The sequence below is a fragment of the Botryllus schlosseri genome, chromosome 8, assembly GCF_051294905.1.
Source record: "Botryllus schlosseri isolate E-star chromosome 8, Bs_hap1, whole genome shotgun sequence".
Classification (NCBI taxonomy): domain Eukaryota; kingdom Metazoa; phylum Chordata; class Ascidiacea; order Stolidobranchia; family Styelidae; genus Botryllus; species Botryllus schlosseri.
Genome location: NC_137243.1, coordinates 18402345 through 18546523, shown reverse-complemented (window position 1 = coordinate 18546523; position 144179 = coordinate 18402345).

Here is a 144179-nt window from a genome sequence, read left to right as displayed (position 1 = left end):
TGGTAGATTTAGCCATTTTGGGGGTAAGAAAATTTATGAAAAGGTAAATTAAACCAAGATTTCTCTATGTTCCCGAGGGCCTACAGTTATTACTCCGCTACCAGAGTGTAGCAATTCAAAAGTTACGTCGAATGAGCCTATCGGCGTATTCCTGGCTATTGTAGTTTAGGAGATATTGGCAGATTTAGCCATTTTGGGGGGGTATGAAAATTTATGAAAAGTTCAATTACACCAAGATTTCTCTATGTTCCCGAGGGCCTACAGTTACAACTCCGCTACCAGAGTGTAGCAATTCAAAAGTTACGTCGAATGAGCCTATCGGCGTATTCCTGGCTATTGTAGTTTAGGAGATATTGGTAGATTTAGCCATTTTGGGGGGTAAGAAAATTTATGAAAAGTTTAATTAAACCAAGATTTCTCTATGTTCCCGAAGGCCTACAGTTATTACTCCGCTACCAGAGTGTAGCAATTCAAAAGTTACGTCGAATGAGCCTATCGGCGTATTCCTGGCTATTGTAGTTTAGGAGATATTGGCAGATTTAGCCATTTTGGGGGGGTATGAAAATTTATGAAAAGTTCAATTACACCAAGATTTCTCTATGTTCCCGAGGGCCTACAGTTACAATTCCGCTACCAGAGTGTAGCAATTCAAAAGTTACGTCGAATGAGCCTATCGGCGTATTCCTGGCTATTGTAGTTTAGTAGATATTGGCAGATTTAGCCATTTTGGGGGGTATGAAAATTTATGAAAAGTTCAATTAAACCAAGATTTCTCTATGTTCCCGAGGGCCTACAGTTACAACTCCGCTACCAGAGTGTAGCAATTCAAAAGTTACGTCGAATGAGCCTATCGGCGTATTACTGGCTATTGTAGTTTAGGAGATATTGGCAGATTTAGCCATTTGGGGGGGGTATGAAAATTTATGAAAATTTCAATAAAACCAAGATTTCTCTATGTTCCCGAGGGCCTACAGTTACAACTCCGCTACCAGAGTGTAGCAATTCAAAAGTTACGTCGAATGAGCCTATCGGCGTTTTCCTGGCTATCGTAGTTTAGGAGATATTGGCAGATTTAGCCATTTTGGGGGGTATGAAAATTTATGAAAAGTTCAATTACACCAAGATTTCTCTATGTTCCCGAGGGCCTACAGTTATCACTCCGCTACCAGAGTGTAGCAATTCAAAAGTTACGTCGAATGAGCCTGTCGGCGTATTCCTGGCTATTGTAGGTTAGGAGATATTGGCAGATTTAGCCATTTTGGGGGGTATGAAAATTTATGAAAAGTTCAATTACACCAAGATTTCACTATGTTCCCGAGGGCCTACAGTTACAACTCCGCTACCAGAGTGTAGCAATTCAAAAGTTACGTCGAATGAGCCTATCGGCGTATTCCTGGCTATTGTAGTTTAGGAGATATTGGCAGATTTAGCCATTTTGGGGGGTATGAAAATTTAGGAAAAGTTCAATTAAACCAAGATTTATCTATGTTCCCGAGGGCCTACAGTTACAACTCCGCTACCAGAGTGTAGCAATTCAAAAGTTACGTCGAATGAGCTTATCGGCGTATTCCTGGCTATTGTAGTTTAGGAGATATTGGCAGATTTAGCCATTTTGGGGGGTATGAAAATTTATGAAAAGTTCAATTACACCAAGATTTCTCCATGTTCCCGAGGGCCTACAGTTACAACTCCGCTACCAGAGTGTAGCAATTCAAAAGTTACGTCGAATGAGCCTATCGGCGTATTCCTGGCTATTGTAGTTTAGGAGATATTGGCAGATTTAGCCATTTTGGGGGGTATGAAAATTTATGAAAAGTTCAATTAAACCAAGATTTCTCTATGTTCCCGAGGGCCTACAGTTACAACTCCGCTACCAGAGTGTAGCAATTCAAAAGTTTCGTCGGATGAGCCTATCGGCGTATTCCTGGCTATTGTAGTTTAGGAGACATTGGCAGATTTAGCCATTTTGGGGGGTATGAAAATTTATGAAAAGTTCAATTACACCAAGATTTCTCTATGTTCCCGAGGGCCTACAGTTACAACTCTGCTACCAGAGTGTAGCAATTCGAAAGTTACGTCGAATGAGCCTATCGGCGTATTCCTGGCTATTGTAGTTTAGGAGATATTGGCAGATTTAGCCATTTTGGGGGGTATGAAAATTTATGAAAAGTTCAATTAAACCAAGATTTCTCTATGTTCCCGAGGGCCTACAGTTACAACTCCGCTACCAGAGTGTAGCAATTCAAAAGTTACGTCGAATGAGCCTATCGGCGTATTCCTGGCTATTGTAGTTTAGGAGATATTGGCAGATTTAGTTATTTTGGGGGGTATGAAAATTTATGAAAAGTTCAATTACACCAAGATTTCTCTATGTTCCCGAGGGCCTACAGTTACAACTCCGCTACCAGAGTGTAGCAATTCAAAAGTTACGTCGAATGAGCCTATCGGCGTATTCCTGGCTATTGTAGTTTAGGAGATATTGGCAGATTTAGCCATTTTGGGTGGTAAGAAAATTTATGAAAAGTTCAATTACACCAAGATTTCTCTATGTTCCCGAGGGCCTACAGTTACAACTTCGCTACCAGAGTGTAGCAATTCAAAAGTTACGTCGAATGAGCCTATCGGCGTATTCCTGGCTATTGTAGTTTAGGAGATATTTGCAGATTTAGCCATTTTGGGGGGTATGAAAATTTATGAAAAGTTTAATTACACCAAGATTTCTCTATGTTCCCGAGGGCCTACAGTTACAACTCCGCTACCAGAGTGTAGCAATTCAAAAGTTACGTCGAATGAGCCTATCGGCGTATTCCTGGCTATTGTAGTTTAGGAGATATTGGCAGATTTAGCCATTTTGAGGGGTATGAAAATTTATGAAAAGTTCAATTAAACCAAGATTTCTCTATGTTCCCGAGGGCCTACAGTTACAACTCCGCTACCAGAGTGTAGCAATTCAAAAGTTACGTCGAATGAGCCTATCGGCGTATTCCTGGCTATCGTAGTTTAGGAGATATTGGCAGATTTAGTTATTTTGGGGGGTATGAAAATTTATGAAAAGTTCAATTACACCAAGATTTCTCTATGTTCCCGAGGGCCTACGGTTACAACTCCGCTACCAGAGTGTGGCAATTCAAAAGTTACGTCGAATGAGCCTATCGGCGTATTCCTGGCTATTGTAGTTTAGGAGATATTGGCAGATTTAGCCATTTTGGGGGGTATGAAAATTTATGAAAAGTTCAATTAAACCAAGATTTATCTATGTTCCCGAGGGCCTACAGTTACAACTCCGCTACCAGAGTGTAGCAATTCAAAAGTTACGTCGAATGAGCCTATCGGCGTATTCCTGGCTATTGTAGTTTAGGAGATATTGGCAGATTTAGCCATTTTGGGGGGTATGAAAATTTATGAAAAGTTCAATTACACCAAGATTTCTCTATGTTCCCGAGGGCCTACAGTTACAACTCCGCTACCAGAGTGTAGCAATTCAAAAGTTACGTCGAATGAGCCTATCGGCGTATTCCTGGCTATTGTAGTTTAGGAGATATTGGCAGATTTAGCCATTTTGAGGGGTATGAAAATTTATGAAAAGTTCAATTACACCAAGATTTCTCTATGTTCCCGAGGGCCTACAGTTACAACTCCGCTACCAGAGTGTAGCAATTCAAAAGTTACGTCGAATGAGCCTATCGGCGTATTCCTGGCTATTGTAGTTTAGGAGATATTGGCAGATTTAGCCATTTTGGGGGGTATGAAAATTTATGAAAAGTTCAATTAAACCAAGATTTCTCTATGTTCCCGAGGGCCTACAGTTACAACTCCGCTACCAGACTGTAGCAATTCAAAAGTTACGTCGAATGAGCCTATCGGCGTATTCCTGGCTATTGTAGTTTAGGAGATATTGGCAGATTTAGCCATTTTGGGGGGTATGAAAATTTATGAAAAGTTCAATTAAACCAAGATTTCTCTATGTTCCCGAGGGCCTACAGTTACAACTCCGCTACCAGAGTGTAGCAATTCAAAAGTTACGTCGAATGAGCCTATCGGCGTATTCCTGGCTTTTGTAGTTTAGGAGATATTGGCAGATTTAGCCATTTTGGGGGGTATGAAAATTTATGAAAAATTCAATGACACCAAGATTTCTCTATGTTCCCGAAGGCCTACAGTTACAACTCCGCTACCAGAGTGTAGCAATTCAAAAGTTACGTCGAATGAGCCTATCGGCGTATTCCTGGCTATTGTAGTTTAGGAGATATTGGTAGATTTAGCCATTTTGGGGGTAAGAAAATTTATGAAAAGGTAAATTAAACCAAGATTTCTCTATGTTCCCGAGGGCCTACAGTTATTACTCCGCTACCAGAGTGTAGCAATTCAAAAGTTACGTCGAATGAGCCTATCGGCGTATTCCTGGCTATTGTAGTTTAGGAGATATTGGCAGATTTAGCCATTTTGGGGGGGTATGAAAATTTATGAAAAGTTCAATTACACCAAGATTTCTCTATGTTCCCGAGGGCCTACAGTTACAACTCCGCTACCAGAGTGTAGCAATTCAAAAGTTACGTCGAATGAGCCTATCGGCGTATTCCTGGCTATTGTAGTTTAGGAGATATTGGTAGATTTAGCCATTTTGGGGGGTAAGAAAATTTATGAAAAGTTTAATTAAACCAAGATTTCTCTATGTTCCCGAAGGCCTACAGTTATTACTCCGCTGCCAGAGTGTAGCAATTCAAAAGTTACGTCGAATGAGCCTATCGGCGTATTCCTGGCTATTGTAGTTTAGGAGATATTGGCAGATTTAGCCATTTTGGGGGGGTATGAAAATTTATGAAAAGTTCAATTACACCAAGATTTCTCTATGTTCCCGAGGGCCTACAGTTACAATTCCGCTACCAGAGTGTAGCAATTCAAAAGTTACGTCGAATGAGCCTATCGGCGTATTCCTGGCTATTGTAGTTTAGTAGATATTGGCAGATTTAGCCATTTTGGGGGGTATGAAAATTTATGAAAAGTTCAATTAAACCAAGATTTCTCTATGTTCCCGAGGGCCTACAGTTACAACTCCGCTACCAGAGTGTAGCAATTCAAAAGTTACGTCGAATGAGCCTATCGGCGTATTACTGGCTATTGTAGTTTAGGAGATATTGGCAGATTTAGCCATTTGGGGGGGGGTATGAAAATTTATGAAAATTTCAATAAAACCAAGATTTCTCTATGTTCCCGAGGGCCTACAGTTACAACTCCGCTACCAGAGTGTAGCAATTCAAAAGTTACGTCGAATGAGCCTATCGGCGTTTTCCTGGCTATCGTAGTTTAGGAGATATTGGCAGATTTAGCCATTTTGGGGGGTATGAAAATTTATGAAAAGTTCAATTACACCAAGATTTCTCTATGTTCCCGAGGGCCTACAGTTATCACTCCGCTACCAGAGTGTAGCAATTCAAAAGTTACGTCGAATGAGCCTGTCGGCGTATTCCTGGCTATTGTAGGTTAGGAGATATTGGCAGATTTAGCCATTTTGGGGGGTATGAAAATTTATGAAAAGTTCAATTACACCAAGATTTCACTATGTTCCCGAGGGCCTACAGTTACAACTCCGCTACCAGAGTGTAGCAATTCAAAAGTTACGTCGAATGAGCCTATCGGCGTATTCCTGGCTATTGTAGTTTAGGAGATATTGGCAGATTTAGCCATTTTGGGGGGTATGAAAATTTAGGAAAAGTTCAATTAAACCAAGATTTATCTATGTTCCCGAGGGCCTACAGTTACAACTCCGCTACCAGAGTGTAGCAATTCAAAAGTTACGTCGAATGAGCTTATCGGCGTATTCCTGGCTATTGTAGTTTAGGAGATATTGGCAGATTTAGCCATTTTGGGGGGTATGAAAATTTATGAAAAGTTCAATTACACCAAGATTTCTCCATGTTCCCGAGGGCCTACAGTTACAACTCCGCTACCAGAGTGTAGCAATTCAAAAGTTACGTCGAATGAGCCTATCGGCGTATTCCTGGCTATTGTAGTTTAGGAGATATTGGCAGATTTAGCCATTTTGGGGGGTATGAAAATTTATGAAAAGTTCAATTAAACCAAGATTTCTCTATGTTCCCGAGGGCCTACAGTTACAACTCCGCTACCAGAGTGTAGCAATTCAAAAGTTTCGTCGGATGAGCCTATCGGCGTATTCCTGGCTATTGTAGTTTAGGAGACATTGGCAGATTTAGCCATTTTGGGGGGTATGAAAATTTATGAAAAGTTCAATTACACCAAGATTTCTCTATGTTCCCGAGGGCCTACAGTTACAACTCTGCTACCAGAGTGTAGCAATTCGAAAGTTACGTCGAATGAGCCTATCGGCGTATTCCTGGCTATTGTAGTTTAGGAGATATTGGCAGATTTAGCCATTTTGGGGGGTATGAAAATTTATGAAAAGTTCAATTAAACCAAGATTTCTCTATGTTCCCGAGGGCCTACAGTTACAACTCCGCTACCAGAGTGTAGCAATTCAAAAGTTACGTCGAATGAGCCTATCGGCGTTTTCCTGGCTATTGTAGTTTAGGAGATATTGGCAGATTTAGTTATTTTGGGGGGTATGAAAATTTATGAAAAGTTCAATTACACCAAGATTTCTCTATGTTCCCGAGGGCCTACAGTTACAACTCCGCTACCAGAGTGTAGCAATTCAAAAGTTACGTCGAATGAGCCTATCGGCGTATTCCTGGCTATTGTAGTTTAGGAGATATTGGCAGATTTAGCCATTTTGGGTGGTAAGAAAATTTATGAAAAGTTCAATTACACCAAGATTTCTCTATGTTCCCGAGGGCCTACAGTTACAACTTCGCTACCAGAGTGTAGCAATTCAAAAGTTACGTCGAATGAGCCTATCGGCGTATTCCTGGCTATTGTAGTTTAGGAGATATTTGCAGATTTAGCCATTTTGGGGGGTATGAAAATTTATGAAAAGTTTAATTACACCAAGATTTCTCTATGTTCCCGAGGGCCTACAGTTATCACTCCGCTACCAGAGTGTAGCAATTCAAAAGTTACGTCGAATGAGCCTGTCGGCGTATTCCTGGCTATTGTAGGTTAGGAGATATTGGCAGATTTAGCCATTTTGGGGGGTATGAAAATTTATGAAAAGTTCAATTACACCAAGATTTCACTATGTTCCCGAGGGCCTACAGTTACAACTCCGCTACCAGAGTGTAGCAATTCAAAAGTTACGTCGAATGAGCCTATCGGCGTATTCCTGGCTATTGTAGTTTAGGAGATATTGGCAGATTTAGCCATTTTGGGGGGTATGAAAATTTAGGAAAAGTTCAATTAAACCAAGATTTATCTATGTTCCCGAGGGCCTACAGTTACAACTCCGCTACCAGAGTGTAGCAATTCAAAAGTTACGTCGAATGAGCTTATCGGCGTATTCCTGGCTATTGTAGTTTAGGAGATATTGGCAGATTTAGCCATTTTGGGGGGTATGAAAATTTATGAAAAGTTCAATTACACCAAGATTTCTCCATGTTCCCGAGGGCCTACAGTTACAACTCCGCTACCAGAGTGAAGCAATTCAAAAGTTACGTCGAATGAGCCTATCGGCGTATTCCTGGCTATTGTAGTTTAGGAGATATTGGCAGATTTAGCCATTTTGGGGGGTATGAAAATTTATGAAAAGTTCAATTAAACCAAGATTTCTCTATGTTCCCGAGGGCCTACAGTTACAACTCCGCTACCAGAGTGTAGCAATTCAAAAGTTTCGTCGGATGAGCCTATCGGCGTATTCCTGGCTATTGTAGTTTAGGAGACATTGGCAGATTTAGCCATTTTGGGGGGTATGAAAATTTATGAAAAGTTCAATTACACCAAGATTTCTCTATGTTCCCGAGGGCCTACAGTTACAACTCTGCTACCAGAGTGTAGCAATTCGAAAGTTACGTCGAATGAGCCTATCGGCGTATTCCTGGCTATTGTAGTTTAGGAGATATTGGCAGATTTAGCCATTTTGGGGGGTATGAAAATTTATGAAAAGTTCAATTAAACCAAGATTTCTCTATGTTCCCGAGGGCCTACAGTTACAACTCCGCTACCAGAGTGTAGCAATTCAAAAGTTACGTCGAATGAGCCTATCGGCGTTTTCCTGGCTATTGTAGTTTAGGAGATATTGGCAGATTTAGTTATTTTGGGGGGTATGAAAATTTATGAAAAGTTCAATTACACCAAGATTTCTCTATGTTCCCGAGGGCCTACAGTTACAACTCCGCTACCAGAGTGTAGCAATTCAAAAGTTACGTCGAATGAGCCTATCGGCGTATTCCTGGCTATTGTAGTTTAGGAGATATTGGCAGATTTAGCCATTTTGGGTGGTAAGAAAATTTATGAAAAGTTCAATTACACCAAGATTTCTCTATGTTCCCGAGGGCCTACAGTTACAACTTCGCTACCAGAGTGTAGCAATTCAAAAGTTACGTCGAATGAGCCTATCGGCGTATTCCTGGCTATTGTAGTTTAGGAGATATTTGCAGATTTAGCCATTTTGGGGGGTATGAAAATTTATGAAAAGTTTAATTACACCAAGATTTCTCTATGTTCCCGAGGGCCTACAGTTACAACTCCGCTACCAGAGTGTAGCAATTCAAAAGTTACGTCGAATGAGCCTATCGGCGTATTCCTGGCTATTGTAGTTTAGGAGATATTGGCAGATTTAGCCATTTTGAGGGGTATGAAAATTTATGAAAAGTTCAATTAAACCAAGATTTCTCTATGTTCCCGAGGGCCTACAGTTACAACTCCGCTACCAGAGTGTAGCAATTCAAAAGTTACGTCGAATGAGCCTATCGGCGTATTATTGGCTATTGTAGTTTAGGAGATATTGGCAGATTTAGCCATTTTGAGGGGTATGAAAATTTATGAAAAGTTCAATTACACCAAGATTTCTCTATGTTCCCGAGGGCCTACAGTTACAACTCCGCTACCAGAGTGTAGCAATTCAAAAGTTACGTCGAATGAGCTTATCGGCGTATTCCTGGCTATTGTAGTTTAGGAGATATTGGCAGATTTAGCCATTTTGGGGGGTATGAAAATTTATGAAAAGTTCAATTACACCAAGATTTCTCTATGTTTCCGAGTGCCTACAGTTACAACTCCGCTACCAGAGTGTAGCAATTCAAAAGTTACGTCGAATGAGCCTATCGGCGTATTCCTGGCTATTGTAGTTTAGGAGATATTGGCAGATTTAGCCATTTTGGGGGGTATGAAAATTTATGAAAAGTTCAATTACACCAAGATTTCTCTATGTTTCCGAGTGCCTACAGTTACAACTCCGCTACCAGAGTGTAGCAATTCAAAAGTTACGTCGAATGAGCCTATCGGCGTATTCCTGGCTATTGTAGTTTAGGAGATATTGGCAGATTTAGCCATTTTGGGGGGTATGAAAATTTATGAAAAGTTCAATTACACCAAGATTTCTCCATGTTCCCGAGGGCCTAAAGTTACAACTCCGCTACCAGAGTGTAGCAATTCAAAAGTTACGTCGAATGAGCCTATCGGCGTATTCCTGGCTATTGTAGTTTAGGAGATATTGGTAGATTTAGCCATTTTGGGGGGTAAGAAAATTTATGAAAAGTTTAATTAAACCAAGATTTCTCTATGTTCCCGAGGGCCTACAGTTACAACTCCGCTACCAGAGTGTAGCAATTCAAAAGTTACGTCGAATGAGCCTATCGGCGTATTCCTGGCTATTGTAGTTTAGGAGATATTGGCAGATTTAGTTATTTTGGGGGGTATGAAAATTTATGAAAAGTTCAATTACACCAAGATTTCTCTATGTTCCCGAGGGCCTACAGTTACAACTCCGGTACCAGAGTGTAGCAATTCAAAAGTTACGTCGAATGAGCCTATCGGCGTATTCCTGGCTATTGTAGTTTAGGAGATATTGGCATATTTAGCCATTTTGGGTGGTATGAAAATTTATGAAAAGTTCAATTACACCAAGATTTCTCTATGTTCCCGAGGGCCTACAGTTACAACTCCGCTACCAGAGTGTAGCAATTCAAAAGTTACGTCGAATGAGCTTATCGGCGTATTCCTGGCTATTGTAGTTTAGGAGATATTGGCAGATTTAGCCATTTTGGGGGGTATGAAAATTTATGAAAAGTTCAATTACACCAAGATTTCTCTATGTTTCCGAGTGCCTACAGTTACAACTCCGCTACCAGAGTGTAGCAATTCAAAAGTTACGTCGAATGAGCCTATCGGCGTATTCCTGGCTATTGTAGTTTAGGAGATATTGGCAGATTTAGCCATTTTGGGGGGTATCAAAATTTATGAAAAGTTCAATTACACCAAGATTTCTCTATGTTTCCGAGTGCCTACAGTTACAACTCCGCTACCAGAGTGTAGCAATTCAAAAGTTACGTCGAATGAGCCTATCGGCGTATTCCTGGCTATTGTAGTTTAGGAGATATTGGCAGATTTAGCCATTTTGGGGGGTATGAAAATTTATGAAAAGTTCAATTACACCAAGATTTCTCCATGTTCCCGAGGGCCTAAAGTTACGACTCCGCTACCAGAGTGTAGCAATTCAAAAGTTACGTCGAATGAGCCTATCGGCGTATTCCTGGCTATTGTAGTTTAGGAGATATTGGTAGATTTAGCCATTTTGGGGGGTAAGAAAATTTATGAAAGGTTTAATTAAACCAAGATTTCTCTATGTTCCCGAGGGCCTACAGTTACAACTCCGCTACCAGAGTGTAGCAATTCAAAAGTTACGTCGAATGAGCCTATCGGCGTATTCCTGGCTATTGTAGTTTAGGAGATATTGGCAGATTTAGCCATTTTGGGGGGTATGAAAATTTATGAAAAGTTCAATTAAACCAAGATTTCTCTATGTTCCCGAGGGCCTACAGTTACAACTCCGCTACCAGAGTGTAGCAATTCAAAAGTTACGTCGAATGAGCCTATCGGCGTATTCCTGGCTATTGTAGTTTAGGAGATATTGGCAGATTTAGTTATTTTGGGGGGTATGAAAATTTATGAAAAGTTCAATTACACCAAGATTTCTCTATGTTCCCGAGGGCCTACAGTTACAACTCCGCTACCAGAGTGTAGCAATTCAAAAGTTACGTCGAATGAGCCTATCGGCGTATTCCTGGCTATTGTAGTTTAGGAGATATTGGCAGATTTAGCCATTTCGGGTGGTATGAAAATTTATGAAAAGTTCAATTACACCAAGATTTCTCTATGTTCCCGAGGGCCTACAGTTACAACTCCGCTACCAGAGTGTAGCAATTCAAAAGTTACGTCGAATGAGCCTATCGGCGTATTCCTGGCTATTGTAGTTTAGGAGATATTTGCAGATTTAGCCATTTTGGGGGGTATGAAAATTTATGAAAAGTTTAATTACACCAAGATTTCTCTATGTTCCCGAGGGCCTACAGTTACAACTCCGCTACCAGAGTGTAGCAATTCAAAAGTTACGTCGAATGAGCCTATCGGCCTATTCCTGGCTATTGTAGTTTAGGAGATATTGGCAGATTTAGCCATTTTGAGGGGTATGAAAATTTATGAAAAATTCAATTAAACCAAGATTTCTCTATGTTCCCGAGGGCCTACAGTTACAACTCCGCTACCAGAGTGTAGCAATTCAAAAGTTACGTCGAATGAGCCTATCGGCGTATTATTGGCTATTGTAGTTTAGGAGATATTGGCAGATTTAGCCATTTTGAGGGGTATGAAAATTTATGAAAAGTTCAATTACACCAAGATTTCTCTATGTTCCCGAGGGCCTACAGTTACAACTCCGCTACCAGAGTGTAGCAATTCAAAAGTTACGTCGAATGAGCCTATCGGCGTATTCCTGGCTATTGTAGTTTAGGAGATATTGGCAGATTTAGCCATTTTGGGGGGTATGAAAATTTATGAAAAGTTTAATTACACCAAGATTTCACTATGTTCCCGAGGGCCTACAGTTACAACTCCGCTACCAGAGTGTAGAATTCAAAAGTTACGTCGAATGAGCCTATCGGCGTTTTCCTGGCTATTGTAGTTTAGGAGATATTGGCAGATTTAGCCATTTTGGGGGGTATGAAAATTTATGAAAAGTTCAATTACACCAAGATTTCTCTATGTTCCCGAGGGCCTACAGTTACAACTCCGCTACCAGAGTGTAGCAATTCAAAAGTTACGTCGAATGAGCCTATCGGCGCATTCCTGGCTATTGTAGTTTAGGAGATATTGGCAGATTTAGCCATTTTGGGGGGTATGAAAATTTATGAAAAGTTCAATTACACCAAGATTTCACTATGTTCCCGAGGGCCTACAGTTACAACTCCGCTACCAGAGTGTAGCAATTCAAAAGTTACGTCGAATGAGCCTATCGGCGTATTCCTGGCTATTGTAGTTTAAGAGATATTGGCAGATTTAGCCATTTTGGGGGGTATGAAAATTTATGAAAAGTTCAATTAAACCAAAATTTATCTATGTTCCCGAGGGCCTACAGTTACAACTCCGCTTCCAGAGTGTAGCAATTCAAAAGTTACGTCGAATGAGCTTATCGGCGTATTCCTGGCTATTGTAGTTTAGGAGATATTGGCAGATTTAGCCATTTTGGGGGGTATGAAAATTTATGAAAAGTTCAATTACACCAAGATTTCTCTATGTTCCCGAGTGCCTACAGTTACAACTCCGCTACCAGAGTGTGGCAATTCAAAAGTTACGTCGAATGAGCCTATCGGCGTATTCCTGGCTATTGTAGTTTAGGAGATATTGGCAGATTTAGTCATTTTGGGGGGGTATGAAAATTTATGAAAAGTTCAATTACACCAAGATTTCTCTATGTTCCCGAGGGCCTACAGTTACAACTCTGCTACCAGAGTGTAGCAATTCGAAAGTTACGTCGAATGAGCCTATCGGCGTATTCCTGGCTATTGTAGTTTAGGAGATATTGGCAGATTTAGCCATTTTGGGGGGTATGAAAATTTATGAAAAGTTCAATTAAACCAAGATTTCTCTATGTTCCCGAAGGCCTACAGTTACAACTCCGCTACCAGAGTGTAGCAATTCAAAAGTTACGTCGATTGAGCCTATCGGCGTATTCCTGGCTATTGTAGTTTAGGAGATATTGGCAGATTTAGCCATTTTGGGGGGTATGGAAATTTATGAAAAGTTCAATTAAACCAAGATTTCTCTATGTTCCCGAGGGCCTACAGTTACAACTCCGCTACCAGAGTGTAGCAATTTAAAAGTTACGTCGAATGAGCTTATCGGCGTATTCCTGGCTATTGTAGTTTAGGAGATATTGGCAGATTTAGCCATTTTGGGGGGTATGAAAATTTATGAAAAGTTCAATTACACCAAGATTTCTCTATGTTCCCGAGGGCCTACAGTAACAACTCCGCTACCAGAGTGTAGCAATTCAAAAGTTACGTCGAATGAGTCTATCGGCGTATTCCTGGCTATTGTAGTTTAGGAGATATTGGCAGATTTAGCCATTTTGGGGGGTATGAAAATTTATGAAAAGTTCAATTAAACCAAGATTTCTCTATGTTCCCGAGGGCCTACAGTTACAACTCCGCTGCCAGAGTGTAGCAATTCAAAAGTTACGTCGAATGAGCCTATCGGCGTATTCCTGGCTATTGTAGTTTAGGAGATATTGGCAGATTTAGTTATTTTGGGGGGTATGAAAATTTATGAAAAGTTCAATTACACCAAGATTTCTCTATGTTCCCGAGGGCCTACAGTTACAACTCCGCTACCAGAGTGTAGCAATTCAAAAGTTACGTCGAATGAGCCTATCGGCGTATTCCTGGCTATTGTAGTTTAGGAGATATTGGCAGATTTAGCAATTTTGGGTGGTATGAAAATTTATGAAAAGTTCAATTACACCAAGATTTCTCTATGTTCCCGAGGGCCTACAGTTACAACTCCGCTACCAGAGTGTAGCAATTCAAAAGTTACGTCGAATGAGCCTATCGGCGTATTCCTGGCTATTGTAGTTTAGGAGATATTGGCAGATTTAGCCATTTTGGGGGGTATGAAAATTTATGAAAAGTTCAATTACACCAAGATTTCTCTATGTTCCCGAGGGCCTACAGTTACAACTCCGCTACCAGAGTGTAGCAATTCAAAAGTTACGTCGAATGAGCCTATCGGCGTATTCCTGGCTATTGTAGTTTAGGAGATATTGGCAGATTTAGCCATTTTGAGAGGTATGAAAATTTATGAAAAGTTCAATTAAACCAAGATTTCTCTATGTTCCCGAGGGCCTACAGTTACAACTCCGCTACCAGAGTGTAGCAATTCAAAAGTTACGTCGAATGAGCCTATCGGCGTATTATTGGCTATTGTAGTTTAGGAGATATTGGCAGATTTAGCCATTTTGGGGGGTATGAAAATTTATGAAAAGTTCAATTACACCAAGATTTCTCTATGTTCCCGAGGGCCTACAGTAACAACTCCGCTACCAGAGTGTAGCAATTCAAAAGTTACGTCGAATGAGTCTATCGGCGTATTCCTGGCTATTGTAGTTTAGGAGATATTGGCAGATTTAGCCATTTTGGGGGGTATGAAAATTTATGAAAAGTTCAATTAAACCAAGATTTCTCTATGTTCCCGAGGGCCTACAGTTACAACTCCGCTGCCAGAGTGTAGCAATTCAAAAGTTACGTCGAATGAGCCTATCGGCGTATTCCTGGCTATTGTAGTTTAGGAGATATTGGCAGATTTAGTTATTTTGGGGGGTATGAAAATTTATGAAAAGTTCAATTACACCAAGATTTCTCTATGTTCCCGAGGGCCTACAGTTACAACTCCGCTACCAGAGTGTAGCAATTCAAAAGTTACGTCGAATGAGCCTATCGGCGTATTCCTGGCTATTGTAGTTTAGGAGATATTGGCAGATTTAGCAATTTTGGGTGGTATGAAAATTTATGAAAAGTTCAATTACACCAAGATTTCTCTATGTTCCCGAGGGCCTACAGTTACAACTCCGCTACCAGAGTGTAGCAATTCAAAAGTTACGTCGAATGAGCCTATCGGCGTATTCCTGGCTATTGTAGTTTAGGAGATATTGGCAGATTTAGCCATTTTGGGGGGTATGAAAATTTATGAAAAGTTCAATTAAACCAAGATTTCTCTATGTTCCCGAGGGCCTACAGTTACAACTCCGCTACCAGAGTGTAGCAATTCAAAAGTTACGTCGAATGAGCCTATCGGCGTATTCCTGGCTATTGTAGTTTAGGAGATATTGGCAGATTTAGCCATTTTGAGAGGTATGAAAATTTATGAAAAGTTCAATTAAACCAAGATTTCTCTATGTTCCCGAGGGCCTACAGTTACAACTCCGCTACCAGAGTGTAGCAATTCAAAAGTTACGTCGAATGAGCCTATCGGCGTATTATTGGCTATTGTAGTTTAGGAGATATTGGCAGATTTAGCCATTTTGGGGGGTATGAAAATTTATGAAAAGTTCAATTACACCAAGATTTCTCTATGTTCCCGAGGGCCTACAGTAACAACTCCGCTACCAGAGTGTAGCAATTCAAAAGTTACGTCGAATGAGTCTATCGGCGTATTCCTGGCTATTGTAGTTTAGGAGATATTGGCAGATTTAGCCATTTTGGGGGGTATGAAAATTTATGAAAAGTTCAATTAAACCAAGATTTCTCTATGTTCCCGAGGGCCTACAGTTACAACTCCGCTGCCAGAGTGTAGCAATTCAAAAGTTACGTCGAATGAGCCTATCGGCGTATTCCTGGCTATTGTAGTTTAGGAGATATTGGCAGATTTAGTTATTTTGGGGGGTATGAAAATTTATGAAAAGTTCAATTACACCAAGATTTCTCTATGTTCCCGAGGGCCTACAGTTACAACTCCGCTACCAGAGTGTAGCAATTCAAAAGTTACGTCGAATGAGCCTATCGGCGTATTCCTGGCTATTGTAGTTTAGGAGATATTGGCAGATTTAGCAATTTTGGGTGGTATGAAAATTTATGAAAAGTTCAATTACACCAAGATTTCTCTATGTTCCCGAGGGCCTACAGTTACAACTCCGCTACCAGAGTGTAGCAATTCAAAAGTTACGTCGAATGAGCCTATCGGCGTATTCCTGGCTATTGTAGTTTAGGAGATATTGGCAGATTTAGCCATTTTGGGGGGTATGAAAATTTATGAAAAGTTCAATTACACCAAGATTTCTCTATGTTCCCGAGGGCCTACAGTTACAACTCCGCTACCAGAGTGTAGCAATTCAAAAGTTACGTCGAATGAGCCTATCGGCGTATTCCTGGCTATTGTAGTTTAGGAGATATTGGCAGATTTAGCCATTTTGAGGGGTATGAAAATTTATGAAAAGTTCAATTAAACCAAGATTTCTCTATGTTCCCGAGGGCCTACAGTTACAACTCCGCTACCAGAGTGTAGCAATTCAAAAGTTACGTCGAATGAGCCTATCGGCGTATTATTGGCTATTGTAGTTTAGGAGATATTGGCAGATTTAGCCATTTTGAGGGGTATGAAAATTTATGAAAAGTTCAATTACACCAAGATTTCTCTATGTTCCCGAGGACCTACAGTTACAACTCCGCTACCAGAGTGTAGCAATTCAAAAGTTACGTCGAATGAGCCTATCGGCGTATTCCTGGCTATTGTAGTTTAGGAGATATTGGCAGATTTAGCCATTTTGGGGGGGTATGAAAATTTATGAAAAGTTCAATTACACCAAGATTTCTCTATGTTCCCGAGGGCCTACAGTTACAACTCCGCTACCAGAGTGTAGCAATTCGAAAGTTACGTCGAATGAGCCTATCGGCGTATTCCTGGCTATTGTAGTTTAGGAGATATTGGCAGATTTAGCCATTTTGGGGGGTATGAAAATTTATGAAAAGTTCAATTAAACCAAGATTTCTCTATGTTCCCGAGGGCCTACAGTTACAACTCCGCTACCAGAGTGTAGCAATTTAAAAGTTACGTCGAATGAGCTTATCGGCGTATTCCTGGCTATTGTAGTTTAGGAGATATTGGCAGATTTAGCCATTTTGGGGGGGTATGAAAATTTATGAAAAGTTCAATTACACCAAGATTTCTCTATGTTCCCGAGGGCCTACAGTTACAACTCCGCTACCAGAGTGTAGCAATTCAAAAGTTACGTCGAATGAGCCTATCGGCGTATTCCTGGCTATTGTAGTTTAGGAGATATTGGCAGATTTAGCCATTTTGGGGGGGTATGAAAATTTATGAAAAGTTCAATTACACCAAGATTTCTCTATGTTCCCGAGGGCCTACAGTTACAACTCCGCTACCAGAGTGTAGCAATTCAAAAGTTACGTCGAATGAGCCTAACGGCGTATTCCTGGCTATTGTAGTTTAGGAGATATTGGCAGATTTAGCCATTTTGGGGGGTATGAAAATTTATGAAAAGTTCAATTACACCAAGATTTCTCTATGTTCCCGAGGGCCTACAGTTACAACTCCGCTACCAGAGTGTAGCAATTCAAAAGTTACGTCGAATGAGCCTATCGGCGTATTCCTGGCTATTGTAGTTTAGGAGATATTGGCAGATTTAGCAATTTTGGGTGGTATGAAAATTTATGAAAAGTTCAATTACACCAAGATTTCTCTATGTTCCCGAGGGCCTACAGTTACAACTCCGCTACCAGAGTGTAGCAATTCAAAAGTTACGTCGAATGAGCCTATCGGCGTATTCCTGGCTATTGTAGTTTAGGAGATATTGGCAGATTTAGCCATTTTGGGGGGTATGAAAATTTATGAAAAGTTCAATTACACCAAGATTTCTCTATGTTCCCGAGGGCCTACAGTTACAACTCCGCTACCAGAGTGTAGCAATTCAAAAGTTACGTCGAATGAGCCTATCGGCGTATTCCTGGCTATTGTAGTTTAGGAGATATTGGCAGATTTAGCCATTTTGAGGGGTATGAAAATTTATGAAAAGTTCAATTACACCAAGATTTCTCTATGTTCCCGAGGGCCTACAGTTACAACTCCGCTACCAGAGTGTAGCAATTCAAAAGTTACGTCGGAAGAGCCTATCGGCGTATTCCTGGCTATTGTAGTTTAAGAGATATTGGCAGATTTAGCCAGTTTGGGGGGTATGAAAATTTATGAAAAGTTCAATTAAACCAAGATTTCTCTATGTTCCCGAGGGCCTACAGTTACAACTCCGCTACCAGAGTGTAGCAATTCAAAAGTTACGTCGGATGAGCCTATCGGCGTATTCCTGGCTATTGTAGTTTAGGAGATATTGGCAGATTTAGCCATTTTGGGGGGGTATGAAAATTTATGAAAAGTTCAATTACACCAAGATTTCTCTATGTTCCCGAGGGCCTACAGTTACAACTCTGCTACCAGAGTGTAGCAATTCGAAAGTTACGTCGAATGAGCCTATCGGCGTATTCCTGGCTATTGTAGTTTAGGAGATATTGGCAGATTTAGCCATTTTGGGGGGTATGAAAATTTATGAAAAGTTCAATTAAACCAAGATTTCTCTATGTTCCCGAGGGCCTACAGTTACAACTCCGCTACCACAGTGTAGCAATTCAAAAGTTACGTCGAATGAGCCTATCGGCGTATTCCTGGCTATTGTAGTTTAGGAGATATTGGCAGATTTAGCCATTTTGGGGGGTAAGAAAATTTATGAAAAGTTTAATTAAACCAAGATTTCTCTATGTTCCCGAGGGCCTACAGTTACAACTCCGCTACCAGAGTCTAGCAATTCAAAAGTTACGTCGAATGAGCCTATCGGCGTATTCCTGGCTATTGTAGTTTAGGAGATATTGGCAGATTTAGCCATTTTGGGTGGTATGAAAATTTATGAAAAGTTCAATTACACCAAGATTTCTCTATGTTCCCGAGGACCTACAGTTACAACTCCGCTACCAGAGTGTAGCAATTCAAAAGTTACGTCGAATGAGCCTATCGGCGTATTCCTGGCTATTGTAGTTTAGGAGATATTGGCAGATTTAGCCATTTTGGGGGGTATGAAAATTTATGAAAAGTTCAATTACACCAAGATTTCTCTATGTTCCCGAGGGCCTACAGTTACAACTCCGCTACCAGAGTGTAGCAATTCAAAAGTTACGTCGAATGAGCCTATCGGCGTATTCCTGGCTATTGTAGTTTAGGAGATATTGGCAGATTTAGCCATTTTGAGGGGTATGAAAATTTATGAAAAGTTCAATTAAACCAAGATTTCTCTATGTTCCCGAGGGCCTACAGTTACAACTCCGCTACCAGAGTGTAGCAATTCAAAAGTTACGTCGAATGAGCCTATCGGCGTATTATTGGCTTATGTAGTTTAGGAGATATTGGCAGATTTAGCCATTTTGAGGGGTATGAAAATTTATGAAAAGTTCAATTACACCAAGATTTCTCTATGTTCCCGAGGGCCTACAGTAACAACTCCGCTACCAGAGTGTAGCAATTCAAAAGTTACGTCGAATGAGCCTATCGGCGTATTCCTGGCTATTGTAGTTTAAGAGATATTGGCAGATTTAGCCAGTTTGGGGGGTATGAAAATTTATGAAAAGTTCAATTAAACCAAGATTTCTCTATGTTCCCGAGGGCCTACAGTTACAACTCCGCTACCAGAGTGTAGCAATTCAAAAGTTACGTCGAATGAGCCTATCGGCGTATTCCTGGCTATTGTAGTTTAGGAGATATTGGCAGATTTAGCCATTTTGGGGGGGTATGAAAATTTATGAAAAGTTCAATTACACCAAGATTTCTCTATGTTCCCGAGGGCCTACAGTTACAACTCCGCTACCAGAGTGTAGCAATTCGAAAGTTACGTCGAATGAGCCTATCGGCGTATTCCTGGCTATTGTAGTTTAGGAGATATTGGCAGATTTAGCCATTTTGGGGGGTATGAAAATTTATGAAAAGTTCAATTAAACCAAGATTTCTCTATGTTCCCGAGGGCCTACAGTTACAACTCCGCTACCAGAGTGTAGCAATTTAAAAGTTACGTCGAATGAGCTTATCGGCGTATTCCTGGCTATTGTAGTTTAGGAGATATTGGCAGATTTAGCCATTTTGGGGGGTATGAAAATTTATGAAAAGTTCAATTACACCAAGATTTCTCTATGTTCCCGAGGGCCTACAGTAACAACTCCGCTACCAGAGTGTAGCAATTCAAAAGTTACGTCGAATGAGCCTATCGGCGTATTCCTGGCTATTGTAGTTTAGGAGATATTGGTAGATTTAGCCATTTTGGGGGGTAAGAAAATTTATGAAAAGTTTAATTAAACCAAGATTTCTCTATGTTCCCGAGGGCCTACAGTTACAACTCCGCTACCAGAGCGTAGCAATTCAAAAGTTACGTCGAATGAGCCTATCGGCGTATTCCTGGCTATTGTAGTTTAGGAGATATTGGCAGATTTAGCCATTTTGGGGGGTATGAAAATTTATGAAAAGTTCAATTAAACCAAGATTTCTCTATGTTCCCGAGGGCCTACAGTTACAACTCCGCTACCAGAGTGTAGCAATTTAAAAGTTACGTCGAATGAGCTTATCGGCGTATTCCTGGCTATTGTAGTTTAGGAGATATTGGCAGATTTAGCCATTTTGGGGGGGTATGAAAATTTATGAAAAGTTCAATTACACCAAGATTTCTCTATGTTCCCGAGGGCCTACAGTTACAACTCCGCTACCAGAGTGTAGCAATTCAAAAGTTACGTCGAATGAGCCTATCGGCGTATTCCTGGCTATTGTAGTTTAGGAGATATTGGCAGATTTAGCCATTTTGGGGGGGTATGAAAATTTATGAAAAGTTCAATTACACCAAGATTTCTCTATGTTCCCGAGGGCCTACAGTTACAACTCCGCTACCAGAGTGTAGCAATTCAAAAGTTACGTCGAATGAGCCTAACGGCGTATTCCTGGCTATTTTAGTTTAGGAGATATTGGCAGATTTAGCCATTTTGGGGGGTATGAAAATTTATGAAAAGTTCAATTACACCAAGATTTCTCTATGTTCCCGAGGGCCTACAGTTACAACTCCGCTACCAGAGTGTAGCAATTCAAAAGTTACGTCGAATGAGCCTATCGGCGTATTCCTGGCTATTGTAGTTTAGGAGATATTGGCAGATTTAGCAATTTTGGGTGGTATGAAAATTTATGAAAAGTTCAATTACACCAAGATTTCTCTATGTTCCCGAGGGCCTACAGTTACAACTCCGCTACCAGAGTGTAGCAATTCAAAAGTTACGTCGAATGAGCCTATCGGCGTATTCCTGGCTATTGTAGTTTAGGAGATATTGGCAGATTCAGCCATTTTGGGGGGTATGAAAATTTATGAAAAGTTCAATTACACCAAGATTTCTCTATGTTCCCGAGGGCCTACAGTTACAACTCCGCTACCAGAGTGTAGCAATTCAAAAGTTACGTCGAATGAGCCTATCGGCGTATTCCTGGCTATTGTAGTTTAGGAGATATTGGCAGATTTAGCCATTTTGAGGGGTATGAAAATTTATGAAAAGTTCAATTACACCAAGATTTCTCTATGTTCCCGAGGGCCTACAGTTACAACTCCGCTACCAGAGTGTAGCAATTCAAAAGTTACGTCGGAAGAGCCTATCGGCGTATTCCTGGCTATTGTAGTTTAAGAGATATTGGCAGATTTAGCCAGTTTGGGGGGTATGAAAATTTATGAAAAGTTCAATTAAACCAAGATTTCTCTATGTTCCCGAGGGCCTACAGTTACAACTCCGCTACCAGAGTGTAGCAATTCAAAAGTTACGTCGGATGAGCCTATCGGCGTATTCCTGGCTATTGTAGTTTAGGAGATATTGGCAGATTTAGCCATTTTGGGGGGGTATGAAAATTTATGAAAAGTTCAATTACACCAAGATTTCTCTATGTTCCCGAGGGCCTACAGTTACAACTCTGCTACCAGAGTGTAGCAATTCGAAAGTTACGTCGAATGAGCCTATCGGCGTATTCCTGGCTATTGTAGTTTAGGAGATATTGGCAGATTTAGCCATTTTGGGGGGTATGAAAATTTATGAAAAGTTCAATTAAACCAAGATTTCTCTATGTTCCCGAGGGCCTACAGTTACAACTCCGCTACCACAGTGTAGCAATTCAAAAGTTACGTCGAATGAGCCTATCGGCGTATTCCTGGCTATTGTAGTTTAGGAGATATTGGCAGATTTAGCCATTTTGGGGGGTAAGAAAATTTATGAAAAGTTTAATTAAACCAAGATTTCTCTATGTTCCCGAGGGCCTACAGTTACAACTCCGCTACCAGAGTCTAGCAATTCAAAAGTTACGTCGAATGAGCCTATCGGCGTATTCCTGGCTATTGTAGTTTAGGAGATATTGGCAGATTTAGCCATTTTGGGTGGTATGAAAATTTATGAAAAGTTCAATTACACCAAGATTTCTCTATGTTCCCGAGGACCTACAGTTACAACTCCGCTACCAGAGTGTAGCAATTCAAAAGTTACGTCGAATGAGCCTATCGGCGTATTCCTGGCTATTGTAGTTTAGGAGATATTGGCAGATTTAGCCATTTTGGGGGGTATGAAAATTTATGAAAAGTTCAATTACACCAAGATTTCTCTATGTTCCCGAGGGCCTACAGTTACAACTCCGCTACCAGAGTGTAGCAATTCAAAAGTTACGTCGAATGAGCCTATCGGCGTATTCCTGGCTATTGTAGTTTAGGAGATATTGGCAGATTTAGCCATTTTGAGGGGTATGAAAATTTATGAAAAGTTCAATTAAACCAAGATTTCTCTATGTTCCCGAGGGCCTACAGTTACAACTCCGCTACCAGAGTGTAGCAATTCAAAAGTTACGTCGAATGAGCCTATCGGCGTATTATTGGCTTATGTAGTTTAGGAGATATTGGCAGATTTAGCCATTTTGAGGGGTATGAAAATTTATGAAAAGTTCAATTACACCAAGATTTCTCTATGTTCCCGAGGGCCTACAGTAACAACTCCGCTACCAGAGTGTAGCAATTCAAAAGTTACGTCGAATGAGCCTATCGGCGTATTCCTGGCTATTGTAGTTTAAGATATATTGGCAGATTTAGCCAGTTTGGGGGGTATGAAAATTTATGAAAAGTTCAATTAAACCAAGATTTCTCTATGTTCCCGAGGGCCTACAGTTACAACTCCGCTACCAGAGTGTAGCAATTCAAAAGTTACGTCGAATGAGCCTATCGGCGTATTCCTGGCTATTGTAGTTTAGGAGATATTGGCAGATTTAGCCATTTTGGGGGGGTATGAAAATTTATGAAAAGTTCAATTACACCAAGATTTCTCTATGTTCCCGAGGGCCTACAGTTACAACTCCGCTACCAGAGTGTAGCAATTCGAAAGTTACGTCGAATGAGCCTATCGGCGTATTCCTGGCTATTGTAGTTTAGGAGATATTGGCAGATTTAGCCATTTTGGGGGGTATGAAAATTTATGAAAAGTTCAATTAAACCAAGATTTCTCTATGTTCCCGAGGGCCTACAGTTACAACTCCGCTACCAGAGTGTAGCAATTTAAAAGTTACGTCGAATGAGCTTATCGGCGTATTCCTGGCTATTGTAGTTTAGGAGATATTGGCAGATTTAGCCATTTTGGGGGGTATGAAAATTTATGAAAAGTTCAATTACACCAAGATTTCTCTATGTTCCCGAGGGCCTACAGTAACAACTCCGCTACCAGAGTGTAGCAATTCAAAAGTTACGTCGAATGAGCCTATCGGCGTATTCCTGGCTATTGTAGTTTAGGAGATATTGGTAGATTTAGCCATTTTGGGGGGTAAGAAAATTTATGAAAAGTTTAATTAAACCAAGATTTCTCTATGTTCCCGAGGGCCTACAGTTACAACTCCGCTACCAGAGCGTAGCAATTCAGAAGTTACGTCGAATGAGCCTATCGGCGTATTCCTGGCTATTGTAGTTTAGGAGATATTGGCAGATTTAGCCATTTTGGGGGGTATGAAAATTTATGAAAAGTTCAATTAAACCAAGATTTCTCTATGTTCCCGAGGGCCTACAGTTACAACTCCGCTACCAGAGTGTAGCAATTTAAAAGTTACGTCGAATGAGCTTATCGGCGTATTCCTGGCTATTGTAGTTTAGGAGATATTGGCAGATTTAGCCATTTTGGGGGGGTATGAAAATTTATGAAAAGTTCAATTACACCAAGATTTCTCTATGTTCCCGAGGGCCTACAGTTACAACTCCGCTACCAGAGTGTAGCAATTCAAAAGTTACGTCGAATGAGCCTATCGGCGTATTCCTGGCTATTGTAGTTTAGGAGATATTGGCAGATTTAGCCATTTTGGGGGGGTATGAAAATTTATGAAAAGTTCAATTACACCAAGATTTCTCTATGTTCCCGAGGGCCTACAGTTACAACTCCGCTACCAGAGTGTAGCAATTCAAAAGTTACGTCGAATGAGCCTAACGGCGTATTCCTGGCTATTGTAGTTTAGGAGATATTGGCAGATTTAGCCATTTTGGGGGGTATGAAAATTTATGAAAAGTTCAATTACACCAAGATTTCTCTATGTTCCCGAGGGCCTACAGTTACAACTCCGCTACCAGAGTGTAGCAATTCAAAAGTTACGTCGAATGAGCCTATCGGCGTATTCCTGGCTATTGTAGTTTAGGAGATATTGGCAGATTTAGCAATTTTGGGTGGTATGAAAATTTATGAAAAGTTCAATTACACCAAGATTTCTCTATGTTCCCGAGGGCCTACAGTTACAACTCCGCTACCAGAGTGTAGCAATTCAAAAGTTACGTCGAATGAGCCTATCGGCGTATTCCTGGCTATTGTAGTTTAGGAGATATTGGCAGATTTAGCCATTTTGGGGGGTATGAAAATTTATGAAAAGTTCAATTACACCAAGATTTCTCTATGTTCCCGAGGGCCTACAGTTACAACTCCGCTACCAGAGTGTAGCAATTCAAAAGTTACGTCGAATGAGCCTATCGGCGTATTCCTGGCTATTGTAGTTTAGGAGATATTGGCAGATTTAGCCATTTTGAGGGGTATGAAAATTTATGAAAAGTTCAATTACACCAAGATTTCTCTATGTTCCCGAGGGCCTACAGTTACAACTCCGCTACCAGAGTGTAGCAATTCAAAAGTTACGTCGGAAGAGCCTATCGGCGTATTCCTGGCTATTGTAGTTTAAGAGATATTGGCAGATTTAGCCAGTTTGGGGGGTATGAAAATTTATGAAAAGTTCAATTAAACCAAGATTTCTCTATGTTCCCGAGGGCCTACAGTTACAACTCCGCTACCAGAGTGTAGCAATTCAAAAGTTACGTCGGATGAGCCTATCGGCGTATTCCTGGCTATTGTAGTTTAGGAGATATTGGCAGATTTAGCCATTTTGGGGGGGTATGAAAATTTATGAAAAGTTCAATTACACCAAGATTTCTCTATGTTCCCGAGGGCCTACAGTTACAACTCTGCTACCAGAGTGTAGCAATTCGAAAGTTACGTCGAATGAGCCTATCGGCGTATTCCTGGCTATTGTAGTTTAGGAGATATTGGCAGATTTAGCCATTTTGGGGGGTATGAAAATTTATGAAAAGTTCAATTAAACCAAGATTTCTCTATGTTCCCGAGGGCCTACAGTTACAACTCCGCTACCACAGTGTAGCAATTCAAAAGTTACGTCGAATGAGCCTATCGGCGTATTCCTGGCTATTGTAGTTTAGGAGATATTGGCAGATTTAGCCATTTTGGGGGGTAAGAAAATTTATGAAAAGTTTAATTAAACCAAGATTTCTCTATGTTCCCGAGGGCCTACAGTTACAACTCCGCTACCAGAGTCTAGCAATTCAAAAGTTACGTCGAATGAGCCTATCGGCGTATTCCTGGCTATTGTAGTTTAGGAGATATTGGCAGATTTAGCCATTTTGGGTGGTATGAAAATTTATGAAAAGTTCAATTACACCAAGATTTCTCTATGTTCCCGAGGACCTACAGTTACAACTCCGCTACCAGAGTGTAGCAATTCAAAAGTTACGTCGAATGAGCCTATCGGCGTATTCCTGGCTATTGTAGTTTAGGAGATATTGGCAGATTTAGCCATTTTGGGGGGTATGAAAATTTATGAAAAGTTCAATTACACCAAGATTTCTCTATGTTCCCGAGGGCCTACAGTTACAACTCCGCTACCAGAGTGTAGCAATTCAAAAGTTACGTCGAATGAGCCTATCGGCGTATTCCTGGCTATTGTAGTTTAGGAGATATTGGCAGATTTAGCCATTTTGAGGGGTATGAAAATTTATGAAAAGTTCAATTAAACCAAGATTTCTCTATGTTCCCGAGGGCCTACAGTTACAACTCCGCTACCAGAGTGTAGCAATTCAAAAGTTACGTCGAATGAGCCTATCGGCGTATTATTGGCTATTGTAGTTTAGGAGATATTGGCAGATTTAGCCATTTTGAGGGGTATGAAAATTTATGAAAAGTTCAATTACACCAAGATTTCTCTATGTTCCCGAGGGCCTACAGTAACAACTCCGCTACCAGAGTGTAGCAATTCAAAAGTTACGTCGAATGAGCCTATCGGCGTATTCCTGGCTATTGTAGTTTAAGAGATATTGGCAGATTTAGCCAGTTTGGGGGGTATGAAAATTTATGAAAAGTTCAATTAAACCAAGATTTCTCTATGTTCCCGAGGGCCTACAGTTACAACTCCGCTACCAGAGTGTAGCAATTCAAAAGTTACGTCGAATGAGCCTATCGGCGTATTCCTGGCTATTGTAGTTTAGGAGATATTGGCAGATTTAGCCATTTTGGGGGGGTATGAAAATTTATGAAAAGTTCAATTACACCAAGATTTCTCTATGTTCCCGAGGGCCTACAGTTACAACTCCGCTACCAGAGTGTAGCAATTCGAAAGTTACGTCGAATGAGCCTATCGGCGTATTCCTGGCTATTGTAGTTTAGGAGATATTGGCAGATTTAGCCATTTTGGGGGGTATGAAAATTTATGAAAAGTTCAATTAAACCAAGATTTCTCTATGTTCCCGAGGGCCTACAGTTACAACTCCGCTACCGGAGTGTAGCAATTTAAAAGTTACGTCGAATGAGCTTATCGGCGTATTCCTGGCTATTGTAGTTTAGGAGATATTGGCAGATTTAGCCATTTTGGGGGGTATGAAAATTTATGAAAAGTTCAATTACACCAAGATTTCTCTATGTTCCCGAGGGCCTACAGTAACAACTCCGCTACCAGAGTGTAGCAATTCAAAAGTTACGTCGAATGAGCCTATCGGCGTATTCCTGGCTATTGTAGTTTAGGAGATATTGGTAGATTTAGCCATTTTGGGGGGTAAGAAAATTTATGAAAAGTTTAATTAAACCAAGATTTCTCTATGTTCCCGAGGGCCTACAGTTACAACTCCGCTACCAGAGCGTAGCAATTCAAAAGTTACGTCGAATGAGCCTATCGGCGTATTCCTGGCTATTGTAGTTTAGGAGATATTGGCAGATTTAGCCATTTTGGGTGGTATGAAAATTCATGAAAAGTTCAATTACACCAAGATTTCTCTATGTTCCCGAGGGCCTACAGTTACAACTCCGCTACCAGAGTGTAGCAATTCAAAAGTTACGTCGAATGAGCCTATCGGCGTATTCCTGGCTATTGTAGTTTAGGAGATATTGGCAGATTTAGCCATTTTGGGTGGTATGAAAATTTATGAAAAGTTCAATTACACCAAGATTTCTCTATGTTCCCGAGGACCTACAGTTATAACTCCGCTACCAGAGTGTAGCAATTCAAAAGTTACGTCGAATGAGCCTATCGGCGTATTCCTGGCTATTGTAGTTTAGGAGATATTGGCAGATTTAGCCATTTTGGGGGGTATGAAAATTTATGAAAAGTTCAATTACACCAAGATTTCTCTATGTTCCCGAGGGCCTACAGTTACAACTCCGCTACCAGAGTGTAGCAATTCAAAAGTTACGTCGAATGAGCCTATCGGCGTATTCCTGGCTATTGTAGTTTAGGAGATATTGGCAGATTTAGCCATTTTGAGGGGTATGAAAATTTATGAAAAGTTCAATTAAACCAAGATTTCTCTATGTTCCCGAGGGCCTACAGTTACAACTCCGCTACCAGAGTGTAGCAATTCAAAAGTTACGTCGAATGAGCCTATCGGCGTATTATTGGCTATTGTAGTTTAGGAGATATTGGCAGATTTAGCCATTTTGAGGGGTATGAAAATTTATGAAAAGTTCAATTACACCAAGATTTCTCTATGTTCCCGAGGGCCTACAGTAACAACTCCGCTACCAGAGTGTAGCAATTCAAAAGTTACGTCGAATGAGCCTATCGGCGTATTCCTGGCTATTGTAGTTTAAGAGATATTGGCAGATTTAGCCGTTTTGGGGGGTATGAAAATTTATGAAAAGTTCAATTACACCAAGATTTCTCTATGTTCCCGAGGGCCTACAGTTACAACTCCGCTACCAGAGTGTAGCAATTCAAAAGTTACGTCGAATGAGCCTATCGGCGTATTCCTGGCTATTGTAGTTTAGGAGATATTGGCAGATTTAGCCATTTTGGGGGGGTATGAAAATTTATGAAAAGTTCAATTACACCAAGATTTCTCTATGTTCCCGAGGGCCTACAGTTACAACTCCGCTACCAGAGTGTAGCAATTCGAAAGTTACGTCGAATGAGCCTATCGGCGTATTCCTGGCTATTGTAGTTTAGGAGATATTGGCAGATTTAGCCATTTTGGGGGGTATGAAAATTTATGAAAAGTTCAATTAAACCAAGATTTCTCTATGTTCCCGAGGGCCTACAGTTACAACTCCGCTACCAGAGTGTAGCAATTCAAAAGTTACGTCGAATGAGCCTATCGGCGTATTCCTGGCTATTGTAGTTTAGGAGATATTGGCAGATTTAGCCATTTTGGGGGGTATGAAAATTTATGAAAAGTGCAATTACACCAAGATTTCTCTACGTTCCCGAGGGCCTACAGTTACAGCTCCGCTACCAGAGTGTAGCAATTCAAAAGTTACGTCGAATGAGCCTATCGGCGTATTCCTGGCTATTGTAGTTTAGGAGATATTGGCAGATTTAGCCATTTTGGGGGGTATGAAAATTTATGAAAAGTTCAATTAAACCAAGATTTCTCTATGTTCCCGAGGGCCTACAGTTACAACTCCGCTACCAGAGTGTAGCAATTCAAAAGTTACGTCGAATGAGCCTATCGGCGTATTCCTGGCTATTGTAGTTTAAGAGATATTGGCAGATTTAGCCATTTTCGGGGGTATGAAAATTTATGAAAAGTTCAATTAAACCAAGATTTCTCTATGTTCCCGAGGGCCTACAGTTACAACTCCGCTACCAGAGTGTAGCAATTCAAAAGTTACGTCGAATGAGCCTATCGGCGTATTCCTGGCTATTTTAGTTTAGGAGATATTGGCAGATTTAGCCATTTTGGGGGGGTATGAAAATTTATGAAAAGTTCAATTACACCAAGATTTCTCCATGTTCCCGTGGGCCTACAGTTACAACTCCGCTACCAGAGTGTAGCAATTCGAAAGTTACGTCGAATGAGCCTATCGGCGTATTCCTGGCTATTGTAGTTTAGGAGATATTGGCAGATTTAGCCATTTTGGGGGGGTATGAAAATTTATGAAAAGTTCAATTAAACCAAGATTTCTCTATGTTCCCGAGGGCCTACAGTTACAACTCCGCTACCAGAGTGTAGCAATTCAAAAGTTACGTCGAATGAGCCTATCGGCGTATTCCTGGCTATTGTAGTTTAGGAGATATTGGCAGATTTAGCCATTTTGGGGGGTATGAAAATTTATGAAAAGTTCAATTAAACCAAGATTTCTCTATGTTCCCGAGGGCCTACAATTACAACTCCGCTACCAGAGTGTAGCAATTCAAAAGTTACGTCGAATGAGCCTATCGGCGTATTCATGGCTATTGTAGTTTAGGAGATATTGGCAGATTTAGCCATTTTGGGGGGGTATGAAAATTTATGAAAAGTTCAATTACACCAAGATTTCTCTATGTTCCCGAGGGCCTACAGTTACAACTCCGCTACCAGAGTGTAGCAATTCGAAAGTTACGTCGAATGAGCCTATCGGCGTATTCCTGGCTATTGTAGTTTAGGAGATATTGGCAGATTTAGCCATTTTGGGGGGTATGAAAATTTATGAAAAGTTCAATTACACCAAGATTTCTCTATGTTCCCGAGGGCCTACAGTTACAACTCCGCTACCAGAGTGTAGCAATTCGAAAGTTACGTCGAATGAGCCTATCGGCGTATTCCTGGCTATTGTAGTTTAGGAGATATTGGCAGATTTAGCCATTTTGGGGGGTATGAAAATTTATGAAAAGTTCAATTACACCAAGATTTCTCTATGTTCCCGAGGGCCTACAGTTACAACTCCGCTACCAGAGTGTAGCAATTCAAAAGTTACGTCGAATGAGCCTATCGGCGTATTCCTGGCTATTGTAGTTTAGGAGATATTGGCAGATTTAGCCATTTTGAGGGGTATGAAAATTTATGAAAAGTTCAATTAAACCAAGATTTCTCTATGTTCCCGAGGGCCTACAGTTACAACTCCGCTACCAGAGTGTAGCAATTCAAAAGTTACGTCGAATGAGCCTATCGGCGTATTATTGGCTATTGTAGTTTAGGAGATATTGGCAGATTTAGCCATTTTGAGGGGTATGAAAATTTATGAAAAGTTCAATTACACCAAGATTTCTCTATGTTCCCGAGGGCCTACAGTAACAACTCCGCTACCAGAGTGTAGCAATTCAAAAGTTACGTCGAATGAGCCTATCGGCGTATTCCTGGCTATTGTAGTTTAAGAGATATTGGCAGATTTAGCCGTTTTGGGGGGTATGAAAATTTATGAAAAGTTCAATTACACCAAGATTTCTCTATGTTCCCGAGGGCCTACAGTTACAACTCCGCTACCAGAGTGTAGCAATTCAAAAGTTACGTCGAATGAGCCTATCGGCGTATTCCTGGCTATTGTAGTTTAGGAGATATTGGCAGATTTAGCCATTTTGGGGGGGTATGAAAATTTATGAAAAGTTCAATTACACCAAGATTTCTCTATGTTCCCGAGGGCCTACAGTTACAACTCCGCTACCAGAGTGTAGCAATTCGAAAGTTACGTCGAATGAGCCTATCGGCGTATTCCTGGCTATTGTAGTTTAGGAGATATTGGCAGATTTAGCCATTTTGGGGGGTATGAAAATTTATGAAAAGTTCAATTAAACCAAGATTTCTCTATGTTCCCGAGGGCCTACAGTTACAACTCCGCTACCAGAGTGTAGCAATTCAAAAGTTACGTCGAATGAGCCTATCGGCGTATTCCTGGCTATTGTAGTTTAGGAGATATTGGCAGATTTAGCCATTTTGGGGGGTATGAAAATTTATGAAAAGTGCAATTACACCAAGATTTCTCTACGTTCCCGAGGGCCTACAGTTACAGCTCCGCTACCAGAGTGTAGCAATTCAAAAGTTACGTCGAATGAGCCTATCGGCGTATTCCTGGCTATTGTAGTTTAGGAGATATTGGCAGATTTAGCCATTTTGGGGGGTATGAAAATTTATGAAAAGTTCAATTAAACCAAGATTTCTCTATGTTCCCGAGGGCCTACAGTTACAACTCCGCTACCAGAGTGTAGCAATTCAAAAGTTACGTCGAATGAGCCTATCGGCGTATTCCTGGCTATTGTAGTTTAAGAGATATTGGCAGATTTAGCCATTTTCGGGGGTATGAAAATTTATGAAAAGTTCAATTAAACCAAGATTTCTCTATGTTCCCGAGGGCCTACAGTTACAACTCCGCTACCAGAGTGTAGCAATTCAAAAGTTACGTCGAATGAGCCTATCGGCGTATTCCTGGCTATTTTAGTTTAGGAGATATTGGCAGATTTAGCCATTTTGGGGGGGTATGAAAATTTATGAAAAGTTCAATTACACCAAGATTTCTCCATGTTCCCGTGGGCCTACAGTTACAACTCCGCTACCAGAGTGTAGCAATTCGAAAGTTACGTCGAATGAGCCTATCGGCGTATTCCTGGCTATTGTAGTTTAGGAGATATTGGCAGATTTAGCCATTTTGGGGGGGTATGAAAATTTATGAAAAGTTCAATTAAACCAAGATTTCTCTATGTTCCCGAGGGCCTACAGTTACAACTCCGCTACCAGAGTGTAGCAATTCAAAAGTTACGTCGAATGAGCCTATCGGCGTATTCCTGGCTATTGTAGTTTAGGAGATATTGGCAGATTTAGCCATTTTGGGGGGTATGAAAATTTATGAAAAGTTCAATTAAACCAAGATTTCTCTATGTTCCCGAGGGCCTACAATTACAACTCCGCTACCAGAGTGTAGCAATTCAAAAGTTACGTCGAATGAGCCTATCGGCGTATTCATGGCTATTGTAGTTTAGGAGATATTGGCAGATTTAGCCATTTTGGGGGGGTATGAAAATTTATGAAAAGTTCAATTACACCAAGATTTCTCTATGTTCCCGAGGGCCTACAGTTACAACTCCGCTACCAGAGTGTAGCAATTCGAAAGTTACGTCGAATGAGCCTATCGGCGTATTCCTGGCTATTGTAGTTTAGGAGATATTGGCAGATTTAGCCATTTTGGGGGGTATGAAAATTTATGAAAAGTTCAATTAAACCAAGATTTCTCTATGTTCCCGAGGGCCTACAGTTACAACTGCGCTACCAGAGTGTAGCAATTCAAAAGTTACGTCGAATGAGCCTATCGGCGTATTCCTGGCTATTGTAGTTTAGGAGATATTGGTAGATTTAGCCATTTTGGGGGGTAGGAAAATTTATGAAAAGTTTAATTAAACCAAGATTTCTCTATGTTCCCGAGGGCCTACAGTTACAACTCCGCTACCAGAGTGTAGCAGTTCAAAAGTTACGTTGAATGAGCCTATCGGCGTATTCCTGGCTATTGTAGTTTAGGAGATATTGGCAGATATAGCCATTTTGGGGGGTATGAAAATTTATGAAAAGTTCAATTAAACCAAGATTTATCTATGTTCACGAGGGCCTACAGTTACAACTCCGCTACCAGAGCGTAGCAATTCAAAAGTTACGTCGAATGAGCCTATCGGCGTATTCCTGGCTATTGTAGTTTAGGAGATATTGGCAGATTTAGCCATTTTGGGGGGTATGAAAATTTATGAAAAGTTCAATTACACCAAGATTTCTCTATGTTCCCGAGGGCCTACAGTTACAACTCCGCTACCAGAGTGTAGCAATTCGAAAGTTACGTCGAATGAGCCTATCGGCGTATTCCTGGCTATTGTAGTTTAGGAGATATTGGCAGATTTAGCCATTTTGGGGGGTATGAAAATTTATGAAAAGTTCAATTAAACCAAGATTTCTCTATGTTCCCGAGGGCCTACAGTTACAACTGCGCTACCAGAGTGTAGCAATTCAAAAGTTACGTCGAATGAGCCTATCGGCGTATTCCTGGCTATTGTAGTTTAGGAGATATTGGTAGATTTAGCCATTTTGGGGGGTAGGAAAATTTATGAAAAGTTTAATTAAACCAAGATTTCTCTATGTTCCCGAGGGCCTACAGTTACAACTCCGCTACCAGAGTGTAGCAGTTCAAAAGTTACGTTGAATGAGCCTATCGGCGTATTCCTGGCTATTGTAGTTTAGGAGATATTGGCAGATTTAGCCATTTTGGGGGGTATGAAAATTTATGAAAAGTTCAATTAAACCAAGATTTATCTATGTTCACGAGGGCCTACAGTTACAACTCCGCTACCAGAGCGTAGCAATTCAAAAGTTACGTCGAATGAGCCTATCGGCGTATTCCTGGCTATTGTAGTTTAGGAGATATTGGCAGATTTAGCCATTTTGGGGGGTATGAAAATTTATGAAAAGTTCAATTAAACCAAGATTTCTCTATGTTCCCGAGGGCCTACAGTTACAACTCCGCTACCAGAGTGTAGCAATAAAAAGTTACGTCGAATGAGCCTATCGGCGTATTCCTGGCTATTGTAGTTTAGGAGATATTGGCAGATTTAGCCATTTTGGGGGGTATGAAAATTTATGAAAAGTTCAATTACACCAAGATTTCTCTATGTTCCCGAGGGCCTACAGTTACAACTCCGCTACCAGAGTGTAGCAATTCAAAAGTTACGTCGGATGAGCCTATCGGCGTATTCCTGGCTATTGTAGTTTAGGAGATATTGGCAGATTTAGCCATTTTGGGGGGTATGAAAATTTATGAAAAGTTCAATTAAACCAAGATTTATCTATGTTCCTGAGGGCCTACAGTTACAACTCCGCTACCAGAGTGTAGCAATTCAAAAGTTACGTCGAATGAGCCTATCGGCGTATTCCTGGCTATTGTAGTTTAGGAGATATTGGCAGATTTAGCCATTTTGGGGGGTATGAAAATTTATGAAAAGTTCAATTACACCAAGATTTCTCTATGTTCCCGAGGGCCTACAGTTACAACTCCGCTACCAGAGTGTAGCAATTCAAAAGTTACGTCGAATGAGCCTATAGGCGTATTCCTGGCTATTGTAGTTTAGGAGATATTGGTAGATTTAGCCATTTTGGGGGGGGTATGAAAATTTATGAAAAGTTCAATTACACCAAGATTTCTCCATGTTCCCGAGGGCCTACAGTTACAACTCCGCTACCAGAGTGTAGCAATTCGAAAGTTACGTCGAATGAGCCTATCGGCGTATTCCTGGCTATTGTAGTTTAGGAGATATTGGCAGATTTAGCCATTTTGGGGGGTATGAAAATTTATGAAAAGTTCAATTAAACCAAGATTTCTCTATGTTCCCGAGGGCCTACAGTTACAACTCCGCTACCAGAGTGTGGCAATTCAAAAGTTACGTCGAATGAGCCTATCGGCGTATTCCTGGCTATTGTAGTTTAGGAGATATTGGTAGATTTAGCCATTTAGGGGGTAAGAAAATTTATGAAAAGTTTAATTAAACCAAGATTTCTCTATGTTCCCGAGGGCCTACAGTTACAACTCCGCTAGCAGAGTGTAGCAGTTCAAAAGTTACGTCGAATGAGCCTATCGGCGTATTCCTGGCTATTGTAGTTTAGGAGATATTGGCAGATTTAGCCATTTTGGGGGGTATGAAAATTTATGAAAAGTTCAATTAAACCAAGATTTATCTATGTTCCCGAGGGCCTACAGTTACAACTCCGCTACCAGAGTGTAGCAATTCAAAAGTTACGTCGAATGAGCCTATCGGCGTATTCCTGGCTATTGTAGTTTAGGAGATATTGGCAGATTTAGCCATTTTGGGGGGTATGAAAATTTATGAAAAGTTCAATTACACCAAGATTTCTCCATGTTCCCGAGGGCCTACAGTTGCAACTCCGCTACCAGAGTGTTGCAATTCGAAAGTTACGTCGAATGAGCCTATCGGCGTATTCCTGGCTATTGTAGTTTAGGAGATATTGGCAGATTTAGCCATTTTGGGGGGTATGAAATTTTATGAAAAGTTCAATTAAACCAAGATTTCTCTATGTTCCCGAGGGCCTACAGTTACAACTCCGCTACCAGAGTGTGGCAATTCAAAAGTTACGTCGAATGAGCCTATCGGCGTATTCCTGGCTATTGTAGTTTAGGAGATATTGGTAGATTTAGCCATTTTGGGGGGTAAGAAAATTTGTGAAAAGTTTAATTAAACCAAGATTTCTCTATGTTCCCGAGGGCCTACAGTTACAACTCCGCTACCAGATTGTAGCAGTTCAAAAGTTACGTCGAATGAGCCTATCGGCGTATTCCTGGCTATTGTAGTTTAGGAGATATTGGCAGATTTAGCCATTTTGGGGGGTATGAAAATTTATGAAAAGTTCAATTAAACCAAGATTTATCTATGTTCCCGAGGACCTACAGTTACAACTCCGCTACCAGAGTGTAGCAATTCAAAAGTTACGTCGAATGAGCCTATCGGCGTATTCCTGGCTATTGTAGTTTAGGAGATATTGGCAGATTTAGCCATTTTGGGTGGTATGAAAATTTATGAAAAGTTCAATTACACCAAGATTTCTCTATGTTCCCGAGGGCCTACAGTTACAACTCCGCTACCAGAGTGTAGCAATTAAAAAGTTACGTCGAATGAGCCTATCGGCGTATTCCTGGCTATTGTAGTTTAGGAGATATTGGCAGATTTAGCCATTTTGGGGGGTTTGAAAATTTATGAAAAGTTCAATTACACCAAGATTTCTCTATGTTCCCGAGGGCCTACAGTTACAACTCCGCTACTAGAGTGTAGCAATTCAAAAGTTACGTCGAATGAGCCTATCGGCGTATTCCTGGCTATTGTAGTTTAGGAGATATTGGCAGATTTAGCCATTTTGGGGGGTATGAAAATTTATGAAAAATTCAATTAAACCAAGATTTCTCTATGTTCCCGAGGGCCCACAGTTACAACACCGCTACCAGAGTGTAGCAATTCAAAAGTTACGTCGAATGAGCCTATCGGCGTATTCCTGGCTATTGTAGTTTAGGAGATATTGGCAGATTTAGCCATTTTGGGGGGTATGAAAATTTATGAAAAATTCAATTAAACCAAGATTTCTCTATGTTCCCGAGGGCCTACAGTTACCACTCCGCTACCAGAGTGTAGCAATTCAAAAGTTTCGTCGGATGAGCCTATCGGCGTATTCCTGGCTATTGTATTTAGGAGATATTGGCAGATTTAGCCATTTTGGGGGGGGGGTATGAAAATTTATGAAAAGTTCAATTACACCAAGATTTCTCTATGTTCCCGAGGGCCTACAGTTACAACTCCGCTACCAGAGTGTAGCAATTCGAAAGTTACGTCGAATGAGCCTATCGGCCTATTCCTGGCTATTGTAGTTTAGGAGATATTGGCAGATTTAGCCATTTTGGGGGGTATGAAAATTTATGAAAAGTTCAATTAAACCAAGATTTCTCTATGTTCCCGAGGGCCTACAGTTACAACTCCGCTACCAGAGTGTAGCAATTCAAAAGTTACGTCGAATGAGCCTATCGGGGTATTCCTGGCTATTGTAGTTTAGGAGATATTGGCAGATTTAGCCATTTTGGGGGGTATGAAAATTTATGAAAAGTTCAATTAAACCAAGATTTCTCTATGTTCCCGAGGGCCTACAGTTACAACTCCGCTACCAGAGTGTAGCAATTTAAAAGTTACGTCGAATGAGCCTATCGGCGTATTCCTGGCTATTGTAGTTTAGGAGATATTGGCAGATTTAGCCATTTTGGGGGGTATGAAAATTTATGAAAAGTTCAATTACACCAAGATTTCTCTATGTTCCCGAGGGCCTACAGTAACAACTCCGCTACCAGAGTGTAGCAATTTAAAAGTTACGTCGAATGAGCCTATCGGCGTATTCCTGGCTATTGTAGTTTAGGAGATATTGGTAGATTTAGCCATTTTGGGGGGTAAGAAAATTTATGAAAAGTTTAAATAAACCAAGATTTCTCTATGTTCCCGAGGGCCTACAGTTACAACTCCGCTACCAGAGTGTAGCAATTCAAAAGTTACGTCGAATGAGCCTATCGGCGTATTCCTGGCTATTGTAGTTTAGGAGATATTGGCAGATTTAGCCATTTTGGGGGGTATGAAAATTTATGAAAAGTTCAATTAAACCAAGATTTCTCTATGTTCACGAGGGCCTACAGTTACAACTCCGCTACCAGAGTGTAGCAATTCAAAAGTTACGTCGAATGAGCCTATCGGCGTATTCCTGGCTATTGTAGTTTAGGAGATATTGGCAGATTTAGCCATTTTGAGGGGTATGAAAATTTATGAAAAGTTCAATTAAACCAAGATTTCTCTATGTTCCCGAGGGCCTACAGTTACAACTCCGCTACCAGAGTGTGGCAATTCAAAAGTTACGTCGAATGAGCCTATCGGCGTATTCCTGGCTATTGTAGTTTAGGAGATATTGGTAGATTTAGCCATTTTGGGGGGTAAGAAAATTTATGAAAAGTTTAATTAAACCAAGATTTCTCTATGTTCCCGAGGGCCTACAGTTACAACTCCGCTACCAGATTGTAGCAGTTCAAAAGTTACGTCGAATGAGCCTATCGGCGTATTCCTGGCTATTGTAGTTTAGGAGATATTGGCAGATTTAGCCATTTTGGGGGGTATGAAAATTTATGAAAAGTTCAATTAAACCAAGATTTATCTATGTTCCCGAGGACCTACAGTTACAACTCCGCTACCAGAGTGTAGCAATTCAAAAGTTACGTCGAATGAGCCTATCGGCGTATTCCTGGCTATTGTAGTTTAGGAGATATTGGCAGATTTAGCCATTTTGGGGGGTATGAAAATTTATGAAAAGTTCAATTACACCAAGATTTCTCTATGTTCCCGAGGGCCTACAGTTACAACTCCGCTACCAGAGTGTAGCAATTAAAAAGTTACGTCGAATGAGCCTATCGGCGTATTCCTGGCTATTGTAGTTTAGGAGATATTGGCAGATTTAGCCATTTTGGGGGGTTTGAAAATTTATGAAAAGTTCAATTACACCAAGATTTCTCTATGTTCCCGAGGGCCTACAGTTACAACTCCGCTACTAGAGTGTAGCAATTCAAAAGTTACGTCGAATGAGCCTATCGGCGTATTCCTGGCTATTGTAGTTTAGGAGATATTGGCAGATTTAGCCATTTTGGGGGGTATGAAAATTTATGAAAAATTCAATTAAACCAAGATTTCTCTATGTTCCCGAGGGCCCACAGTTACAACTCCGCTACCAGAGTGTAGCAATTCAAAAGTTACGTCGAATGAGCCTATCGGCGTATTCCTGGCTATTGTAGTTTAGGAGATATTGGCAGATTTAGCCATTTTGGGGGGTATGAAAATTTATGAAAAATTCAATTAAACCAAGATTTCTCTATGTTCCCGAGGGCCTACAGTTACAACTCCGCTACCAGAGTGTAGCAATTCAAAAGTTTCGTCGGATGAGCCTATCGGCGTATTCCTGGCTATTGTATTTAGGAGATATTGGCAGATTTAGCCATTTTGGGGGGGGGTATGAAAATTTATGAAAAGTTCAATTACACCAAGATTTCTCTATGTTCCCGAGGGCCTACAGTTACAACTCCGCTACCAGAGTGTAGCAATTCGAAAGTTACGTCGAATGAGCCTATCGGCGTATTCCTGGCTATTGTAGTTTAGGAGATATTGGCAGATTTAGCCATTTTGAGGGGTATGAAAATTTATGAAAAGTTCAATTACACCAAGATTTCTCTATGTTCCCGAGGGCCTACAGTTACAACTCCGCTACCAGAGTGTAGCAATTCAAAAGTTACGTCGAATGAGCCTATCGGCGTATTCCTGGCTATTGTAGTTTAAGAGATATTGGCAGATTTAGCCAGTTTGGGGGGTATGAAAATTTATGAAAAGTTCAATTAAACCAAGATTTCTCTATGTTCCCGAGGGCCTACAGTTACAACTCCGCTACCAGAGTGTAGCAATTCAAAAGTTACGTCGAATGAGCCTATCGATGTATTCCTGGCTATTGTAGTTTAGGAGATATTGGCAGATTTAGCCATTTTGGGGGGGTATGAAAATTTATGAAAAGTTCAATTACACCAAGATTTCTCTATGTTCCCGAGGGCCTACAGTTACAACTCCGCTACCAGATTGTAGCAATTCGAAAGTTACGTCGAATGAGCTTATCGGCGTATTCCTGGCTATTGTAGTTTAGGAGATATTGGCAGATTTAGCCATTTTGGGGGGTATGAAAATTTATGAAAAGTTCAATTAAACCAAGATTTCTCTATGTTCCCGAGGGCCTACAGTTACAACCCCGCTACCAGAGTGGAGCAATTCAAAAGTTACGTCGAATGAGCCTATCGGCGTATTCCTGGCTATTGTAGTTTAGGATATATTGGCAGATTTAGCCATTTTGGGGGGTATGAAAATTTATGAAAAGTTCAATTAAACCAAGATTTCTCTATGTTCCCGAGGGCCTACAGTTACAACTCCGCTACCAGAGTGTAGCAATTTAAAAGTTACGTCGAATGAGCCTATCAGCGTATCCCTGGCTATTGTAGTTTAGGAGATATTGGCAGATTTAGCCATTTTGGGGGGTATGAAAATTTATGAAAAGTTCAATTACACAAGGATTTCTCTATATTCTCGAGGGCCTACAGTTACAACTCTGCTACCAGAGTGTAGCAATTCAAAAGTTACGTCGAATGAGCCTATCGGCGTATTCCTGGCTATTGTAGTTTAGGAGATATTGGCAGATTTAGCCATTTTGGGGGGGTATGAAAATTTATGAAAAGTTCAATTACACCAAGATTTCTCCATGTTCCCGAGGGCCTACAGTTACAACTCCGCTACCAGAGTGTTGCAATTCGAAAGTTACGTCGAATGAGCCTATCGGCGTATTCCTGGCTATTGTAGTTTAGGAGATATTGGCAGATTTAGCCATTTTGGGGGGTATGAAATTTTATGAAAAGTTCAATTAAACCAAGATTTCTCTATGTTCCCGAGGGCCTACAGTTACAACTCCGCTACCAGAGTGTGGCAATTCAAAAGTTACGTCGAATGAGCCTATCGGCGTATTCCTGGCTATTGTAGTTTAGGAGATATTGGTAGATTTAGCCATTTTGGGGGGTAAGAAAATTTATGAAAAGTTTAATTAAACCAACTTTTTCTCTATGTTCCCGAGGGCCTACAGTTACAACTCCGCGACTAGAGTGTAGCAATTCAAAAGTTACGTCGAATGAGCCTATCGGCGTATTCCTGGCTATTGTAGTTTAGGAGATATTGGCAGATTTAGCCATTTTGGGGGGTATGAAAATTTATGAAAAATTCAATTAAGCCAAGATTTCTCTATGTTCCCGAGGGCCCACAGTTACAACTCCGCTACCAGAGTGTAGCAATTCAAAAGTTACGTCGAATGAGCCTATCGGCGTATTCCTGGCTATTGTAGTTTAGGAGATATTGGCAGATTTAGCCATTTTGGGGGGTATGAAAATTTATGAAAAATTCAATTAAACCAAGATTTCTCTATGTTCCCGAGGGCCTACAGTTACAACTCCGCTACCAGAGTGTAGCAATTCAAAAGTTTCGTCGGATGAGCCTATCGGCGTATTCCTGGCTATTGTATTTAGGAGATATTGGCAGATTTAGCCATTTTGGGGGGGGGTATGAAAATTTATGAAAAGTTCAATTACACCAAGATTTCTCTATGTTCCCGAGGGCCTACAGTTACAACTCCGCTACCAGAGTGTAGCAATTCGAAAGTTACGTCGAATGAGCCTATCGGCGTATTCCTGGCTATTGTAGTTTAGGAGATATTGGCAGATTTAGCCATTTTGGGGGGTATGAAAATTTATGAAAAGTTCAATTAAACCAAGATTTCTCTATGTTCCCGAGGGCCTACAGTTACAACTCCGCTACCAGAGTGTAGCAATTCAAAAGTTACGTCGAATGAGCCTATCGGGGTATTCCTGGCTATTGTAGTTTAGGAGATATTGGCAGATTTAGCCATTTTGGGGGGTATGAAAATTTATGAAAAGTTCAATTAAACCAAGATTTCTCTATGTTCCCGAGGGCCTACAGTTACAACTCCGCTACCAGAGTGTAGCAATTTAAAAGTTACGTCGAATGAGCCTATCGGCGTATTCCTGGCTATTGTAGTTTAGGAGATATTGGCAGATTTAGCCATTTTGGGGGGTATGAAAATTTATGAAAAGTTCAATTACACCAAGATTTCTCTATGTTCCCGAGGGCCTACAGTAACAACTCCGCTACCAGAGTGTAGCAATTCAAAAGTTACGTCGAATTAGCCTATCGGCGTATTCCTGGCTATTGTAGTTTAGGAGATATTGGTAGATTTAGCCATTTTGGGGGGTAAGAAAATTTATGAAAAGTTTAATTAAACCAAGATTTCTCTATGTTCCCGAGGGCCTACAGTTACAACTCCGCTACCAGAGTGTAGCAATTCAAAAGTTACGTCGAATGAGCCTATCGGCGTATTCCTGGCTATTGTAGTTTAGGAGATATTGGCAGATTTAGCCATTTTGGGGGGTATGAAAATTTATGAAAAGTTCAATTAAACCAAGATTTCTCTATGTTCCCGAGGGCCTACAGTTACAACTCCGCTACCAGAGTGTAGCAATTCAAAAGTTACGTCGAATGAGCCTATCGGCGTATTATTGGCTATTGTAGTTTAGGAGATATTGGCAGATTTAGCCATTTTGAGGGGTATGAAAATTTATGAAAAGTTCAATTACACCAAGATTTCTCTATGTTCCCGAGGGCCTACAGTTACAACTCCGCTACCAGAGTGTAGCAATTCAAAAGTTACGTCGAATGAGCCTATCGGCGTATTCCTGGCTATTGTAGTTTAAGAGATATTGGCAGATTTAGCCAGTTTGGGGGGTATGAAAATTTATGAAAAGTTCAATTAAACCAAGATTTCTCTATGTTCCCGAGGGCCTACAGTTACAACTCCGCTACCAGAGTGTAGCAATTCAAAAGTTACGTCGAATGAGCCTATCGATGTATTCCTGGCTATTGTAGTTTAGGAGATATTGGCAGATTTAGCCATTTTGGGGGGGTATGAAAATTTATGAAAAGTTCAATTACACCAAGATTTCTCTATGTTCCCGAGGGCCTACAGTTACAACTCCGCTACCAGATTGTAGCAATTCGAAAGTTACGTCGAATGAGCTTATCGGCGTATTCCTGGCTATTGTAGTTTAGGAGATATTGGCAGATTTAGCCATTTTGGGGGGTATGAAAATTTATGAAAAGTTCAATTAAACCAAGATTTCTCTATGTTCCCGAGGGCCTACAGTTACAACCCCGCTACCAGAGTGTAGCAATTCAAAAGTTACGTCGAATGAGCCTATCGGCGTATTCCTGGCTATTGTAGTTTAGGAGATATTGGCAGATTTAGCCATTTTGGGGGGTATGAAAATTTATGAAAAGTTCAATTAAACCAAGATTTCTCTATGTTCCCGAGGGCCTACAGTTACAACTCCGCTACCAGAGTGTAGCAATTTAAAAGTTACGTCGAATGAGCCTATCAGCGTATTCCTGGCTATTGTAGTTTAGGAGATATTGGCAGATTTAGCCATTTTGGGGGGTATGAAAATTTATGAAAAGTTCAATTACACAAGGATTTCTCTATATTCTCGAGGGCCTACAGTTACAACTCTGCTACCAGCGTGTAGCAATTCAAAAGTTACGTCGAATGAGCCTATCGGCGTATTCCTGGCTATTGTAGTTTAGGAGATATTGGCAGATTTAGCCATTTTGGGGGGGTATGAAAATTTATGAAAAGTTCAATTACACCAAGATTTCTCCATGTTCCCGAGGGCCTACAGTTACAACTCCGCTACCAGAGTGTTGCAATTCGAAAGTTACGTCGAATGAGCCTATCGGCGTATTCCTGGCTATTGTAGTTTAGGAGATATTGGCAGATTTAGCCATTTTGGGGGGTATGAAATTTTATGAAAAGTTCAATTAAACCAAGATTTCTCTATGTTCCCGAGGGCCTACAGTTACAACTCCGCTACCAGAGTGTGGCAATTCAAAAGTTACGTCGAATGAGCCTATCGGCGTATTCCTGGCTATTGTAGTTTAGGAGATATTGGTAGATTTAGCCATTTTGGGGGGTAAGAAAATTTATGAAAAGTTTAATTAAACCAACTTTTTCTCTATGTTCCCGAGGGCCTACAGTTACAACTCCGCTACCAGATTGTAGCAGTTCAAAAGTTACGTCGAATGAGCCTATCGGCGTATTCCTGGCTATTGTAGTTTAGGAGATATTGGCAGATTTAGCCATTTTGGGGGGTATGAAAATTTATGAAAAGTTCAATTAAACCAAGATTTTTCTATGTTCCCGAGGACCTACAGTTACAACTCCGCTACCAGAGTGTAGCAATTCAAAAGTTACGTCGAATGAGCCTATCGGCGTATTCCTGGCTATTGTAGTTTAGGAGATATTGGCAGATTTAGCCATTTTGGGGGGTATGAAAATTTATGAAAAGTTCAATTACACCAAGATTTCTCTATGTTCCCGAGGGCCTACAGTTACAACTCCGCTACCAGAGTGTAGCAATTAAAAAGTTACGTCGAATGAGCCTATCGGCGTATTCCTGGCTATTGTAGTTTAGGAGATATTGGCAGATTTAGCCATTTTGGGGGGTTTGAAAATTTATGAAAAGTTCAATTACACCAAGATTTCTCTATGTTCCCGAAGGCCTACAGTTACAAATCCGCTACTAGAGTGTAGCAATTCAAAAGTTACGTCGAATGAGCCTATCGGCGTATTCCTGGCTATTGTAGTTTAGGAGATATTGGCAGATTTAGCCATTTTGGGGGGTATGAAAATTTATGAAAAATTCAATTAAACCAAGATTTCTCTATGTTCCCGAGGGCCCACAGTTACAACTCCGCTACCAGAGTGTAGCAATTCAAAAGTTACGTCGAATGAGCCTATCGGCGTATTCCTGGCTATTGTAGTTTAGGAGATATTGGCAGATTTAGCCATTTTGGGGGGTATGAAAATTTATGAAAAGTTCAATTAAACCAAGATTTCTCTATGTTCCCGAGGGCCTACAGTTTCAACTCCGCTACCAGAGTGTAGCAATTCAAAAGTTACGTCGAATGAGCCTATCGGCGTATTCCTGGCTATTGTAGTTTAGGAGATATTGACAGATTTAGCCATTTTGGGGGGTATGAAAATTTATGAAAAGTTCAATTAAACCAAGATTTCTCTATGTTCCCGAGGGCCTACAGTTACAACTCCGCTACCAGAGTGTAGCAATTCAAAAGTTACGTCGAATGAGCCTATCGGCGTATTCCTGACTTTTGTAGTTTAGGAGATATTGGCAGATTTAGCCATTTTGGGGGGTATGAAAATTTATGAAAAATTCAATTACACCAAGATTTCTCTATGTTCCCGAGGGCCTACAGTTACAACTCCGCTACCAGAGTGTAGCAATTCAAAAGTTACGTCGAATGAGCCTATCGGCGTATTCCTGGCTATTGTAGTTTAGGAGATATTGGTAGATTCAGCCATTTTGGGGGGTAAGAAAATTTATGAAAAGTTAAATTAAACCAAGATTTCTCTATGTTCCCGAGGGCCTACAGTTATTACTCCGCTACCAGAGTGTAGCAATTCAAAAGTTACGTCGAATGAGCCTATCGGCGTATTCCTGGCTATTGTAGTTTAGGAGATATTGGCAGATTTAGCCATTTTGGGGGGGTATGAAAATTTATGAAAAGTTCAATTACACCAAGATTTCTCTATGTTCCCGAGGGCCTACAGTTACAACTCCGCTACCAGAGTGTAGCAATTCAAAAGTTACGTCGAATGAGCCTATCGGCGTATTCCTGGCTATTGTAGTTTAGGAGATATTGGTAGATTTAGCCATTTTGGGGGGTAAGAAAATTTATGAAAAGTTTAATTAAACCAAGATTTCTCTATGTTCCCGAAGGTCTACAGTTATTACTCCGCTACCAGAGTGTAGCAATTCAAAAGTTACGTCGAATGAGCCTATCGGCGTATTCCTGGCTATTGTAGTTTAGGAGATATTGGCAGATTTAGCAATTTCGGGGGAGTATGAAAATTTATGAAAAGTTCAATTAAACCAAGATTTCTCTATGTTCCCGAGGGCCTACAGTTACAACTCCGCTACCAGAGTGTAGCAATTCAAAAGTTACGTGGAATGAGCCTATCGGCGTATTCCTGGCTATTGTAGTTTAGTAGATATTGGCAGATTTAGCCATTTTGGGGGGTATGAAAATTTATGAAAAGTTCAATTACACCAAGATTTCTCTATGTTCCCGAGGGCCTACAGTTACAACTCCGCTACCAGAGTGTAGCAATTCAAAAGTTACGTCGAATGAGCCTATCGGCGTATTCCTGGCTATTGTAGTTTAGGAGATATTGGCAGATTTAGCCATTTTGGGGGGTATGAAAATTTATGAAAAGTTCAATTACACCAAGATTTCTCCATGTTCCCGAGGGCCTACAGTTACAACTCCGCTACCAGAGTGTAGCAATTCAAAAGTTACGTCGAATGAGCCTATCGGCGTATTCCTGGCTATTGTAGTTTAGGAGATATTGGCAGATTTAGCCATTTTGGGGGGTATGAAAATTTATGAAAAGTTCAATTAAACCAAGATTTCTCTATGTTCCCGAGGGCCTACGTTACAACTCCGCTACCAGAGTGTAGCAATTCAAAAGTTACGTCGAATGAGCCTATCGGCGTATTCCTGGCTATTGTAGTTTAGGAGATATTGGCAGATTTAGCCATTTTGGGGGGTATGAAAATTTATGAAAAGTTCAATTACACCAAGATTTCTCTATGTTCCCGAGGGCCTACAGTTATTACTCCGCTACCAGAGTGTAGCAATTCAAAAGTTACGTCGAATGAGCCTATCGGCGTATTCCTGGCTATTGTAGTTTAGGAGATATTGGCAGATTTAGCCATTTTGGGGGGGTATGAAAATTTATGAAAAGTTCAATTACACCAAGATTTCTCTATGTTCCCGAGGGCCTACAGTTACAACTCCGCTACCAGAGTGTAGCAATTCAAAAGTTACGTCGAATGAGCCTATCGGCGTATTCCTGGCTATTGTAGTTTAGGAGATATTGGTAGATTTAGCCATTTTGGGGGGGTAAGAAAATTTATGAAAAGTTTAATTACACCAAGATTTCTCTATGTTCCCGAAGGTCTACAGTTATTACTCCGCTACCAGAGTGTAGCAATTCAAAAGTTACGTCGAATGAGCCTATCGGCGTATTCCTGGCTATTGTAGTTTAGGAGATATTGGCAGATTTAGCCATTTCGGGGGGTATGAAAATTTATGAAAAGTTCAATTACACCAAGATTTCTCTATGTTCCCGAGGGCCTACAGTTACAACTCCGCTACCAGAGTGTAGCAATTCAAAAGTTACGTCGAATGAGCCTATCGGCGTATTCCTGGCTATTGTAGTTTAGTAGATATTGGCAGATTTAGCCATTTTGGGGGGTATGAAAATTTATGAAAAGTTCAATTACACCAAGATTTCTCTATGTTCCCGAGGGCCTACAGTTACAACTCCGCTACCAGAGTGTAGCAATTCAAAAGTTACGTCGAATGAGCCTATCGGCGTATTCCTGGCTACTGTAGTTTAGGAGATATTGGCAGATTTAGCCATTTTGGGGGGTATGAAAATTTATGAAAAGTTCAATTACACCAAGATTTCTCCATGTTCCCGAGGGCCCACAGTTACAACTCCGCTACCAGAGTGTAGCAATTCAAAAGTTACGTCGAATGAGCCTATCGGCGTATTCCTGGCTATTGTAGTTTAGGAGATATTGGCAGATTTAGCCATTTTGGGGGGTATGAAAATTTATGAAAAGTTCAATTAAACCAAGATTTCTCTATGTTCCCGAGGGCCTACAGTTACAACTCCGCTACCAGAGTGTAGCAATTCAAAAGTTACGTCGAATGAGCCTATCGGCGTATTCCTGGCTCTTGTAGTTTAGGTGATATTGGCAGATTTAGCCATTTTGGGGGGTATGAAAATTTATGAAAAGTTCAATTACACCAAGATTTCTCTATGTTCCCGAGGGCCTACAGTTACAACTCCGCTACCAGAGTGTAGCAAATCAAAAGTTACGTCGGATGAACCTATCGGCGTATTCCTGGCTATTGTAGTTTAGGAGATATTGGCAGATTTAGCCATTTTGGGGGGGTATGAAAATTTATGAAAAGTTCAATTACACCAAGATTTCTCTATGTTCCCGAGGGCCTACAGTTACAACTCTGCTACCAGAGTGTAGCAATTCGAAAGTTACGTCGAATGAGCCTATCGGCGTATTCCTGGCTATTGTAGTTTAGGAGATATTGGCAGATTTAGCCATTTTGGGGGGTATGGAAATTTATGAAAAGTTCAATTAAACCAAGATTTCTCTATGTTCCCGAGGGCCTACAGTTACAACTCCGCTACCAGAGTGTAGCAATTCAAAAGTTACGTCGAATGAGCCTATCGGCGTATTCCTGGCTATTGTAGTTTAGGAGATATTGGCAGATTTAGCCATTTTGGGGGGTATGAAAATTTATGAAAAGTTCAATTACACCAAGATTTCTCTATGTTCCCGAGGGCCTACAGTTACAACTCCGCTACCAGAGTGTAGCAATTCAAAAGTTACGTCGAATGAGCCTATCGGCGTATTCCTGGCTATTGTAGTTTAGGAGATATTGGCAGATTTAGCCATTTTGAGGGGTATGAAAATTTATGAAAAGTTCAATTAAACCAAGATTTCTCTATGTTCCCGAGGGCCTACAGTTACAACTCCGCTACCAGAGTGTAGCAATTCAAAAGTTACGTCGAATGAGCCTATCGGCGTATTATTGGCTATTGTAGTTTAGGAGATATTGGTAGATTTAGCCATTTTGAGGGGTATGAAAATTTATGAAAAGTTCAATTACACCAAGATTTCTCTATGTTCCCGAGGGCCTACAGTTACAACCCTGCTACCAGAGTGTAGCAATTCAAAAGTTACGTCGAATGAGCCTATCGGCGTATTCCTGGCTATTGTAGTTTAAGAGATATTGGCAGATTTAGCCAGTTTGGGGGGTATGAAAATTTATGAAAAGTTCAATTAAACCAAGATTTCTCTATGTTCCCGAGGGCCTACAGTTACAACTCCGCTACCAGAGTGTAGCAATTCAAAAGTTACGTCGAATGAGCCTATCGATGTATTCCTGGCTATTGTAGTTTAGGAGATATTGGCAGATTTAGCCATTTTGGGGGGGTATGAAAATTTATGAAAAGTTCAATTACACCAAGATTTCTCTATGTTCCCGAGGGCCTACAGTTACAACTCCGCTACCAGAGTGTAGCAATTCGAAAGTTACGTCGAATGAGCTTATCGGCGTATTCCTGGCTATTGTAGTTTAGGAGATATTGGCAGATTTAGCCATTTTGGGGGGTATGAAAATTTATGAAAAGTTCAATTAAACCAAGATTTCTTTATGTTCCCGAGGGCCTACAGTTACAACCCCGCTACCAGAGTGTAGCAATTCAAAAGTTACGTCGATCGAGCCTATCGGCGTATTCCTGGCTATTGTAGTTTAGGAGATATTGGCAGATTTAGCCATTTTGGGGGGTATGAAAATTTATGAAAAGTTATATTACACCAAGATTTCTCCATGTTCCCGAGGGCCTACAGTTACAACTCCGCTACCAGAGTGTAGCAATTCAAAAGTTACGTCGAATGAGCCTATCGGCGTATTCCTGGCTATTGTAGTTAAGGAGATATTGGCAGATTTAGCCATTTTGGGGGGTATGAAAATTTATGAAAAGTTCAATTACACCAAGATTTCTCTATGTTCCCGAGGGCCTACAGTTACAACTCCGCTACCAGAGTGTAGCAAATCAAAAGTTACGTCGGATGAACCTATCGGCGTATTCCTGGCTATTGTAGTTTAGGAGATATTGGCAGATTTAGCCATTTTGGGGGGGTATGAAAATTGATGAAAAGTTTAATTACACCAAGATTTCTCTATGTTCCCGAGGGCCTACAGTTACAACTCTGCTACCAGAGTGTAGCAATTCGAAAGTTACGTCGAATGAGCCTATCGGCGTATTCCTGGCTATTGTAGTTTAGGAGATATTGGCAGATTTAGCCATTTTGGGGGGTATGAAAATTTATGACAAGTTCAATTAAACCAAGATTTCTCTATGTTCCCGAGGGCCTACAGTTACAACTCCGCTACCAGAGTGTAGCAATTCAAAAGTTACGTCGAATGAGCCTATCGGCGTATTCCTGGCTATTGTAGTTTAGGAGATATTGGCAGATTTAGCCATTTTGGGGGGTATGAAAATTAATGAAAAGTTCAATTACACCAAGATTTCTCTATGTTCCCGAGGGCCTACAGTTACAACTCCGCTACCAGAGTGTAGCAATTCAAAAGTTACGTCGAATGAGCCTATCGGCGTATTCCTGGCTATTGTAGTTTAGGAGATATTGGCAGATTTAGCCATTTTGAGGGGTATGAAAATTTATGAAAAGTTCAATTAAACCAAGATTTCTCTATGTTCCCGAGGGCCTACAGTTACAACTCCGCTACCAGAGTGTAGCAATTCAAAAGTTACGTCGAATGAGCCTATCGGCGTATTATTGGCTATTGTAGTTTAGGAGATATTGGTAGATTTAGCCATTTTGAGGGGTATGAAAATTTATGAAAAGTTCAATTACACCAAGATTTCTCTATGTTCCCGAGGGCCTACAGTTACAACTCCGCTACCAGAGTGTAGCAATTCAAAAGTTACGTCGAATGAGCCTATCGGCGTATTCCTGGCTATTGTAGTTTAAGAGATATTGGCAGATTTAGCCAGTTTGGGGGGTATGAAAATTTATGAAAAGTTCAATTAAACCAAGATTTCTCTATGTTCCCGAGGGCCTACAGTTACAACTCCGCTACCAGAGTGTAGCAATTCAAAAGTTACGTCGAATGAGCCTATCGATGTATTCCTGGCTATTGTAGTTTAGGAGATATTGGCAGATTTAGCCATTTTGGGGGGGTATGAAAATTTATGAAAAGTTCAATTACACCAAGATTTCTCTATGTTTTCGAGGGCCTACAGTTACAACTCCGCTACCAGAGTGTAGCAATTCGAAAGTTACGTCGAATGAGCTTATCGGCGTATTCCTGGCTATTGTAGTTTAGGAGATATTGGCAGATTTAGCCATTTTGGGGGGTATGAAAATTTATGAAAAGTTCAATTAAACCAAGATTTCTCTATGTTCCCGAGGGCCTACAGTTACAACCCCGCTACCAGAGTGTAGCAATTCAAAAGTTACGTCGAATGAGCCTATCGGCGTATTCCTGGCTATTGTAGTTTAGGAGATATTGGCAGATTTAGCCATTTTGGGGGGTATGAAAATTTATGAAAAGTTCAATTAAACCAAGATTTCTCTATGTTCCCGAGGGCCTACAGTTACAACTCCGCTACCAGAGTGTAGCAATTTAAAAGTTACGTCGAATGAGCCTATCAGCGTATTCCTGGCTATTGTAGTTTAGGAGATATTGGCAGATTTAGCCATTTTGGGGGTATGAAAATTTATGAAAAGTTCAATTACACAAGGATTTCTCTATATTCCCGAGGGCCTACAGTTACAACTCCGCTACCAGAGTGTAGCAATTCAAAAGTTACGTCGAATGAGCCTATCGGCGTATTCCTGGCTATTGTAGTTTAGGAGATATTGGCAGATTTAGCCATTTTGGGGGGTATGAAAATTTATGAAAAGTTCAATTAAACCAAGATTTCTCTATGTTCCCGAGGGCCTACAGTTACAACTCCGCTACCAGAGTGTAGCAATTCAAAAGTTACATCGAATGAGCCTATCGGCGTATTCCTGGCTATTGTAGTTTAAGAGATATTGGCAGATTTAGCCATTTTGGGGGGTATGAAAATTTATGAAAAGTTCAATTAAACCAAGATTTCTCTATGTTCTCGAGGGCCTACAGTTACAACTCCGCTACCAGAGTGTAGCAATTCAAAAGTTACGTCGAATGAGCCTATCGGCGTATTCCTGGCTTTTGTAGTTTAGGAGATATTGGCAGATTTAGCCATTTTGGGGGGTTTGAAAATTTATGAAAAATTCAATTACACCAAGATTTCTCTATGTTCCCGAGGGCCTACAGTTACAACTCCGCTACCAGAGTGTAGCAATTCAAAAGTTACGTCGAATGAGCCTATCGGCGTATTCCTGGCTATTGTAGTTTAGGAGATATTGGTAGATTTAGCGATTTTGGGGGGTAAGAAAATTTATGAAAAGTTTAATTAAACCAAGATTTCTCTATGTTCCCGAGGGCCTACAGTTATTACTCCGCTACCAGAGTGTAGCAATTCAAAAGTTACGTCGAATGAGCCTATCGGCGTAATCCTGGCTATTGTAGTTTAGGAGATATTGGCAGATTTAGCCATTTTGGGGGGGTATGAAAATTTATGAAAAGTTCAATTACACCACGATTTCTCTATGTTCCCGAGGGCCTACAGTTACAACTCCGCTACCAGAGTGTAGCAATTCAAAAGTTACGTCGAATGAGCCTATCGGCGTATTCCTGGCCATTGTAGTTTAGTAGATATTGGCAGATTTAACCATTTTGGGGGGTATGAAAATTTATGAAAAGTTCAATTAAACCAAGATTTCTCTATGTTCCCGAGGGCCTACAGTTACAACTCCGCTACCAGAGTGTAGCAATTCAAAAGTTACGTCGAATGAGCCTATCGGCGTATTACTGGCTATTGTAGTTTAGGAGATATTGGCAGATTTAGCCATTTTGGGGGGGTATGAAAATTTATGAAAAGTTCAATTACACCAAGATTTCTCTATGTTCCCGAGGGCCTACAGTTACAACTCCGCTACCAGAGTGTAGCAATTCAAAAGTTACGTCGAATGAGCCTATCGGCGTATTCCTGGCTATTGTAGTTTAGGAGATATTGGCAGATTTAGCCATTTTGTAGGGTATGAAAATTTATGAAAAGTTCAATTAAACCAAGATTTCTCTATGTTCCCGAGGGCCTACAGTTACAACTCCGCTACCAGAGTGTTGCAATTAAAAAGTTACGTCGAATGAGCCTATCGGCGTATTACTGGCTATTGTAGTTTAGGAGATATTGGCAGATTTAGCCATTTGGGGGGGTATGAAAATTTATGAAAAGTTCAATTAAACCAAGATTTCTCTATGTTCCCGAGGGCCTACAGTTACAACTCCGCTACCAGAGTGTAGCAATTCAAAAGTTACGTCGAATGAGCCTATCGGCGTATTCCTGGCTATTGTAGTTTAGGAGATATTGGCAGATTTAGCCATTTTGGGGGGTATGAAAATTTATGAAAAGTTCAATTACACCAAGATTTCTTTATGTTCCCGAGGGCCTACAATTACAACTCCGCTACCAGAGTGTAGCAATTCAAAAGTTACGTCGAATGAGCCTATCGGCGTATTCCTGGCTATTGTAGTTTAGGAGATATTGGCAGATTTAGCCATTTTGGGGGGTATGAAAATTTATGAAAAGTTCAATTACACCAAGATTTCACTATGTTCCCGAGGGCCTACAGTTACAACTCCGCTACCAGAGTGTAGCAATTCAAAAGTTACGTCGAATGAGCCTATCGGCGTATTCCTGGCTAATGTAGTTTAGGAGATATTGACAGATTTAGCCATTTTGGGGGGTATGAAAATTTATGAAAAGTTCAATTAAACCAAGATTTCTCTATGTTCCCGAGAGCCTACAGTTACAAATTCGCTACCAGAGTGTAGCAATTCAAAAGTTTCGTCGAATGAGCCTATCGGCGTATTCTTGGCTATTGTAGTTTAGGAGATATATTTGCAGATTTAGCCATTTTGGGGGATATGAAAATTTATGAAAAGTTCAATTAAACAAAGATTTCTCTATGTTCCCGAGGGCCTACAGTTACAACTCCGCTACCAGACTGTAGCAAATCAAAAGGTTCGTCGAATGAGCCTATCGGCGTATTCCTGGCTATTGTAGTTTAGGAGATATTGGCAGATTTAGCCATTTTGGGGGGTATGAAAATTTATGAAAAATTCAATTACACCATGATTTCTCTATGTTCCCGAGGGCCTACAGTTACAACTCCGCTACCAGACTGTAGCAAATCAAAAGTGACGTCGAATGAGCCTATCGGCGTATTCCTGGCTATTGTAGTTTAGGAGATATTGGCAGATTTAGCCATTTTGGGGGGTATGAAAATTTATGAAAAGTTCAATTACACCAAGATTTCTCTATGTTCCCGAGGGCCTACAGTTACAACTCCGCTACCAGACTGTAGCAAATCAAAAGTTACGTCAAATGAGCCTATCGGCGTATTCCTGGCTATTGTAGTTTAGGAGATATTGGCAGATTTAGCCATTTTGGGGGGTATGAAAATTTATGAAAAGTTCAATAACACCATGATTTCTCTATGTTCCCGAGGGCCTACAGTTACAACTCCGCTACCAGAGTGTAGCAATTCAAAAGTTACGTCGAATGAGCCTATCGGCGTATTCCTGGCTATTGTAGTTTAGGAGATATTGGCAGATTTAGCCATTTTGGGGGGTATGAAAATTTATGAAAAGTTCAATTACACCAAGATTTCTCCATGTTCCCGAGGGCCTACAGTTACAACTCCGCTACCAGAGTGTAGCAATTCAAAAGTTACGTCGAATGAGCCTATCGGCGTATTCCTGGCTATTGTAGTTTAGGAGATATTGGCAGATTTAGCCATTTTGGGGGGTATGAAAATTTAGGAAAAGTTCAATTAAACCAAGATTTCTCTATGTTCCCGAGGGCCTACGTTACAACTCCGCTACCAGAGTGTAGCAATTCAAAAGTTACGTCGAATGAGCCTATCGGCGTATTCCTGGCTATTGTAGTTTAGGAGATATTGGCAGATTTAGCCATTTTGGGGGGTATGAAAATTTATGAAAAGTTCAATTACACCAAGATTTCTCTATGTTCCCGAGGGCCTACAGTTATTACTCCGCTACCAGAGTGTAGCAATTCAAAAGTTACGTCGAATGAGCCTATCGGCGTATTCCTGGCTATTGTAGTTTAGGAGATATTGGCAGATTTAGCCATTTTGGGGGGGTATGAAAATTTATGAAAAGTTCAATTACACCAAGATTTCTCTATGTTCCCGAGGGCCTACAGTTACAACTCCGCTACCAGAGTGTAGCAATTCAAAAGTTACGTCGAATGAGCCTATCGGCGTATTCCTGGCTATTGTAGTTTAGGAGATATTGGTAGATTTAGCCATTTTGGGGGGGTAAGAAAATTTATGAAAAGTTTAATTACACCAAGATTTCTCTATGTTCCCGAAGGTCTACAGTTATTACTCCGCTACCAGAGTGTAGCAATTCAAAAGTTACGTCGAATGAGCCTATCGGCGTATTCCTGGCTATTGTAGTTTAGGAGATATTGGCAGATTTAGCCATTTCGGGGGGTATGAAAATTTATGAAAAGTTCAATTACACCAAGATTTCTCTATGTTCCCGAGGGCCTACAGTTACAACTCCGCTACCAGAGTGTAGCAATTCAAAAGTTACGTCGAATGAGCCTATCGGCGTATTCCTGGCTATTGTAGTTTAGTAGATATTGGCAGATTTAGCCATTTTGGGGGGTATGAAAATTTATGAAAAGTTCAATTACACCAAGATTTCTCTATGTTCCCGAGGGCCTACAGTTACAACTCCGCTACCAGAGTGTAGCAATTCAAAAGTTACGTCGAATGAGCCTATCGGCGTATTCCTGGCTACTGTAGTTTAGGAGATATTGGCAGATTTAGCCATTTTGGGGGGTATGAAAATTTATGAAAAGTTCAATTACACCAAGATTTCTCCATGTTCCCGAGGGCCCACAGTTACAACTCCGCTACCAGAGTGTAGCAATTCAAAAGTTACGTCGAATGAGCCTATCGGCGTATTCCTGGCTATTGTAGTTTAGGAGATATTGGCAGATTTAGCCATTTTGGGGGGTATGAAAATTTATGAAAAGTTCAATTAAACCAAGATTTCTCTATGTTCCCGAGGGCCTACAGTTACAACTCCGCTACCAGAGTGTAGCAATTCAAAAGTTACGTCGAATGAGCCTATCGGCGTATTCCTGGCTCTTGTAGTTTAGGTGATATTGGCAGATTTAGCCATTTTGGGGGGTATGAAAATTTATGAAAAGTTCAATTACACCAAGATTTCTCTATGTTCCCGAGGGCCTACAGTTACAACTCCGCTACCAGAGTGTAGCAAATCAAAAGTTACGTCGGATGAACCTATCGGCGTATTCCTGGCTATTGTAGTTTAGGAGATATTGGCAGATTTAGCCATTTTGGGGGGGTATGAAAATTTATGAAAAGTTCAATTACACCAAGATTTCTCTATGTTCCCGAGGGCCTACAGTTACAACTCTGCTACCAGAGTGTAGCAATTCGAAAGTTACGTCGAATGAGCCTATCGGCGTATTCCTGGCTATTGTAGTTTAGGAGATATTGGCAGATTTAGCCATTTTGGGGGGTATGGAAATTTATGAAAAGTTCAATTAAACCAAGATTTCTCTATGTTCCCGAGGGCCTACAGTTACAACTCCGCTACCAGAGTGTAGCAATTCAAAAGTTACGTCGAATGAGCCTATCGGCGTATTCCTGGCTATTGTAGTTTAGGAGATATTGGCAGATTTAGCCATTTTGGGGGGTATGAAAATTTATGAAAAGTTCAATTACACCAAGATTTCTCTATGTTCCCGAGGGCCTACAGTTACAACTCCGCTACCAGAGTGTAGCAATTCAAAAGTTACGTCGAATGAGCCTATCGGCGTATTCCTGGCTATTGTAGTTTAGGAGATATTGGCAGATTTAGCCATTTTGAGGGGTATGAAAATTTATGAAAAGTTCAATTAAACCAAGATTTCTCTATGTTCCCGAGGGCCTACAGTTACAACTCCGCTACCAGAGTGTAGCAATTCAAAAGTTACGTCGAATGAGCCTATCGGCGTATTATTGGCTATTGTAGTTTAGGAGATATTGGTAGATTTAGCCATTTTGAGGGGTATGAAAATTTATGAAAAGTTCAATTACACCAAGATTTCTCTATGTTCCCGAGGGCCTACAGTTACAACCCTGCTACCAGAGTGTAGCAATTCAAAAGTTACGTCGAATGAGCCTATCGGCGTATTCCTGGCTATTGTAGTTTAAGAGATATTGGCAGATTTAGCCAGTTTGGGGGGTATGAAAATTTATGAAAAGTTCAATTAAACCAAGATTTCTCTATGTTCCCGAGGGCCTACAGTTACAACTCCGCTACCAGAGTGTAGCAATTCAAAAGTTACGTCGAATGAGCCTATCGATGTATTCCTGGCTATTGTAGTTTAGGAGATATTGGCAGATTTAGCCATTTTGGGGGGGTATGAAAATTTATGAAAAGTTCAATTACACCAAGATTTCTCTATGTTCCCGAGGGCCTACAGTTACAACTCCGCTACCAGAGTGTAGCAATTCGAAAGTTACGTCGAATGAGCTTATCGGCGTATTCCTGGCTATTGTAGTTTAGGAGATATTGGCAGATTTAGCCATTTTGGGGGGTATGAAAATTTATGAAAAGTTCAATTAAACCAAGATTTCTTTATGTTCCCGAGGGCCTACAGTTACAACCCCGCTACCAGAGTGTAGCAATTCAAAAGTTACGTCGATCGAGCCTATCGGCGTATTCCTGGCTATTGTAGTTTAGGAGATATTGGCAGATTTAGCCATTTTGGGGGGTATGAAAATTTATGAAAAGTTATATTACACCAAGATTTCTCCATGTTCCCGAGGGCCTACAGTTACAACTCCGCTACCAGAGTGTAGCAATTCAAAAGTTACGTCGAATGAGCCTATCGGCGTATTCCTGGCTATTGTAGTTAAGGAGATATTGGCAGATTTAGCCATTTTGGGGGGTATGAAAATTTATGAAAAGTTCAATTACACCAAGATTTCTCTATGTTCCCGAGGGCCTACAGTTACAACTCCGCTACCAGAGTGTAGCAAATCAAAAGTTACGTCGGATGAACCTATCGGCGTATTCCTGGCTATTGTAGTTTAGGAGATATTGGCAGATTTAGCCATTTTGGGGGGGTATGAAAATTGATGAAAAGTTCAATTACACCAAGATTTCTCTATGTTCCCGAGGGCCTACAGTTACAACTCTGCTACCAGAGTGTAGCAATTCGAAAGTTACGTCGAATGAGCCTATCGGCGTATTCCTGGCTATTGTAGTTTAGGAGATATTGGCAGATTTAGCCATTTTGGGGGGTATGAAAATTTATGAAAAGTTCAATTAACCAAGATTTCTCTATGTTCCCGAGGGCCTACAGTTACAACTCCGCTACCAGAGTGTAGCAATTCAAAAGTTACGTCGAATGAGCCTATCGGCGTATTCCTGGCTATTGTAGTTTAGGAGATATTGGCAGATTTAGCCATTTTGGGGGGTATGAAAATTAATGAAAAGTTCAATTACACCAAGATTTCTCTATGTTCCCGAGGGCCTACAGTTACAACTCCGCTACCAGAGTGTAGCAATTCAAAAGTTACGTCGAATGAGCCTATCGGCGTATTCCTGGCTATTGTAGTTTAGGAGATATTGGCAGATTTAGCCATTTTGAGGGGTATGAAAATTTATGAAAGTTCAATTAAACCAAGATTTCTCTATGTTCCCGAGGGCCTACAGTTACAACTCCGCTACCAGAGTGTAGCAATTCAAAAGTTACGTCGAATGAGCCTATCGGCGTATTATTGGCTATTGTAGTTTAGGAGATATTGGTAGATTTAGCCATTTTGAGGGGTATGAAATTTATGAAAAGTTCAATTACACCAAGATTTCTCTATGTTCCCGAGGGCCTACAGTTACAACTCCGCTACCAGAGTGTAGCAATTCAAAAGTTACGTCGAATGAGCCTATCGGCGTATTCCTGGCTATTGTAGTTTAAGAGATATTGGCAGATTTAGCCAGTTTGGGGGGTATGAAAATTATGAAAAGTTCAATTAAACCAAGATTTCTCTATGTTCCCGAGGGCCTACAGTTACAACTCCGCTACCAGAGTGTAGCAATTCAAAGTTACGTCGAATGAGCCTATCGATGTATTCCTGGCTATTGTAGTTTAGGAGATATTGGCAGATTTAGCCATTTTGGGGGGGTATGAAAATTTATGAAAAGTTCATTACACCAAGATTTCTCTATGTTTTCGAGGGCCTACAGTTACAACTCCGCTACCAGAGTGTAGCAATTCGAAAGTTACGTCGAATGAGCTTATCGGCGTATTCCTGGCTATTGTAGTTTAGGAGATATTGGCAGATTTAGCCATTTTGGGGGGTATGAAAATTTATGAAAAGTTCAATTAAACCAAGATTTCTCTATGTTCCCGAGGGCCCTACAGTTACAACCCCGCTACCAGAGTGTAGCAATTCAAAAGTTACGTCGAATGAGCCTATCGGCGTATTCCTGGCTATTGTAGTTTAGGAGATATTGGCAGATTTAGCCATTTTGGGGGGTATGAAAATTTATGAAAAGTTCAATTAAACCAAGATTTCTCTATGTTCCCGAGGGCCTACAGTTACAACTCCGCTACCAGAGTGTAGCAATTTAAAAGTTACGTCGAATGAGCCTATCAGCGTATTCCTGGCTATTGTAGTTTAGGAGATATTGCAGATTTAGCCATTTTGGGGGGTATGAAAATTTATGAAAAGTTCATTTACACAAGGATTTCTCTATATTCCCGAGGGCCTACAGTTACAACTCCGCTACCAGAGTGTAGCAATTCAAAAGTTACGTCGAATGAGCCTATCGGCGTATTCCTGGCTATTGTAGTTTAGGAGATATTGGCAGATTTAGCCATTTTGGGGGGTATGAAAATTTATGAAAAGTTCAATTAAACCAAGATTTCTCTATGTTCCCGAGGGCCTACAGTTACAACTCCGCTACCAGAGTGTAGCAATTCAAAAGTTACATCGAATGAGCCTATCGGCGTATTCCTGGCTATTGTAGTTTAAGAGATATTGGCAGATTTAGCCATTTTGGGGGGTATGAAAATTTATGAAAAGTTCAATTAAACCAAGATTTCTCTATGTTCTCGAGGGCCTACAGTTACAACTCCGCTACCAGAGTGTAGCAATTCAAAAGTTACGTCGAATGAGCCTATCGGCGTATTCCTGGCTTTTGTAGTTTAGGAGATATTGGCAGATTTAGCCATTTTGGGGGGTTTGAAAATTTATGAAAAATTCAATTACACCAAGATTTCTCTATGTTCCCGAGGGCCTACAGTTACAACTCCGCTACCAGAGTGTAGCAATTCAAAAGTTACGTCGAATGAGCCTATCGGCGTATTCCTGGCTATTGTAGTTTAGGAGATATTGGTAGATTTAGCGATTTTGGGAGGTAAGAAAATTTATGAAAAGTTTAATTAAACCAAGATTTCTCTATGTTCCCGAGGGCCTACAGTTATTACTCCGCTACCAGAGTGTAGCAATTCAAAAGTTACGTCGAATGAGCCTATCGGCGTAATCCTGGCTATTGTAGTTTAGGAGATATTGGCAGATTTAGCCATTTTGGGGGGGTATGAAAATTTATGAAAAGTTCAATTACACCACGATTTCTCTATGTTCCCGAGGGCCTACAGTTACAACTCCGCTACCAGAGTGTAGCAATTCAAAAGTTACGTCGAATGAGCCTATCGGCGTATTCCTGGCCATTGTAGTTTAGTAGATATTGGCAGATTTAACCATTTTGGGGGGTATGAAAATTTATGAAAAGTTCAATTAAACCAAGATTTCTCTATGTTCCCGAGGGCCTACAGTTACAACTCCGCTACCAGAGTGTAGCAATTCAAAAGTTACGTCGAATGAGCCTATCGGCGTATTACTGGCTATTGTAGTTTAGGAGATATTGGCAGATTTAGCCATTTTGGGGGGGTATGAAAATTTATGAAAAGTTCAATTACACCAAGATTTCTCTATGTTCCCGAGGGCCTACAGTTACAACTCCGCTACCAGAGTGTAGCAATTCAAAAGTTACGTCGAATGAGCCTATCGGCGTATTCCTGGCTATTGTAGTTTAGGAGATATTGGCAGATTTAGCCATTTTGTAGGGTATGAAAATTTATGAAAAGTTCAATTAAACCAAGATTTCTCTATGTTCCCGAGGGCCTACAGTTACAACTCCGCTACCAGAGTGTTGCAATTAAAAAGTTACGTCGAATGAGCCTATCGGCGTATTACTGGCTATTGTAGTTTAGGAGATATTGGCAGATTTAGCCATTTGGGGGGGTATGAAAATTTATGAAAAGTTCAATTAAACCAAGATTTCTCTATGTTCCCGAGGGCCTACAGTTACAACTCCGCTACCAGAGTGTAGCAATTCAAAAGTTACGTCGAATGAGCCTATCGGCGTATTCCTGGCTATTGTAGTTTAGGAGATATTGGCAGATTTAGCCATTTTGGGGGGTATGAAAATTTATGAAAAGTTCAATTACACCAAGATTTCTTTATGTTCCCGAGGGCCTACAATTACAACTCCGCTACCAGAGTGTAGCAATTCAAAAGTTACGTCGAATGAGCCTATCGGCGTATTCCTGGCTATTGTAGTTTAGGAGATATTGGCAGATTTAGCCATTTTGGGGGGTATGAAAATTTATGAAAAGTTCAATTACACCAAGATTTCACTATGTTCCCGAGGGCCTACAGTTACAACTCCGCTACCAGAGTGTAGCAATTCAAAAGTTACGTCGAATGAGCCTATCGGCGTATTCCTGGCTAATGTAGTTTAGGAGATATTGACAGATTTAGCCATTTTGGGGGGTATGAAAATTTATGAAAAGTTCAATTAAACCAAGATTTCTCTATGTTCCCGAGAGCCTACAGTTACAAATTCGCTACCAGAGTGTAGCAATTCAAAAGTTTCGTCGAATGAGCCTATCGGCGTATTCTTGGCTATTGTAGTTTAGGAGATATATTTGCAGATTTAGCCATTTTGGGGGATATGAAAATTTATGAAAAGTTCAATTAAACAAAGATTTCTCTATGTTCCCGAGGGCCTACAGTTACAACTCCGCTACCAGAGTGTAGCAATTCAAAAGTTACGTCGAATGAGCCTATCGGCGTATTCCTGGCTTTTGTAGTTTAGGAGATATTGGCAGATTTAGCCATTTTGGGGGGTTTGAAAATTTATGAAAAATTCAATTACACCAAGATTTCTCTATGTTCCCGAGGGCCTACAGTTACAACTCCGCTACCAGAGTGTAGCAATTCAAAAGTTACGTCGAATGAGCCTATCGGCGTATTCCTGGCTATTGTAATTTGGAGATATTGGTAGATTTAGCGATTTTGGGGGGTAAGAAAATTTATGAAAAGTTTAATTAAACCAAGATTTCTCTATGTTCCCGGGGCCTACAGTTATTACTCCGCTACCAGAGTGTAGCAATTCAAAAGTTACGTCGAATGAGCCTATCGGCGTAATCCTGGCTATTGTAGTTTAGGAGATATTGGCAGATTTAGCCATTTTGGGGGGGTATGATAATTTATGAAAAGTTCAATTACACCACGATTTCTCTATGTTCCCGAGGGCCTACAGTTACAACTCCGCTACCAGAGTGTAGCAATTCAAAAGTTACGTCGAATGAGCCTATCGGCGTATTCCTGGCTATTGTAGTTTAGTAGATATTGGCAGATTTAACCATTTTGGGGGGTATGAAAATTTATGAAAAGTTCAATTAAACCAAGATTTCTCTATGTTCCCGAGGGCCTACAGTTACAACTCCGCTACCAGAGTGTAGCAATTCAAAAGTTACGTCGAATGAGCCTATCGGCGTATTACTGGCTATTGTAGTTTAGGAGATATTGGCAGATTTAGCCATTTGGGGGGGTATGAAAATTTATGAAAAGTTCAATTAAACCAAGATTTCTCTATGTTCCCGAGGGCCTACAGTTACAACTCCGCTACCAGAGTGTAGCAATTCAAAAGTTACGTCGAATGAGCCTATCGGCGTTTTCCTGGCTATTGTAGTTTAGGAGATATATTTGCAGATTTAGCCATTTTGGGGGATATGAAAATTTATGAAAAGTTCAATTAAACCAAGATTTCTCTATGTTCCCGAGGGCCTACAGTTACAAATCCGCTACCAGAGTGTAGCAATTCAAAAGTTACGTCGAATGAGCCTATCGGCGTATTCCTGGCTTTTGTAGTTTAGGAGATATTGGCAGATTTAGCCATTTTGGGGGGTATGAAAATTTATGAAAAATTCAATTACACCAAGATTTCTCTATGTTCCCGAGGGCCTACAGTTACAACTCCGCTACCAGAGTGTAGCAATTTTAAAGTTACGTCGAATGAGCCTATCGGCGTATTCCTGGCTATTGTAGTTTAGGAGATATTGGTAGATTTAGCCATTTTGGGGGGTAAGAAAATTTATGAAAAGTTTAATTAAACCAAGATTTCTCTATGTTCCCGAGGGCCTACAGTTATTACTCCGCTACCAGAGTGAAGCAATTCAAAAGTTACGTCGAATGAGCCTATCGGCGTAATCCTGACCATTGTAGTTTAGGAGATATTGGCAGATTTAGCCATTTTGGGGGGGTATGAAAATTTATGAAAAGTTCAATTAAACCAAGATTTCTCCATGTTCCCGAGGGCCTACAGTTACAACTCCGCTACCAGAGTGAAGCAATTCAAAAGTTACGTCGAATGAGCCTATCGGCGTATTCCTGGCTATTGTAGTTTAGGAGATATTGGCAGATTTAGCCATTTTGGGGGGGTATGAAAATTTATGAAAAGTTCAATTACACCACGATTTCTCTATGTTCCCGAGGGCCTACAGTTACAACTCCGCTACCAGAGTGTAGCAATTCAAAAGTTACGTCGAATGAGCCTATCGACGTATTCCTGGCTATTGTAGTTTAGTAGATATTGGCAGATTTAACCATTTTGGGGGGTATGAAAATTTATGAAAAGTTCAATTAAACCAAGATTTCTCCATGTTCCCGAGGGCCTACAGTTACAAGTCCGCTACCAGAGTGAAGCAATTCAAAAGTTACGTCGAATGAGCCTATCGGCGTATTCCTGGCTATTGTAGTTTAGGAGATATTGGTATATTTAGCCATTTTGGGGGGTAAGAAAATTTATGAAAAGTTTAATTAAACCAAGATTTCTCTATGTTCCCGAGGGCCTACAGTTATTACTCCGCTACCAGAGTGTAGCAATTCAAAAGTTACGTCGAATGAGCCTATCGGCGTATTCCTGGCTATTGTAGTTTAGGAGATATTGGCAGATTTAGCCATTTTGGGGGGGTATGAAAATTTATGAAAAGTTCAATTACACCACGATTTCTCTATGTTCCCGAGGGCCTACAGTTACAACTCCGCTACCAGAGTGTAGCAATTCAAAAGTTACGTCGAATGAGCCTATCGGCGTATTCCTGGCTATTGTAGTTTAGTAGATATTGGCAGATTTAACCATTTTGGGGGGTATGAAAATTTATGAAAAGTTCAATTAAACCAAGATTTCTCTATGTTCCCGAGGGCCTACAGTTACAACTCCGCTACCAGAGTGTAGCAATTCAAAAGTTACGTCGAATGAGCCTATCGGCGTATTACTGGCTATTGTAGTTTAGGAGATATTGGCAGATTTAGCCATTTGGGGGGGTATGAAAATTTATGAAAAGTTTAATTAAACCAAGATTTCTCTATGTTCCCGAGGGCCTACAGTTATTACTCCGCTACCAGAGTGAAGCAATTCAAAAGTTACGTCGAATGAGCCTATCGGCGTAATCCTGACCATTGTAGTTTAGGAGATATTGGCAGATTTAGCCATTTTGGGGGGGTATGAAAATTTATGAAAAGTTCAATTACACCAAGATTTCTCTATGTTCCCGAGGGCCTACAGTTACAACTCCGCTACCAGAGTGTAGCAATTCAAAAGTTACGTCGAATGAGCCTATCGGCGTATTCCTGGCTATTTTAGTTTAGGAGATATTGGTAGATTTAGCCATTTTGGGGGGTAAGAAAATTTATGAAAAGTTTAATTAAACCAAGATTTCTCTATGTTCCCGAGGGCCTACAGTTATTACTCCGCTACCAGAGTGTAGCAATTCAAAAGTTACGTCGAATGAGCCTATCGGCGTATTCCTGGCTATTGTAGTTTAGGAGATATTGGCAGATTTAACCATTTTGGGGGGTATGAAAATTTATGAAAAGTTCAATTAAACCAAGATTTCTCCATGTTCCCGAGGGCCTACAGTTACAACTCCGCTACCAGAGTGAAGCAATTCAAAAGTTACGTCGAATGAGCCTATCGGCGTATTCCTGGCTATTGTAGTTTAGGAGATATTGGTAGATTTAGCCATTTTGGGGGGTAAGAAAATTTATGAAAAGTTTAATTAAACCAAGATTTCTCTATGTTCCCGAGGGCCTACAGTTATTACTCCGCTACCAGAGTGTAGCAATTCAAAAGTTACGTCGAATGAGCCTATCGGCGTATTCCTGGCTATTGTAGTTTAGGAGATATTGGCAGATTTAGCCATTTTGGGGGGGTATGAAAATTTATGAAAATTTCAATTACACCACGATTTCTCTATGTTCCCGAGGGCCTACAGTTACAACTCCGCTACCAGAGTGTAGCAATTCAAAAGTTACGTCGAATGAGCCTATCGGCGTATTCCTGGCTATTGTAGTTTAGTAGATATTGGCAGATTTAACCATTTTGGGGGGTATGAAAATTTATGAAAAGTTCAATTAAACCAAGATTTCTCTATGTTCCCGAGGGCCTACAGTTACAACTCCGCTACCAGAGTGTAGCAATTCAAAAGTTACGTCGAATGAGCCTATCGGCGTATTACTGGCTATTGTAGTTTAGGAGATATTGGCAGATTTAGCCATTTTGGGGGGTATGAAAATTTATGAAAAGTTCAATTACACCAAGATTTCTCTATGTTCCCGAGGGCCTACAGTTACAACTCCGCTACCAGAGTGTAGCAATTCAAAAGTTACGTCGAATGAGCCTATCGGCGTATTCCTGGCTATTGTAGTATCGGAGATATTGGCAGATTTAGCCATTTTGGGGGGTATGAAAATTTATGAAAAGTTCAATTACACCAAGATTTCTCTATGTTCCCGAGGGCCTACAGTTACAACTTCGCTACCAGAGTGTAGCTATTCAAAAGTTACGTCGAATGAGCCTATCGGCGTATTCCTGGCTATTGTGGTTTAGGAGATATATTTGCAGATTTAGCCATTTTGGGGGATATGAAAATTTATGAAAAGTTCAATTAAACCAAGATTTCTCTATGTTCCCGAGGGCCTACATTTACAACTCCGCTACCAGAGTGTAGCAATTCAAAAGTTACGTCGAATGAGCCTATCGGCGTATTCCTGGCTTTTGTAGTTTAGGAGGTATTGGCAGATTTAGCCATTTTGGGGGGTATGAAAATTTATGAAAAATTCAATTACACCAAGATTTCTCTATGTTCCCGAGGGCCTACAGTTACAACTCCGCTACCAGAGTGTAGCAATTTTAAAGTTACGTCGAATGAGCCTATCGGCGTATTCCTGGCTATCGTAGTTTAGGAGATATTGGTAGATTTAGCCATTTTGGGGGGTAAGAAAATTTATGAAAAGTTTAATTAAACCAAGATTTCTCTATGTTCCCGAGGGCCTACAGTTATTACTCCGCTACCAGAGTGAAGCAATTAAAAAGTTACGTCGAATGAGCCTATCGGCGTAATCCTGAGTATTGTAGTTTAGGAGATATTGGCAGATTTAGCCATTTTGGGGGGGTATGAAAATTTATGAAAAGTTCAATTACACCAAGATTTCTCTATGTTCCCGAGGGCCTACAGTTACAACTCCGCTACCAGAGTGTAGCAATTCAAAAGTTACGTCGAATGAGCCTATCGGCGTATTCCTGGCTATTGTAGTTTAGGAGATATTGGTAGATTTAGCCATTTTTGGGGGTAAGAAAATTTATGAAAAGTTTAATTAAACCAAGATTTCTCTATGTTCCCGAGGGCCTACAGTTATTACTCCGCTACCAGAGTGTAGCAATTCAAAAGTTACGTCGAATGAGCCTATCGGCGTATTCCTGGCTATTGTAGTTTAGGAGATATTGGCAGATTTAGCCATTTTGGGGGGGTATGAAAATTTATGAAAAGTTCAATTACACCACGATTTCTCTATGTTCCCGAGGGCCTACAGTTACAACTCCGCTACCAGAGTGTAGCAATTCAAAAGTTACGTCGAATGAGCCTATCGGCGTATTCCTGGCTATTGTAGTTTAGTAGATATTGGCAGATTTAACCATTTTGGGGGGTATGAAAATTTATGAAAAGTTCAATTAAACCAAGATTTCTCTATGTTCCCGAGGGCCTACAGTTACAACTCCGCTACCAGAGTGTAGCAATTTAAAAGTTACGTCGAATGAGCCTATCGGCGTATTACTGGCTATTGTAGTTTAGGAGATATTGGCAGATTTAGCCATTTGGGAGGGTATGAAAATTTATGAAAATTTCAATTAAACCAAGATTTCTCTATGTTCCCGAGGGCCTACAGTTACAACTCCGCTACCAGAGTGTAGCAATTCAAAAGTTACGTCGAATGAGCCTATCGGCGTTTTCCTGGCTATTGTAGTTCAGGAGATATTGGCAGATTTAGCCATTTTGGGGGGTATGAAAATTTATGAAAAGTTCAATTACACCAAGATTTCTCTATGTTCCCGAGAGCCTACAGTTACAACTCCGCTACCAGAGTGTAGCAATTCAAAAGTTACGTCGAATGAGCCTATCGGCGTATTCCTGGCTATTGTAGTATAGGAGATATTGGCAGATTTAGCCATTTTGGGGGGTATGAAAATTTATGAAAAGTTCAATTACACCAAGATTTCTCTATGTTCCCTAAGGGCCTACAGTTACAACTCCGCTACCAGAGTGTAGCAATTCAAAAGTTACGTCGAATAAGCCTATCGGCGTATTCCTGGCTATTGTAGTTTAGGAGATATTGGCAGATTTAGCCATTTTGAGGGGTATGAAAATTTATGAAAAGTTCAATTACACCAAGATTTCTCTATGTTCCCGAGGGCCTACAGTTACAACTCCGCTACCAGAGTGTAGCAATTCAAAAGTTACGTCGAATGAGCCTATCGGCGTATTATTGGCTATTGTAGTTTAGGAGATATTGGCAGATTTAGCCATTTTGAGGGGTATGAAAATTTATGAAAAGTTCAATTACACCAAGATTTCTCTATGTTCCCGAGGGCCTACAGTTACAACTCCGCTACCAGAGTGTAGCAATTCAAAAGTTACGTCGAATGAGCCTATCGGCGTATTCCTGGCTATTGTAGTTTAAGAGATATTGGCAGATTTAGCCATTTTGGGGGGTATGAAAATTTATGAAAAGTTCAATTAAACCAAGATTTCTCTATGTTCCCGAGGGCCTACAGTTACAACTCCGCTACCAGAGTGTAGCAATTCAAAAGTTACGTCGAATGAGCCTATCGGCGTATTCCTGGCTTTTGTAGTTTAGGAGATATTGGCAGATTTAGCCATTTTGGGGGGTTTGAAAATTTATGAAAAATTCAATTACACCAAGATTTCTCTATGTTCCCGAGGGCCTACAGTTACAACTCCGCTACCAGAGTGTAGCAATTCAAAAGTTACGTCGAATGAGCCTATCGGCGTATTCCTGGCTATTGTAGTTTAGGAGATATTGGTAGATTTAGCCATTTTGGGGGGTAAGAAAATTTATGAAAAGTTTAATTAAACCAAGATTTCTCTATGTTCCCGAGGACCTACAGTTATTACTCCGCTACCAGAGTGTAGCAATTCAAAAGTTACGTCGAATGAGCCTATCGGCGTAATCCTGGCTATTGTAGTTTAGGAGATATTGGCAGATTTAGCCATTTTGGGGGGGTATGAAAATTTATGAAAAGTTCAATTACACCACGATTTCTCTATGTTCCCGAGGGCCTACAGTTACAACTCCGCTACCAGAGTGTAGCAATTCAAAAGTTACGTCGAATGAGCCTATCGGCGTATTCCTGGCTATTGTAGTTTAGTAGATATTGGCAGATTTAACCATTTTGGGGGGTATGAAAATTTATAAAAAGTTCAATTAAACCAAGATTTCTCTATGTTCCCGAGGGCCTACAGTTACAACTCCGCTACCAGAGTGTAGCAATTCAAAAGTTACGTCGAATGAGCCTATCGGCGTATTACTGGCTATTGTAGTTTAGGAGATATTGGCAGATTTAGCCATTTGGGGGGGTATGAAAATTTATGAAAAGTTCAATTAAACCAAGATTTCTCTATGTTCCCGAGGGCCTACAGTTACAACTCCGCTACCAGAGTGTAGCAATTCAAAAGTTACGTCGAATGAGCCTATCGGCGTTTTCCTGGCTATTGTAGTTTAGGAGATATATTTGCAGATTTAGCCATTTTGGGGGATATGAAAATGTATGAAAAGTTCAATTAAACCAAGATTTCTCTATGTTCCCGAGGGCCTACAGTTACAAATCCGCTACCAGAGTGTAGCAATTCAAAAGTTACGTCGAATGAGCCTATCGGCGTATTCCTGGCTTTTGTAGTTTAGGAGATATTGGCAGATTTAGCCATTTTGGGGGGTATGAAAATTTATGAAAAATTCAATTACACCAAGATTTCTCTATGTTCCCGAGGGCCTACAGTTACAACTCCGCTACCAGAGTGTAGCAATTTTAAAGTTACGTCGAATGAGCCTATCGGCGTATTCCTGGCTATTGTAGTTTAGGAGATATTGGTAGATTTAGCCATTTTGGGGGGTAAGAAAATTTATGAAAAGTTTAATTAAACCAAGATTTCTCTATGTTCCCGAGGGCCTACAGTTATTACTCCGCTACCAGAGTGAAGCAATTCAAAAGTTACGTCGAATGAGCCTATCGGCGTAATCCTGACCATTGTAGTTTAGGAGATATTGGCAGATTTAGCCATTTTGGGGGGGTATGAAAATTTATGAAAAGTTCAATTACACCAAGATTTCTCTATGTTCCCGAGGGCCTACAGTTACAACTCCGCTACCAGAGTGTAGCAATTCAAAAGTTACGTCGAATGAGCCTATCGGCGTATTCCTGGCTATTGTTGTTTAGGAGATATTGGTAGATTTAGCCATTTTGGGGGGTAAGAAAATTTATGAAAAGTTTAATTAAACCAAGATTTCTTTATGTTCCCGAGGGCCTACAGTTATTACTCCGCTACCAGAGTGTAGCAATTCAAAAGTTACGTCGAATGAGCCTATCGGCGTATTCCTGGCTATTGTAGTTTAGGAGATATTGGCAGATTTAGCCATTTTGGGGGGGTATGAAAATTTATGAAAAGTTCAATTACACCACGATTTCTCTATGTTCCCGAGGGCCTACAGTTACAACTCCGCTACCAGAGTGTAGCAATTCAAAAGTTACGTCGAATGAGCCTATCGGCGTATTCCTGGCTATTGTAGTTTAGTAGATATTGGCAGATTTAACCATTTTGGGGGGTATGAAAATTTATGAAAAGTTCAATTAAACCAAGATTTCTCTATGTTCCCGAGGGCCTACAGTTACAACTCCGCTACCAGAGTGTAGCAATTCAAAAGTTACGTCGAATGAGCCTATCGGCGTATTACTGGCTATTGTAGTTTAGGAGATATTGGCAGATTTAGCCATTTGGGGGGGTATGAAAATTTATGAAAAGTTTAATTAAACCAAGATTTCTCTATGTTCCCGAGGGCCTACAGTTATTACTCCGCTACCAGAGTGAAGCAATTCAAAACTTACGTCGAATGAGCCTAACGGCGTAATCCTGACCATTGTAGTTTAGGAGATATTGGCAGATTTAGCCATTTTGGGGGGGGGGTATGAAAATTTATGAAAAGTTCAATTACACCAAGATTTCTCTATGTTCCCGAGGGCCTACAGTTACAACTCCGCTACCAGAGTGTAGCAATTCAAAAGTTACGTCGAATGAGCCTATCGGCGTATTCCTGGCTATTGTAGTTCAGGAGATATTGGTAGATTTAGCCATTTTGGGGGGTAAGAAAATTTATGAAAAGTTTAATTAAACCAAGATTTCTCTATGTTCCCGAGGGCCTACAGTTATTACTCCGCTACCAGAGTGTAGCAATTCAAAAGTTACGTCGAATGAGCCTATCGGCGTATTCCTGGCTATTGTAGTTTAGGAGATATTGGCAGATTTAGCCATTTTGGGGGGGTATGAAAATTTATGAAAAGTTCAATTACACCAAGATTTCTCTATGTTCCCGAGGGCCTACAGTTACAACTCCGCTACCAGAGTGTAGCAATTCAAAAGTTACGTCGAATGAGCCTATCTGCGTATTCCTGGCTATTGTAGTTTAGGAGATATTGGCAGATTAACTATTTTGGTGGGGTATGAAAATTTATGAAAAGTTCAATTACACCACGATTTCTCTATGCTCCCGAGGGCCTACAGTTACAACTCCGCTACGAGAGTGTAGCAATTCAAAAGTTACGTCGAATGAGCCTATCGGCGTATTCCTGGCTTTTGTAGTTTAGGAGATATTGGCAGATTTAGCCGTTTTGGGGGGTATGAAAATTTATGAAAAGTTCAATTACACCAAGATTTCTCTATGTTCCCGAGGGCCTACAGTTACAACTCCGCTACCAGAGTGTAGCAATTCAAAAGTTACGTCGAATGAGCCTATCGGCGTATTCCTGGCTATTGTAGTTTAGGAGATATTGGCAGATTTAGCCATTTTGAGGGGTATGAAAATTTATGAAAAGTTCAACTAAAACAAGATTTCTCTATGTTCCCGAGGGCCTACAGTTACAACTCCGCTACCAGAGTGTAGCAATTCAAAAGTTACGTCGAATGAGCCTATCGGCGTATTCCTGGCTATTGTAGTTTAAGAGATATTGGCAGATTTAGCCATTTTGGGGGGTATGAAAATTTATGAAAAGTTCAATTAAACCAAGATTTTTCTATGTTCCCGAGGGCCTACAGTTATTACTCCGCTACTAAAGTGTAGCAATTCAAAAGTTACGTCGAATGAGCCTATCGGCGTATTCCTGGCTATTGTAGTTTAGGAGATATTGGCAGATTTAGCCATTTTGGGGGGGGGGGTATGAAAATTTATGAAAAGTTCAATTACACCAACATTTCTCTATGTTCCCGAGGGCCTACAGTTACAACTCCGCTACGAGAGTGTAGCAATTCAAAAGTTACGTCGAATGAGCCTATCGGCGTATTCCTGGCTATTGTAGTTTAGGAGATATTGGTAGATTTAGCCATTTTGGGGGGTAAGAAAATTTATGAAAAGTTTAATTAAACCAAGATTTCTCTATGTTCCCGAGGGCCTACAGTTACAACTCCGCTACCAGAGTGTAGCAATTCAAAAGTTACGTCGAATGAGCCTATCGGCGTATTCCTGGCTTTTGTAGTTTAGTAGATATTGGCAGATTTAACCATTTTGGGGGTATGAAAATTTATGAAAAGTTCAATTAAACCAAGATTTCTCTATGTTCCCGAGGGCCTACAGTTATTACTCCGCTACCAGAGTGTAGCAATTCAAAAGTTACGTCGAATGAGCCTATCGGCGTATTCCTGGCTATTGTAGTTTAGGAGATATTGGCAGATTTAGCCATTTTTGGGGGGGGGGGGTATGAAAATTTATGAAAAGTTCAATTACACCAAGATTTCTCTATGTTCCCGAGGGCCTACAGTTACAACTCCGCTACGAGAGTGTAGCAATTCAAAAGTTACGTCGAATGAGCCTATCGGCGTATTCCTGGCTATTGTAGTTTAGGAGATATTGGCAGATTTAGCCATTTTGGGGGGGTATGAAAATTTATGAAAAGTTCAATTACACCACGATTTCTCTATGTTCCCGAGGGCCTACAGTTACAACTCCGCTACCAGAGTGTAGCAATTCAAAAGTTACGTCGAATGAGCCTATCGGCGTATTCCTGGCTATTGTAGTTTAGTAGATATTGGCAGATTTAACCATTTTGGGGGTATGAAAATTTATGAAAAGTTCAATTAAACCAAGATTTCTCTATGTTCCCGAGGGCCTACAGTTACAACTCCGCTACCAGAGTGTAGCAATTCAAAAGTTACGTCGAATGAGCCTATCGGCGTATTAATGGCTATTGTAGTTTAGGAGATATTGGCAGATTTAGCCATTTGGGGGGGTATGAAAATTTATGAAAAGTTCAATTAAACCAAGATTTCTCTATGTTCCCGAGGGCCTACAGTTACAACTCCGCTACCAGAGTGTAGCAATTCAAAAGTTACGTCGAATGAGCCTATCGGCGTAATCCTGACTATTGTAGTTTAGGAGATATTGGCAGATTTAGCCATTTTGGGGGGGTATGAAAATTTATGAAAAGTTCAATTACACCAAGATTTCTCTATGTTCCCGAGGGCCTACAGTTACAACTCCGCTACCAGAGTGTAGCAATTCAAAAGTTACGTCGAATGAGCCTATCGGCGTATTCCTGGCTATTGTAGTTTAGGAGATATTGGTAGATTTAGCCATTTTTGGGGGTAAGAAAATTTATGAAAAGTTTAATTAAACCAAGATTTCTCTATGTTCCCGAGGGCCTACAGTTATTACTCCGCTACCAGAGTGTAGCAATTCAAAAGTTACGTCGAATGAGCCTATCGGCGTATTCCTGGCTATTGTAGTTTAGGAGATATTGGCAGATTTAGCCATTTTGGGGGGGTATGAAAATTTATGAAAAGTTCAATTACACCACGATTTCTCTATGTTCCCGAGGGCCTACAGTTACAACTCCGCTACCAGAGTGTAGCAATTCAAAAGTTACGTCGAATGAGCCTATCGGCGTATTCCTGGCTATTGTAGTTTAGTAGATATTGGCAGATTTAACCATTTTGGGGGGTATGAAAATTTATGAAAAGTTCAATTAAACCAAGATTTCTCTATGTTCCCGAGGGCCTACAGTTACAACTCCGCTACCAGAGTGTAGCAATTTTAAAGTTACGTCGAATGAGCCTATCGGCGTATTCCTGGCTATTGTAGTTTAGGAGATATTGGTAGATTTAGCCATTTTGGGGGGTAAGAAAATTTATGAAAAGTTTAATTAAACCAAGATTTCTCTATGTTCCCGAGGGCCTACAGTTATTACTCCGCTACCAGAGTGAAGCAATTCAAAATTTACGTCGAATGAGCCTATCGGCGTAATCCTGACTATTGTAGTTTAGGAGATATTGGCAGATTTAGCCATTTTGGGGGGGTATGAAAATTTATGAAAAGTTCAATTACACCAAGATTTCTCTATGTTCCCGAGGGCCTACAGTTACAACTCCGCTACCAGAGTGTAGCAATTCAAAAGTTACGTCGAATGAGCCTATCGGCGTAATCCTGACTATTGTAGTTTAGGAGATATTGGCAGATTTAGCCATTTTGGGGGGGTATGAAAATTTATGAAAAGTTCAATTACACCAAGATTTCTCTATGTTCCCGAGGGCCTACAGTTACAACTCCGCTACCAGAGTGTAGCAATTCAAAAGTTACGTCGAATGAGCCTATCGGCGTAATCCTGACTATTGTAGTTTAGGAGATATTGGCAGATTTAGCCATTTTGGGGGGGTATGAAAATTTATGAAAAGTTCAACTAAAACAAGATTTCTCTATGTTCCCGAGGGCCTACAGTTACAACTCCGCTACCAGAGTGTAGCAATTCAAAAGTTACGTCGAATGAGCCTATCGGCGTATTCCTGGCTATTGTAGTTTAAGAGATATTGGCAGATTTAGCCATTTTGGGGGGTATGAAAATTTATGAAAAGTTCAATTAAACCAAGATTTTTCTATGTTCCCGAGGGCCTACAGTTATTACTCCGCTACTAAAGTGTAGCAATTCAAAAGTTACGTCGAATGAGCCTATCGGCGTATTCCTGGCTATTGTAGTTTAGGAGATATTGGCAGATTTAGCCATTTTGGGGGGGGGGGTATGAAAATTTATGAAAAGTTCAATTACACCAACATTTCTCTATGTTCCCGAGGGCCTACAGTTACAACTCCGCTACGAGAGTGTAGCAATTCAAAAGTTACGTCGAATGAGCCTATCGGCGTATTCCTGGCTATTGTAGTTTAGGAGATATTGGTAGATTTAGCCATTTTGGGGGGTAAGAAAATTTATGAAAAGTTTAATTAAACCAAGATTTCTCTATGTTCCCGAGGGCCTACAGTTACAACTCCGCTACCAGAGTGTAGCAATTCAAAAGTTACGTCGAATGAGCCTATCGGCGTATTCCTGGCTTTTGTAGTTTAGTAGATATTGGCAGATTTAACCATTTTGGGGGTATGAAAATTTATGAAAAGTTCAATTAAACCAAGATTTCTCTATGTTCCCGAGGGCCTACAGTTATTACTCCGCTACCAGAGTGTAGCAATTCAAAAGTTACGTCGAATGAGCCTATCGGCGTATTCCTGGCTATTGTAGTTTAGGAGATATTGGCAGATTTAGCCATTTTGGGGGGGGGGGGTATGAAAATTTATGAAAAGTTCAATTACACCAAGATTTCTCTATGTTCCCGAGGGCCTACAGTTACAACTCCGCTACGAGAGTGTAGCAATTCAAAAGTTACGTCGAATGAGCCTATCGGCGTATTCCTGGCTATTGTAGTTTAGGAGATATTGGCAGATTTAGCCATTTTGGGGGGGTATGAAAATTTATGAAAAGTTCAATTACACCACGATTTCTCTATGTTCCCGAGGGCCTACAGTTACAACTCCGCTACCAGAGTGTAGCAATTCAAAAGTTACGTCGAATGAGCCTATCGGCGTATTCCTGGCTATTGTAGTTTAGTAGATATTGGCAGATTTAACCATTTTGGGGGTATGAAAATTTATGAAAAGTTCAATTAAACCAAGATTTCTCTATGTTCCCGAGGGCCTACAGTTACAACTCCGCTACCAGAGTGTAGCAATTCAAAAGTTACGTCGAATGAGCCTATCGGCGTATTAATGGCTATTGTAGTTTAGGAGATATTGGCAGATTTAGCCATTTGGGGGGGTATGAAAATTTATGAAAAGTTCAATTAAACCAAGATTTCTCTATGTTCCCGAGGGCCTACAGTTACAACTCCGCTACCAGAGTGTAGCAATTCAAAAGTTACGTCGAATGAGCCTATCGGCGTAATCCTGACTATTGTAGTTTAGGAGATATTGGCAGATTTAGCCATTTTGGGGGGGTATGAAAATTTATGAAAAGTTCAATTACACCAAGATTTCTCTATGTTCCCGAGGGCCTACAGTTACAACTCCGCTACCAGAGTGTAGCAATTCAAAAGTTACGTCGAATGAGCCTATCGGCGTATTCCTGGCTATTGTAGTTTAGGAGATATTGGTAGATTTAGCCATTTTTGGGGGTAAGAAAATTTATGAAAAGTTTAATTAAACCAAGATTTCTCTATGTTCCCGAGGGCCTACAGTTATTACTCCGCTACCAGAGTGTAGCAATTCAAAAGTTACGTCGAATGAGCCTATCGGCGTATTCCTGGCTATTGTAGTTTAGGAGATATTGGCAGATTTAGCCATTTTGGGGGGGTATGAAAATTTATGAAAAGTTCAATTACACCACGATTTCTCTATGTTCCCGAGGGCCTACAGTTCCAACTCCGCTACCAGAGTGTAGCAATTCAAAAGTTACGTCGAATGAGCCTATCGGCGTATTCCTGGCTATTGTAGTTTAGTAGATATTGGCAGATTTAACCATTTTGGGGGGTATGAAAATTTATGAAAAGTTCAATTAAACCAAGATTTCTCTATGTTCCCGAGGGCCTACAGTTACAACTCCGCTACCAGAGTGTAGCAATTTTAAAGTTACGTCGAATGAGCCTATCGGCGTATTCCTGGCTATTGTAGTTTAGGAGATATTGGTAGATTTAGCCATTTTGGGGGGTAAGAAAATTTATGAAAAGTTTAATTAAACCAAGATTTCTCTATGTTCCCGAGGGCCTACAGTTATTACTCCGCTACCAGAGTGAAGCAATTCAAAATTTACGTCGAATGAGCCTATCGGCGTAATCCTGACTATTGTAGTTTAGGAGATATTGGCAGATTTAGCCATTTTGGGGGGGTATGAAAATTTATGAAAAGTTCAATTACACCAAGATTTCTCTATGTTCCCGAGGGCCTACAGTTACAACTCCGCTACCAGAGTGTAGCAATTCAAAAGTTACGTCGAATGAGCCTATCGGCGTATTCCTGGCTATTGTAGTTTAGGAGATATTGGTAGATTTAGCCATTTTGGGGGTAAGAAAATTTATGAAAAGTTTAATTAAACCAAGATTTCTCTATGTTCCCGAGGGCCTACAGTTATTACTCCGCTACCAGAGTGTAGCAATTCAAAAGTTACGTCGAATGAGCCTATCGGCGTATTCCTGGCTATTGTAGTTTAGGAGATATTGGCAGATTTAGCCATTTTGGGGGGGTATGAAAATTTATGAAAAGTTCAATTACACCACGATTTCTCTATGTTCCCGAGGGCCTACAGTTACAACTCCGCTACCAGAGTGTAGCAATTCAAAAGTTACGTCGAATGAGCCTATCGGCGTATTCCTGGCTATTGTAGTTTAGTAGATATTGGCAGATTTAACCATTTTGGGGGGTATGAAAATTTATGAAAAGTTCAATTAAACCAAGATTTCTCTATGTTCCCGAGGGCCTACAGTTACAACTCCGCTACCAGAGTGTAGCAATTCAAAAGTTACGTCGAATGAGCCTATCGGCGTATTACTGGCTATTGTAGTTTAAGAGATATTGGCAGATTTAGCCATTTGGGAGGGTATGAAAATTTATGAAAAGTTCAATTAAACCAAGATTTCTCTATGTTCCCGAGGGCCTACAGTTACAACTCCGCTACCAGAGTGTAGCAATTCAAAAGTTACGTCGAATGAGCCTATCGGCGTTTTCCTGGCTATTGTAGTTTAGGAGATATTGGCAGATTTAGCCATTTTGGGGGGTAAGAAAATTTATGAAAAGTTTAATTAAACCAAGATTTCTCTATGTTCCCGAGGGCCTACAGTTATTACTCCGCTACCAGAGTGAAGCAATTCAAAATTTACGTCGAATGAGCCTATCGGCGTAATCCTGACTATTGTAGTTTAGGAGATATTGGCAGATTTAGCCATTTTGGGGGGGTATGAAAATTTATGAAAAGTTCAATTACACCAAGATTTCTCTATGTTCCCGAGGGCCTACAGTTACAACTCCGCTACCAGAGTGTAGCAATTCAAAAGTTACGTCGAATGAGCCTATCGGCGTATTCCTGGCTATTGTAGTTTAGGAGATATTGGTAGATTTAGCCATTTTGGGGGTAAGAAAATTTATGAAAAGTTTAATTAAACCAAGATTTCTCTATGTTCCCGAGGGCCTACAGTTATTACTCCGCTACCAGAGTGTAGCAATTCAAAAGTTACGTCGAATGAGCCTATCGGCGTATTCCTGGCTATTGTAGTTTAGGAGATATTGGCAGATTTAGCCATTTTGGGGGGGTATGAAAATTTATGAAAAGTTCAATTACACCACGATTTCTCTATGTTCCCGAGGGCCTACAGTTACAACTCCGCTACCAGAGTGTAGCAATTCAAAAGTTACGTCGAATGAGCCTATCGGCGTATTCCTGGCTATTGTAGTTTAGTAGATATTGGCAGATTTAACCATTTTGGGGGGTATGAAAATTTATGAAAAGTTCAATTAAACCAAGATTTCTCTATGTTCCCGAGGGCCTACAGTTACAACTCCGCTACCAGAGTGTAGCAATTCAAAAGTTACGTCGAATGAGCCTATCGGCGTATTACTGGCTATTGTAGTTTAGGAGATATTGGCAGATTTAGCCATTTGGGAGGGTATAAAAATTTATGAAAAGTTCAATTAAACCAAGATTTCTCTATGTTCCCGAGGGCCTACAGTTACAACTCCGCTACCAGAGTGTAGCAATTCAAAAGTTACGTCGAATGAGCCTATCGGCGTTTTCCTGGCTATTGTAGTTTAGGAGATATTGGCAGATTTAGCCATTTTGGGGGGTATGAAAATTTATGAAAAGTTCAATTAAACCAAGATTTCTCTATGTTCCCGAGGGCCTACAATTACAACTCCGCTACCAGAGTGTAGCAATTCAAAAGTTTCGTCGAATGAGCCTATCGGCGTATTCCTGGCTATTGTAGTTAAGGAGATATTGGCAGATTTAGCCATTTTGGGGGGTATGAAAATTTATGAAAAGTTCAATTACACCAAGATTTCTCTATGTTCCCGAGGGCCTACAGTTACAACTCCGCTACCAGAGCGAAGCAATTCAAAAGTTACGTCGAATGAGCCTATCTGCGTATTCCTGGCTATTGTAGTTTAGGAGATATTGGCAGATTTAGCTATTTTGGGGGGGTATGAAAATTTATGAAAAGTTCAATTACACCAAGATTTCTCTATGCTCCCGAGGGCCTACAGTTACAACTCCGCTACGAGAGTGTATTAATTCAAAAGTTACGTCGAATGAGCCTATCGGCGTATTCCTGGCTTTTGTAGTTTAGGAGATATTGGCAGATTTAACCATTTTGGGGGGTATGAAAATTTATGAAAAGTTCAATTAAACCAAGATTTCTCTATGTTCCCGATGGCCTACAATTACAACTCCGCTACCAGAGTGTAGCAATTCAAAAGTTTCGTCGAATGAGCATATCGGCGTATTCCTGGCTATTGTAGTTTAGGAGATATTGGCAGATTTAGCCATTTGGGGGGGTATGAAAATTTATGAAAAGTTTAATTAAACCAAGATTTCTCTATGTTCCCGAGGGCCTACAGTTACAACTTCGCTACCAGAGTGTAGCAATTCAAAAGTTACGTCGAATGAGCCTATCGGCGTAATCCTGACTATTGTAGTTTAGGAGATATTGGCAGATTTAGCCATTTTGGGGGGGGTATGAAAATTTATGAAAAGTTCAATTACACCAAGATTTCTCTATGTTCCCGAGGGCCTACAGTTACAACTCCGCTACCAGAGTGTAGCAATTCAAAAGTTACGTCGAATGAGCCTATCGGCGTATTCCTGGCTATTGTAGTTTAGGAGATATTGGTAGATTTAGCCATTTTTGGGGGTAAGAAAATTTATGAAAAGTTTAATTAAACCAAGATTTCTCTATGTTCCCGAGGGCCTACAGTTATTACTCCGCTACCAGAGTGTAGCAATTCAAAAGTTACGTCGAATGAGCCTATCGGCGTATTCCTGGCTATTGTAGTTTAGGAGATATTGGCAGATTTAGCCATTTTGGGGGGGTATGAAAATTTATGAAAAGTTCAATTACACCACGATTTCTCTATGTTCCCGAGGGCCTACAGTTACAACTCCGCTACCAGAGTGTAGCAATTCAAAAGTTACGTCGAATGAGCCTATCGGCGTATTCCTGGCTATTGTAGTTTAGTAGATATTGGCAGATTTAACCATTTTGGGGGGTATGAAAATTTATGAAAAGTTCAATTAAACCAAGATTTCTCTATGTTCCCGAGGGCCTACAGTTACAACTCCGCTACCAGAGTGTAGCAATTTTAAAGTTACGTCGAATGAGCCTATCGGCGTATTCCTGGCTATTGTAGTTTAGGAGATATTGGTAGATTTAGCCATTTTGGGGGGTAAGAAAATTTATGAAAAGTTTAATTAAACCAAGATTTCTCTATGTTCCCGAGGGCCTACAGTGATTACTCCGCTACCAGAGTGAAGCAATTCAAAAGTTACGTCGAATGAGCCTGTCGGCGTAATCCTGACTATTGTAGTTTAGGAGATATTGGCAGATTTATCCATTTTGGGGGGGTATGAAAATTTATGAAAAGTTCAATTACACCAAGATTTCTCTATGTTCCCGAGGGCCTACAGTTACAACTCCGCTACCAGAGTGTAGCAATTCAAAAGTTACGTCGAATGAGCCTATCGGCGTATTCCTGGCTATTGTAGTTTAGGAGATATTGGTAGATTTAGCCATTTTGGGGGTAAGAAAATTTATGAAAAGTTTAATTAAACCAAGATTTCTCTATGTTCCCGAGGGCCTACAGTTATTACTCCGCTACCAGAGTGTAGCAATTCAAAAGTTACGTCGAATGAGCCTATCGGCGTATTCCTGGCTATTGTAGTTTAGGAGATATTGGCAGATTTAGCCATTTTGGGGGGGTATGAAAATTTATGAAAAGTTCAATTACACCACGATTTCTCTATGTTCCCGAGGGCCTACAGTTACAACTCCGCTACCAGAGTGTAGCAATTCAAAAGTTACGTCGAATGAGCCTATCGGCGTATTCCTGGCTATTGTAGTTTAGTAGATATTGGCAGATTTAACCATTTTGGGGGGTATGAAAATTTATGAAAAGTTCAATTAAACCAAGATTTCTCTATGTTCCCGAGGGCCTACAGTTACAACTCCGCTACCAGAGTGTAGCAATTCAAAAGTTACGTCGAATGAGCCTATCGGCGTATTACTGGCTATTGTAGTTTAGGAGATATTGGCAGATTTAGCCATTTGGGAGGGTATGAAAATTTATGAAAAGTTCAATTAAACCAAGATTTCTCTATGTTCCCGAGGGCCTACAGTTACAACTCCGCTACCAGAGTGTAGCAATTCAAAAGTTACGTCGAATGAGCCTATCGGCGTTTTCCTGGCTATTGTAGTTTAGGAGATATTGGCAGATTTAGCCATTTTGGGGGGTATGAAAATTTATGAAAAGTTCAATTAAACCAAGATTTCTCTATGTTCCCGAGGGCCTACAATTACAACTCCGCTACCAGAGTGTAGCAATTCAAAAGTTTCGTCGAATGAGCCTATCGGCGTATTCCTGGCTATTGTAGTTAAGGAGATATTGGCAGATTTAGCCATTTTGGGGGGTATGAAAATTTATGAAAAGTTCAATTACACCAAGATTTCTCTATGTTCCCGAGGGCCTACAGTTACAACTCCGCTACCAGAGTGTAGCAATTCAAAAGTTACGTCGAATGAGCCTATCGGCGTATTCCTGGCTATTGTAGTTTAGGAGATATTGGCAGATTTAGCCATTTTGAGGGGTATGAAAATTTATGAAAAGTTCAACTAAAACAAGATTTCTCCATGTTCCCGAGGGCCTACAGTTACAACTCCGCTACCAGAGTGTAGCAATTCAAAAGTTACGTCGAATGAGCCTATCGGCGTATTCCTGGCTATTGTAGTTTAAGAGATATTGGCAGATTTAGCCATTTTGGGGGGTATGAAAATTTATGAAAAGTTCAAGTAAACCAAGATTTTTCTATGTTCCCGAGGGCCTACAGTTATTACTCCGCTACTAGAGTGTAGCAATTCAAAAGTTACGTCGAATGAGCCTATCGGCGTATTCCTGGCTATTGTAGTTTAGGAGATATTGGCAGATTTAGCCATTTTGGGGGGGGGGTATGAAAATTTATGAAAAGTTCAATTACACCAAGATTTCTCTATGTTCCCGAGGGCCTACAGTTACAACTCCGCTACGAGAGTGTATCAATTCAAAAGTTACGTCGAATGAGCCTATCGGCGTATTCCTGGCTATTGTAGTTTAGGAGATATTGGTAGATTTAGCCATTTTGGGGGGTAAGAAAATTTATGAAAAGTTTAATTAAACCAAGATTTCTCTATGTTCCCGAGGGCCTACAGTTACAACTCCGCTACCAGAGTGTAGCAATTCAAAAGTTACGTCGAATGAGCCTATCGGCGTATTCCTGGCTTTTGTAGTTTAGTAGATATTGGCAGATTTAACCATTTTGGGGGTATGAAAATTTATGAAAAGTTCAATTAAACCAAGATTTCTCTATGTTCCCGAGGGCCTACAGTTATTACTCCGCTACCAGAGTGTAGCAATTCAAAAGTTACGTCGAATGAGCCTATCGGCGTATTCCTGGCTATTGTAGTTTAGGAGATATTGGCAGATTTAGCCATTTTGGGGGGGGGTATGAAAATTTATGAAAAGTTCAATTACACCAAGATTTCTCTATGTTCCCGAGGGCCTACAGTTACAACTCCGCTACGAGAGTGTAGCAATTCAAAAGTTACGTCGAATGAGCCTATCGGCGTATTCCTGGCTATTGTAGTTTAGGAGATATTGGCAGATTTAGCCATTTTGGGGGTTATGAAAATTTATGAAAAGTTCAATTACACCACGATTTCTCTATGTTCCCGAGGGCCTACAGTTACAACTCCGCTACAAGAGTGTAGCAATTCAAAAGTTACGTCGAATGAGCCTATCGGCGTATTCCTGGCTATTGTAGTTTAGTAGATATTGGCAGATTTAACCATTTTGGGGGTATGAAAATTTATGAAAAGTTCAATTAAACCAAGATTTCTCTATGTTCCCGAGGGCCTACAGTTACAACTCCGCTACCAGAGTGTAGCAATTCAAAAGTTACGTCGAATGAGCCTATCGGCGTATTACTGGCTATTGTAGTTTAGGAGATATTGGCAGATTTAGCCATTTGGGGGGGTATGAAAATTTATGAAAAGTTCAATTAAACCAAGATTTCTCTATGTTCCCGAGGGCCTACAGTTACAACTCCGCTACCAGAGTGTAGCAATTCAAAAGTTACGTCGAATGAGCCTATCGGCGTTTTCCTGGCTATTGTAGTTTAGGAGATATTGGCAGATTTAGCCATTTTGGGGGGTATGAAAATTTATGAAAAGTTCAATTACACCAAGATTTCTCTATGTTCCCGAGGGCCTACAGTTACAACTCCGCTACCAGAGTGTAGCAATTCAAAAGTTACGTCGAATGAGCCTATCGGCGTATTCCTGGCTATTGTAGTATAGGAGATATTGGCAGATTTAGCCATTTCGGGGGGTATGAAAATTTATGAAAAGTTCAATTACACCAAGATTTCTCTATGTTCCCTAAGGGCCTACAGTTACAACTCCGCTTCCAGAGTGTAGCAATTCGAAAGTTACGTCGAATGAGCCTATCGGCGTTTTCCTGGCTATTGTAGTTTAGGAGATATTGGCAGATTTAACCATTTTGGGGTTATGAAAATTTATGAAAAGTTCAATTAAACCAAGATTTCTCTATGTTCCCGAGGGCCTACAGTTATTACTCCGCTACCAGAGTGTAGCAATTCAAAAGTTACGTCGAATGAGCCTATCGGCGTATTCCTGGCTATTGTAGTTTAGGAGATATTGGCAGATTTAGCCATTTTGGGGGGGTATGAAAATTTATGAAAAGTTCAATTACACCACGATTTCTCTATGTTCCCGAGGGCCTACAGTTACAACTCCGCTACCAGAGTGTAGCAATTCAAAAGTTACGTCGAATGAGCCTATCGGCGTATTCCTGGCTATTGTAGTTTAGTAGATATTGGCAGATTTAACCATTTTGGGGGTATGAAAATTTATGAAAAGTTCAATTAAACCAAGATTTCTCTATGTTCCCGAGGGCCTACAGTTACAACTCCGCTACCAGAGTGTAGCAATTCAAAAGTTACGTCGAATGAGCCTATCGGCGTTTTCCTGGCTATTGTAGTTTAGGAGATATTGGCAGATTTAGCCATTTTGGGGGGTATGGAAATTTATGAAAAGTTCAATTACACCAAGATTTCTCTATGTTCCCGAGGGCCTACAGTTACAACTCCGCTACCAGAGTGTAGCAATTCAAAAGTTACGTCGAATGAGCCTATCGGCGTATTCCTGGCTATTGTAGTATAGAAGATATTGGCAGATTTAGCCATTTCGGGGGGTATGAAAATTTATGAAAAGTTCAATTACACCAAGATTTCTCTATGTTCCCTAAGGGCCTACAGTTACAACTCCGCTACCAGAGTGTAGCAATTCAAAAGTTACGTCGAATGAGCCTATCGGCGTATTCCTGGCTATTGTAGTTTAGGAGATATTGGCAGATTTAGCCATTTTGAGGGGTATGAAAATTTATGAAAAGTTCAATTACACCAAGATTTCTCTATGTTCCCTAAGGGCCTACAGTTACAACTCCGCTACCAGAGTGTAGCAATTCAAAAGTTACGTCGAATGAGCCTATCGGCGTTTTCCTGGCTATTGTAGTTTAGTAGATATTGGCAGATTTAACCATTTTGGGGGGTATGAAAATTTATGAAAAGTTCAATTAAACCAAGATTTCTCTATGTTCCCGAGGGCCTACAGTTACAACTCCGCTACCAGAGTGTAGCAATTCAAAAGTTACGTCGAATGAGCCTATCGGCGTATTACTGGCTATTGTAGTTTAGGAGATATTGGCAGATTTAGCCATTTGGGAGGGTATGAAAATTTATGAAAAGTTCAATTAAACCAAGATTTCTCTATGTTCCCGAGGGCCTACAGTTACAACTCCGCTACCAGAGTGTAGCAATTCAAAAGTTACGTCGAATGAGCCTATCGGCGTTTTCCTGGCTATTGTAGTTTAGGAGATATTGGCAGATTTAGCCATTTTGGGGGGTATGAAAATTTATGAAAAGTTCAATTAAACCAAGATTTCTCTATGTTCCCGAGGGCCTACAATTACAACTCCGCTACCAGAGTGTAGCAATTCAAAAGTTTCGTCGAATGAGCCTATCGGCGTATTCCTGGCTATTGTAGTTAAGGAGATATTGGCAGATTTAGCCATTTTGGGGGGTATGAAAATTTATGAAAAGTTCAATTACACCAAGATTTCTCTATGTTCCCGAGGGCCTACAGTTACAACTCCGCTACCAGAGTGTAGCAATTCAAAAGTTACGTCGAATGAGCCTATCGGCGTATTCCTGGCTATTGTAGTTTAGGAGATATTGGCAGATTTAGCCATTTTGAGGGGTATGAAAATTTATGAAAAGTTCAACTAAAACAAGATTTCTCCATGTTCCCGAGGGCCTACAGTTACAACTCCGCTACCAGAGTGTAGCAATTCAAAAGTTACGTCGAATGAGCCTATCGGCGTATTCCTGGCTATTGTAGTTTAAGAGATATTGGCAGATTTAGCCATTTTGGGGGGTATGAAAATTTATGAAAAGTTCAAGTAAACCAAGATTTTTCTATGTTCCCGAGGGCCTACAGTTATTACTCCGCTACTAGAGTGTAGCAATTCAAAAGTTACGTCGAATGAGCCTATCGGCGTATTCCTGGCTATTGTAGTTTAGGAGATATTGGCAGATTTAGCCATTTTGGGGGGGGGGGTATGAAAATTTATGAAAAGTTCAATTACACCAAGATTTCTCTATGTTCCCGAGGGCCTACAGTTACAACTCCGCTACGAGAGTGTAGCAATTCAAAAGTTACGTCGAATGAGCCTATCGGCGTATTCCTGGCTATTGTAGTTTAGGAGATATTGGTAGATTTAGCCATTTTGGGGGGTAAGAAAATTTATGAAAAGTTTAATTAAACCAAGATTTCTCTATGTTCCCGAGGGCCTACAGTTACAACTCCGCTACCAGAGTGTAGCAATTCAAAAGTTACGTCGAATGAGCCTATCGGCGTATTCCTGGCTTTTGTAGTTTAGTAGATATTGGCAGATTTAACCATTTTGGGGGTATGAAAATTTATGAAAAGTTCAATTAAACCAAGATTTCTCTATGTTCCCGAGGGCCTACAGTTATTACTCCGCTACCAGAGTGTAGCAATTCAAAAGTTACGTCGAATGAGCCTATCGGCGTATTCCTGGCTATTGTAGTTTAGGAGATATTGGCAGATTTAGCCATTTTGGGGGGGGGTATGAAAATTTATGAAAAGTTCAATTACACCAAGATTTCTCTATGTTCCCGAGGGCCTACAGTTACAACTCCGCTACGAGAGTGTAGCAATTCAAAAGTTACGTCGAATGAGCCTATCGGCGTATTCCTGGCTATTGTAGTTTAGGAGATATTGGCAGATTTAGCCATTTTGGGGGTTATGAAAATTTATGAAAAGTTCAATTACACCACGATTTCTCTATGTTCCCGAGGGCCTACAGTTACAACTCCGCTACAAGAGTGTAGCAATTCAAAAGTTACGTCGAATGAGCCTATCGGCGTATTCCTGGCTATTGTAGTTTAGTAGATATTGGCAGATTTAACCATTTTGGGGGTATGAAAATTTATGAAAAGTTCAATTAAACCAAGATTTCTCTATGTTCCCGAGGGCCTACAGTTACAACTCCGCTACCAGAGTGTAGCAATTCAAAAGTTACGTCGAATGAGCCTATCGGCGTATTACTGGCTATTGTAGTTTAGGAGATATTGGCAGATTTAGCCATTTGGGGGGGTATGAAAATTTATGAAAAGTTCAATTAAACCAAGATTTCTCTATGTTCCCGAGGGCCTACAGTTACAACTCCGCTACCAGAGTGTAGCAATTCAAAAGTTACGTCGAATGAGCCTATCGGCGTTTTCCTGGCTATTGTAGTTTAGGAGATATTGGCAGATTTAGCCATTTTGGGGGGTATGAAAATTTATGAAAAGTTCAATTACACCAAGATTTCTCTATGTTCCCGAGGGCCTACAGTTACAACTCCGCTACCAGAGTGTAGCAATTCAAAAGTTACGTCGAATGAGCCTATCGGCGTATTCCTGGCTATTGTAGTATAGGAGATATTGGCAGATTTAGCCATTTCGGGGGGTATGAAAATTTATGAAAAGTTCAATTACACCAAGATTTCTCTATGTTCCCTAAGGGCCTACAGTTACAACTCCGCTTCCAGAGTGTAGCAATTCGAAAGTTACGTCGAATGAGCCTATCGGCGTTTTCCTGGCTATTGTAGTTTAGGAGATATTGGCAGATTTAACCATTTTGGGGGTATGAAAATTTATGAAAAGTTCAATTAAACCAAGATTTCTCTATGTTCCCGAGGGCCTACAGTTATTACTCCGCTACCAGAGTGTAGCAATTCAAAAGTTACGTCGAATGAGCCTATCGGCGTATTCCTGGCTATTGTAGTTTAGGAGATATTGGCAGATTTAGCCATTTTGGGGGGGTATGAAAATTTATGAAAAGTTCAATTACACCACGATTTCTCTATGTTCCCGAGGGCCTACAGTTACAACTCCGCTACCAGAGTGTAGCAATTCAAAAGTTACGTCGAATGAGCCTATCGGCGTATTCCTGGCTATTGTAGTTTAGTAGATATTGGCAGATTTAACCATTTTGGGGGTATGAAAATTTATGAAAAGTTCAATTAAACCAAGATTTCTCTATGTTCCCGAGGGCCTACAGTTACAACTCCGCTACCAGAGTGTAGCAATTCAAAAGTTACGTCGAATGAGCCTATCGGCGTTTTCCTGGCTATTGTAGTTTAGGAGATATTGGCAGATTTAGCCATTTTGGGGGGTATGGAAATTTATGAAAAGTTCAATTACACCAAGATTTCTCTATGTTCCCGAGGGCCTACAGTTACAACTCCGCTACCAGAGTGTAGCAATTCAAAAGTTACGTCGAATGAGCCTATCGGCGTATTCCTGGCTATTGTAGTATAGAAGATATTGGCAGATTTAGCCATTTCGGGGGGTATGAAAATTTATGAAAAGTTCAATTACACCAAGATTTCTCTATGTTCCCTAAGGGCCTACAGTTACAACTCCGCTACCAGAGTGTAGCAATTCAAAAGTTACGTCGAATGAGCCTATCGGCGTATTCCTGGCTATTGTAGTTTAGGAGATATTGGCAGATTTAGCCATTTTGAGGGGTATGAAAATTTATGAAAAGTTCAATTACACCAAGATTTCTCTATGTTCCCTAAGGGCCTACAGTTACAACTCCGCTACCAGAGTGTAGCAATTCAAAAGTTACGTCGAATGAGCCTATCGGCGTTTTCCTGGCTATTGTAGTTTAGGAGATATTGGCAGATTTAGCCATTTTGGGGGGTATGAAAATTTATGAAAAGTTCAATTACACCAAGATTTCTCTATGTTCCCGAGGGCCTACAGTTACAACTCCGCTACCAGAGTGTAGCAATTCAAAAGTTACGTCGAATGAGCCTATCGGCGTATTCCTGGCTATTGTAGTATAGGAGATATTGGCAGATTTAGCCATTTCGGGGGGTATGAAAATTTATGAAAAGTTCAATTACACCAAGATTTCTCTATGTTCCCTAAGGGCCTACAGTTACAACTCCGCTACCAGAGTGTAGCAATTCAAAAGTTACGTCGAATGAGCCTATCGGCGTATTCCTGGCTATTGTAGTATAGGAGATATTGGCAGATTTAGCCATTTTGAGGGGTATGAAAATTTATGAAAAGTTCAATTACACCAAGATTTCTCTATGTTCCCGAGGGCCTACAGTTACAACTCCGCTACCAGAGTGTAGCAATTCAAAAGTTACGTTGAATGAGCCTATCGGCGTATTATTGGCTATTGTAGGTTAGGAGATATTGGCAGATTTAGCCATTTTGAGGGGTATGAAAATTTATGAAAAGTTCAATTACACCAAGATTTCTCTATGTTCCCGAGGGCCTACAGTTACAACTCCGCTACCAGAGTGTAGCAATTCAAAAGTTACGTCGAATGAGCCTATCGGCGTATTCCTGGCTATTGTAGTTTAAGAGATATTGGCAGATTTAGTCATTTTGGAGGGTATGAAAATATATGAAAAGTTCAATTAAACCACGATTTCTCTATGTTCCCGAGGGCCTACAGTTACAACTCCGCTACCAGAGTGTAGCAATTCAAAAGTTACGTCGAATGAGCCTATCGGCGTATTCTTGGCTATTGTAGTTTAGTAGATATTGGCAGATTTAACCATTTTGGGGGTATGAAAATTTATGAAAAGTTCAATTAAACCAAGATTTCTCTATGTTCCCGAGGGCCTACAGTTACAACTCCGCTACCAGAGTGTAGCAATTCAAAAGTTACGTCGAATGAGCCTATCGGCGTATTACTGGCTATTGTAGTTTAGGAGATATTGGCAGATTTAGCCATTTGGGGGGGTATGAAAATTTATGAAAAGTTCAATTAAACCAAGATTTCTCTATGTTCCCGAGGGCCTACAGTTACAACTCCGCTACCAGAGTGTAGCAATTCAAAAGTTACGTCGAATGAGCCTATCGGCGTTTTCCTGGCTATTGTAGTTTAGGAGATATTGGCAGATTTAGCCATTTTGGGGGGTATGAAAATTTATGAAAAGTTCAATTACACCAAGATTTCTCTATGTTCCCGAGGGCCTACAGTTACAACTCCGCTACCAGAGTGTAGCAATTCAAAAGTTACGTCGAATGAGCCTATCGGCGTATTCCTGGCTATTGTAGTATAGGAGATATTGGCAGATTTAGCCATTTCGGGGGGTATGAAAATTTATGAAAAGTTCAATTACACCAAGATTTCTCTATGTTCCCTAAGGGCCTACAGTTACAACTCCGCTACCAGAGTGTAGCAATTCAAAAGTTACGTCGAATGAGCCTATCGGCGTATTCCTGGCTATTGTAGTTTAGGAGATATTGGCAGATTTAGCCATTTTGAGGGGTATGAAAATTTATGAAAAGTTCAATTACACCAAGATTTCTCTATGTTCCCGAGGGCCTACAGTTACAACTCCGCTACCAGAGTGTAGCAATTCAAAAGTTACGTTGAATGAGCCTATCGGCGTATTATTGGCTATTGTAGTTTAGGAGATATTGGCAGATTTAGCCATTTTGAGGGGTATGAAAATTTATGAAAAGTTCAATTACACCAAGATTTCTCTATGTTCCCGAGGGCCTACAGTTACAACTCCGCTACCAGAGTGTAGCAATTCAAAAGTTACGTCGAATGAGCCTATCGGCGTATTCCTGGCTATTGTAGTTTAAGAGATATTGGCAGATTTAGTCATTTTGGGGGGTATGAAAATATATGAAAAGTTCAATTAAACCAAGATTTCTCTATGTTCCCGAGGGCCTACAGTTACAACTCCGCTACCAGAGTGTAGCAATTCGAAAGTTACGTCGAATGAGCCTATCGGCGTATTCCTGGCTATTGTAGTTTAGGAGATATTGGCAGATTTAGCCATTTTGGGGGGTATGAAAATTTATTAAAAGTTCAATTACACCAAGATTTCTCTATGTTCCCGAGGGCCTACAGTTACAACTCCGCTACCAGAGTGTAGCAATTCAAAAGTTACGTCGAATGAGCCTATCGGCGTATTCCTGGCTATTGTAGTTTAGGAGATATTGGCAGATTTAGCCATTTTGGGGGGTATGAAAATTTATGAAAAGTTCAATTAAACCAAGATTTCTCTATGTTCCCGAGGGCCTACAGTTACAACTCCGCTACCAGAGTGTAGCAATTTAAAAGTTACGTCGAATGAGCCTATCGGCGTATTCCTGGCTATTGTAGTTTAGGAGATATTGGCAGATTTAGCCATTTTGGGGGGTATGAAAATTTATGAAAAGTTCAATTACACCAAGATTTCTCTATGTTCCCGAGGGCCTACAGTTACAACTCCGCTACCAGAGTGTAGCAATTCAAAAGTTACGTCGAGTGAGCCTATCGGCGTATTCCTGGCTATTGTAGTTTAGGAGATATTGGCAGATTTAGCCATTTTGGGGGGTATGAAAATTTATGAAAAGTTCAATTAAACCAAGATTTCTCTATGTTCCCGAGATCCTACAGTTACAACTCCGCTACCAGAGTGTAGCAATTCAAAAGTTACGTCGAATGAGCCTATCGGCGTATTCCTGGCTATTGTAGTTTAAAAGATATTGGCAGATTTCGCCATTTTTGGGGGTATGAAAATTTATGAAAAGTTCAATTAAACCAAGATTTCTCTATGTTCCCGAGGGCCTACAGTTACAACTCTGCTACCAGAGTGTAGCAATTCAAAAGTTACGTCGAATGAGCCTATCGGCGTATTCCTGGCTATTGTAGTTTAGGAGATATTGGCAGATTTAGCCATTTTGGGGGGGTATGAAAATTTATGAAAAGTTCAATTACACCAAGATTTCTCCATGTTCCCGAAGGCCTATAGTTACAACTCCGCTACCAGAGTGTAGCAATTTGAAAGTTACGTCAAATGAGCCTATCGGCGTATTCCTGGCTATTGTAGTTTAGGAGATATTGGCAGATTTAGCCATTTTGGGGGGTATGAAAATTTATGAAAAGTTCAATTACACCAAGATTTCTCTATGTTCCCGAGGGCCTACAGTTACAACTCCGCTACCAGAGTGTAGCAATTCGAAAGTTACGTCGAATGAGCCTATCGGCGTATTCCTGGCTATTGTAGTTTAGGAGATATTGGCAGATTTAGCCATTTTGGGGGGTATGAAAATTTATGAAAAGTTCAATTACACCAAGATTTCTCTATGTTCCCGAGGGCCTACAGTTACAACTCCGCTACCAGAGTGTAGCAATTCAAAAGTTACGTCGAATGAGCCTATCGGCGTATTCCTGGCTATGGTAGTTTAGGAGATATTGGCAGATTTAGCCATTTTGGGGGGGTATGAAAATTTATGAAAAGTTCAATCAAACCAAGATTTCTCTATGTTCCCGAGGGCCTACAGTTATTACTCCGCTACCAGAGTGTAGCAATTCAAAAGTTACGTCGAATGAGCCTATCGGCGTATTCCTGGCTATTGTAGTTTAGGAGATATTGGCAGATTTAGCCATTTCGGGGGGTATGAAAATTTATGAAAAGTTCAATTACACCAAGATTTCTCTATGTTCCCTAAGGGCCTACAGTTACAACTCCGCTACCAGAGTGTAGCAATTCAAAAGTTACGTCGAATGAGCCTATCGGCGTATTCCTGGCTATTGTAGTTTAGGAGATATTGGCAGATTTAGCCATTTTGAGGGGTATGAAAATTTATGAAAAGTTCAATTACACCAAGATTTCTCTATGTTCCCTAAGGGCCTACAGTTACAACTCCGCTACCAGAGTGTAGCAATTCAAAAGTTACGTCGAATGAGCCTATCGGCGTATTCCTGGCTATTGTAGTTTAGGAGATATTGGCAGATTTAGCCATTTTGAGGGGTATGAAAATTTATGAAAAGTTCAATTACACCAAGATTTCTCTATGTTCCCTAAGGGCCTACAGTTACAACTCCGCTACCAGAGTGTAGCAATTCAAAAGTTACGTCGAATGAGCCTATCGGCGTTTTCCTGGCTATTGTAGTTTAGGAGATATTGGCAGATTTAGCCATTTTGGGGGGTATGAAAATTTATGAAAAGTTCAATTACACCAAGATTTCTCTATGTTCCCGAGGGCCTACAGTTACAACTCCGCTACCAGAGTGTAGCAATTCAAAAGTTACGTCGAATGAGCCTATCGGCGTATTCCTGGCTATTGTAGTATAGGAGATATTGGCAGATTTAGCCATTTCGGGGGGTATGAAAATTTATGAAAAGTTCAATTACACCAAGATTTCTCTATGTTCCCTAAGGGCCTACAGTTACAACTCCGCTACCAGAGTGTAGCAATTCAAAAGTTACGTCGAATGAGCCTATCGGCGTATTCCTGGCTATTGTAGTATAGGAGATATTGGCAGATTTAGCCATTTTGAGGGGTATGAAAATTTATGAAAAGTTCAATTACACCAAGATTTCTCTATGTTCCCGAGGGCCTACAGTTACAACTCCGCTACCAGAGTGTAGCAATTCAAAAGTTACGTTGAATGAGCCTATCGGCGTATTATTGGCTATTGTAGGTTAGGAGATATTGGCAGATTTAGCCATTTTGAGGGGTATGAAAATTTATGAAAAGTTCAATTACACCAAGATTTCTCTATGTTCCCGAGGGCCTACAGTTACAACTCCGCTACCAGAGTGTAGCAATTCAAAAGTTACGTCGAATGAGCCTATCGGCGTATTCCTGGCTATTGTAGTTTAAGAGATATTGGCAGATTTAGTCATTTTGGAGGGTATGAAAATATATGAAAAGTTCAATTAAACCACGATTTCTCTATGTTCCCGAGGGCCTACAGTTACAACTCCGCTACCAGAGTGTAGCAATTCAAAAGTTACGTCGAATGAGCCTATCGGCGTATTCTTGGCTATTGTAGTTTAGTAGATATTGGCAGATTTAACCATTTTGGGGGTATGAAAATTTATGAAAAGTTCAATTAAACCAAGATTTCTCTATGTTCCCGAGGGCCTACAGTTACAACTCCGCTACCAGAGTGTAGCAATTCAAAAGTTACGTCGAATGAGCCTATCGGCGTATTACTGGCTATTGTAGTTTAGGAGATATTGGCAGATTTAGCCATTTGGGGGGGTATGAAAATTTATGAAAAGTTCAATTAAACCAAGATTTCTCTATGTTCCCGAGGGCCTACAGTTACAACTCCGCTACCAGAGTGTAGCAATTCAAAAGTTACGTCGAATGAGCCTATCGGCGTTTTCCTGGCTATTGTAGTTTAGGAGATATTGGCAGATTTAGCCATTTTGGGGGGTATGAAAATTTATGAAAAGTTCAATTACACCAAGATTTCTCTATGTTCCCGAGGGCCTACAGTTACAACTCCGCTACCAGAGTGTAGCAATTCAAAAGTTACGTCGAATGAGCCTATCGGCGTATTCCTGGCTATTGTAGTATAGGAGATATTGGCAGATTTAGCCATTTCGGGGGGTATGAAAATTTATGAAAAGTTCAATTACACCAAGATTTCTCTATGTTCCCTAAGGGCCTACAGTTACAACTCCGCTACCAGAGTGTAGCAATTCAAAAGTTACGTCGAATGAGCCTATCGGCGTATTCCTGGCTATTGTAGTTTAGGAGATATTGGCAGATTTAGCCATTTTGAGGGGTATGAAAATTTATGAAAAGTTCAATTACACCAAGATTTCTCTATGTTCCCGAGGGCCTACAGTTACAACTCCGCTACCAGAGTGTAGCAATTCAAAAGTTACGTTGAATGAGCCTATCGGCGTATTATTGGCTATTGTAGTTTAGGAGATATTGGCAGATTTAGCCATTTTGAGGGGTATGAAAATTTATGAAAAGTTCAATTACACCAAGATTTCTCTATGTTCCCGAGGGCCTACAGTTACAACTCCGCTACCAGAGTGTAGCAATTCAAAAGTTACGTCGAATGAGCCTATCGGCGTATTCCTGGCTATTGTAGTTTAAGAGATATTGGCAGATTTAGTCATTTTGGGGGGTATGAAAATATATGAAAAGTTCAATTAAACCAAGATTTCTCTATGTTCCCGAGGGCCTACAGTTACAACTCCGCTACCAGAGTGTAGCAATTCGAAAGTTACGTCGAATGAGCCTATCGGCGTATTCCTGGCTATTGTAGTTTAGGAGATATTGGCAGATTTAGCCATTTTGGGGGGTATGAAAATTTATTAAAAGTTCAATTACACCAAGATTTCTCTATGTTCCCGAGGGCCTACAGTTACAACTCCGCTACCAGAGTGTAGCAATTCAAAAGTTACGTCGAATGAGCCTATCGGCGTATTCCTGGCTATTGTAGTTTAGGAGATATTGGCAGATTTAGCCATTTTGGGGGGTATGAAAATTTATGAAAAGTTCAATTAAACCAAGATTTCTCTATGTTCCCGAGGGCCTACAGTTACAACTCCGCTACCAGAGTGTAGCAATTTAAAAGTTACGTCGAATGAGCCTATCGGCGTATTCCTGGCTATTGTAGTTTAGGAGATATTGGCAGATTTAGCCATTTTGGGGGGTATGAAAATTTATGAAAAGTTCAATTACACCAAGATTTCTCTATGTTCCCGAGGGCCTACAGTTACAACTCCGCTACCAGAGTGTAGCAATTCAAAAGTTACGTCGAGTGAGCCTATCGGCGTATTCCTGGCTATTGTAGTTTAGGAGATATTGGCAGATTTAGCCATTTTGGGGGGTATGAAAATTTATGAAAAGTTCAATTAAACCAAGATTTCTCTATGTTCCCGAGATCCTACAGTTACAACTCCGCTACCAGAGTGTAGCAATTCAAAAGTTACGTCGAATGAGCCTATCGGCGTATTCCTGGCTATTGTAGTTTAAGAGATATTGGCAGATTTCGCCATTTTTGGGGGTATGAAAATTTATGAAAAGTTCAATTAAACCAAGATTTCTCTATGTTCCCGAGGGCCTACAGTTACAACTCTGCTACCAGAGTGTAGCAATTCAAAAGTTACGTCGAATGAGCCTATCGGCGTATTCCTGGCTATTGTAGTTTAGGAGATATTGGCAGATTTAGCCATTTTGGGGGGGTATGAAAATTTATGAAAAGTTCAATTACACCAAGATTTCTCCATGTTCCCGAAGGCCTATAGTTACAACTCCGCTACCAGAGTGTAGCAATTTGAAAGTTACGTCAAATGAGCCTATCGGCGTATTCCTGGCTATTGTAGTTTAGGAGATATTGGCAGATTTAGCCATTTTGGGGGGTATGAAAATTTATGAAAAGTTCAATTACACCAAGATTTCTCTATGTTCCCGAGGGCCTACAGTTACAACTCCGCTACCAGAGTGTAGCAATTCGAAAGTTACGTCGAATGAGCCTATCGGCGTATTCCTGGCTATTGTAGTTTAGGAGATATTGGCAGATTTAGCCATTTTGGGGGGTATGAAAATTTATGAAAAGTTCAATTACACCAAGATTTCTCTATGTTCCCGAGGGCCTACAGTTACAACTCCGCTACCAGAGTGTAGCAATTCAAAAGTTACGTCGAATGAGCCTATCGGCGTATTCCTGGCTATGGTAGTTTAGGAGATATTGGCAGATTTAGCCATTTTGGGGGGGTATGAAAATTTATGAAAAGTTCAATTAAACCAAGATTTCTCTATGTTCCCGAGGGCCTACAGTTATTACTCCGCTACCAGAGTGTAGCAATTCAAAAGTTACGTCGAATGAGCCTATCGGCGTATTCCTGGCTATTGTAGTTTAGGAGATATTGGCAGATTTAGCCATTTTGGGGGGGGGGTATGAAAATTTATGAAAAGTTCAATTACACCAAGATTTCTCTATGTTCCCGAGGGCCTACAGTTACAACTCCGCTACCAGAGTGTAGCAATTCAAAAGTTACGTCGAATGAGCCTATCGGCGTATTCCTGGCTATTGTAGTTTAGGAGATATTGGTAGATTTAGACATTTTGGGGGGTAAGAAAATTTATGAAAAGTTTAATTGAACCAAGATTTCTCTATGTTCCCGAGGGCCTACAGTTATTACTCCGCTACCAGAGTGTAGCAATTCAAAAGTTACGTCGAATGAGCCTATCGGCGTATTCCTGGCTATTGTAGTTTAGGAGATATTGGCAGATTTAGCCATTTTGGGGGGGTATGAAAATTTATGAAAAGTTCAATTACACCACGATTTCTCTATGTTCCCGAGGGCCTACAGTTACAACTCCGCTACCAGAGTGTAGCAATTCAAAAGTTACGTCGAATGAGCCTATCGGCGAATTTCTGGCTATTGTAGTTTAGTAGATATTGGCAGATTTAACCATTTTGGGGGTATGAAAATTTATGAAAAGTTCAATTAAACCAAGATTTCTCTATGTTCCCGAGGACCTACAGTTACAACTCCGCTACCAGAGTGTAGCAATTCAAAAGTTACGTCGAATGAGCCTATCGGCGTATTACTGGCTATTGTAGTTTAGGAGATATTGGCAGATTTAGCCATTTGGGGGGGTATGAAAATTTATGAAAAGTTCAATTAAACCAAGATTTCTCTATGTTCCCGAGGGCCTACAGTTACAACTCCGCTACCAGAGTGTAGCAATTCAAAAGTTACGTCGAATGAGCCTATCGGCGTTTTCCTGGCTATTGTAGTTTAGGAGATATTGGCAGATTTAGCCATTTTGGGGGGTATGAAAATTTATGAAAAGTTCAATTACACCAAGATTTCTCTATGTTCCCGAGGGCCTACAGTTACAACTCCGCTACCAGAGTGTAGCAATTCAAAAGTTACGTCGAATGAGCATATCGGCGTATTCCTGGCTATTGTAGTATAGGAGATATTGGCAGATTTAGCCATTTTGGGGGGTATGAAAATTTATGAAAAGTTCAATTACACCAAGATTTCTCTTTGTTCCCTAAGGGCCTACAGTTACAAATCCGCTACCAGAGTGTAGCAATTCAAAAGTTACGTCGAATGAGCCTATCGGCGTATTCCTGGCTATTGTAGTTTAGGAGATATTGGCAGATTTAGCCATTTTGAGGGGTATGAAAATTTATGAAAAGTTCAATTACACCAAGATTTCTCTATGTTCCCGAGGGCCTACAGTTACAACTCCGCTACCAGAGTGTAGCAATTCAAAAGTTACGTCGAATGAGCCTATCGGCGTATTATTGGCTATTGTAGTTTAGGAGATATTGGCAGATTTAGCCATTTTGAGGGGTATGAAAATTTATGAAAAGTTCAATTACACCAAGATTTCTCTATGTTCCCGAGGGCCTACAGTTACAACTCCGCTACCAGAGTGTAGCAATTCAAAAGTTACGTCGAATGAGCCTATCGGCGTATTCCTGGCTATTGTAGTTTAAGAGATATTGGCAGATTTAGTCATTTTGGGGGGTTATGAAAATTTATGAAAAGTTCAATTAAACCAAGATTTCTCTATGTTCCCGAGGGCCTACAGTTACAACTCCGCTACCAGAGTGTAGCAATTCAAAAGTTACGTCGAATGAGCCTATCGGCGTATTCCTGGCTATTGTAGTTTAGAAGATATTGGCAGATTTAGCCATTTTGGGGGGGTATGAAAATTTATGGAAAGTTCAATTACACCAAGATTTCTCTATGTTCCCGAGGGCCTACAGTTACAACTCCGCTACCAGAGTGTAGCAATTCGAAAGTTACGTCGAATGAGCCTATCGGCGTATTCCTGGCTATTGTAGTTTAGGAGATATTGGCAGATTTAGCCATTTTGGGGGGTATGAAAATTTATGAAAAGTTCAATTACACCAAGATTTCTCTATGTTCCCGAGGGCCTACAGTTACAACTCCGCTACCAGAGTGTAGCAATTCAAAAGTTACGTCGAATGAGCCTATCGGCGTATTCCTGGCTATTGTAGTTTAGGAGATATTGGCAGATTTAGCCATTTTGGGGGGTATGAAAATTTATGAAAAGTTCAATTACACCAAGATTTCTCTATGTTCCCGAGGGCCTACAGTTACAACTCCGCTACCAGAGTGTAGCAATTTAAAAGTTACGTCGAATGAGCCTATCGGCGTATTCCTGGCTATTGTAGTTTAGGAGATATTGGCAGATTTAGCCATTTTGGGGGGTATGAAAATTTATGAAAAGTTGAATTACACCAAGATTTCTCTATGTTCCCGAGGGCCTACAGTTACAACTCCGCTACCAGAGTGTAGCAATTCAAAAGTTACGTCGAATGAGCCTATCGGCGTATTCCTGGCTATTGTAGTTTAGGAGATATTGGCAGATTTAGCAATTTTGGGGGGTATGAAAATTTATGAAAAGTTCAATTAAACCAAGATTTCTCTATGTTCCCGAGGGCCTACAGTTACAACTCCGCTACCAGAGTGTAGCAATTCAAAAGTTACGTCGAATGAGCCTATCGGCGTATTCCTGGCTATTGTAGTTTAAGAGATATTGGCAGATTTCGCCATTTTTGGGGGTATGAAAATTTATGAAAAGTTCAATTAAACCAAGATTTCTCTATGTTCCCGAGGGCCTACAGTTACAACTCCGCTACCAGAGTGTAGCAATTCAAAAGTTACGTCGAATGAGCCTATCGGCGTATTCCTGGCTATTGTAGTTTAGGAGATATTGGCAGATTTAGCCATTTTGGGGGGGTATGAAAATTTATGAAAAGTTCAATTACACCAAGATTTCTCCATGTTCCCGAAGGCCTATAAATACAACTCCGCTACCAGAGTGTAGCAATTCGACAGTTACGTCGAATGAGCCTATCGGCGTGTTCCTGGCTATTGTAGTTTAGGAGATATTGGCAGATTTAGCCATTTTGGGGGGTATGAAAATTTATGAAAGGTTCAATTAAACCAAGATTTCTCTATGTTCCCGAGGGCCTACAGTTACAACTCCGCTACCAGAGTGTAGCAATTCAAAAGTTACGTCGAATGAGCCTATCGGCGTATTCCTGGCTATTGTAGTTTAGGAGATATTGGCAGATTTAGCCATTTTGGGGGGTATGAAAATTTATGAAAAGTTCAATTAAACCAAGATTTCTCTATGTTCCCGAGGGCCTACAATTACAACTCCGCTACCAGAGTGTAGCAATTCAAAAGTTTCGTCGAATGAGCCTATCGGCGTATTCCTGGCTATTGTAGTTAAGGAGATATTGGCAGATTTAGCCATTTTGGGGGGTATGAAAATTTATGAAAAGTTCAATTAAACCAAGATTTCTCTATGTTCCCGAGGGCCTACAGTCACAACTCCGCTACCAGAGTGTAGCAATTCAAAAGTTACGTCGAATGAGCCTATCGGCGTATTCCTGGCTATTGTAGTTTAGGAGATATTGGCAGATTTAGCCATTTTGGGGGGTATGAAAATTTATGAAAAGTTCAATTACACCAAGATTTCTCCATGTTCCCGAAGGCCTATAGTTACAACACCGCTACCAGAGTGTAGCAATTCGAAAGTTACGTCGAATGAGCCTATCGGCGTGTTCCTGGCTATTGTAGTTTAGGAGATATTGGCAGATTTAGCCATTTTGGGGGGTATGAAAATTTATGAAAAGTTCAATTAAACCAAGATTTCTCAATGTTCCCGAGGGCCTACAGTTACAACTCCGCTACCAGAGTGTAGCAATTCAAAAGTTACGTCGAATGAGCCTATCGGCGTATTCCTGGCTATTGTAGTTTAGGAGATATTGGCAGATTTAGCCATTTTGGGGGGTATGAAAATTTATGAAAAGTTCAATTAAACCAAGATTTCTCTATGTTCCCGAGGGCCTACAATTACAACTCCGCTACCAGAGTGTAGCAATTCAAAAGTTACGTCGAATGAGCCTATCGGCGTATTCCTGGCTATTGTAGTTTAGGAGATATTGGCAGATTTAGCCATTTTGGGGGGTATGAAAATTTATGAAAAGTTCAATTAAACCAAGATTTCTCTATGTTCCCGAGGGCCTACAGTTACAACTCCGCTACCAGAGTGTAGCAATTCAAAAGTTACGTCGAATGAGCCTATCGGCGTGTTCCTGGCTATTGTAGTTTAGGAGATATTGGCAGATTTAGCCATTTTGGGGGGTATGAAAATTTATGAAAAGTTCAATTAAACCAAGATTTCTCTATGTTCCCGAGGGCCTACAGTTACAACTCCGCTACCAGAGTGTAGCAATTCAAAACTTACGTCGAATGAGCCTATTGGCGTGTTCCTGGCTATTGTAGTTTAGGAGATATTGGCAGATTTAGCCATTTTGGGGGGTATGAAAATTTATGAAAGGTTCAATTAAACCAAGATTTCTCTATGTTCCCGAGGGCCTACAGTTACAACTCCGCTACCAGAGTGTAGCAATTCAAAAGTTACGTCGAATGAGCCTATCGGCGTATTCCTGGCTATTGTAGTTTAGGAGATATTGGCAGATTTAGCCATTTTGGGGGGTATGAAAATTTATGAAAAGTTCAATTAAACCAAGATTTCTCTATGTTCCCGAGGGCCTACAATTACAACTCCGCTACCAGAGTGTAGCAATTCAAAAGTTTCGTCGAATGAGCCTATCGGCGTATTCCTGGCTATTGTAGTTAAGGAGATATTGGCAGATTTAGCCATTTTGGGGGGTATGAAAATTTATGAAAAGTTCAATTAAACCAAGATTTCTCTATGTTCCCGAGGGCCTACAGTCACAACTCCGCTACCAGAGTGTAGCAATTCAAAAGTTACGTCGAATGAGCCTATCGGCGTATTCCTGGCTATTGTAGTTTAGGAGATATTGGCAGATTTAGCCATTTTGGGGGGTATGAAAATTTATGAAAAGTTCAATTACACCAAGATTTCTCCATGTTCCCGAAGGCCTATAGTTACAACACCGCTACCAGAGTGTAGCAATTCGAAAGTTACGTCGAATGAGCCTATCGGCGTGTTCCTGGCTATTGTAGTTTAGGAGATATTGGCAGATTTAGCCATTTTGGGGGGTATGAAAATTTATGAAAAGTTCAATTAAACCAAGATTTCTCAATGTTCCCGAGGGCCTACAGTTACAACTCCGCTACCAGAGTGTAGCAATTCAAAAGTTACGTCGAATGAGCCTATCGGCGTATTCCTGGCTATTGTAGTTTAGGAGATATTGGCAGATTTAGCCATTTTGGGGGGTATGAAAATTTATGAAAAGTTCAATGAAACCAAGATTTCTCTATGTTCCCGAGGGCCTACAATTACATCTCCGCTACCAGAGTGTAGCAATTCAAAAGTTACGTCGAATGAGCCTATCGGCGTATTCCTGGCTTTTGTAGTTTAGGAGATATTGGCAGATTTAGCCATTTTGGGGGGTATGAAAATTTATGAAAAGTTCAATTACACCAAGATTTCTCTATGTTCCCGAGGGCCTACAGTTACAACTCCGCTACCAGAGTGTAGCAATTCAAAAGTTACGTCGAATAAGCCTATCGGCGTATTCCTGGCTATTGTAGTTTAGGAGATATTGGCAGATTTAGCCATTTTGGGGGGGGGGTATGAAAATTTATGAAAAGCTCAATTACACCAAGATTTCTCTATGCTCCCGAGGGCCTACAGTTACAACTCCGCTACCAGAGTGTAGCAATTCAAAAGTTACGTCGAATGAGCCTATCGGCGTATTCCTGGCTTTTGTAGTTTAGGAGATATTGGCAGATTTAGCCGTTTTGGGGGGTATGAAAATTTATGAAAAGTTCAATTACACCAAGATTTCTCTATGTTCCCGAGGGCCTACAGTTACAACTCCGCTACCAGAGTGTAGCAATTCAAAAGTTACGTCGAATGAGCCTATCGGCGTATTACTGGCTATTGTAGTTTAGGAGATATTGGCAGATTTAGCCATTTTGAGGGGTATGAAAATTTATGAAAAGTTCAATTAAAACAAGATTTCTCTATGTTCCCGAGGGCCTACAGTTACAACTCCGCTACCAGAGTGTAGCAATTCAAAAGTTACGTCGAATGAGCCTATCGGCGTATTATTGGCTATTGTAGTTTAGGAGATATTGGCAGATTTAGCCATTTTGAGGGGTATGAAAATTTATGAAAAGTTCAATTACACCAAGATTTCTCTATGTTCCCGAGGGCCTACAGTTACAACTCCGCTACCAGAGTGTAGCAATTCAAAAGTTACGTCGAATGAGCCTATCGGCGTATTCCTGGCTATTGTAGTTTAAGAGATATTGGCAGATTTAGCCATTTTGGGGGGTATGAAAATTTATGAAAAGTTCAATTAAACCAAGATTTCTCTATGTTCCCGAGGGCCTACAGTTACAACTCCGCTACCAGAGCGTAGCAATTCAAAAGTTACGTCGAATGAGCCTATCGGCGTATTCCTGGCTATTGTAGTTTAGGAGATATTCGCAGATTTAGCCATTTTGGGGGGGTATGAAAATTTATGAAAAGTTCAATTACACCAAGATTTCTCTATGTTCCCGAGGGCCTGCAGTTACAACTCCGCTACCAGAGTGTAGCAATTCGAAAGTTACGTCGAATGAGCCTATCGGCGTATTCCTGGCTATTGTAGTTTAGGAGATATTGGCAGATTTAGCCATTTTGGGGGGTATGAAAATTTATGAAAAGTTCAATTAAACCAAGATTTCTCTATGTTCCCGAGGGCCTACAGTTACAACTCCGCTACCAGAGTGTAGCAATTCAAAAGTTACGTCGAATGAGCCTATCGGCGTATTCCTGGCTATTGTAGTTTAGGAGATATTGGCAGATTTAGCCATTTTGGGGGGTATGAAAATTTATGAAAAGTTCAATTAAACCAAGATTTCTCTATGTTCCCGAGGGCCTACAGTTACAACTCCGCTACCAGAGTGTAGCAATTTAAAAGTTACGTCGAATGAGCCTATCGGCGTATTCCTGGCTATTGTAGTTTAGGAGATATTGGCAGATTTAGCCATTTTGGGGGGTATGAAAATTTATGAAAAGTTCAATTAAACCAAGATTTCTCTATGTTGCCGAGGGCCTACAGTTACAACTCCGCTACCAGAGTGTAGCAATTCAAAAGTTACGTCGAATGAGCCTATCGGCGTATTCCTGGCTATTGTAGTTTAGGAGATATTGGCAGATTTAGCCATTTTGGGGGGTATGAAAGTTTATGAAAAGTTCAATCAAACCAAGATTTCTCTATGTTCCCGAGGGCCTACAGTTACAACTCCGCTACCAGAGTGTAGCAATTTAAAAGTTACGTCGAATGAGCCTATCGGCGTATTCCTGGCTATTGTAGTTTATGAGATATTGGCAGATTTAGCCATTTTGGGGGGTATGAAAATTTATGAAAATTTCAATTAAACCAAGATTTCTCTATGTTCCCGAGGGCCTACAGTCACAACTCCGCTACCAGAGTGTAGCAATTCAAAAGTTACGTCGAATGAGCCTATCGGCGTATTCCTGGCTATTGTAGTTTAGGAGATATTGGCAGATTTAGCCATTTTGGGGGGTATGAAAATTTATGAAAAGTTCAATTACACCAAGATTTCTCCATGTTCCCGAAGGCCTATAGTTACAACTCCGCTACCAGAGTGTAGCAATTCGAAAGTTACGTCGAATGAGCCTATCGGCGTATTCCTGGCTATTGTAGTTTAGGAGATATTGGCAGATTTAGCCATTTTGGGGGGTATGAAAATTTATGAAAAGTTCAATTAAACCAAGATTTCTCTATGTTCCCGAGGGCCTACAGTTACAACTCCGCTACCAGAGTGTAGCAATTCAAAAGTTACGTCGAATGAGCCTATCGGCGTATTCCTGGCTATTGTAGTTTAGGAGATATTGGCAGATTTAGCCATTTTGGGGGGTATGAAAATTTATGAAAAGTTCAATTAAACCAAGATTTCTCTATGTTCCCGAGGGCCTACAGTTACAACTCCGCTACCAGAGTGTAGCAATTCAAAAGTTACGTCGAATGAGCCTATCGGCGTATTCCTGGCTTTTGTAGTTTAGGAGATATTGGCAGATTTAGCCATTTTGGGGGGTATGAAAATTTATGAAAGGTTCAATTACACCAAGATTTCTCTATGTTCCCGAGGGCCTACAGTCACAACTCCGCTACCAGAGTGTAGCAATTCAAAAGTTACGTCGAATGAGCCTATCGGCGTATTCCTGGCTATTGTAGTTTAGGAGATATTGGCAGATTTAGCCATTTTGGGGGGTATGAAAATTTATGAAAAGTTCAATTACACCAAGATTTCTCCATGTTCCCGAAGGCCTATAGTTACAACACCGCTACCAGAGTGTAGCAATTCGAAAGTTACGTCGAATGAGCCTATCGGCGTGTTCCTGGCTATTGTAGTTTAGGAGATATTGGCAGATTTAGCCATTTTGGGGGGTATGAAAATTTATGAAAAGTTCAATTAAACCAAGATTTCTCAATGTTCCCGAGGGCCTACAGTTACAACTCCGCTACCAGAGTGTAGCAATTCAAAAGTTACGTCGAATGAGCCTATCGGCGTATTCCTGGCTATTGTAGTTTAGGAGATATTGGCAGATTTAGCCATTTTGGGGGGTATGAAAATTTATGAAAAGTTCAATGAAACCAAGATTTCTCTATGTTCCCGAGGGCCTACAATTACAACTCCGCTACCAGAGTGTAGCAATTCAAAAGTTACGTCGAATGAGCCTATCGGCGTATTCCTGGCTTTTGTAGTTTAGGAGATATTGGCAGATTTAGCCATTTTGGGGGGTATGAAAATTTATGAAAAGTTCAATTACACCAAGATTTCTCTATGTTCCCGAGGGCCTACAGTTACAACTCCGCTACCAGAGTGTAGCAATTCAAAAGTTACGTCGAATGAGCCTATCGGCGTATTCCTGGCTATTGTAGTTTAGGAGATATTGGCAGATTTAGCCATTTTGGGGGGGGGTATGAAAATTTATGAAAAGCTCAATTACACCAAGATTTCTCTATGCTCCCGAGGGCCTACAGTTACAACTCCGCTACCAGAGTGTAGCAATTCAAAAGTTACGTCGAATGAGCCTATCGGCGTATTCCTGGCTTTTGTAGTTTAGGAGATATTGGCAGATTTAGCCGTTTTGGGGGGTATGAAAATTTATGAAAAGTTCAATTACACCAAGATTTCTCTATGTTCCCGAGGGCCTACAGTTACAACTCCGCTACCAGAGTGTAGCAATTCAAAAGTTACGTCGAATGAGCCTATCGGCGTATTACTGGCTATTGTAGTTTAGGAGATATTGGCAGATTTAGCCATTTTGAGGGGTATGAAAATTTATGAAAAGTTCAATTAAAACAAGATTTCTCTATGTTCCCGAGGGCCTACAGTTACAACTCCGCTACCAGAGTGTAGAAATTCAAAAGTTACGTCGAATGAGCCTATCGGCGTATTATTGGCTATTGTAGTTTAGGAGATATTGGCAGATTTAGCCATTTTGAGGGGTATGAAAATTTATGAAAAGTTCAATTACACCAAGATTTCTCTATGTTCCCGAGGGCCTACAGTTACAACTCCGCTACCAGAGTGTAGCAATTCAAAAGTTACGTCGAATGAGCCTATCGGCGTATTCCTGGCTATTGTAGTTTAAGAGATATTGGCAGATTTAGCCATTTTGGGGGGTATGAAAATTTATGAAAAGTTCAATTAAACCAAGATTTCTCTATGTTCCCGAGGGCCTACAGTTACAACTCCGCTACCAGAGCGTAGCAATTCAAAAGTTACGTCGAATGAGCCTATCGGCGTATTCCTGGCTATTGTAGTTTAGGAGATATTCGCAGATTTAGCCATTTTGGGGGGGTATGAAAATTTATGAAAAGTTCAATTACACCAAGATTTCTCTATGTTCCCGAGGGCCTGCAGTTACAACTCCGCTACCAGAGTGTAGCAATTCGAAAGTTACGTCGAATGAGCCTATCGGCGTATTCCTGGCTATTGTAGTTTAGGAGATATTGGCAGATTTAGCCATTTTGGGGGGTATGAAAATTTATGAAAAGTTCAATTAAACCAAGATTTCTCTATGTTCCCGAGGGCCTACAGTTACAACTCCGCTACCAGAGTGTAGCAATTCAAAAGTTACGTCGAATGAGCCTATCGGCGTATTCCTGGCTATTGTAGTTTAGGAGATATTGGCAGATTTAGCCATTTTGGGGGGTATGAAAATTTATGAAAAGTTCAATTAAACCAAGATTTCTCTATGTTCCCGAGGGCCTACAGTTACAACTCCGCTACCAGAGTGTAGCAATTTAAAAGTTACGTCGAATGAGCCTATCGGCGTATTCCTGGCTATTGTAGTTTAGGAGATATTGGCAGATTTAGCCATTTTGGGGGGTATGAAAATTTATGAAAAGTTCAATTAAACCAAGATTTCTCTATGTTGCCGAGGGCCTACAGTTACAACTCCGCTACCAGAGTGTAGCAATTCAAAAGTTACGTCGAATGAGCCTATCGGCGTATTCCTGGCTATTGTAGTTTAGGAGATATTGGCAGATTTAGCCATTTTGGGGGGTATGAAAGTTTATGAAAAGTTCAATCAAACCAAGATTTCTCTATGTTCCCGAGGGCCTACAGTTACAACTCCGCTACCAGAGTGTAGCAATTTAAAAGTTACGTCGAATGAGCCTATCGGCGTATTCCTGGCTATTGTAGTTTATGAGATATTGGCAGATTTAGCCATTTTGGGGGGTATGAAAATTTATGAAAATTTCAATTAAACCAAGATTTCTCTATGTTCCCGAGGGCCTACAGTCACAACTCCGCTACCAGAGTGTAGCAATTCAAAAGTTACGTCGAATGAGCCTATCGGCGTATTCCTGGCTATTGTAGTTTAGGAGATATTGGCAGATTTAGCCATTTTGGGGGGTATGAAAATTTATGAAAAGTTCAATTACACCAAGATTTCTCCATGTTCCCGAAGGCCTATAGTTACAACTCCGCTACCAGAGTGTAGCAATTCGAAAGTTACGTCGAATGAGCCTATCGGCGTATTCCTGGCTATTGTAGTTTAGGAGATATTGGCAGATTTAGCCATTTTGGGGGGTATGAAAATTTATGAAAAGTTCAATTAAACCAAGATTTCTCTATGTTCCCGAGGGCCTACAGTTACAACTCCGCTACCAGAGTGTAGCAATTCAAAAGTTACGTCGAATGAGCCTATCGGCGTATTCCTGGCTATTGTAGTTTAGGAGATATTGGCAGATTTAGCCATTTTGGGGGGTATGAAAATTTATGAAAAGTTCAATTAAACCAAGATTTCTCTATGTTCCCGAGGGCCTACAGTTACAACTCCGCTACCAGAGTGTAGCAATTCAAAAGTTACGTCGAATGAGCCTATCGGCGTATTCCTGGCTTTTGTAGTTTAGGAGATATTGGCAGATTTAGCCATTTTGGGGGGTATGAAAATTTATGAAAGGTTCAATTACACCAAGATTTCTCTATGTTCCCGAGGGCCTACAGTTACAACTCCGCTAACAGAGTGTAGCAATTCAAAAGTTACGTCGAATGAGCCTATCGGCGTATTCCTGGCTTTTGTAGTTTAGGAGATATTGGCAGATTTAGCCGTTTTGGGGGGTATGAAAATTTATGAAAAGTTCAATTACACCAAGATTTCTCTATGTTTCCGAGGGCCTACAGTTACAACTCCGCTACCAGAGTGTAGCAATTCAAAAGTTACGTCGAATGAGCCTATCGGCGTATTCCTGGTTATTGTAGTTTAGGAGATATTGGCAGATTTAGCCATTTTGAGGGGTATGAAAATTTATGAAAAGTTCAATTAAAACAAGATTTCTCTATGTTCCCGAGGGCCTACAGTTACAACTCCGCTACCAGAGTGTAGCAATTCAAAAGTTACGTCGAATGAGCCTATCGGCGTATTATTGGCTATTGTAGTTTAGGAGATATTGGCAGATTTAGCCATTTTGAGGGGTATGAAAATTTATGAAAAGTTCAATTACACCAAGATTTCTCTATGTTCCCGAGGGCCTACAGTTACAACTCCTCTACCAGAGTGTAGCAATTCAAAAGTTACGTCGAATGAGCCTATCGGCGTATTCCTGGCTATTGTAGTTTAAGAGATATTGGCAGATTTAGCCATTTTGGGGGGTATGAAAATTTATGAAAAGTTTAATTAAACCAAGATTTCTCTATGTTCCCGAGGGCCTACAGTTACAACTCCGCTACCAGAGCGTAGCAATTCAAAAGTTACGTCGAATGAGCCTATCGGCGTATTCCTGGCTATTGTAGTTTAGGAGATATTCGCAGATTTAGCCATTTTGGGGGGGTATGAAAATTTATGAAAAGTTCAATTACACCAAGATTTCTCTATGTTCCCGAGGGCCTACAGTTACAACTCCGCTACCAGAGTGTAGCAATTCGAAAGTTACGTCGAATGAGCCTATCGGCGTATTCCTGGCTATTGTAGTTTAGGAGATATTGGCAGATTTAGCCATTTTGGGGGGTATGAAAATTTATGAAAAGTTCAATTAAACCAAGATTTCTCTATGTTCCCGAGGGCCTACAGTTACAACTCCGCTACCAGAGTGTAGCAATTCAAAAGTTACGTCGAATGAGCCTATCGGCGTATTCCTGGCTATTGTAGTTTAGGAGATATTGGCAGATTTAGCCATTTTGGGGGGGTATGAAAATTTATGAAAAGTTCAATTACACCAAGATTTCTCTATGTTCCCGAGGGCCTACAGTTACAACTTCGCTACCAGAGTGTAGCAATTCGAAAGTTACGTCGAATGAGCCTATCGGCGTATTCCTGGCTATTGTAGTTTAGGAGATATTGGCAGATTTAGCCATTTTGAGGGGTATGAAAATTTATGAAAAGTTCAATTAAACCAAGATTTCTCTATGTTCCCGAGGGCCTACAGTTACAACTCCGCTACCAGAGTGTAGCAATTCAAAAGTTACGTCGAATGAGCCTATCGGCGTATTCCTGGCTATTGTAGTTTAGGAGATATTGTCAGATTTAGCCATTTTGGGGGGTATGGAAATTTATGAAAAGTTCAATTAAACCAAGATTTCTCTATGTTCCCGAGGGCCTACAATTACAACTCCGCTACCAGAGTGTAGCAATTCAAAAGTTTCGTCGAATGAGGTTATCGGCGTATGCCTGGCTATTGTAGTTTAGAAGATATTGGCAGATTTAGCCATTTTGGGGGGTATGAAAATTTATGAAAAGTTCAATTACACCAAGATTTCTCTATGTTCCCGAGGGCCTACAGTTACAACTCCGCTACCAGAGTGTAGCAATTCAAAAGTTACGTCGAATGAGCCTATCGGCGTATTCCTGGCTATTGTAGTTTAAGAGATATTGGCAGATTTAGCCATTTTGGGAGGTATGAAAATTTATGAAAAGTTCAATTAAACCAAGATTTCTCTATGTTCCCGAGGGCCTACAGTTACAACTCCGCTACCAGAGTGTAGCAATTCAAAAGTTACGTCGAATGAGCCTATCGGCGTATTCCTTGCTATTGTAGTTTAGGAGATATTGGCAGATTTAGCCATTTTGGGGGGTATGAAAATTTATGAAAAGTTCAATTACACCAAGATTTCTCTATGTTCCCGAGGGCCTACAGTTACAACTCCGCTACCAGAGTGTAGCAATTCAAAAGTTACGTCGAATGAGCCTATCGGCGTATTCCTGGCTATTGTAGTTTAGGAGATATTGGCAGATTTAGCCATTTTGGGGGGTATGAAAATTTATGAAAAGTTCAATTAAACCAAGATTTCTCTATGTTCCCGAGGGCCTACAGTTACAACTCCGCTACCAGAGTGTAGCAATTCAAAAGTTACGTCGAATGAGCCTATCGGCGTATTCCTGGCTATTGTAGTTTAGGAGATATTGGCAGATTTAGCCATTTTGGGGGGTATGAAAATTTATGAAAAGTTCAATTACACCAAGATTTCTCTATGTTCCCGAGGGCCTACAGTTACAACTCCGCTACCAGAGTGTAGCAATTCAAAAGTTACGGCGGATGAGCCTATCGGCGTATTCCTGGCTATTGTAGTTTAGGAGATATTGGCAGATTTAGCCATTTTGGGGGGGTATGAAAATTTATGAAAAGTTCAATTACACCAAGATTTCTCTATGTTCCCGAGGGCCTACAGTTACAACTCCGCTACCAGAGTGTAGCAATTCGAAAGTTACGTCGAATGAGCCTATCGGCGTATTCCTGGCTATTGTAGTTTAGGAGATATTGGCAGATTTAGCCATTTAGGGGGGTATGAAAATTTATGAAAAGTTCAATTAAACCAAGATTTCTCTATGTTCCCGAGGGCCTACAGTTACAACTCCGCTACCAGAGTGTAGCAATTCAAAAGTTACGTCGAATGAGCCTATCGGCGTATTCCTGGCTATTGTAGTTTAGGAGATATTGGCAGATTTAGCCATTTTGGGGGGTATGAAAATTTATGAAAAGTTCAATTAAACCAAGATTTCTCTATGTTCCCGAGGGCCTACAGTTACAACTCCGCTACCAGAGTGTAGCAATTTAAAAGTTACGTCGAATGAGCCTATCGGCGTATTCCTGGCTATTGTAGTTTAGGAGATATTGGCAGATTTAGCCATTTTGGGGGGTATGAAAATTTATGAAAAGTTCAATTACACCAAGATTTCTCCATGTTCCCGAGGGCCTACAGTTACAACTCCGCTACCAGAGTGTAGCAATTCAAAAGTTACGTCGAATGAGCCTATCGGCGTATTCCTGGCTATTGTAGTTTAGGAGATATTCGCAGATTTAGCCATTTTGGGGGGGTATGAAAATTTATGAAAAGTTCAATTACACCAAGATTTCTCTATGTTCCCGAGGGCCTGCAGTTACAACTCCGCTACCAGAGTGTAGCAATTCGAAAGTTACGTCGAATGAGCCTATCGGCGTATTACTGGCTATTGTAGTTTAGGAGATATTGGCAGATTTAGCCATTTTGAGGGGTATGAAAATTTATGAAAAGTTCAATTAAAACAAGATTTCTCTATGTTCCCGAGGGCCTACAGTTACAACTCCGCTACCAGAGTGTAGAAATTCAAAAGTTACGTCGAATGAGCCTATCGGCGTATTATTGGCTATTGTAGTTTAGGAGATATTGGCAGATTTAGCCATTTTGAGGGGTATGAAAATTTATGAAAAGTTCAATTACACCAAGATTTCTCTATGTTCCCGAGGGCCTACAGTTACAACTCCGCTACCAGAGTGTAGCAATTCAAAAGTTACGTCGAATGAGCCTATCGGCGTATTCCTGGCTATTGTAGTTTAAGAGATATTGGCAGATTTAGCCATTTTGGGGGGTATGAAAATTTATGAAAAGTTCAATTAAACCAAGATTTCTCTATGTTCCCGAGGGCCTACAGTTACAACTCCGCTACCAGAGCGTAGCAATTCAAAAGTTACGTCGAATGAGCCTATCGGCGTATTCCTGGCTATTGTAGTTTAGGAGATATTCGCAGATTTAGCCATTTTGGGGGGGTATGAAAATTTATGAAAAGTTCAATTACACCAAGATTTCTCTATGTTCCCGAGGGCCTGCAGTTACAACTCCGCTACCAGAGTGTAGCAATTCGAAAGTTACGTCGAATGAGCCTATCGGCGTATTCCTGGCTATTGTAGTTTAGGAGATATTGGCAGATTTAGCCATTTTGGGGGGTATGAAAATTTATGAAAAGTTCAATTAAACCAAGATTTCTCTATGTTCCCGAGGGCCTACAGTTACAACTCCGCTACCAGAGTGTAGCAATTCAAAAGTTACGTCGAATGAGCCTATCGGCGTATTCCTGGCTATTGTAGTTTAGGAGATATTGGCAGATTTAGCCATTTTGGGGGGTATGAAAATTTATGAAAAGTTCAATTAAACCAAGATTTCTCTATGTTCCCGAGGGCCTACAGTTACAACTCCGCTACCAGAGTGTAGCAATTTAAAAGTTACGTCGAATGAGCCTATCGGCGTATTCCTGGCTATTGTAGTTTAGGAGATATTGGCAGATTTAGCCATTTTGGGGGGTATGAAAATTTATGAAAAGTTCAATTAAACCAAGATTTCTCTATGTTGCCGAGGGCCTACAGTTACAACTCCGCTACCAGAGTGTAGCAATTCAAAAGTTACGTCGAATGAGCCTATCGGCGTATTCCTGGCTATTGTAGTTTAGGAGATATTGGCAGATTTAGCCATTTTGGGGGGTATGAAAGTCTATGAAAAGTTCAATCAAACCAAGATTTCTCTATGTTCCCGAGGGCCTACAGTTACAACTCCGCTACCAGAGTGTAGCAATTTAAAAGTTACGTCGAATGAGCCTATCGGCGTATTCCTGGCTATTGTAGTTTATGAGATATTGGCAGATTTAGCCATTTTGGGGGGTATGAAAATTTATGAAAATTTCAATTAAACCAAGATTTCTCTATGTTCCCGAGGGCCTACAGTCACAACTCCGCTACCAGAGTGTAGCAATTCAAAAGTTACGTCGAATGAGCCTATCGGCGTATTCCTGGCTATTGTAGTTTAGGAGATATTGGCAGATTTAGCCATTTTGGGGGGTATGAAAATTTATGAAAAGTTCAATTACACCAAGATTTCTCCATGTTCCCGAAGGCCTATAGTTACAACTCCGCTACCAGAGTGTAGCAATTCGAAAGTTACGTCGAATGAGCCTATCGGCGTATTCCTGGCTATTGTAGTTTAGGAGATATTGGCAGATTTAGCCATTTTGGGGGGTATGAAAATTTATGAAAAGTTCAATTAAACCAAGATTTCTCTATGTTCCCGAGGGCCTACAGTTACAACTCCGCTACCAGAGTGTAGCAATTCAAAAGTTACGTCGAATGAGCCTATCGGCGTATTCCTGGCTATTGTAGTTTAGGAGATATTGGCAGATTTAGCCATTTTGGGGGGTATGAAAATTTATGAAAAGTTCAATTAAACCAAGATTTCTCTATGTTCCCGAGGGCCTACAGTTACAACTCCGCTACCAGAGTGTAGCAATTCAAAAGTTACGTCGAATGAGCCTATCGGCGTATTCCTGGCTTTTGTAGTTTAGGAGATATTGGCAGATTTAGCCATTTTGGGGGGTATGAAAATTTATGAAAGGTTCAATTACACCAAGATTTCTCTATGTTCCCGAGGGCCTACAGTTACAACTCCGCTAACAGAGTGTAGCAATTCAAAAGTTACGTCGAATGAGCCTATCGGCGTATTCCTGGCTTTTGTAGTTTAGGAGATATTGGCAGATTTAGCCGTTTTGGGGGGTATGAAAATTTATGAAAAGTTCAATTACACCAAGATTTCTCTATGTTTCCGAGGGCCTACAGTTACAACTCCGCTACCAGAGTGTAGCAATTCAAAAGTTACGTCGAATGAGCCTATCGGCGTATTCCTGGTTATTGTAGTTTAGGAGATATTGGCAGATTTAGCCATTTTGAGGGGTATGAAAATTTATGAAAAGTTCAATTAAAACAAGATTTCTCTATGTTCCCGAGGGCCTACAGTTACAACTCCGCTACCAGAGTGTAGCAATTCAAAAGTTACGTCGAATGAGCCTATCGGCGTATTATTGGCTATTGTAGTTTAGGAGATATTGGCAGATTTAGCCATTTTGAGGGGTATGAAAATTTATGAAAAGTTCAATTACACCAAGATTTCTCTATGTTCCCGAGGGCCTACAGTTACAACTCCTCTACCAGAGTGTAGCAATTCAAAAGTTACGTCGAATGAGCCTATCGGCGTATTCCTGGCTATTGTAGTTTAAGAGATATTGGCAGATTTAGCCATTTTGGGGGGTATGAAAATTTATGAAAAGTTTAATTAAACCAAGATTTCTCTATGTTCCCGAGGGCCTACAGTTACAACTCCGCTACCAGAGCGTAGCAATTCAAAAGTTACGTCGAATGAGCCTATCGGCGTATTCCTGGCTATTGTAGTTTAGGAGATATTCGCAGATTTAGCCATTTTGGGGGGGTATGAAAATTTATGAAAAGTTCAATTACACCAAGATTTCTCTATGTTCCCGAGGGCCTACAGTTACAACTCCGCTACCAGAGTGTAGCAATTCGAAAGTTACGTCGAATGAGCCTATCGGCGTATTCCTGGCTATTGTAGTTTAGGAGATATTGGCAGATTTAGCCATTTTGGGGGGTATGAAAATTTATGAAAAGTTCAATTAAACCAAGATTTCTCTATGTTCCCGAGGGCCTACAGTTACAACTCCGCTACCAGAGTGTAGCAATTCAAAAGTTACGTCGAATGAGCCTATCGGCGTATTCCTGGCTATTGTAGTTTAGGAGATATTGGCAGATTTAGCCATTTTGGGGGGGTATGAAAATTTATGAAAAGTTCAATTACACCAAGATTTCTCTATGTTCCCGAGGGCCTACAGTTACAACTTCGCTACCAGAGTGTAGCAATTCGAAAGTTACGTCGAATGAGCCTATCGGCGTATTCCTGGCTATTGTAGTTTAGGAGATATTGGCAGATTTAGCCATTTTGAGGGGTATGAAAATTTATGAAAAGTTCAATTAAACCAAGATTTCTCTATGTTCCCGAGGGCCTACAGTTACAACTCCGCTACCAGAGTGTAGCAATTCAAAAGTTACGTCGAATGAGCCTATCGGCGTATTCCTGGCTATTGTAGTTTAGGAGATATTGTCAGATTTAGCCATTTTGGGGGGTATGGAAATTTATGAAAAGTTCAATTAAACCAAGATTTCTCTATGTTCCCGAGGGCCTACAATTACAACTCCGCTACCAGAGTGTAGCAATTCAAAAGTTTCGTCGAATGAGGTTATCGGCGTATGCCTGGCTATTGTAGTTTAGAAGATATTGGCAGATTTAGCCATTTTGGGGGGTATGAAAATTTATGAAAAGTTCAATTACACCAAGATTTCTCTATGTTCCCGAGGGCCTACAGTTACAACTCCGCTACCAGAGTGTAGCAATTCAAAAGTTACGTCGAATGAGCCTATCGGCGTATTCCTGGCTATTGTAGTTTAAGAGATATTGGCAGATTTAGCCATTTTGGGAGGTATGAAAATTTATGAAAAGTTCAATTAAACCAAGATTTCTCTATGTTCCCGAGGGCCTACAGTTACAACTCCGCTACCAGAGTGTAGCAATTCAAAAGTTACGTCGAATGAGCCTATCGGCGTATTCCTTGCTATTGTAGTTTAGGAGATATTGGCAGATTTAGCCATTTTGGGGGGTATGAAAATTTATGAAAAGTTCAATTACACCAAGATTTCTCTATGTTCCCGAGGGCCTACAGTTACAACTCCGCTACCAGAGTGTAGCAATTCAAAAGTTACGTCGAATGAGCCTATCGGCGTATTCCTGGCTATTGTAGTTTAGGAGATATTGGCAGATTTAGCCATTTTGGGGGGTATGAAAATTTATGAAAAGTTCAATTAAACCAAGATTTCTCTATGTTCCCGAGGGCCTACAGTTACAACTCCGCTACCAGAGTGTAGCAATTCAAAAGTTACGTCGAATGAGCCTATCGGCGTATTCCTGGCTATTGTAGTTTAGGAGATATTGGCAGATTTAGCCATTTTGGGGGGTATGAAAATTTATGAAAAGTTCAATTACACCAAGATTTCTCTATGTTCCCGAGGGCCTACAGTTACAACTCCGCTACCAGAGTGTAGCAATTCAAAAGTTACGGCGGATGAGCCTATCGGCGTATTCCTGGCTATTGTAGTTTAGGAGATATTGGCAGATTTAGCCATTTTGGGGGGGTATGAAAATTTATGAAAAGTTCAATTACACCAAGATTTCTCTATGTTCCCGAGGGCCTACAGTTACAACTCCGCTACCAGAGTGTAGCAATTCGAAAGTTACGTCGAATGAGCCTATCGGCGTATTCCTGGCTATTGTAGTTTAGGAGATATTGGCAGATTTAGCCATTTAGGGGGGTATGAAAATTTATGAAAAGTTCAATTAAACCAAGATTTCTCTATGTTCCCGAGGGCCTACAGTTACAACTCCGCTACCAGAGTGTAGCAATTCAAAAGTTACGTCGAATGAGCCTATCGGCGTATTCCTGGCTATTGTAGTTTAGGAGATATTGGCAGATTTAGCCATTTTGGGGGGTATGAAAATTTATGAAAAGTTCAATTAAACCAAGATTTCTCTATGTTCCCGAGGGCCTACAGTTACAACTCCGCTACCAGAGTGTAGCAATTTAAAAGTTACGTCGAATGAGCCTATCGGCGTATTCCTGGCTATTGTAGTTTAGGAGATATTGGCAGATTTAGCCATTTTGGGGGGTATGAAAATTTATGAAAAGTTCAATTACACCAAGATTTCTCCATGTTCCCGAGGGCCTACAGTTACAACTCCGCTACCAGAGTGTAGCAATTCAAAAGTTACGTCGAATGAGCCTATCGGCGTATTCCTGGCTATTGTAGTTTAGGAGATATTGGTAGATTTAGCCATTTTGGGGGGTAAGAAAATTTATGAAAAGTTTAATTAAACCAAGATTTCTCTATGTTCCCGAGGGCCTACAGTTACAACTCCGCTACCAGAGTGTAGCAATTCAAAAGTTACGTCGAATGAGCCTATCGGCGTATTCCTGGCTATTGTAGTTTAGGAGATATTGGCAGATTTAGCCATTTTGGGGGGTATGAAAATTTATGAAAAGATCAATTACACCAAGATTTCTCTATGTTCCCGAGGGCCTACAGTTACAACTCCGCTACCAGAGTGTAGCAATTCAAAAGTTACGTCGAATGAGCCTATCGGCGTATTCCTGGCTGTTGTAGTTTAGGAGATATTGGCAGATTTAGCCATTTTGGGTGGTATGAAAATTTATGAAAAGTTCAATTACACCAAGATTTCTCTATGTTCCCGAGGGCCTACAGTTACAACTCCGCTACCAGAGTGTAGCAATTCAAAAGTTACGTCGAATGAGCCTATCGGCGTATTCCTGGCTATTGTAGTTTAGGAGATATTGGCAGATTTAGCCATTTTGGGGGGTATGAAAATTAATGAAAAGTTCAATTACACCAAGATTTCTCTATGTTCCCGAGGGCCTACAGTTACAACTCCACTACCAGAGTGTAGCAATTCAAAAGTTACGTCGAATGAGCCTATCGGCGTATTCCTGGCTATTGTAGTTTAGGAGATATTGGCAGATTTAGCCATTTTGAGGGGTATGAAAATTTATGAAAAGTTCAATTACACCAAGATTTCTCTATGTTCCCGAGGGCCTACAGTTACAACTCTGCTTCCAGAGTGTAGAAATTCAAAAGTTACGTCGAATGAGCCTATCGGCGTATTCCTGGCTATTGTAGTTTAGGAGATATTGGCAGATTTAGCCATTTTGGGGGGTATGAAAATTTATGAAAAGTTCAATTACACCAAGATTTCTCTATGTTCCCGAGGGCCTACAGTTACAACTCCGCTACCAGAGTGTAGCAATTCAAAAGTTACGTCGAATGAGCCTATCGGCGTATTCCTGGCTATTGTAGTTTAGGAGATATTGGCAGATTTAGCCATTTTGGGGGGGTTTGAAAATTTATGAAAAGTTCAATTACACCAAGATTTCTCTATGTTCCCGAGGGCCTACAGTTACAACTCCGCTACCAGAGTGTAGCAATTCAAAAGTTACGTCGAATGAGCCTATCGGCGTATTCCTGGCTATTGTAGTTTAGGAGATATTGGCAGATTTAGCCATTTTGGGGGGTATGAAAATTTATGAAAAGTTCAATTACACCAAGATTTCACTATGTTCCCGAGGGCCTACAGTTACAACTCCGCTACCAGAGTGTAGCAATTTAAAAGTTACGTCGAATGAGCCTATCGGCGTATTCCTGGCTATTGTAGTTTAGGAGATATTGGCAGATTTAGCCATTTTGGGGGGTATGAAAATTTATGAAAAGTTCAATTACACCAAGATTTCTCTATGTTCCCGAGGGCCTACAGTTACAACTCCGCTACCAGAGTGTAGCAATTCAAAAGTTACGTCGAATGAGCCTATCGGCGTATTCCTGGCTATTGTAGTTTAGGAGATATTGGCAGATTTAGCCATTTTGGGGGGTATGAAAATTTATGAAAAGTTCAATTACACCAAGATTTCTTTATGTTCCCGAGGGCCTACAGTTACAACTCCGCTACCAGAGTGTAGCAATTCAAAAGTTACGTCGAATGAGCCTATCGGCGTATTCCTGGCTATTGTAGTTTAGGAGATATTGGCAGATTTAGCCATTTTGAGGGGTATGAAAATTTATGAAAAGTTCAATTAAACCAAGATTTCTCTATGTTCCCGAGGGCCTACAGTTACAACTCCGCTTCCAGAGTGTAGAAATTCAAAAGTTACGTCGAATGAGCCTATCGGCGTATTCCTGGCTATTGTAGTTTAGGAGATATTGGCAGATTTAGCCATTTTGGGGGGTATGAAAATTTATGAAAAGTTCAATTACACCAAGATTTCTCTATGTTCCCGAGGGCCTACAGTTACAACTCCGCTACCAGAGTGTAGCAATTCAAAAGTTACGTCGAATGAGCCTATCGGCGTATTCCTGGCTATTGTAGTTTAGGAGATATTGGCAGATTTAGCCATTTTGGGGGGGTTTGAAAATTTATGAAAAGTTCAATTACACCAAGATTTCTCTATGTTCCCGAGGGCCTACAGTTACAACTCCGCTACCAGAGTGTAGCAATTTAAAAGTTACGTCGAATGAGCCTATCGGCGTATTCCTGGCTATTGTAGTTTAGGAGATATTGGCAGATTTAGCCATTTTGGGGGGTATGAAAATTTATGAAAAGTTCAATTACACCAAGATTTCTCCATGTTCCCGAGGGCCTACAGTTACAACTCCGCTACCAGAGTGTAGCAATTCAAAAGTTACGTCGAATGAGCCTATCGGCGTATTCCTGGCTATTGTAGTTTAGGAGATATTGGTAGATTTAGCCATTTTGGGGGGTAAGAAAATTTATGAAAAGTTTAATTAAACCAAGATTTCTCTATGTTCCCGAGGGCCTACAGTTACAACTCCGCTACCAGAGTGTAGCAATTCAAAAGTTACGTCGAATGAGCCTATCGGCGTATTCCTGGCTATTGTAGTTTAGGAGATATTGGCAGATTTAGCCATTTTTGGGGGGTATGAAAATTTATGAAAAGATCAATTACACCAAGATTTCTCTATGTTCCCGAGGGCCTACAGTTACAACTCCGCTACCAGAGTGTAGCAATTCAAAAGTTACGTCGAATGAGCCTATCGGCGTATTCCTGGCTGTTGTAGTTTAGGAGATATTGGCAGATTTAGCCATTTTGGGTGGTATGAAAATTTATGAAAAGTTCAATTACACCAAGATTTCTCTATGTTCCCGAGGGCCTACAGTTACAACTCCGCTACCAGAGTGTAGCAATTCAAAAGTTACGTCGAATGAGCCTATCGGCGTATTCCTGGCTATTGTAGTTTAGGAGATATTGGCAGATTTAGCCATTTTGGGGGGTATGAAAATTTATGAAAAGTTCAATTACACCAAGATTTCTCTATGTTCCCGAGGGCCTACAGTTACAACTCCGCTACCAGAGTGTAGCAATTCAAAAGTTACGTCGAATGAGCCTATCGGCGTATTCCTGGCTATTGTAGTTTAGGAGATATTGGCAGATTTAGCCATTTTGAGGGGTATGAAAATTTATGAAAAGTTCAATTACACCAAGATTTCTCTATGTTCCCGAGGGCCTACAGTTACAACTCTGCTTCCAGAGTGTAGAAATTCAAAAGTTACGTCGAATGAGCCTATCGGCGTATTCCTGGCTATTGTAGTTTAGGAGATATTGGCAGATTTAGCCATTTTGGGGGGTATGAAAATTTATGAAAAGTTCAATTACACCAAGATTTCTCTATGTTCCCGAGGGCCTACAGTTACAACTCCGCTACCAGAGTGTAGCAATTCAAAAGTTACGTCGAATGAGCCTATCGGCGTATTCCTGGCTATTGTAGTTTAGGAGATATTGGCAGATTTAGCCATTTTGGGGGGGTTTGAAAATTTATGAAAAGTTCAATTACACCAAGATTTCTCTATGTTCCCGAGGGCCTACAGTTACAACTCCGCTACCAGAGTGTAGCAATTCAAAAGTTACGTCGAATGAGCCTATCGGCGTATTCCTGGCTATTGTAGTTTAGGAGATATTGGCAGATTTAGCCATTTTGGGGGGTATGAAAATTTATGAAAAGTTCAATTACACCAAGATTTCACTATGTTCCCGAGGGCCTACAGTTACAACTCCGCTACCAGAGTGTAGCAATTTAAAAGTTACGTCGAATGAGCCTATCGGCGTATTCCTGGCTATTGTAGTTTAGGAGATATTGGCAGATTTAGCCATTTTGGGGGGTATGAAAATTTATGAAAAGTTCAATTACACCAAGATTTCTCTATGTTCCCGAGGGCCTACAGTTACAACTCCGCTACCAGAGTGTAGCAATTCAAAAGTTACGTCGAATGAGCCTATCGGCGTATTCCTGGCTATTGTAGTTTAGGAGATATTGGCAGATTTAGCCATTTTGGGGGGTATGAAAATTTATGAAAAGTTCAATTACACCAAGATTTCTTTATGTTCCCGAGGGCCTACAGTTACAACTCCGCTACCAGAGTGTAGCAATTCAAAAGTTACGTCGAATGAGCCTATCGGCGTATTCCTGGCTATTGTAGTTTAGGAGATATTGGCAGATTTAGCCATTTTGAGGGGTATGAAAATTTATGAAAAGTTCAATTAAACCAAGATTTCTCTATGTTCCCGAGGGCCTACAGTTACAACTCCGCTTCCAGAGTGTAGAAATTCAAAAGTTACGTCGAATGAGCCTATCGGCGTATTCCTGGCTATTGTAGTTTAGGAGATATTGGCAGATTTAGCCATTTTGGGGGGTATGAAAATTTATGAAAAGTTCAATTACACCAAGATTTCTCTATGTTCCCGAGGGCCTACAGTTACAACTCCGCTACCAGAGTGTAGCAATTCAAAAGTTACGTCGAATGAGCCTATCGGCGTATTCCTGGCTATTGTAGTTTAGGAGATATTGGCAGATTTAGCCATTTTGGGGGGGTTTGAAAATTTATGAAAAGTTCAATTACACCAAGATTTCTCTATGTTCCCGAGGGCCTACAGTTACAACTCCGCTACCAGAGTGTAGCAATTCAAAAGTTACGTCGAATGAGCCTATCGGCGTATTCCTGGCTATTGTAGTTTAGGAGATATTGGCAGATTTAGCCATTTTGGGGGGTATGAAAATTTATGGAAAGTTCAATTACACCAAGATTTCACTATGTTCTCGAGGGCCTACAGTTACAACTCCGCTACCAGAGTGTAGCAACTCAAAAGTTACGTCGAATGAGCCTATCGGCGTATTCCTGGCTATTGTAGTTTAGGAGAGATTGGCAGATTTAGCCATTTTGGGGGGTATGAAAATTTATGAAAAGTTCAATTAAACCAAGATTTATCTATGTTCCCGAGGGCCTACAGTTACAACTCTGCTACCAGAGTGTAGCAATTCAAAAGTTACGTCGAATGAGCCTATCGGCGTATTCCTGGCTATTGTAGTTTAGGAGATATTGGCAGATTTAGCCATTTTGGGGGGTATGAAAATTTATGAAAAGTTCAATTACACCAAAATTTCTCTATGTTCCCGAGGGCCTACAGTTACAACTCCGCTACCAGAGTGTAGCAATTCAAAAGTTACGTCGAATGAGCCTATCGGCGTATTCCTGGCTATTGTAGTTTAGGAGATATTGGCAGATTTAGCCATTTTGGGGGGTATGAAAATTTATGAAAAGTTCAATTACACCAAGATTTCTCTATGTTCCCGAGGGCCTACAGTTACAACTCCGCTACCAGAGTGTAGCAATTCAAAAGTTACATCGAATGAGCCTATCGGCGTATTCCTGGCTATTGTAGTTTAGGAGATATTGGCAGATTTATCCATTTTGGGGGGTATGAAAATTTATGAAAAGTTCAATTAAACCAAGATTTCTCTATGTTCCCGAGGGCCTACAGTTACAACTCCTCTATCAGAGTGTAGCAATTCAAAAGTTACGTCGAATGAGCCTATCGGCGTATTCCTGGCTATTGTAGTTTAGGAGATATTGGCAGATTTAGCCATTTTGGGGGGTATGAAAATTTATGAAAAGTTCAATTAAACCAAGATTTATCTATGTTCCCGAGGGCCTACAGTTACAACTCCGCTACCAGAGTGTAGCAATTCAAAAGTTATGTCGAATGAGCTTATCGGCGTATTCCTGGCTATTGTAGTTTAAGAGATATTGGCAGATTTAGCCATTTTGGGGGGTATGAAAATTTATGAAAAGTTCAATTACACCAAGATTTCTCTATGTTCCCGAGGGCCTACAGTTACAACTCCGCTACCAGAGTGTAGCAATTCAAAAGTTACGTCGAATGAGCCTATCGGCGTATTCCTGGCTATTGTAGTTTAGTAGATATTGGCAGATTTAGCCATTTTGGGGGGTATGAAAATTTATGAAAAGTTCAATTACACCAAGATTTCTCTATGTTCTCGAGGGCCTACAGTTACAACTCCGCTACCAGAGTGTAGCAATTCAAAAGTTACGTCGAATGAGCCTATCGGCGTATTCCTGGCTATTGTAGTTTAGGAGATATTGGCAGATTTAGCCATTTTGGGGGGTATGAAAATTTATGAGAAGTTCAATTAAACCAAGATTTCTCTATGTTCCCGAGGGCCTACAGTTACAACTCCGCTACCAGAGTGTAGCAATTCAAAAGTTACGTCGGATGAGCCTATCGGCGTATTCCTTGCTATTGTAGTTTAGGAGATATTGGCAGATTTAGCCATTTTGGGGGGTATGAAAATTTATGAAAAGTTCAATTACACCAAGATTTCTCTATGTTCCCGAGGGCCTACAGTTACAACTCCGCTACCAGAGTGTAGCAATTCGAAAGTTACGTCGAATGAGCCTATCGGCGTATTCCTGGCTATTGTAGTTTAGGAGATATTGGCAGATTTAGCCATTTTGGGGGGTATGAAAATTTATGAAAAGTTCAATTAAACCAAGATTTCTCTATGTTCCCGAGGGCCTACAGTTACAACTCCGCTACCAGAGTGTAGCAATTCAAAAGTTACGTCGAATGAGCCTATCGGCGTATTCCTGGCTATTGTAGTTTAGGAGATATTGGCAGATTTAGCCATTTTGGGGGGTATGAAAATTTATGAAAAGTTCAATTAAACCAAGATTTCTCTATGTTCCCGAGGGCCTACAGTTACAACTCCGCTACCAGAGTGTAGCAATTTAAAAGTTACGTCGAATGAGCCTATCGGCGTATTCCTGGCTATTGTAGTTTAGGAGATATTGGCAGATTTAGCCATTTTGGGGGGTATGAAAATTTATGAAAAGTTCAATTATACCAAGATTTCTCTATGTTCCCGAGGGCCTACAGTTACAACTCCGCTACCAGAGTGTAGCAATTCAAAAGTTACGGCGGATGAGCCTATCGGCGTATTCCTGGCTATTGTAGTTTAGGAGATATTGGCAGATTTAGCCATTTTGGGGGGGTATGAAAATTTATGAAAAGTTCAATTACACCAAGATTTCTCTATGTTCCCGAGGGCCTACAGTTACAACTCCGCTACCAGAGTGTAGCAATTCGAAAGTTACGTCGAATGAGCCTATCGGCGTATTCCTGGCTATTGTAGTTTAGGAGATATTGGCAGATTTAGCCATTTAGGGGGGTATGAAAATTTATGAAAAGTTCAATTAAACCAAGATTTCTCTATGTTCCCGAGGGCCTACAGTTACAACTCCGCTACCAGAGTGTAGCAATTCAAAAGTTACGTCGAATGAGCCTATCGGCGTATTCCTGGCTATTGTAGTTTAGGAGATATTGGCAGATTTAGCCATTTTGGGGGGTATGAAAATTTATGAAAAGTTCAATTAAACCAAGATTTCTCTATGTTCCCGAGGGCCTACAGTTACAACTCCGCTACCAGAGTGTAGCAATTTAAAAGTTACGTCGAATGAGCCTATCGGCGTATTCCTGGCTATTGTAGTTTAGGAGATATTGGCAGATTTAGCCATTTTGGGGGGTATGAAAATTTATGAAAAGTTCAATTACACCAAGATTTCTCCATGTTCCCGAGGGCCTACAGTTACAACTCCGCTACCAGAGTGTAGCAATTCAAAAGTTACGTCGAATGAGCCTATCGGCGTATTCCTGGCTATTGTAGTTTAGGAGATATTGGCAGATTTAGCCATTTTGGGGGGTATGAAAATTTATGAAAAGATCAATTACACCAAGATTTCTCTATGTTCCCGAGGGCCTACAGTTACAACTCCGCTACCAGAGTGTAGCAATTCAAAAGTTACGTCGAATGAGCCTATCGGCGTATTCCTGGCTATTGTAGTTTAGGAGATATTGGCAGATTTAGCCATTTTGGGTGGTATGAAAATTTATGAAAAGTTCAATTACACCAAGATTTCTCTATGTTCCCGAGGGCCTACAGTTACAACTCCGCTACCAGAGTGTAGCAATTCAAAAGTTACGTCGAATGAGCCTATCGGCGTATTCCTGGCTATTGTAGTTTAGGAGATATTGGCAGATTTAGCAATTTTGGGGGGTATGAAAATTTATGAAAAGTTCAATTACACCAAGATTTCTCTATGTTCCCGAGGGCCTACAGTTACAACTCCGCTACCAAAGTGTAGCAATTCAAAAGTTACGTCGAATGAGCCTATCGGCGTATTCCTGGCTATTGTAGTTTAGGAGATATTGGCAGATTTAGCCATTTCAGGGGTATGAAAATTTATGAAAAGTTCAATTACACCAAGATTTCTCTATGTTCCCGAGGGCCTACAGTTACAACTCCGCTTCCAGAGTGTAGAAATTCAAAAGTTACGTCGAATGAGCCTATCGGCGTATTCCTGGCTATTGTAGTTTAGGAGATATTGGCAGATTTAGCCATTTTGGGGGGGGTTTGAAAATTTATGAAAAGTTCAATTACACCAAGATTTCTCTATGTTCCCGAGGGCCTACAGTTACAACTCCGCTACCAGAGTGTAGCAATTCAAAAGTTACGTCGAATGAGCCTATCGGCGTATTCCTGGCTATTGTAGTTTAGGAGATATTGGCAGATTTAGCCATTTTGGGGGGTATAAAAATTTATGAAAAGTTCAATTACACCAAGATTTCACTATGTTCCCGAGGGCCTACAGTTACAACTCCGCTACCGGAGTGTAGCAATTTAAAAGTTACGTCGAATGAGCCTATCGGCGTATTCCTGGCTATTGTAGTTTAGGAGATATTGGCAGATTTAGCCATTTTGGGGGGTATGAAAATTTATGAAAAGTTCAATTACACCAAGATTTCTCTATGTTCCCGAGGGCCTACAGTTACAACTCCGCTACCAGAGTGTAGCAATTCAAAAGTTACGTCGAATGAGCCTATCGGCGTATTCCTGGCTATTGTAGTTTAGGAGATATTGGCAGATTTAGCCATTTTGGGGGGTATGAAAATTTATGAAAAGTTCAATTACACCAAGATTTCTTTATGTTCCCGAGGGCCTACAGTTACAACTCCGCTACCAGAGTGTAGCAATTCAAAAGTTACGTCGAATGAGCCTATCGGCGTATTCCTGGCTATTGTAGTTTAGGAGATATTGGCAGATTTAGCCATTTTGAGGGGTATGAAAATTTATGAAAAGTTCAATTAAACCAAGATTTCTCTATGTTCCCGAGGGCCTACAGTTACAACTCCGCTTCCAGAGTGTAGAAATTCAAAAGTTACGTCGAATGAGCCTATCGGCGTATTCCTGGCTATTGTAGTTTAGGAGATATTGGCAGATTTAGCCATTTTGGGGGGTATGAAAATTTATGAAAAGTTCAATTACACCAAGATTTTTCTATGTTCCCGAGGGCCTACAGTTACAACTCCGCTACCAGAGTGTAGCAATTCAAAAGTTACGTCGAATGAGCCTATCGGCGTATTCCTGGCTATTGTAGTTTAGGAGATATTGGCAGATTTAGCCATTTTGGGGGGGGTTTGAAAATTTATGAAAGTTCAATTACACCAAGATTTCTCTATGTTCCCGAGGGCCTACAGTTACAACTCCGCTACCAGAGTGTAGCAATTCAAAAGTTACGTCGAATGAGCCTATCGGCGTATTCCTGGCTATTGTAGTTTAGGAGATATTGGCAGATTTAGCCATTTTGGGGCGTATGAAAATTTATGAAAAGTTCAATTACACCAAGATTTCACTATGTTCCCGAGGGCCTACAGTTACAACTCCGCTACCAGAGTGTAGCTATTTAAAAGTTACGTCGAATGAGCCTATCGGCGTATTCCTGGCTATTGTAGTTTAGGAGATATTGGCAGATTTAGCCGTTTTGGGGGGTATGAAAATTTATGAAAAGTTCAATTAAACCAAGATTTATCTATGTTCCCGAGGGCCTACAGTTACAACTCCGCTACCAGAGTGTAGCAATTCAAAAGTTACGTCGAATGAGCCTATCGGCGTATTCCTGGCTATTGTAGTTTAGGAGATATTGGCAGATTTAGCCATTTTGGGGGGTATGAAAATTTATGAAAAGTTCAATTACACCAAGATTTCTCTATGTTCCCGAGGGCCTACAGTTACAACTCCGCTACCAGAGTGTAGCAATTCAAAAGTTACGTCGAATGAGCCTATCGGCGTATTCCTGGCTATTGTAGTTTAGGAGATATTGGCAGATTTAGCCATTTTGGGGGGTATGAAAATTTATGAAAAGTTCAATTACACCAAGATTTCTCTATGTTCCCGAGGGCCTACAGTTACAACTCCGCTACCAGAGTGTAGCAATTCAAAAGTTACGTCGAATGAGCCTATCGGCGTATTCCTGGCTATTGTAGTTTAGGAGATATTGGCAGATTTAGCCATTTTGGGGGGTATGAAAATTTATGAAAAGTTCAATTACACCAAGATTTCTTTATGTTCCCGAGGGCCTACAGTTACAACTCCGCTACCAGAGTGTAGCAATTCAAAAGTTACGTCGAATGAGCCTATCGGCGTATTCCTGGCTATTGTAGTTTAGGAGATATTGGCAGATTTAGCCATTTTGAGGGGTATGAAAATTTATGAAAAGTTCAATTAAACCAAGATTTCTCTATGTTCCCGAGGGCCTACAGTTACAACTCCGCTTCCAGAGTGTAGAAATTCAAAAGTTACGTCGAATGAGCCTATCGGCGTATTCCTGGCTATTGTAGTTTAGGAGATATTGGCAGATTTAGCCATTTTGGGGGGTATGAAAATTTATGAAAAGTTCAATTACACCAAGATTTCTCTATGTTCCCGAGGGCCTACAGTTACAACTCCGCTACCAGAGTGTAGCAATTCAAAAGTTACGTCGAATGAGCCTATCGGCGTATTCCTGGCTATTGTAGTTTAGGAGATATTGGCAGATTTAGCCATTTTGGGGGGGTTTGAAAATTTATGAAAAGTTCAATTACACCAAGATTTCTCTATGTTCCCGAGGGCCTACAGTTACAACTCCGCTACCAGAGTGTAGCAATTCAAAAGTTACGTCGAATGAGCCTATCGGCGTATTCCTGGCTATTGTAGTTTAGGAGATATTGGCAGATTTAGCCATTTTGGGGCGTATGAAAATTTATGAAAAGTTCAATTACACCAAGATTTCACTATGTTCCCGAGGGCCTACAGTTACAACTCCGCTACCAGAGTGTAGCTATTTAAAAGTTACGTCGAATGAGCCTATCGGCGTATTCCTGGCTATTGTAGTTTAGGAGATATTGGCAGATTTAGCCGTTTTGGGGGGTATGAAAATTTATGAAAAGTTCAATTAAACCAAGATTTATCTATGTTCCCGAGGGCCTACAGTTACAACTCCGCTACCAGAGTGTAGCAATTCAAAAGTTACGTTGAATGAGCCTATCGGCGTATTCCTGGCTATTGTAGTTTAGGAGATATTGGCAGATTTAGCCATTTTGGGGGGTATGAAAATTTATGAAAAGTTCAATTACACCAAGATTTCTCTATGTTCCCGAGGGCCTACAGTTACAACTCCGCTACCAGAGTGTAGCAATTCAAAAGTTACGTCGAATGAGCCTATCGGCGTATTCCTGGCTATTGTAGTTTAGGAGATATTGGCAGATTTAGCCATTTTGGGGGGTATGAAAATTTATGAAAAGTTCAATTACACCAAGATTTCTCTATGTTCCCGAGGGCCTACAGTTACAGCTCCGCTACCAGGGTGTAGCAATTCAAAACTTACGTCGAATGAGCCTATCGGCGTATTCCTGGCTATTGTAGTTTAGGAGATATTGGCAGATTTAGCCATTTTGGGGGGTATGAAAATTTATGAAAAGTTCAATTACACCAAGATTTCTCTATGTTCCCGAGGGCCTACAGTTACAACTCCGCTACCAGAGTGTAGCAATTCAAAAGTTACGTCGGATGAGCCTATCGGCGTATTCCTGGCTATTGTAGTTTAGGAGATATTGGCAGATTTAGCCATTTTGGGAGGTATGAAAATTTATGAAAAGTTCAATTACACCAAGATTTCCCTATGTTCCCGAGGGCCTACAGTTACAACTCCGCTACCAGAGTGTAGCAATTCAAAAGTTACGTCGAATGAGCCTATCGGCGTATTCCTGGCTATTGTAGTTTAGGAGATATTGGCAGATTTAGCCATTTTGAGGGGAATGAAAATTTATGAAAAGTTCAATTAAACCAAGATTTCTCTATGTTCCCGAGGGCCTACAGTTACAACTCCGCTACCAGAGTGTAGCAATTCAAAAGTTACGTCGAATGAGCCTATCGGCGTATTCCTGGCTATTGTAGTTTAGGAGATATTGGCAGATTTAGCCATTTTGGGGGGTATGAAAATTTATGAAAAGTTCAATTACACCAAGATTTCTCTATGTTCCCGAGGGCCTACAGTTACAACTCCGCTACCAGAGTGTAGCAATTCAAAAGTTACGTCGAATGAGCCTATCGGCGTATTCCTGGCTATTGTAGTTTAGGAGATATTGGCAGATTTAGCCATTTTGGGGAGTATGAAAATTTATGAAAAGTTCAATTAAACCAAGATTTCTCTATGTTCCCGAGGGCCTACAGTTACAACTCCGCTACCAGAGTGTAGCAATTCAAAAGTTACGTCGAATGAGCCTATCGGCGTATTCCTGGCTATTGTAGTTTAGGAGATATTGGCAGATTTAGCCATTTTGGGGGGTATGAAAATTTATGAAAAGTTCAATTACACCAAGATTTCTCTATGTTCCCGAGGGCCTACAGTTACAACTCCGCTACCAGAGTGTAGCAATTCAAAAGTTACGGCGGATGAGCCTATCGGCGTATTCCTGGCTATTGTAGTTTAGGAGATATTGGCAGATTTAGCCATTTTGGGGGGGGTATGAAAATTTATGAAAAGTTCAATTACACCAAGATTTCTCTATGTTCCCGAGGGCCTACAGTTACAACTCCGCTACCAGAGTGTAGCAATTCAAAAGTTACGTCGAATGAGCCTATCGGCGTATTCCTGGCTATTGTAGTTTAGGAGATATTGGCAGATTTAGCCATTTTGGGGGGTATGAAAATTTATGAAAAGTTCAATTAAACCAAGATTTCTCTATGTTCCCGAGGGCCTACAGTTACAACTCCGCTACCAGAGTGTAGCAATTCAAAAGTTACGTCGAATGAGCCTATCGGCGTATTCCTGGCTATTGTAGTTTAGGAGATATTGGCAGATTTAGCCATTTTGGGGGGTATGAAAATTTATGAAAAGTTCAATTAAACCAAGATTTCTCTATGTTCCCGAGGGCCTACAATTACAACTCCGCTACCAGAGTGTAGCAATTCGAAAGTTACGTCGAATGAGCCGATCGGCGTATTCCTGGCTATTGTAGTTTAGGAGATATTGGCAGATTTAGCCATTTTGGGGGGTATGAAAATTTATGAAAAGTTCAATTAAACCAAGATTTCTCTATGTTCCCGAGGGCCTACAGTTACAACTCCGCTACCAGAGTGTAGCAATTCAAAAGTTACGTCGAATGAGCCTATCGGCGTATTCCTGGCTATTGTAGTTTAGGAGATATTGGCAGATTTAGCCATTTTGGGGGGTATGAAAATTTATGAAAAGTTCAATTACACCAAGATTTCTCTATGTTCCCGAGGGCCTACAGTTACAACTCCGCTACCAGAGTGTAGCAATTCAAAAGTTACGTCGAATGAGCCTATCGGCGTATTCCTGGCTATTGTAGTTTAGGAGATATTGGCAGATTTAGCCATTTTGGGGGGGTTTGAAAATTTATGAAAAGTTCAATTACACCAAGATTTCTCTATGTTCCCGAGGGCCTACAGTTACAACTCCGCTACCAGAGTGTAGCAATACAAAAGTTACGTCGAATGAGCCTATCGGCGTATTCCTGGCTATTGTAGTTTAGGAGATATTGGCAGATTTAGCCATTTTGGGGCGTATGAAAATTTATGAAAAGTTCAATTACACCAAGATTTCACTATGTTCCCGAGAGCCTACAGTTACAACTCCGCTACCAGAGTGTAGCAATTTAAAAGTTACGTCGAATGAGCCTATCGGCGTATTCCTGGCTATTGTAGTTTAGGAGATATTGGCAGATTTAGCCGTTTTGGGGGGTATGAAAATTTATGAAAAGTTCAATTAAACCAAGATTTATCTATGTTCCCGAGGGCCTACAGTTACAACTCCGCTACCAGAGTGTAGCAATTCAAAAGTTACGTCGAATGAGCCTATCGGCGTATTCCTGGCTATTGTAGTTTAGGAGATATTGGCAGATTTAGCCATTTTGGGGGGTATGAAAATTTTTGAAAAGTTCAATTACACCAAGATTTCTCTATGTTCCCGAGGGCCTACAGTTACAACTCCGCTACCAGAGTGTAGCAATTCAAAAGTTACGTCGAATGAGCCTATCGGCGTATTCCTGGCTATTGTAGTTTAGGAGATATTGGCAGATTTAGCCATTTTGGGGGGTATGAAAATTTATGAAAAGTTCAATTACACAAAGATTTCTCTATGTTCCCGAGGGCCTACAGTTACAACTCCGCTACCAGAGTGTAGCAATTCAAAACTTACGTCGAATGAGCCTATCGGCGTATTCCTGGCTATTGTAGTTTAGGAGATATTGGCAGATTTAGCCATTTTGGGGGGGTATGAAAATTTATGAAAAGTTCAATTACACCAAGATTTCTCTATGTTCCCGAGGGCCTACAGTTACAACTCCGCTACGAGAGTGTAGCAATTCAAAAGTTACGTCGGATGAGCCTATCGGCGTATTCCTGGCTATTGTAGTTTAGGAGATATTGGCAGATTTAGCCATTTTGGGGGGTATGAAAATTTATGAAAAGTTCAATTAAACCAAGATTTCTCTATGTTCCCGAGGGCCTACAGTTACAACTCCGCTACCAGAGTGTAGCAATTCAACAGTTACGTCGAATGAGCCTATCGGCGTATTCCTGGCTATTGTAGTTTAGGAGATATTGGCAGATTTAGCCATTTTGGGTGGTATGAAAATTTATGAAAAGTTCAATTACACCAAGATTTCTCTATGTTCCCGAGGGCCTACAGTTACAACTCCGCTACCAGAGTGTAGCGATTCAAAAGTTACGTCGAATGAGCCTATCGGCGTATTCCTGGCTATTGTAGTTTAGGAGATATTGGCAGATTTAGCCATTTTGGGAGGTATGAAAATTTATGAAAAGTTCAATTACACCAAGATTTCCCTATGTTCCCGAGGGCCTACAGTTACAACTCCGCTACCAGAGTGTAGCAATTCAAAAGTTACGTCGAATGAGCCTATCGGCGTATTCCTGGCTATTGTAGTTTAGGAGATATTGGCAGATTTAGCCATTTTGGGGGGTATGAAAATTTATGAAAAGTTCAATTACACCAAGATTTCTCTATGTTCCCGACGGCCTACAGTTACAACTCCGCTACCAGAGTGTAGCAATTCAAAAGTTACGTCGAATGAGCCTATCGGCGTATTCCTGGCTATTGTAGTTTAGGAGATATTGGCAGATTTAGCCATTTTGGGGAGTATGAAAATTTATGAAAAGTTCAATTAAACCAAGATTTCTCTATGTTCCCGAGGGCCTACAGTTACAACTCCGCTACCAGAGTGTAGCAATTCAAAAGTTACGTCGAATGAGCCTATCGGCGTATTCCTGGCTATTGTAGTTTAGGAGATATTGGCAGATTTAGCCATTTTGGGGGGTATGAAAATTTATGAAAAGTTCAATTACACCAAGATTTCTCTATGTTCCCGAAGGCCTACAGTTACAACTCCGCTACCAGAGTGTAGCAATTCAAAAGTTACGGCGGATGAGCCTATCGGCGTATTCCTGGCTATTGTAGTTTAGGAGATATTGGCAGATTTAGCCATTTTTTTGGGGGGGGGGTATGAAAATTTATGAAAAGTTCAATTACACCAAGATTTCTCTATGTTCCCGAGGGCCTACAGTTACAACTCCGCTACCAGAGTGTAGCAATTCAAAAGTTACGTCGAATGAGCCTATCGGCGTATTCCTGGCTATTGTAGTTTAGGAGATATTGGCAGATTTAGCCATTTTGGGGGGTATGAAAATTTATGAAAAGTTCAATTAAACCAAGATTTCTCTATGTTCCCGAGGGCCTACAGTTACAACTCCGCTACCAGAGTGTAGCAATTCAAAAGTTACGTCGAATGAGCCTATCGGCGTATTCCTGGCTATTGTAGTTTAGGAGATATTGGCAGATTTAGCCATTTTGGGGGGTATGAAAATTTATGAAAAGTTCAATTAAACCAAGATTTCTCTATGTTCCCGAGGGCCTACAGTTACAACTCCGCTACCAGAGTGTAGCAACTCGAAAGTTACGTCGAATGAGCCGATCGGCGTATTCCTGGCTATTGTAGTTTAGGAGATATTGGCAGATTTAGCCATTTTGGGGGGTATGAAAATTTATGAAAAGTTCAATTTAACCAAGATTTCTCTATGTTCCCGAGGGCCTACAGTTACAACTCCGCTACCAGAGTGTAGCAATTCAAAAGTTACGTCGAATGAGCCGATCGGCGTATTCCTGGCTATTGTAGTTTAGGAGATATTGGCAGATTTAGCCATTTTGGGGGGTATGAAAATTTATGAAAAGTTCAATTAAACCAAGATTTCTCTATGTTCCCGAGGGCCTACAGTTACAACTCCGCTACCAGAGTGTAGCAATTTAAAAGTTACGTCGAATGAGCCTATCGGCGTATTCCTGGCTATTGTAGTTTAGGAGATATTGGCAGATTTAGCCATTTTGGGGGGTATGAAAATTTATGAAAAGTTCAATTACACCAAGATTTCTCTATGTTCCCGAGGGCCTACAGTTACAACTCCGCTACCAGAGTGTAGCAATTCAAAAGTTACGTCGAATGAGCCTATCGGCGTATTCCTGGCTATTGTAGTTTAGGAGATATTGGCAGATTTAGCCATTTTGGGGGGTATGAAAATTTATGAAAAGTTCAATTACACCAAGATTTCTCTATGTTCCCGAGGGCCTACAGTTACAACTCCGCTACCAGAGTGTAGCAATTCAAAAGTTACGGCGGATGAGCCTATCGGCGTATTCCTGGCTATTGTAGTTTAGGAGATATTGGCAGATTTAGCCATTTTGGGGGGGTATGAAAATTTATGAAAAGTTCAATTACACCAAGATTTCTCTATGTTCCCGAGGGCCTTCAGTTACAACTCCGCTACCAGAGTGTAGCAATTCGAAAGTTACGTCGAATGAGCCTATCGGCGTATTCCTGGCTATTGTAGTTTAGGAGATATTGGCAGATTTAGCCATTTTGGGGGGTATGAAAATTTATGAAAAGTTCAATTAAACCAAGATTTCTCTATGTTCCCGAGGGCCTACAGTTACAACTCCGCTACCAGAGTGTAGCAATTCAAAAGTTACGTCGAATGAGCCTATCGGCGTATTCCTGGCTATTGTAGTTTAGGAGATATTGGCAGATTTAGCCATTTTGGGGGGTATGAAAATTTATGAAAAGTTCAATTAAACCAAGATTTCTCTATGTTCCCGAAGGCCTACAGTTACAACTCCGCTACCAGAGTGTAGCAATTTAAAAGTTACGTCGAATGAGCCTATCGGCGTATTCCTGGCTATTGTAGTTTAGGAGATATTGACAGATTTAGCCATTTTGGGGGGTATGAAAATTTATGAAAAGTTCAATTAAACCAAGATTTCTCTATGTTCCCGAAGGCCTACAGTTACAACTCCGCTACCAGAGTGTAGCAATTCAAAAGTTACGTCGAATGAGCCTATCGGCGTATTCCTGGCTATTGTAGTTTAGGAGATATTGGCAGATTTAGCCATTTTGGGGGGTATGAAAATTTATGAAAAGTTCAATTAAACCAAGATTTCTCTATGTTCCCGAGGGCCTACAGTTACAACTCCGCTACCAGAGTGTAGCAATTTAAAAGTTACGTCGAATGAGCCTATCGGCGTATTCCTGGCTATTGTAGTTTAGGAGATATTGGCAGATTTAGCCATTTTGGGGGGTATGAAAATTTATGAAAAGTTCAATTACACCAAGATTTCTCTATGTTCCCGAGGGCCTACAGTTACAACTCCGCTACCAGAGTGTAGCAATTCAAAAGATACGTCGAATGAGCCTATCGGCGTATTCCTGGCTATTGTAGTTTAGGAGATATTGGTAGATTTAGCCATTTTGGGGGGTAAGAAAATTTATGAAAAGTTTAATTAAACCAAGATTTCTCTATGTTCCCGAGGGCCTACAGTTACAACTCCGCTACCAGAGTGTAGCAATTCAAAAGTTACGTCGAATGAGCCTATCGGCGTATTCCTGGCTATTGTAGTTTAGGAGATATTGGCAGATTTAGCCATTTTGGGTGGTATGAAAATTTATGAAAAGTTCAATTACACCAAGATTTCTCTATGTTCCCGAGGGCCTACAGTTACAACTCCGCTACCAGAGTGTAGCAATTCAAAAGTTACGTCGAATGAGCCTATCGGCGTATTCCTGGCTATTGTAGTTTAGGAGATATTGACAGATTTAGCCATTTTGGGGGGGTTTGAAAATTTATGAAAAGTTCAATTACACCAAGATTTCTCTATGTTCCCGAGGGCCTACAGTTACAACTCCGCTACCAGAGTGTAGCAATTCGAAAGTTACGTCGAATGAGCCTATCGGCGTATTCCTGGCTATTGTAGTTTAGGAGATATTGGCAGATTTAGCCATTTTGGGGGGTATGAAAATTTATGAAAAGTTCAATTAAACCAAGATTTCTCTATGTTCCCGAGGGCCTACAGTTACAACTCCGCTACCAGAGTGTAGCAATTCAAAAGTTACGTCGAATGAGCCTATCGGCGTATTCCTGGCTATTGTAGTTTAGGAGATATTGGCAGATTTAGCCATTTTGGGGGGTATGAAAATTTATGAAAAGTTCAATTAAACCAAGATTTCTCTATGTTCCCGAGGGCCTACAGTTACAACTCCGCTACCAGAGTGTAGCAACTCGAAAGTTACGTCGAATGAGCCGATCGGCGTATTCCTGGCTATTGTAGTTTAGGAGATATTGGCAGATTTAGCCATTTTGGGGGGTATGAAAATTTATGAAAAGTTCAATTTAACCAAGATTTCTCTATGTTCCCGAGGGCCTACAGTTACAACTCCGCTACCAGAGTGTAGCAATTCAAAAGTTACGTCGAATGAGCCGATCGGCGTATTCCTGGCTATTGTAGTTTAGGAGATATTGGCAGATTTAGCCATTTTGGGGGGTATGAAAATTTATGAAAAGTTCAATTAAACCAAGATTTCTCTATGTTCCCGAGGGCCTACAGTTACAACTCCGCTACCAGAGTGTAGCAATTTAAAAGTTACGTCGAATGAGCCTATCGGCGTATTCCTGGCTATTGTAGTTTAGGAGATATTGGCAGATTTAGCCATTTTGGGGGGTATGAAAATTTATGAAAAGTTCAATTACACCAAGATTTCTCTATGTTCCCGAGGGCCTACAGTTACAACTCCGCTACCAGAGTGTAGCAATTCAAAAGTTACGTCGAATGAGCCTATCGGCGTATTCCTGGCTATTGTAGTTTAGGAGATATTGGCAGATTTAGCCATTTTGGGGGGTATGAAAATTTATGAAAAGTTCAATTACACCAAGATTTCTCTATGTTCCCGAGGGCCTACAGTTACAACTCCGCTACCAGAGTGTAGCAATTCAAAAGTTACGGCGGATGAGCCTATCGGCGTATTCCTGGCTATTGTAGTTTAGGAGATATTGGCAGATTTAGCCATTTTGGGGGGGTATGAAAATTTATGAAAAGTTCAATTACACCAAGATTTCTCTATGTTCCCGAGGGCCTTCAGTTACAACTCCGCTACCAGAGTGTAGCAATTCGAAAGTTACGTCGAATGAGCCTATCGGCGTATTCCTGGCTATTGTAGTTTAGGAGATATTGGCAGATTTAGCCATTTTGGGGGGTATGAAAATTTATGAAAAGTTCAATTAAACCAAGATTTCTCTATGTTCCCGAGGGCCTACAGTTACAACTCCGCTACCAGAGTGTAGCAATTCAAAAGTTACGTCGAATGAGCCTATCGGCGTATTCCTGGCTATTGTAGTTTAGGAGATATTGGCAGATTTAGCCATTTTGGGGGGTATGAAAATTTATGAAAAGTTCAATTAAACCAAGATTTCTCTATGTTCCCGAAGGCCTACAGTTACAACTCCGCTACCAGAGTGTAGCAATTTAAAAGTTACGTCGAATGAGCCTATCGGCGTATTCCTGGCTATTGTAGTTTAGGAGATATTGACAGATTTAGCCATTTTGGGGGGTATGAAAATTTATGAAAAGTTCAATTAAACCAAGATTTCTCTATGTTCCCGAAGGCCTACAGTTACAACTCCGCTACCAGAGTGTAGCAATTCAAAAGTTACGTCGAATGAGCCTATCGGCGTATTCCTGGCTATTGTAGTTTAGGAGATATTGGCAGATTTAGCCATTTTGGGGGGTATGAAAATTTATGAAAAGTTCAATTAAACCAAGATTTCTCTATGTTCCCGAGGGCCTACAGTTACAACTCCGCTACCAGAGTGTAGCAATTTAAAAGTTACGTCGAATGAGCCTATCGGCGTATTCCTGGCTATTGTAGTTTAGGAGATATTGGCAGATTTAGCCATTTTGGGGGGTATGAAAATTTATGAAAAGTTCAATTACACCAAGATTTCTCTATGTTCCCGAGGGCCTACAGTTACAACTCCGCTACCAGAGTGTAGCAATTCAAAAGATACGTCGAATGAGCCTATCGGCGTATTCCTGGCTATTGTAGTTTAGGAGATATTGGTAGATTTAGCCATTTTGGGGGGTAAGAAAATTTATGAAAAGTTTAATTAAACCAAGATTTCTCTATGTTCCCGAGGGCCTACAGTTACAACTCCGCTACCAGAGTGTAGCAATTCAAAAGTTACGTCGAATGAGCCTATCGGCGTATTCCTGGCTATTGTAGTTTAGGAGATATTGGCAGATTTAGCCATTTTGGGTGGTATGAAAATTTATGAAAAGTTCAATTACACCAAGATTTCTCTATGTTCCCGAGGGCCTACAGTTACAACTCCGCTACCAGAGTGTAGCAATTCAAAAGTTACGTCGAATGAGCCTATCGGCGTATTCCTGGCTATTGTAGTTTAGGAGATATTGACAGATTTAGCCATTTTGGGGGGGTTTGAAAATTTATGAAAAGTTCAATTACACCAAGATTTCTCTATGTTCCCGAGGGCCTACAGTTACAACTCCGCTACCAGAGTGTAGCAATTCGAAAGTTACGTCGAATGAGCCTATCGGCGTATTCCTGGCTATTGTAGTTTAGGAGATATTGGCAGATTTAGCCATTTTGGGGGGTATGAAAATTTATGAAAAGTTCAATTAAACCAAGATTTCTCTATGTTCCCGAGGGCCCACAGTTACAACTCCGCTACCACAGTGTAGCAATTCAAAAGTTACGTCGAATGAGCCTATCGGCGTATTCCTGGCTATTGTAGTTTAGGAGATATTGGCAGATTTAGCCATTTTGGGGAGTATGAAAATTTATGAAAAGTTCAATTAAACCAAGATTTCTCTATGTTCCCGAGGGCCTACAGTTACAACTCCGCTACCAGAGTGTAGCAATTCAAAAGTTACGTCGAATGAGCCTATCGGCGTATTCCTGGCTATTGTAGTTTAGGAGATATTGGCAGATTTAGCCATTTTGGGGGGTATGAAAATTTATGAAAAGTTCAATTACACCAAGATTTCTCTATGTTCCCGAGGGCCTACAGTTACAACTCCGCTACCAGAGTGTAGCAATTTAAAAGTTACGTCGAATGAGCCTATCGGCGTATTCCTGGCTATTGTAGTTTAGGAGATATTGGCAGATTTAGCCATTTTGGGGGGTATGAAAATTTATGAAAAGTTCAATTACACCAAGATTTCTCTATGTTCCCGAGGGCCTACAGTTACAACTCCGCTACCAGAGTGTAGCAATTCAAAAGTTACGGCGGATGAGCCTATCGGCGTATTCCTGGCTATTGTAGTTTAGGAGATATTGGCAGATTTAGCCATTTTGGGGGGGTATGAAAATTTATGAAAAGTTCAATTACACCAAGATTTCTCTATGTTCCCGAGGGCCTTCAGTTACAACTCCGCTACCAGAGTGTAGCAATTCGAAAGTTACGTCGAATGAGCCTATCGGCGTATTCCTGGCTATTGTAGTTTAGGAGATATTGGCAGATTTAGCCATTTTGGGGGGTATGAAAATTTATGAAAAGTTCAATTAAACCAAGATTTCTCTATGTTCCCGAGGGCCTACAGTTACAACTCCGCTACCAGAGTGTAGCAATTCAAAAGTTACGTCGAATGAGCCTATCGGCGTATTCCTGGCTATTGTAGTTTAGGAGATATTGGCAGATTTAGCCATTTTGGAGGGTATGAAAATTTATGAAAAGTTCAATTAAACCAAGATTTCTCTATGTTCCCGAGGGCCTACAGTTACAACTCCGCTACCAGAGTGTAGCAATTTAAAAGTTACGTCGAATGAGCCTATCGGCGTATTCCTGGCTATTGTAGTTTAGGAGATATTGGCAGATTTAGCCATTTTGGGGGGTATGAAAATTTATGAAAAGTTCAATTAAACCAAGATTTCTCTATGTTCCCGAGGGCCTACAGTTACAACTCCGCTACCAGAGTGTAGCAATTCAAAAGTTACGTCGAATGAGCCTATCGGCGTATTCCTGGCTATTGTAGTTTAGGAGATATTGGCAGATTTAGCCATTTTGGGGGGTATGAAAATTTATGAAAAGTTCAATTAAACCAAGATTTCTCTATGTTCCCGAGGGCCAACAGTTACAACTCCGCTACCAGAGTGTAGCAATTCAAAAGATACGTCGAATGAGCCTATCGGCGTATTCCTGGCTATTGTAGTTTAGGAGATATTGGCAGATTTAGCCATTTTGGGGGGTATGAAAATTTATGAAAAGTTCAATTACACCAAGATTTCCCTATGTTCCCGAGGGCCTACAGTTACAACTCCGCTACCAGAGTGTAGCAATTCAAAAGTTACGTCGAATAAGCCTATCGGCGTATTCCTGGCTATTGTAGTTTAGGAGATATTGGCAGATTTAGCCATTTTGGGTGGTATGAAAATTTATGAAAAGTTCAATTACACCAAGATTTCTCTATGTTCCCGAGGGCCTACAGTTACAACTCCGCTACCAGAGTGTAGCAATTCGAAAGTTACGTCGAATGAGCCTATCGGCGTATTCCTGGCTATTGTAGTTTAGGAGATATTGGCAGATTTAGCCATTTTGGGGGGTATGAAAATTTATGAAAAGTTCAATTAAACCAAGATTTCTCTATGTTCCCGAGGGCCCACAGTTACAACTCCGCTACCACAGTGTAGCAATTCAAAAGTTACGTCGAATGAGCCTATCGGCGTATTCCTGGCTATTGTAGTTTAGGAGATATTGGCAGATTTAGCCATTTTGGGGAGTATGAAAATTTATGAAAAGTTCAATTAAACCAAGATTTCTCTATGTTCCCGAGGGCCTACAGTTACAACTCCGCTACCAGAGTGTAGCAATTCAAAAGTTACGTCGAATGAGCCTATCGGCGTATTCCTGGCTATTGTAGTTTAGGAGATATTGGCAGATTTAGCCATTTTGGGGGGTATGAAAATTTATGAAAAGTTCAATTACACCAAGATTTCTCTATGTTCCCGAGGGCCTACAGTTACAACTCCGCTACCAGAGTGTAGCAATTTAAAAGTTACGTCGAATGAGCCTATCGGCGTATTCCTGGCTATTGTAGTTTAGGAGATATTGGCAGATTTAGCCATTTTGGGGGGTATGAAAATTTATGAAAAGTTCAATTACACCAAGATTTCCCTATGTTCATGAGGGCCTACAGTTACAACTCCGCTACCAGAGTGTAGCAATTCAAAAGTTACGTCGAATGAGCCTATCGGCGTATTCCTGGCTATTGTAGTTTAGGAGATATTGGCAGATTTAGCCATTTTGGGGGGTATGAAAATTTATGAAAAGTTCAATTACACCAAGATTTCCCTATGTTCCCGAGGGCCTACAGTTAAAACTCCGCTACCAGAGTGTAGCAATTCAAAAGTTACGTCGAATGAGCCTATCGGCGTATTCCTGGCTATTGTAGTTTAGGAGATATTGGCAGATTTAGCCATTTTGGGTGGTATGAAAATTTATGAAAAGTTCAATTACACCAAGATTTCTCTATGTTCCCGAGGGCCTACAGTTACAACTCCGCTACCAGAGTGTAGCAATTCAAAAGTTACGTCGAATGAGCCTATCGGCGTATTCCTGGCTATTGTAGTTTAGGAGATATTGACAGATTTAGCCATTTTGGGGGGGTTTGAAAATTTATGAAAAGTTCAATTACACCAAGATTTCTCTATGTTCCCGAGGGCCTACAGTTACAACTCCGCTACCAGAGTGTAGCAATTCAAAAGTTACGTCGAATGAGCCTATCGGCGTATTCCTGGCTATTGTAGTTTAGGAGATATTGGCAGATTTAGCCATTTTGGGGGGTATGAAAATTTATGAAAAGTTCAATTACACCAAGATTTCTCTATGTTCCCGAGGGCCTACAGTTACAACTCCGCTACCAGAGTGTAGCAATTTAAAAGTTACGTCGAATGAGCCTATCGGCGTATTCCTGGCTATTGTAGTTTAGGAGATATTGGCAGATTTAGCCATTTTGGGGGGTATGAAAATTTATGAAAAGTTCAATTACACCAAGATTTCTCTATGTTCCCGAGGGCCTACAGTTACAACTCCGCTACCAGAGTGTAGCAATTCAAAAGTTACGGCGGATGAGCCTATCGGCGTATTCCTGGCTATTGTAGTTTAGGAGATATTGGCAGATTTAGCCATTTTGGGGGGGTATGAAAATTTATGAAAAGTTCAATTACACCAAGATTTCTCTATGTTCCCGAGGGCCTTCAGTTACAACTCCGCTACCAGAGTGTAGCAATTCGAAAGTTACGTCGAATGAGCCTATCGGCGTATTCCTGGCTATTGTAGTTTAGGAGATATTGGCAGATTTAGCCATTTTGGGGGGTATGAAAATTTATGAAAAGTTCAATTAAACCAAGATTTCTCTATGTTCCCGAGGGCCTACAGTTACAACTCCGCTACCAGAGTGTAGCAATTCAAAAGTTACGTCGAATGAGCCTATCGGCGTATTCCTGGCTATTGTAGTTTAGGAGATATTGGCAGATTTAGCCATTTTGGGGGGTATGAAAATTTATGAAAAGTTCAATTAAACCAAGATTTCTCTATGTTCCCGAGGGCCTACAGTTACAACTCCGCTACCAGAGTGTAGCAATTTAAAAGTTACGTCGAATGAGCCTATCGGCGTATTCCTGGCTATTGTAGTTTAGGAGATATTGGCAGATTTAGCCATTTTGGGGGGTATGAAAATTTATGAAAAGTTCAATTAAACCAAGATTTCTCTATGTTCCCGAGGGCCTACAGTTACAACTCCGCTACCAGAGTGTAGCAATTCAAAAGTTACGTCGAATGAGCCTATCGGCGTATTCCTGGCTATTGTAGTTTAGGAGATATTGGCAGATTTAGCCATTTTGGGGGGTATGAAAATTTATGAAAAGTTCAATTAAACCAAGATTTCTCTATGTTCCCGAGGGCCTACAGTTACAACTTCGCTACCAGAGTGTAGCAATTTAAAAGTTACGTCGAATGAGCCTATCGGCGTATTCCTGGCTATTGTAGTTAAGGAGATATTGGCAGATTTAGCCATTTTGGGGGGTATGAAAATTTATGAAAAGTTCAATTACACCAAGATTTCTCTATGTTCCCGAGGGCCTACAGTTACAACTCCGCTACCAGAGTGTAGCAATTCAAAAGTTACGTCGAATGAGCCTATCGGCGTATTCCTGGCTATTGTAGTTTAGGAGATATTGGCAGATTTAGCCATTTTGGGGGGTATGAAAATTTATGAAAAGTTCAATTACACCAAGATTTCTCTATGTTCCCGAGGGCCTACAGTTACAACTCCGCTACCAGAGTGTAGCAATTCAAAAGTTACGTCGAATGAGCCTATCGGCGTATTCCTGGCTATTGTAGTTTAGGAGATATTGGCAGATTTAGCCATTTTGGGGGGTATGAAAATTTATGAAAAGTTCAATTAAACCAAGATTTCTCTATGTTCCCGAGCGCCAACAGTTACAACTCCGCTACCAGAGTGTAGCAATTCAAAAGATACGTCGAATGAGCCTATCGGCGTATTCCTGGCTATTGTAGTTTAGGAGATATTGGCAGATTTAGCCATTTTGGGGGGTATGAAAATTTATGAAAAGTTCAATTACACCAAGATTTCTCTATGTTCCCGAGGGCCTACAGTTACAACTCCGCTACCAGAGTGTAGCAATTCAAAAGTTACGTCGAATGAGCCTATCGGCGTATTCCTGGCTATTGTAGTTTAGGAGATATTGGCAGATTTAGCCATTTTGGGTGGTATGAAAATTTATGAAAAGTTCAATTACACCAAGATTTCTCTATGTTCCCGAGGGCCTACAGTTACAACTCCGCTACCAGAGTGTAGCAATTCGAAAGTTACGTCGAATGAGCCTATCGGCGTATTCCTGGCTATTGTAGTTTAGGAGATATTGGCAGATTTAGCCATTTTGGGGGGTATGAAAATTTATGAAAAGTTCAATTAAACCAAGATTTCTCTATGTTCCCGAGGGCCCACAGTTACAACTCCGCTACCACAGTGTAGCAATTCAAAAGTTACGTCGAATGAGCCTATCGGCGTATTCCTGGCTATTGTAGTTTAGGAGATATTGGCAGATTTAGCCATTTTGGGGAGTATGAAAATTTATGAAAAGTTCAATTAAACCAAGATTTCTCTATGTTCCCGAGGGCCTACAGTTACAACTCCGCTACCAGAGTGTAGCAATTCAAAAGTTACGTCGAATGAGCCTATCGGCGTATTCCTGGCTATTGTAGTTTAGGAGATATTGGCAGATTTAGCCATTTTGGGGGGTATGAAAATTTATGAAAAGTTCAATTACACCAAGATTTCTCTATGTTCCCGAGGGCCTACAGTTACAACTCCGCTACCAGAGTGTAGCAATTTAAAAGTTACGTCGAATGAGCCTATCGGCGTATTCCTGGCTATTGTAGTTTAGGAGATATTGGCAGATTTAGCCATTTTGGGGGGTATGAAAATTTATGAAAAGTTCAATTACACCAAGATTTCCCTATGTTCATGAGGGCCTACAGTTACAAC